Raw genomic sequence first — 144179 nt, forward strand, 5'->3', positions numbered from 1 at the left:
TTCCTCTCATATCCAACTACGAGAGCAACTAAAATTATTTCATAGTTTATATTAGGATATGTCGACACATGCTTAGTTATGCGCGCGTGGCGAATTTCTCTGTGTATTCTGTAGAAAACTCGTATATATGTACAATAATTACGTCCGCGCGTAATCTAAAATAAATTACATGTCTCTCGTGTGGGATTAAAAATGATTAGAGGGAAGAAGCAATTAATGCAAAGAATATCGCTAAATTTAAAGCGGATGCTTTTTACGTCGCGAAAACCTAAATTGACTCGATACAATAAATACGTTCGCGTGTAATCTAAAATAAATTAGATATCTCTCGTGTGCGATTAGAAATGATTAGAGGGAAGAAGCAATTAATGCAAAGAATATCGCTAAATTCAATATGAAAAATATCCGAGTTGACTCGACGCAACGGTTGCCGTTGTAAATATTTCATTGCTATTAAATATTTACCAACCAGACACGTTTATACAGCAGAAGAAGCTTGAATATTGAGTACGATTTTATATCAATAACAGATACGAGACGATAAATCCAAGCGGTTCCTGACAGGGGAGAAAATTCTTTAGAATATTTTTTCAGTCCGGAGATATCATAACCATTCGAATAGAAGGAATTTTCTGCTAAAAGCAAACACACAGTGGTAGATTCGTCACGTTCCCGCGCGGAGATTTATACCGTTCACGTGTATACATATCGAAAATGTGCACACGTTCCGCATCGAAAATATCGCTCCTACACACGCGACCAATAAACCCATCTGTGTGTCATCCTCCGTTATACGCTTTCCGTTATATTAATTCTCATTTCAATCGCACGCTACGAGAGAGATATCGCAGAAAAAGACAATACCGTGGCATAAAATTTTCATGCTCTAATTATTTATTTCGCGAAGATAAAAAAAGATTATTAAAACAGAAAGGTTTTATAAATCCGCGGTTCAATATCCCTCGCATTTTTCATAATTTGTATTCATTATATTAATTATAACAATCATATTAATTGTGCAAGTTTGTGCAAATGTATTTAAATCAATTAAAGATCCGTGTGTTTAATATATATTATTTACTTTTCTAAATCATCCGCAATTTTAGCGAGAATTTATATATTTATTTCTGATTCGAACCAATCATTATACATTTTTACCCGTGAATCACGAAGAATTTCAACGACGAGATAATCTTAATTCGATTTAGGTATCACGAAAAAAACATAATTTTAAGGCGAAGCAATTGTTTCTATTTTTATCTATCGTGGGCAAGTGTTCGACAGTATCGAATAACGTCAGTTTTTTTTTTTATATTAGTAACCGATTATATAACAAACGGTTCAATTGTTAATTAAAGAAACCAATTGCGATTGAACTCGGTCGCATTTTCGTTGCAACAACATGATTCATTTATCGCCGCGACGGCCTCGTGTCGGCAATTTCTGCCGCGTTGTTGAACACGAAGCCGTCGACTGATCGCGTGACCGCGTGCTTCCGTTCTGACCTCTGGTTTTCCTCGTTTCTCAAGCGTCCAAGTTCGACGTGAATCCAAGGATCTCCAAGAATCAGTCGTCGTTCCGAAGGACCTCGCAATTCCCCCGAGCGAAGTTGCGACTCCAACCCAGGATCTTCAAAGAGAAAAGGAACAAGAGGAATCATCGTCGCGACAAGAGACAAAGGAGGACATAAAGGAGTCTCGCGATTATGGACAGACATCTTCGAGGGAGAAACGATCGCCGTTGTTGGAAGAATTAGTCTGTAAGCACGAGGAGGACAATTTGATCTGCAAGGAGCACTCTTTGGAATATCAGAGCCAGACGCTCGAGAGCCAATCGGATCACCTGTTCCACGAGGTGATCACTTCCTCCTTGGAGGACCTATTAAAAACAGTCCCCGAGAGTTGGACCCGCGAGGTGTACGAGGAGAGCCTCGACGAGGTCGAGCATAACTTCAAGGAAACACAGTATTCGCCTAAGGAGAAACGCGACGTGCAGACTCAGACCGTGCAGGAATCGAAAGGCACGCAGTGCAGTCCCGAGCAAAGTGTGACGACTCCCTGTGACGAGGAACCGCCTAGTATCAGCCCCTTCCACGTCAGTCGCAAATACTTTCAAAGCCCGAGACGAGAAGTGCAGACGCAGACTCAGGGCGATAACAAGAGCGTCCAGTGTTCGTTGGACAATTTGGGTGATCTCGCCAACGTCGCCGCGAGCAGCCCCATTAGATCGGATCAAACGCAAGAGTCGAAAAGCGTCCAGTGCATCCCGGAGGACCTCTCCGTGAAATCGTTCGACAGATCGAGATCCTCCTCTCGGGAGGACGTCCTGCGCAGTCCGCGGCGCGAGGTCGAGGTACAGACTTATCAAGAGTCGAAGGCAATCCAATGCAGCGACGACGAGCTGTTCGAGGCTGATCACAGCACCGATCGTTCGGATCGCCCGCATCATAGCAGACCGGCCAGCTCGACGTCCAGGAAGACCGAGAGCTCGCCCTCGTCGAGTTCGAGTTCGCCGCGCAAGTTCCCGACAGTCGTCTTCGTGGAGGGCAAGGGGGTCATGACCGTCACGCATAGGGAGCGCGATGGCGACGTCACCTGGTCGAAGCACTGGGGTCCCGAAAGACTGGTGGAGATATATAGGGAACCGAAAACCAGCTTAGGACTCAGCATCGTTGGCGGGAAGGTAGGATGTAATCCAGTAATATATTTGACATCGCGCGACACATTTCACTATGTCATTTTTTCACGATAAAACTTGATAAAGGGGGAGAACATAAATTAATTTTCTTACGAGAGATATTTAACCTTATTTAAAATGTAATATATTCATAAAATGAATATATATTACATTTTAAATAAAACATTAAATATAAGATATACCAATTTAAATAAGATATTTTTATTTTATGTATATATTATATTTTAAATAAGACTCTTTATTAATGTTTTTAAGGTAAGTTTTTTTTCCTTATTAATGCTGATTACAATTCATTATTTTCAAACTTTTATCTCCAGCCCGATCTAGCTATATTAATTTATTATTTCGAGTTGCGCTCGCGCTATTATAAGTACAAGATTGATCTCGGATTTATAACACATACACATACATAGTTGCAAGATTAATTTTTACTAATTTCAGTGATTCGATCGATGCTGATAATTCTGAATTATTGCCAGTTTACACACGCGGTCGTGTCGGGCTACAATTTTTCGTATCTCTTTTATTAGCGCGCACGAATATAGCTGAGAATATGGATGAAGGTTGATTCGCCGATATTGCCGCGGTATTTTATAGCTCGCCTTTAAAATTGGGAATGTTACGACGGCTATCGAGACATTTGGACAGAGTTAGCGAAGTAGGTCGAATCTATTCGATGGTTGTTAGGTAAAACAGATGGCTCGATGGATCTCTATTTCGCGCACATCGGATGACTTGTGACCTAATAATTCAATCCAATAATTAATGTAAGATCTTATTAAAACCGATACGTATGCATGTTGAAGATTTTGATTAGATGTTTCACAGATTTTACGCGATTTTGCGATAATAAATTCGCGACGCGAGGTTAAAAGCTTCTATTAATCGAAATATCGAGAATGTGTCGATCGACAAATTTAATCAATGGACTCTTTATCGATATACATCGAGTCGCTAATGTCATCCCGCGATGCATATCGTATGCACGACATCCGCACTAACGCCGGTACACTTTCCTGACATTAAGTCGACAAGATGACGTAATAGGATCATCGGCTTTGGTTTTGGCAATCTCTCTCCTTCCCCTTCCGTTGCCTTGAAAGCTCTTCGGAATTACATCTCAGACAAGCCATCGGAATATCGCGCATTATTTGGATAATGCAACTCTGTATCCAATTAAATCGCATAGTTATTTTCCCCTTCTGGATAATTGATATTATGCGCGCGCGCGATTATAATTCATAGATAACAATGCAACAATCGCAGGCTATAACTCGTTACTAATTAAATACCGATACGTTTGTTTCTTTACACGGGAATGCAATCGATTATCCGACGTATTCACTGAATTGTGGTGTCGAATAATTGCTTTAATTCGATTAATGCTTGTTGACGATGCGGCGATAAAGCGATGAAAATAAATGATCGGGGGAAATTGGAACGGGAAGGATATCGGATCGGAAATCACGGGGGCTTCTGCCTCAAATATCTCGGTGCTCGCCAACGACGCGGTTCCCGGAGTTAACGAAGTCGGAGACCAGCGTGACGCTTGCACAGAGCAGACCCTGATTAAATTCAACTACGCTTAATCTGTGTGAATCGACCAATCACGGTGCTCCGTTGATTACGCTCCGTTTAGCGGGACATTAAGTAAACGACAATCGATTTCTCATTTCAGGTCGATCTACACAACGGCAGCTCCAGTAAGTCCCAGAATATCTCCGGGATATTCATAAAGAACGTGCTGCCAAACAGTCCGGCCGGTAGAACCGGCGGTCTCAAGGTAACGCGGTTTTTCCTCGAACACATTTTGCCGTCAATCGCAAAAATCGTATTTTTCCATCTGGGCGATTATATCGGAAAAATAAAATACAGCGAGAAAAAAGCGTGAATTGCTATTTTTGTGATATTTTAATTGAGATTTTATCATGTCGACAATATATACTTTTCTACGTGAAATTGGTGCGTTTTAATCAATAAAAGTTAAAAAGGATTGTAACTTTGATTTAGAAATTATCACAATATTTTAATTTATTATCTTTGTATAATTATTAGCGCGTATATTTATATCGCGTTCCTTCCTTCGCGATATTAAGCGAAATTAAGCGATATTAAGATTCAACGTTCGTGTGCCATGAGATTGGCCATGCTCGGATTTAATTTGCCCTCTCACACGATGCTTTCAGATCGGAGATAGAATAATTGAGGTGGACGGCGTGGATCTGCGGCACAGTACGCACGAGCGTGCGGTGGAAGTTATACAAGCCGCCGGAAATCCTGTTTGCCTCGTCGTCCAGTCCTTGGTGCATCTGGTGAGATTTTGGTCACGACCAGGAATATCGAATATATTTTCTCTCGCTTCGTCCGAGAATCTATTAACCAAAACTTAACCGGTCGCGAAACGAAAAAAAAAACGCTGCTCTCTACAATCACGCTTTCATTACATATTTACAAATAATTTCCTATTGTGTTGCGTATTCATCTTTTCCGTTGCACTTGACCGTTAAAATGTCGTAACAATGACAAATTTGATATTGAAAGCAGTATAAATCGTTTGTGACGACAACAATTGCGATTTTTACGAGAAAAACGACTAACGGGAATAAATTCTTTTAAAATTCACAGCCCGTCACTAGTACCACAAGTCTTGCGTTATGTACCTATTAAAACTAATCGTGAGCTTTATTCCGGCTCGCGAAAAAGTATATATTGTATATTCCTGAGGGAAATAAATTCACAACGCGCGGCGTAAGTCCTTTACGGCCGTTTTGAAATTTATGACATTGCTTTATTCTAGTAACTATTGTACATTTACACGTCGTTTTACAGTTTGCAACTTTTCATCCAATCTTTTCTTTTTTCTTTTTATGCTCCGTAATCCGCAAGAATAATTTAAGATACGGTCGATATGCATTTTCCATCGATCAAAGAACTTGTTTACATTTAATTTAATTGACAATAATAAGTGATAAAAATTATTACTTGCCGGTTTAAGCTACACTCGACAGTCAAATCTCCCTTGAAAATTCTTGTAACAAGTATTACGCATTGGCGTATCAAAAGAGTTTGAATACGCAAATTTAAACAAACTTCTAATTTAACAATTTACAATTAATACTTTGCACACTTTAATCTACATATTAATTATTATATATAACATTCTGTTCGCGTTTAACGACAGTCTACGCGCGAATGAAAAGCCACATTTGTGCACCTTAACGAGGTCACCATTATAAATCTCTCTCTCTCTCTCTCTGCGCACTGTTGAATTAAGTCGATTCGCAAGATACAAAAGTTTTACCTTGCAATTAACCTTGTATAAACGATCGATTCCGGTACGTTACCGTGGTCTCATAGAGGACGAAATTGAACTACGTAATGTCACCGAATTGCGACGGCCGTTCTGCCTCTAAAGCACCGCCGATAGACGCATTTGGCGAAATTGGATGCAGGCAATAGTTGAGGATGCAAGTGTGCAGTGATACGCGAGGGAAACTTGGCATAGGGAACGCAACGCAAACAATTCTCTCGACCAACGACTTTTATCATCCTTCTACGCGAGTTTTATCCAGTCAATCGCGGATGTTTACAACGTCGAGCTTGTTGAAACGCACTCGTAGTTCGAGAGCTTTCGCCGAGAAGAAAGTTCTCGATATCATTTATATGGAATCCTAAGCTCGGAGAAAGCTCGAGGTAACGTTACGTGACGTCGATATAAATTTAATATCCACACTGTTTTCCGAATGCGTTTATACGTGTATACGTTCTGTCGTCTTACAGCACGGAGACGCGTGAACGCAGATTTTGCTCTTGCGGTGGACGACGATAAACTCGTAGCGTACTTGAAGAGTCTCTTGAGCTCGTAATCTCTCGACGTTAAAATTTATGTACTTTATATCTGTTCTGACTTTAACGATTTTTGTGCATGTAGTATAGACCGTGTTTCCCGGAACTAAAAATTCGCGAGCATTCAATACATATATTCGGCAGTGTATCGATGAGTCTTATAATTCCCTGCTCGTGGATGGTTACGATCAACAGCCGCGTTATTTTCGGCTCTACCGAAGAGCACGACCTATTTTTTTTTTTTTTTTTTTTTTTATGTTTCAAAGTTAGCTTGAAATAAAGCGGCCGAATACATTTCTTCTTGATTCGTATTGTGTTAAATGTCGCTTCGACACAGGTGTCAACCGTGACACTTGTTTGTCATAGCCGCAGCAGTTGGTTTCGCTACAATTGACCGTTCTCTGAAAACGGCATCAACTTCCTCTAATTTCAATCGGGTGCATTCTCTCAAAACCATCGATGCAGGCAGAATGGCGATGTCGAGATATGTACACGCTCGTGAACGACAGAGTTGGAGAACAGAAGAAAGAGAGAAGAAAGGCAAGGTGAAAGCGCAAAAGAATGAGATGGAATGAGAGGACAAAGGAAAGAGCGAGGAAGATAGATAATAGAGGAGAGAGAGAGAGAGAGAGAGAGAGAGAGAGAGAGAGAGAGAGAGAGAGAGAGAGAGAGAGAGAGAGAGAATATGGAAAGAGCCATTATCGGTAACAGCTCTTGTACGTGTACGATGCACCGGCGTCGAACTTTCCAATAAATCTCCATGATAAGGGATGGTGAGGGGCAGTGTGTGTGTGTGTGTGTGTGTGTGTGTGTGTGTGAGAGAGAGACGCGATGATGGAGATATGTAAAGTTAGGAGAGATGAGAAGTGGGAAGATGATAGTGTAAAGACGCGTTCAGACAATGTCGGCGGACCATCGATTACATCACAAGACGAAAAAGTGTTCTGTTCGTAATGTCATCGATTTGAATAACTGACAAGTAAATGTAATGTCATATATATGATCGATGATAATTGTATCATCTTAAAAAACTTTTTATGCTATTTTTTTTTTTTAATTTATAAAACCATCGCTGCGCGCAAAAAAAAAAGAACTATTGTTAAATTAATCGTATATAACATCGAGATGATAATATTAATTGGATGATTAGCGCGAATCTTTCGACACATCATGCTGCTGTGTTCGTCGATGTATTTTGAGAGATTTAATAGCCAAAATGAATAGAAACTGTTTCCAATTTTCACTCTCTCAACTGAACGTACCTTTATGGAGGTAGGGGGAGAGAATAGATACAAGCGGGAAAAAGATGGCGCCCGACAGAGTTAGAGAGTCAGGGGGATGTTGATGCGGTTCGCCGGAAAAGAGTGGTCTCGTTGCGATCGAGCGCGCTCATCGTCGACACCATGGACCATCGACGGGTTCACCCTTGCCTCCTCTCTTCCCTTCCCCCACCCTCCTCTCGGATATACCGATGCATCCCCGTACCGTATGAACAACCATCCCCCGTTCTCCGTTCCCGTCGCTCGCATGCAAAAACTTCAGTTTCGTGCACGAAACCGCCCGGTCGACGGTGGTGTTCATCCGATGTCACTCGGCTCGGATTGTCACGGGACGGCGCGATGCACCGATTCTTTGGACGCAAATGCGTCACCTCCGTCGTACGTTATCACGCGAAAAAGCATAAAAGGGGGGATTCTCATCGTTAAAAAAAATTTTTTTTTTTCTTTCACGATTCGTCGAATACGATCTTTTAACTCTCGTCGGCGCGCACCTTCGCGCGACGCGCAGCTGGTGCATCGCATCGACATTTGTGCGTTTGTTCGAATATAACGTGCGTTCTTCCTCGAACTGTAAATCGTATCGTAAACAGAAGTTATTTTGGTTTATGATATAGAAACACGGGCGTGCACGGGCGTTGGAAGATCTTTGGGATTAAATGTAAAGTAATACCAGGAAGCTGTCACGCGAGTAAATGTATTTTGTGTATGCTATTTTCCGTTGATTAAACTTTGAAGAACAGCAAGAGAATTTCGAAATTAATAATATTTCGCGTTGTGCGCGTCTGACGAGAGTTAAGGCTGCTCGATTTAAATTTTGATCTGATCGTTCACGCATTGCTGTATTTAGCTTCAATTATCGCCACATGATCGTACAGAGTGTTTTTTTAATAGCACATGTTTAATCTCAAACAACACGAGAAGGAAATTAATCAGCAAATAGTCGTGTGACTGAATTACAATATTTACATCGTTATGAAGAAACAGATGGATATCATCGATATCCGTCGGATATTTTTACATACCCGATAAAAATTCATTGTTTAATCTAATTTGCATCGAGAATTAATCGAAAACAGAAGCAGTTTTTCCCGCCTCCTCTATGTCAATCCCGTGGAATGTGCAACAAGAGCCTTGTTTGCATATTTTAATCGATTACTTCGAAAAGTGTATATATATATATATAAAAGACATATAAATAAACTTTTTGGTCGATATCTTACAGAGATGTTTATGATCAATCATCTCGCAACAGCAGTCGTACAGCGTTTTATCAATACAATACTCTATAATTGTTTATATTGTTTTAAATAAAATCGTAACCTTTTCGAAATGATCGATTCTCGACTTCGATCATATACTCCTGTAAAAAGAAACGGGGAGAAGAATATAGAAGAAGAAATCGGGAGAATCTTTGAAATACACATCGCTGGTCCGTTTTACGCGTTACGGAATTAAACTCGTTCAATTGCAGTTACTTTGGCAACAATTCAAGACATTCAGCAAATATTTCCGTTGTACTAATTCATTTTGACCGGTTTATCCGGACGCTCTGCGCAGTTTAGCAATTTACGTCGTTGCTAAAATAAGTATAGATTTTCGAAACAATTCTGTGCATGTGGAACACTATCCGCATATCATATATTCTCCTCTCTATTTCTTCAATTTCCTCTCTCTTTTTTCATCAAAAAAGATTCACCATCGCCGTATGAGTGTCTCTACACTGAACTATCAGGCCTCGAATATAATAGCTCGTAAACTACTTAATGTCGTCTAGCTTTTGCCGTCCTACGAGTATGTCCTATTTTACAATGAAATTTACAATTTGAAATTTTAAACGAAAGCTCCGCATGATATATAAATTTAAATATAAATTTTGTGTATCTGGTCGTCTCATATTTTATTATTATTTTATTTGTTCGATGAGTAAAATTAATTGCATTTAATTCCACGAAAAATATGTTTCAATTTGTATTTTATTGTATTAATATGATTTTATACGTAGTATCAATGTCGGAAATGGAACGTAATAAAGAGAGCGTTACTGAAGGTAACGTTAAACTGGGACGAATTTAAGCTGGTTTACGTGCACACGTCCAAGAATTTCCGTACGGAAGAGAGAATCTTGAAATTGTTGCAGAGCCCGGAGCACGACAGAGCCATCCAAGAGGAAAGAGATACCAAAGCCCGGAGGCAGACTGTCAAGAGTCATACGTCGCCGTCTTCCGGCATCAGCCCTGGAACGCCGACGGCTTCCTTTCGCCGTAAACCACCGCCAGTTTCGCCAGCGAGATCCATCACACCAGAAGTGATACAGGTCGTTTCATATATGATATCTTCTCGAATTGAATTTTTAATCTTCGAATTTATTCGCGTAAATAATAATAATAATATTTATCGTGATTATAATTATATGTAAATAGGTATTATCGTTGCACATTAAATAATAATTGAAATTTCCAAAGATGAAATCTCTTTCTCTCTCTCTCTCTCTCTCTCTCTCTCTCTCTTTATTATTTAATACTAAATAATAATAAATTTTGCATAAATGCTGAACAATCGATTATCACAATTTATAGCAAATATCCGTTCCAATCAATAAAAAAATGCATTTTGCGTCGCACAATTCGTTTCTTCAATCTACTTCCCGCGAATGCGTCAAGCATGAGAGACAAATACAATTGCTGCACTAATTGGTAAATGGAAAAAGAGTGGGATAGAGGGGGAGGAGGGAATTTCACGCGGTGGGAGACTTGCAAAAAGTTCCCCGCTAATTAATTTATTTAATTGAATCAGCGAACCGCAGTTTTTTTCTCCGCACGACGACAAAGTATATTTTTATCATAATTTAATAAATTCAGGTTATACGATTATGACAATAATTGCGTATGTGTGAGCTTTAAAATATTAATTAATCCACGCGGTTTGCTAACGTTTATTTCATATATATAATTTATGCCTTTTGTTATATATTTGCGCGTTTAATTTCTTAAGGAGATTGAATTGTTTATGTTATCTTCGCGATTAGTGTTACAATATTTTACCAATATGAAAATTTCTCCGTTTTTTGCAAAATGTTTATTTGTTGCGTAGCCAGGACTTGAGGACGGTGACACTCAAAGCAGCTCGCGCGGAGATTCCCAAAGACCAAGTTCGAAAAGTTCAGATGGCTCAGCTTCCAGCTCACGAAGGTATGATTGTAAGGAGGTTTTACCTTTTTTCGCTTTTATCTGAGATCTTTAGAAAATTATCATTATAAATAAATGCTCGCAACTGTGGAGTAAGAGAAACTTTTAATGGAAATTTAATAATTATTGAATCCTGATGTTCGTTAAAAGATCGCAGAAATAATATGTCGTCGTCTTTTCCATTTCTCGCATCACTCGGAATGGATTTAAAATTTTTTTTTTACTTTTCCAAATAACAAAAGCATATCTTTTATCGTGTCTCAGATCCTCCATGAAGAAGTCAATTCGAAAGACAGCCCCTTCGCCCCCAGTGAATCCGGGTATCCTTCGCGAAGTCAGCGAGGAACGAGAGGACCACAGCGCTGAACCCGCTACGAAGCCCAAGTATTCCTCGGACGAAAGCTCGGATGATGAGGAGGATACTCGCATGCTGGAGGGCAACGTCTATACGAAGAGCGGCGTCGAGGTAACCGAATGTACCGATAGGCTCACGATAGCCTCTCGATTCGCAAGAACGATGATGTAACGTGCTATAAAAATGGCTTGACTTAGATCTCGAGAAAAAGCGCCGGAAACGTGAAGCGCACGAAGGCGGAAATCGAGGCGGATCCGGAAGAAGAGGACGAGTTCGGTTATACGGCCAGTGAGTGCGATTTGTGCTAAATGTAATATCGAGGAAATCGCGACCGGGGAAACAATTGAGAGAATTGTGGTATTTATATACTATTTGCGTCACCTACGAAATCAATATTCATTCTATACGATCGCACTGGTTGCGTGGAAGTCGCTGATAATGCAAAATTCAATTTCACTGCATCTCCAATTATTCATCTATACATTATGAGAGGGATAATTTTAATCAGGAGCACAAAATCCGACAAGCATGCATCAGATGGATTTATATTGACCGATTAATGTACATTGCATGAAAATGTTTTTTTTTTTTTTTTTTTTTTTTTTTTTAATTTTGCAGACAAGATACAGAAGAAGTATCAGCATCTCGGACATAAAGTGCTGATGGTTATTCTCGAGAAGGACAGACGGGGATTGGGTATCTCCCTGGCAGGACATAAGGATAGAAACCGAATGGCGGTGTTTATTTGCGGCCTCAATCCGAAAGGTGCGGCTCATAAAAACGGCGGGCTACTCATCGGCGACGAGATATTAGAGGTAGGTATCTCTTACTCTTTTCTTCCCGTTTTTATGACTCGCCATTTACGACTGCGGTTCTCGATATGACAGTCCCCGACGCTTACGTCGCAACGTTGTTTAACTTTCGTTTCACGAGTTATTTAATTTGTCTGTGTAAAATCACGATACTAAAGATTCTGCTTGAGACATACATGTATTGAGTTTAAAGCAAGTAATAACTGAGGCTAAAGTATGTTGAAAGTGATATAGAGATTTACTTTAAATAAAATAATTCAGATATAAAAAAAGATTAATGCTACATTTGGCATTTAATTAAAATATTTAGAATTTCTCCAAATATATATATGTATATATATTTGGAGAAAATTCTAAATACTTTAATATCCAGCTAAAAAATTAATTGATGCTTCAACATTAAGCATCTTCGTTAAATAGATTTATCTAAAAAAATCAATAAAATAAAAAAAAGCATGAGAAGTACAAAACATTCCGTAGGCGAAAACGTATAGTCTTATTTTTTATTATGTCTTACTAGATTCATTTTTCATCTCTTTATTGCTCAAATATGTATAATGTTTTTCCCTTTATTGATCAAAAAAAACTTGACATGTTTTTGTCAACTGAAATTCCGCAAGTTGCTATGACATGTTTTGCAACAAGCGTTTTTCATCTCGTCTCGCGTGTCGATAACATGACGATAAATAACGAGAACAAAAAAAAAGAACTTTATTTTCCATTCCATTTAGGTGAACGGTTGCGTGTTGCAAGGACGGTGTCATTTGAATGCGTCCGCTCTCATCAAAGGCATAGCCGGCAATCGCTTCAAGATCATCGTTTATCGGTGAGACATAAGAGTTTTTTCCGTGATGTATAACACGTGACGTAGACGACATGTATAACAAAATTCATTAAAACTATAAATGGATTTCTCCCGCCTGTCCCGATTGCAGAAGATCGAAGGCTGTCGATGACATCGCCGTAAAGCCGATAGTTCAATTTCCACCAACCTTGGATGACGTAAGTTTGTTTACATCGTTTATCTTTTTATCTTGTCGTCTTTCTCGAGATAGTGCAAGACTGATTGCAAAAAATAACGAGTCGTCGAGAAGCGATTAATGTTGCATAATACACAATCTATGTTCATCGAACAATTAAATATCATCTGCATAATAATCCCAATAAATGTCAATGATCGATGTGATTTGATCTTTATTAGTAATATTTTTAAATAACGATGTTGTCGCTATAAAAGCTCAAATCAATTTAACATCGATTCTATTTATATACGTTTATATAATACGAGATATTTGATAAACCACCTTATAATCGATGTAGATTCTTCGCGATCACTCGAGAAACCTTTTAAAAAAATTTCTTGCCTCTTTCGTGACTCTTTACGCGAGAGAAACGATTATCACCTGCAGAAACTTTGATTACGTCCACGTCGAAGAAACTTTGAATCTTTTTAAAAATCTCAAAACTTTCCTATCGAGATATTTGACTTTCGCGTCGAGATATGTTTATATGACACTATGTACTTATTGTGATAGATATTTATATCGTTGTTAGCTTTCACCGATTTCTCGAAATAGTAAGATCGTGAAAATATACCGATACGCCTCGACTACTTCAATCTAACATGATCATAAATTCACCTGCAGTTAATTACCACAAACAACATTGTTCGGCTCGCATAATTTCTATATACAGGACATGTCGCGAGCGATGTAACTACGATAATGCATGCGACGTAAGTGCATATCATATTGCCATGGAGTGATAATGTATTATATTTCAGAACTTTGCTTCAAGCTTCAGTAAGTACAAGGGAGTTCGCGAGATACAAATAAAGAAGGCAAGTATTTATAATTACGCTAAGTTGATTGCATCGATCCGATATCTCGCTCGACGAATCAATAATTGTTTAATACTAACTGTATTAATCGACTGTATCGTTCGTAGAGCCCGTATGGTCTAGGCATAATGATCATCGAAGGGAAACATCTGGCCGTGGGTCAGGGTATCTTCGTGTCCGATATTCAAGACGGCAGTGCCGCAGAACAGGTAATTTCTCGCTTATACGAGTCTCGAGAGCTCCATTTTTTAACGCGAAATTCTTTACAATATTGCAGGCTGGATTGAAAATGGGTGACATGATCCTAGCCGTTAATTTAGATAGTTTAATAGGGCGCACGTACGATGAGGTTCGTATTTTTTTTTTTCACTCCTTTAAGCAAAGAATTATTTAAACTATATGCTCATCCGATCGATTTTCTTTTCGTTTTTTAGGCCACGGAATTATTGAAGAAAGCTCAGGGCGTCGTTGTGCTGACAGTTTGTAATCCTAACGAGAATAAAGTAGAACAGAAAGAGGAACAGAAAGAGAAAGATAAAACGAAACTTGGAGGTGAAGCTGGTGATGTTGCACAGAAGACGCCACAAAAGAATGCATCAGGTGAGTTTGATAAGGTGACATATTAAATTTGTATTTTGTTTTATGGAAACTATCATAATTACGCACGCATTTACATCCTGTTTATAAAATTATGGTCTGTCTTTATATTCCATCTTATTACTTGCTACTGTAATATTAGCAATTGCCAAAGAAGCGGAGAAAGTGGCGGAATCTGAGAAAGTCCGGCTGGATCCGAAGACCTGTCAGATTCCGGTTGGTCAGGAAGTGACGATAGAATTTCAGAAAGAAAAGGACCAGGTCGTAGGTATTGTCATCGCTGGTGGTACCGATACCCTCTGGGTGAGCATATTCGATAATCTTTAAAATATAATATTTTGCTTTTCAACATGATACATTACACTTTGCATTATATTCATTAATTTATTACAAAATTTTTTTAATTATGAAATATTTAAATATTTTCTATTCTTTTTTTCAACATGATATATAACTTCACCTTATATAATTAATTTAATATACAATCCTTTTAATTGTGAAACGTTTAAACATGCATTATAAACACATAATGACTGTATGAGAGAAAAAATCGACGATATACGTATATCTAGATGTGTGTGAAAAATAATATCTTAAGTATTTTGATAGAAATATTTATTAGATATAGTATTGATTTTATACATTAATAAATATTGATACTAATTACTATAGTAATTTGATATCAATGTATACATAATGCTTTTTTTTTTTTTTTTAGAACGGAGTGTTTGTTTTGGATGTATTTCCCGAAGGCGCGGTCGGAAAGGACGGTCGGCTGAAACTCGGCGATCAAATTCTCAGTATAGGCAGCGAAAGTTTCAAGCAGATAGAGTCGCAGAAAGCACGTGAAACGATGTTGAAGCTTACTTCAGGAACTGTACGTGACACTTATACCCCTAAAAATCATTGCTCTCTTCTCTTATTAGGAGAATGTGAAAGAAAAATTTAGCGTCAGTTATTTCGCGCTCTAATTTTCTTAGCGAGTTCTTGTTAGATTAATCAAGCGAACACGTCACGCTCATCGTTTACGCTCGATTCGTTCGTTCGCAGATCACAATGACGGTGTTGCGCCACGAGAAACCAACCGAGGAGTACGAGGTCGAAATACAGAAGAAGAGCGGTAGAGGTGCCGGCATCTGTTTCGCCGCGTTTAGGAGCGGCAAAGGAGCTTACGTGACGGAGCTGGTAAGAGTCGTCACGTTTTCCCGATTCTATCATTGTACAAGCGACATTATCACGGCTGGTTGCGTCCTAACATCAACTTCTATCTCTGACGCCAGATGCCAGGCGGTCAGGCTATCGAAACTGGTAAGATCTGCAAGGGCGATCACCTTATAACAATCAGCGGATTGGACGTGCGCGAAGTTTCCTTCGATGACATCGCCTTTCATCTGAAGATATCCAATCCGTTACAGCTGAAACTAGCTAGGTATAAATCCGCCAAACAATGACAGGTAAGATTAACGCGTTATTTTCTCCGCAATTAAACAGCTATTTCCGAAACTGTTAAATGGTATAATATATTGATTTTTTTTTTTTTTTTTTTTTTGTAAACGTAATCTTTGATTCGAAGAATTGAATCAAGAACGTATGACAATATTTATAATGGCGTTAATAAAGTCGAATGTAATCATCTTTCAGGGTTCTGCGGGCGGAACTCTTAACGCGTGTCCCGACGTACGAAGAAGCATCTACAGACACCGTGGATTCTAGTGTGATATATATGTAAAAAATATATCTTAATAACCGTAAGTACCTTTGTTACGAGAGCCTCGTGTAAAATCGCGCGACTCGCTCTATTAGTTATACGCCAGCGTCGCCAATCGATCTTGCCGTTCGAACTCGCGCGTGCAACACGAGAAGTGAAAAATAGAACGAGAACTCAGATGAAGTATAGTATGATAAAGCGCGACGATTCATAACGCATGTGCATCATTTCGAGCCGACGGAAAACTTTGTGGCCAGCTCAAAGGGAATCAATCGTTGTCGCGCGCGATTGACAGATAGTCGATTTAAAATACCGCGAATTGATCGAATTCGTGTAAACGATTTCGTTTGCCGATGCTCGTGCTCGTGTAAGTAATAGTTCCGATATACAACATCTTATCGTCTTATATACATATACATACACACACACACTATAATTATATGTTATAATTATATAGTGCGAAGTAAACACGTTATCACCGATAATAACGAGGAGAATATGTCATAGGGGTAAATCGATAATAATCTCGGCGAGTCTGTATATCAAGGGAAATATCGTTCAGATCTATTCTCTTCACTTGGGAGAGATACGAAACCGCTCCCCTTGTATCTTCATATAAAACCGAACTCGCTTGTATGTTTCGTACTACAACTTATATACTTAAGGCAAGCAAATAATAGGTGCGATTATAGCGCGCGTTTTTTTTGGATATATCCGTGTTTTTTTTTTTTTTTTTTTTTTTTTTTTTTTTTTTTTTTTTTTTTAAGATAAGGCTCTAGTCTCGTCCGCCAAGATCGGCGTTTCTCGCCTTAATTATCGCTTTCGCTCGCGTCACAGCTGTTCCCATTGTCATAGCTGACGTAACGTTACATATTGTTGCATACCGTATTTTTTTCTTATATATTGATAAGACAAGTGCGAGAGAACACGGTGTACGAGCTACGTCAAAAAATATACGCGCGTGTTGAGGAAACTTCAAATATATATATATCCTTGTTAAAAATATTTCCCCAGTTATCCAAGAAATTCGCGTAGAATAAGGTACACTGGTCGGCCACGTCCGTTTGATAAAATCGGTAGATAGATAACGATTTTGTAACATGTAGCTTAACTTATAGAATAATAGAGACGGAATGAGATACGATACATAGTGACATAAAATATATATTAGGATAACTCTCTATTCGCGCGATTTCTTAAGTCTTAAACGCGATAGGACATTCGCGTGCAACTTCAACGTAACTCGCGCGCAGATATCGTTGACGAATCGTACATCGGTATATTTATCGCCGATAAGATAGAGAATACCGCCTAAAAAATTTATAGAGGTAATAAAAGAAATAATGAGAGGAGCGCATGGCTCTGCCCTTTATAGCCTGACAAGTGCGGCGAACGGTTGCTTCGAACGTTGAGCGAGATCACTTACGATTAGCGATAAGCGCGAGATCATCCCCGCATCGAGATCATCCTGGCTCGATCTCGCCGTAGTGTAATTTAATCGCGAGATGTTTGCCAATATCAACGGATGGCGGATCATTCCGAGTGTTCAATCGTTTTTTCTTTATGCTCTGACATTCGTCAAGTCACGACGAGTGACACGTTGCAAAGTTAGACTGGCTTGTTGAGTACACATAGTTAAATTAAATCTACCGTATATAACTAGTCCTTATAAATATTATATATTAATACGGAGATTTTCAGTGCGTGCAAGAGGATAAAACAAATGCAAAGAGAAAAAAAATATGTATGTATGTATGTATATATATATATATATACACGCGAACATATAGAGATATATATAAATAATATAGAATCTATAATATAAATCGCGAAACATATGTTTATTTATCGAGTCGTTCGTATCTCACATCGTATGAATGATTGCACGTTCTCGTGGAACGTTTTGCATTTGAATTTCGTATAGTTTATCGTAGCCGAGATGTTAATAAAGACATCGATTCTGTCACGAACGACCTGCCGATGTCTCGAAAATAAGTACCATCATCAGTAAAATTGTTAGTCTACGGTTATTATTATTATTATTATTATTAATATTATTATTACATAGTATATAGTATATTGTAACGAGTTATACATATAGAAGAATATTTTAATTATTCTATATTATAAGATGTATTATTGTATACTGAAATTTGAATTTTCAGACAGCGGAGAAAAATAGAGCAAACTCAATATAAGCATGACATTGAAAATCCAAGTGAACGGTATGCGGAGAATGATAATCTTACCGATGGGAAAGATATGATTAGGTAAAGATGCGTGCAGCAGATTTATTTATTTTATCTCTTCAAAATTATTTTACATTAATTTATGCCAATTTTGCAAAACTGCTTCTGTCTTTTTATATTTTTTATATTTATTTTCTTTCCTTTTATAAAAAATTTTAATTCACTCCTCTTAAACTATACTGCTTTTTAATTTACATATATTTCTTATTACAAGCTTATATATACGCTTTTATTTATTATATGATTTATCTTTATTTATTATTTATTATAGTCTCGAGTTCCCTTCTTTCTTTAACATAGAAAAGATTCGTTGGAGCTTCTAATTTATTCGCACAGTTATTTTATTTTAAAATTTTATTAAATTTATTAGAATTCATAAACGATAATAATGTAATTATCGTATTTCTGTTACTAAATTGTCTCGGCACCGGAAAATCGTGTGCGGATTATTGTCGCTTGTGTCTCTATCAACGCATCTTTAGGATTATAAGCGGGCCTTAAGGATAATGCGTCTAGCGTTAAATATGCGAAGGGATGAAGTCCTGAATATCCACCGCGGAGAACCCCTGATCTCGTCGTATATTTCCCGTTGTTGAGTTCAAAATTGTGTTCCTCGATCGTTATTTCGAAAACGTTCAGTATCAGATTGCTGACAACGCTGTAATCCAATATCTATCCTCAGGACGCACAGGGTTACGTTACAAGGGAGACCAACGGGAAATTTTTGCTGTGGGCGGAAATACGAATTGTTGGGAAAAGCGAATCGATTATACGATCGCCGATGTTGCATGCGAGTTTTCGATGGGAAATAATTGAAACAATTCTAGCCGCGATTCTGCTTTAGCTCTTCTTGGCGGGAAAACGTTCAAAGTATTTTTTTCTGCGATATAATTTAATTTGGCTTCGAATTATATTGCGATTAATGTATCCGCGTATCGAGACGCAACTTTCAACTCGAAAACGCGGACTACAGTGTGGGGGTCGGAGGAGGAGGGAGGAGGAGGATCCTTCATAGTTACAATTCTGTTCGCATACACATTATATAATTGTACGATTATTGATAACATTACATATACGAGCGTGCGATTGTAAAATGGCTCGCGAAGAAAATGACTTCGTATGAACTCGAATACATAAAAGATATTCTTATTATTCTCTGTCTTCTCATTATTCTCGTGGATCTTAAACGAAATTAAATTAAGCCTACGCCACTTTACAATCAACGGCTCATGATTATTATCCTCATTATTGTTATTATGATTATTACAGTCGACGTCATGATCATCGTAGCGCGGCACTACTGAGAGTAAGGAAGAAACTGATTATTATAGAACAAGAATAAAGTGTCACCGAGATCTATTAAAAATATTAATTGCAACGTTGTAGTAAATAATGTTTGTTATTATTGCATAAATAATCTCTTGATGTTACTTTTACTTATTGCTTAGCGAGCGATATAAGTGATATTAATCGCAAGAGGTAAGTAATGTTCCTATTACAATTTCTATAAGAAGGATGTTTATCGCAGCGCAAAATCTTTTTTCTTTTTAAAGCATATAATATATATTTATTATCCCAACATATACAATATATATCTCGCGACGTGTAATAAAAAATTACCTTTAAACTATTTAAATATTTTCAGACATCATATAATTAACGATTGAAAACGGTCGAGAATGTTAATTTCTACATTCAATGTAATGTAAAATGAATTTACAATTTGGCGCGATGCGTTTTTATTTTGTTTATCGCCGAAATTTTATTCCGCAACCACCGAGAGAACAGAATTGAGATGAATGCGGAGAGAATTCGCTTGGAATTGTTTTGCAATAAATTATTTCACGATACGCGATATTGCCTCGTTCGACGCTTCGTCGATACGAGATAAAAATATCGAACGATCATTCGTGAACGGCGCGAAATCTCGTGGCGCCATACGCATGTCGCACCTGCCATTACGCGCTTTTTTTCGATTAATTAATCGCGCATCTTGCTAAACCGGCGTGCTCGTAACCCACTTCCATCACCGATAAACGATTTCTTTGGTCCACTTAGAAGACGTTCGCGAAATAAAAAAAAAAAAAGAGCGATGGTGACGTTCAACATGCGTGACGTTCGTCTCGCTTAGACGAGTGCGTAATTAATTAACATCGCCGTTACGCACGCCCCGCGCGTGTAGTAATCGCACGCTCGTTAAATATCTTCGTTGTTTTCGCGTGAGACCAATTTCGCTTATAGATCGCGAAAGTAAGTCAGTGAAACAAGCGACGATTTTATATCTACTCGCGGATACATCGAATAATCCGAAAGTTGTGTATATCGATAGAACGTCTTAAAATTTCTCGATAAAAACTGGGAGATCGAAAGTTTTGTAACTTTGGCTTAAATCACGAGAGAAATTAATCGAGCGACGATAGTAATATCTCCCGCACGGAGGAGGCATGAAGGATGAATGGAAGGAACGAGAAAATCGTGCGGTCGCGCATCTTGCCCGCGAGCGAAATGGAGCGACACGGTCTCGTTCGATTCATTCGCGAAAGAGGAACGCGCGAGCAAGAAGAAGGCGATCGAACTTGACCCTGAGAGTTTCACCGGTTCCTCTGACAATCGGATATCGCGGAAGAGAGAAAGGCGGAAAACCTGTATGAGAATGTTCAATGCGCGAATAAGTGTCGATTTGTCTGTCGTAGTCCATCGACGCCGGACGTCCAGCTTTTACTTCGAAGTGACACGCTTTTCTCGGATATTCGCAACAGTTAACTCGAGACCTGATATATCCTATAACGTGTGCTTTTCTGCTTTTCACTATTTGCAACTGTAATATCTCATTTACAATTTAAATGTGCCTGTTCAAATTGTGATAATTTATACAAATGATACAGTTGGCTACTTCTTTCTCACTTTATGTTTTTCTCTGTTTTCATATAATTAGTGCAATTATTTTATGTGTTACATGTATGTTTCGTTGGTTTTTTTACTATAACATAATTTCAAGTACGTTTCTCTCTTCATTGCATCTAGTTTAGGATAACAGATTTCTTTTTAAGATTTAGTTGCAATGTCTGATAGATACAATTTCCAATTTTTCTTCTCTTCAAATTTCTCTTAACTATGTGAAGAATTTATTATTCTCGACCGACTATTCAATTTACGTCGATGAAATGAGAGACAAGTACTGCAATGAATAATTGAAGCAGTTCCGTTAAATAAGCGACGTAAATTTATTTATTCTAAGTTGCTTCAACGCCGGTTTAAATAGTCGGATTTTATTTTTAAACGCACAAAATATTGCGGTGCGGTTATATTTTTTTCTTTCCAGCTGTGGTCAACAAAACAACTGTGGTAATTTAAAATTGACTCCGCTGCACTTGCCTTATCGAAAAAAGCGATGTGTTCGAACGGAATAATCGACAAATTTATAACGTTTGTAGATTCATAATAGGCGAATTGCGCGAATTCTCGCGAATTTGCGCCGGAACCGGATGACACATCGTACAACTCTGTAAATCGGGAGAGGTTTAATTATTTTGCACTTTTCCGCACGAAACGTCAGGGCCCGTTTACGAGGAGCAACGGTCCGTGGAATATAGTTCGCGGCCGGTTTAATTTTTTTCTTTGTAAACTCTGTTTCACGCGGGCCACGATCGTGTCGACGAACCGGTCGTCCCGAAACCGGAAACGAAAATGAACGCGTTTTATCGGATAATCGTGCGTATTCATTCCGTGTATTGCTCCATAAAACTAGAAGGATATTAGATACCGGATATAACTAAATGAAAGTCGTGAGAAAGGCTGCTACACCATTAATTCTGCTGTCAATTAACGTAAGCCGAAATAAAAATGTTCTCGCATTATGTATCAGTTTGACGCGGATGATTTCTTCGCAAAAAGATAATCCGTACATCTAGCTGTGTAAATCTTAAACGATGCTAATGGTAATGAAGGGGAGAGGAAAAGGAAAGTTATGAAAATTATAAAATATCGAGCAGAGCCTTATTATAACGCGGTCAATGAAAAATTGACGTAAAACCTAATTGCAAATACCAGAAATAAAAATACTTCGAGGAGAGAAAGGCAATTTCTAAATAATATTTCTTCACAAAACGTATAAAAGAGAGAGAAATATTCTCTTTTCATTTTATATGTTTCTGACGTCGTCAGATGATTGTCGTAAACTCATTCTGAAATCATTAAATCGATGTTATATAGCTCTTTTTAAGGAGAGAAAAATATTTTCAATTATATGTTTTTTATTTTTATCACACGTGTCGGATGTTTGATTCACAAATGAAAAGGTCAAGAACCGTTCGAGTGCGCTCGAGAAATAGGGAAAGGTCACTGGCAGCATAAAAATGCAGAGGACGAAATGCCGACGTTCCTGTCCGTGGGGCACGATGCAATTATATCTCCTCCGCGCAAAAGGGAGCAAGAAAAGGCGATTATAGCACGCCATGGACAAGGTTTGCGAAACGTACGTAACGGCATGGACTACTTCCACCTCATGTGTGTGCCATATGCGTGTACATTCGCATACCGAACTTTCTTAAGCAATTATGTCATAACACACAGTCGTGCCCCCCTTTTCGCATCTCGCGCAATGCAATCTGTCTTTCTCACCCTGTCTGTCGCATCCGTCCTCTGGACCGCAAGGTGAGATCGTAGATGCTGCTTAACTATCACGTCATTATTCAAGAATCGAATTTCTCGCTAATGATTATAAAGTAGCCATCATTTGCGGTTGAAGCGCGATTACATTGTTATTATTACTCTCTTTCATAAATGAAACGCATAAATTAGATTTTTCTAATATGAAAGTGCATCTAACAAAAAAAAAAAAAACAAAAAAAAAACGTTACGAATCCTGGATTTAGAAGACTTTCATAAGGTACATACGTGTGTGTTTATATTCTATTAAATTCTTATTTTATATTGTTGACAGCGTGTATATTCCGGTGTCCATTGAATACGCCAATGACACTGGATATATTACGTATTTTTTTAAATTCACAAAGAAAACGCGAATCCCAGACTCGCTCGTGATATTCATCTTATTGCTTCATCGCTTCGCGCACGAGTAACAATGAGCTTACTTATTAGACGAATTTCGCGAGGGCCGCGTTAATTATTCGCTGTTGCTTGAAAATCGTGGCTGACGCCAATAACAGCCGCGCTAACGATACGAAATCTTGGAAGGGAGAAGTATGTTGGTCATATGATCGGTTTCTCGAATATTGGTTTACGCCCCCTCTCGTCTACCGATTATCATTCTTACCATTATCTCGAGAATTCTCGCAGCCTTTGCAATTAAGCGGCTTACGAGCGGCAGAAGAATCTTTCCGACTTTTCGCGGCAATATCTTCATCTACCAGAAGCTCGAAAGGAAATGAAACTTTTACCACCTCCTCTTTCTAAGCTTTTAAAATCGTGCTCACATTATCGCGATCTTTTATTCCGCAGCTAAATCGAGCAAAGAAAATAGTTAAAATTCAGAAGTTTAAATTCAGAGTTCGCCGATATAGACTGAACATGGAAAATCGAGATCGCAACGTTTGACATTTGCAAAGAATGTTACGCTACGGGATTCGTTATCGTTAATTGTCTCAATCTGGCGGACGAAATTTTAGGCGTACGACTCGTTATGGAGAAAATTCGCAGATAACGGCTGACGGGGAACGCAGAGAGGAGATGCGCGTCGCAATCTCCTGCAAGGCGAGAAAATTTAAAATTTAGGTGGTTCCGCGTCCGTGGATCGCGCGAGATCGCGTTTCCCGGCGCTTAGTTGAACATCGCGCATAACTTTCCACGAGGTGGAAAGCACGTCGCTCGCGATCGGTCCGACACTTTTTCGTGTTGCGAGTAATAGCGAAGTCGATTCACGGAATAAGAAGGGTCAGGCGAAGCCTACTTTCTTCCTCTGAATTGTCGCGCATTCGTGGGGGGGAAACGCGAGTTCGGTGGAAATCTCGAGAGAGAGAGAGAGAGAAGGCTTCCTTCGCGGGCAGACCGACGGTCAGCCAGTATGTTGTAGGTCCCCCGCGGTGTAGTAAATGTGAAGCGGTAAAACGTATAGCGAGACTGCGATTCTCTGACGATCGATTCGGATCGCGCGCGATCCGCACTTTGATACACGCGCAGCCAAGCCGCAGGCGGTTTATCGATTGGCCGACGCTCCAATTCATTGATCGTTGGTGATCCCCGTGGATATTCACCGCAGGAGCATAACCGATATACGCCGGAGACACGCGCAAGTGAGTACGCAATGTTCACGGCTGATTAGTATTTCACATGGTGCTTTAGTAGTAAATTATAAATTAACGGACACGGGAAATATAACGTGTGCGAAGATCGAGTGAGGGATGAGAGGGACGAGATAATTTTCTACGAATTACTCGTCGAGACGCGCGGATGGAATAATCGATCTAAATTTTTATCCAACAGTCGATTGATAATTTTAAGATTGATAATTAGCCTCGTTCAACGCGTCCATTGTTGATTAACGATTAGCGTTAACGCATGTGTCGAATAAAGCAAAGTTCATTGAGATTCGAATTGCTTGTGCACTCGTGCATTAACATAATCATAACGCAAATATTGACCCAGACTAATGTGGTTATCAGAATATTCTCGAGCCTCGGAATATATTTATATTAAATCCTGATGAATAATATACGTTTTGGCGTGTATTATCTGTAATTAACGAGCGAGCGTATCTTTACATTTAATTTAATATATCATCTCTCTGTTATGTACGAGACACATTGTACATACATTAAATTACATTAAATTACATTTAATGGAATGACAAAATAATGTCTTCCGCAAGTTTGTGTAATGTTTCCATTTTAAATTGCATTTAATATGAAAATTTAAGAGCCACGGGTAATTTTTCTCTCTCTTTTCCTTTCTTTTACCCATACACGTACACATAAATAAAACAGACGAACAAGAAAAATTTTTTAAAAACTGCGGATAATGTTCTCTCATTAATATATCCCTCTTTGTTTCTGATATTATATATCACAATAAATGTTTAAGACAAGTGATGAATATGTAATACCACTCTCTCTCTCTCTCTCTCTCTCTCTCTCTCTCTCTCGATCTTAGTTATCAGATAAATAAATTATAGAGATTTCGCCAGATTATCCGTTAATGCATTGACTGCTTGATTCGTGAATCGCACGATTTGGAAAATTGTCTCTCAAGCATCGGCATGGAAATTACGTTACGCGATATCCGCAACAAGAGGTGCGTAACCATAACCCAGTTTATTGATTCGTGACGATTCCGCGAGTACATCCGCAAATCGACCATTAAGATCAGAGGTAGGACTCGATTCGATAAATTTTCAATATCAATTATATGTACGCTACGCGAAATGTTTTTTACAAATATTACATATATATATAAAATATACGTAATAAATAATAAATGATAAATAATATAAAATAATATATAAAATATATATTATAATATATTTTATATATTATTTTTATATTATTTATATCGTTTATATATAATTTACGATCCCCCCATATATGTTCGTAGGGGAAATCAAGATACTCGCGTTACATAATTCTCCCATCATTTCGTATGCTTGAAAATTTTTTATATAATTACGCAATCTTTTACGCTAGTTAGCGTTTAATATCTACGCTGGTAACATATATGTCATATATCTATAATATCATTCGTCTAAACGAGCAAATTTCCTTTTCCTTTATGCAAAGTTGTCATTCGTGTTGGATTGCACAGAGCACAGACCCATAGAAAGAGAAGAAGAAAGAAAAAGAGAGAGAGAGAGAGAGAGAGAGAGAGAGAGAGAGAGAGAGAGAGAGAGAGAGCGAATGCGCAGAAGCTCTTATCAAAAATTTATAATTGGAATAAAAGATACTGCCATAAACCTTCAAACTCAAAAAACGAGAACTGTGTTTTGAAAATTTTATCTATCTCAGAATTTGAAATAAAAGAATTTGAAATAACATAACGTTAGATAAAATTTTTCGCTCTAGCCGGAAAAATGTAATTCTAAAATTGCGTCGAAATCTTAGAGACAATAGAGCTATCATATACGAGATGTTTTTATTCCCCCATCATCATTTATAGCTTATACAAACATGTCAATATACGCTTTCTATGCATACCACGATCCTCTTTTTCCTTTTATCTTTTTTTACGATCATGAAACATTTATGGTGAAAAAAATTTATGTATCAAGGATATATCGATCATAATTCTGGATGTATAGGCGCGTCCGCATCGCACGCTATTTACAGAAGCTGGTATATCGCGACCATTTATTCGGGGATTGCGCGGAAAAGGGGACAGGCGGTTCGGCAACGACGGAAGAAAAATACACTGAAATATATGAGGAAAGCTCAGCGAATGAATTCATGGCCGGCAACGGCCGTTCGATAATGTTGCACTTTATATCGCAAATAATGGACGACGTTCGCGTATAGTTCGCCGGAAGATTCCTTCTCCACTTCCTACGTATGATCATCTTGGTTACGCGTCCAAGTATTATACGTCTCGTGGTATAGTATTACTACGTAATATGGATCTATTCATGTAAATATTTAACGATGCCGATGAAATTTAGCTGAACACCTGGACGATAACCCTATCATCGTTATTTAAACTTGCATATCTCTCAGATTGAGGACGTTGTTGCATCATTTATGATTTCTTATTTGAAATTATAGTACAATATTTTGCATTCTCTCTCTCTCTCTCTCTCTCTCTCTCTGTTTCTTGTTCTCTGTGTAACGCGGTGTGTCATGACATATTATATATAAATAATAAGATTCCAATATATTTGATCAGATTTTGCTCCAATTTACATGTAATTCGCGAACCTGCCTGCGAACCATATATTGCAGTGCAGTATATATGGTATATATATATATGTATTTTGTCTTATCCTTATATACAATCCCGTGAAAATCTTTTTCCAATTACGTTCGAAAAATAAAACGCGTGGAAAAGTAAAGCTGATTTCAAGCTGATTAATTACAAATCATCGATTCCTATAGGATTGCAATTCTATAAATTTTTCATTAATGTCATTAGGCGTATTTTGTTAGAATGCGATTAATGCGCATCGATGTCGAGAACACAACACGCAACAGTAGAATCGAATTTCATCGATCGGCTGCGACAAGTGGGTCAAACGCACGTTTGAATTTTTTGTCCACTCGTTCCGTAGACGGGATGTTATAGGGGGCTGGCTAACGAATAATAAATTTTTTTGCGTTCACCCCGGCTGGTAAAAGTTGTGCAAGCTTTTCGCTACGCTATCACATTCGCTCGCCATGCTGTATATAACATATATCCCGGTGACGTCTCGTACAGCCAACGTATGAACTGTCAACCAGCGTAGAGTAAAAAATGCCGAAGGGAAGAGAAGAGAAAGAAAAAGGGAACAGTTTCAACACGAGCGTCAGGAAAAAACGAATCGGCCCGACGCAGCACAATGTTGTTCCTCTCTCGCGTAAAATGAAATTTCTGAATTTCACATAGCAATCATTAAATCTTGGCATTAAATTTAATTAACTTCGTCACTAAAAATGAGTAAGCCTATACTAATTATATACACGTACAGTAAATATTTACAGATAATAATTATTATATACATTAATTTAAACATTATGTAAATATTATACCTTTTAAATGTATCTTTAATTAAAGAAAACGCGTATATTCCAGTAGCTTTGTTTTAAAAGTAATTGATTTTAATTATTTAAAAGAGTTGGCAATATTTTATATAGAAATCATTTTTTATTATCATGCATCTATTTCTCAAAAATTGATGCAGAGAATATAAAGTAATATTTATTTATATGATAGTCTTGTGTAATATATGATAATAAAATAAAACCTTAATTATTTCGATAATAAATTAGACGATGAGATTTTCTCAATTTTAATCCGCTTTCAGCTAATCATACCGGACTATACGCGCGTTTCGGGAGAATTTTTAATTAAAATCTGTTTTCGCCTCAAGGGAAATCGGTCTGTTATATTTCATGGCTCTAATCGTAGCATAATTGGCGGTTTAGCCCGTAGGAATTTCGCGTCAGCGAGCTTTATTCTCCAATTCGTGAATGCGAACGATCCGATTGCGCGTGAATAAATTTGCGAGTGTCGTGAACGGTTATTACAACTTCGATATCGGTAATAATGGGAGTGTATCGGAACTCTCGTGTGAATGGAATTGTGTAATTACAAAAACCGGTATACGATCGCGTCGATTAAATCCTGATAGGTGGAATATGCTTCGTTCACTTGGTTCCCGTCACTTTCTTGCACAATGACGAAAAAAGGGGTCGTTAATCTCTCGTGCTCTAATGTGAACATTTTCATGCAGAGCGTGCCACTTTATACAGTTTATACGTGGATGATGCGGTAAACGGTGTCATTCGAGTGCATTTTAGATTGTTAATAAATCGAACGCGCTTGTCTAAATAATTTGTAGAACATTTTGAGAGTACGTGCGCGTAATCATGATATTATTCGAGATCTTTCAATTTCCAATCTAACGACGATATGTAGTTGAACATAAATTGTATTTGTCCATTTATCACGATGCGTTGCTACTTCCGTCGTTAACGAGCGAAAATCTCGATGACAATTAACTCGGTCATCTTGGAAAGACAGAGGATGAGCAAGCGAAATTCTCTGCATCCTACGACTTTATGATTAAAATATTATTTCACACAGTGTACTCTGTATAGAGAAAAATATATGGATATATACGATTTTTACAAATCCCATTTTTCCATTAAAAAAAAAAAAAAAAAAATCCAATATGTATTTTACAGCGACAAAACAGAGGAAACGAAAGAAATACGTTTGTTGGCCGGTATTATCTTGTTATTGAACGTCGTTCGATAGCGATGCGTCTGCGAGCGCAACATTTAATTTTTGCAATGTAAAATCGTAAACACACGCGTGAATACACGCCAGCGGCTAAACAAACGCGAGAGAACGGTAGAAGAAATGGGACACCGCGGTCGTTTCATCGAACCGGTCGTTCCAAATGAGCTGTCTCCGTTGAAACGCTAATAACGATCGGACAGTTAGCGCATCGGAATCGATATTATTCCATCGAATTCAAAATTCCTACGGCTCGATTTGCCTCGACCAAGTTTAACGATGTATCGGTATCGCCGATTGATTTGACCCCTTTTATCGCCTCTGCGTGCGCGAATCGATTTCCGCGAGAACTACTTTCTATTACGCGGGGTCGCAGAATATTATCCCATCTTGACGAATGAATGACAGAGAGAGAGAGAGAGAGAGAGAGAGAGAGAGAGAGAGAGAGAGAGAGAGAGAGAGAGAGAGAAGAGAAGGAGAGTGAAAAGCAACAATTTCATTTCTTGTATTCAGGTCGCGTGGCAGACGCGCGATCGTCGCTTTCATAAGTCAAATCTGTTGTGTTTGAAATCATTTTACCGCGACTCTCTCTATTTCTCTCTTTCTCTCGGAACAAATAGAAGATATAATATTCTTTCCGAATGCGTCGATCATTCCGATCGCGCGCTGTATATTAATCATACTTATACCGTCGTATGTGCCAAAACAGTCACGTAATAGTGTCAGGCATGGTAGACACTATTACTCGAATTAATGATGCGACACGAATATTTGCATAATCAAACTTTCGAAAGATCGAGCCGTTATCTCGGGGGTTATCAAAATTTCCATTAATTTGTCAAATCTCCGAATATTTCATTCGAATTAGTCCCAAGTTATTACCGATGCACATATTAAGATTCCAAGCAAAGAAATTATCCCTTTTCGCTGACATTTCTTCACGATTAATTTGAACACGTAAGGAAATAATTATTTTGAATGATTTCCCTTAACTCTTAAATATATACATTTTGTGAATTCTTTTTCTCTTTTCTGTTTTTATTTTAGTTCTAAGAGATATGCGGGAAAGGATAACAGCTAAAAATGTTTTCATTTTAAATTTCGTTTTGCGTAATTTCTCCAACATCTTCGCCTAAACGTATAAAGAGCTGCTTCAGCAGCTGTTAAAGCAGCACGATGCTGATTTTGCTGCCCGATCGAACGGTGGTTAGCAATCACACGCGGGTAAAGGGGAAATGTAACTTCCAGAACGGAAGTATTTTCAATGTAACGCTACGTGGTGGGAATAAATTCACTATGTGCTTGTTAACAATCTTACATATACGCAAGCACGTGTGAAAGAAGCTTCGTTCGTGCCCGATGGGTTTTTCTTCGCGTAAATTCGCCTTTGCGTGCTCGATTCATGCAACAGCGAAACTTCAGGTGGGTGTCTGTGTGAGAAACGGGTGCTCTTAGAACGGAGAAAGTTTTCTTTTTTCTTCTTTATCGTTCCGATATAATCGACGGGATGTGAAGACAGGCAAATGTGCCGCGGAAACTTCCGTAAAGTCGAAGGCTTTCCAAACTCTAAATATATATAAACGTCATTTTCCATTAGTGATTAGAAAAAAGTAAGTTTAAGAAGAAGAAAAATCTATTTTAGTTCCCTTTGGTGACAAGATGTCGATTAATAATCAACAAAATGTAAAATTTTAAGATTTTTATCTATATTATTTGAAAGAACTATTAGCTAACGCGTGACTTGAGAAAAGAGAGAGCTATCGCCGTATACTAAACATTATACACGCAATTAATGATCCGTATACAATATACAATATGTATCATATCAAATATATGTATATGTAATATATATAATATATATATATATTAAAAATATTATAAATTTAATATAAAGTTTATAAAAATAAACGAGTCCGACGAGATTAATCAATTACACCGAGCGCATTTGTATTCTTCGAGAAGTTGTAGCAATGTAACAGTATTACGCGAGCTCTCACAAAATTACACAACAAACGCGCCCACGATGAAATGCGTTACATATAATTTGATGAGAAAGAAACGCAATCAATTGTCCCCGAGTTTGGCGACGTGAGAAGACGACAATGATTCCCACTTTTTCTAACGCGTATTATAATATAAGAAAGTACATACACAACTCCGTTTCCTATACTTTTCAAAAGGCCACATATTATTTCGGACCCTTCTAGAGGATATATTGTGTAATAAGATTGTGGCGCGCAAGAAATGAATCCAAGTGATCATTTTTTTTTTTTTTTAATTTTTACAACCGGTTCCTCGTTTACCTTCATCAAATAATCACTTTCGCGCGCGATTATAACGTTTTGTTACAGATATATATATATATATATATATATATATATATATATATATATATATATATTATATCCCCTTTTTTCTCTCCCGATATTTTACGTAATCAATCTCATGGTTTCTTCACGAGAGACCCGCCGTCACGGTTCAATGACGTGCAATTTCGTCGTCGTCAGTGACGGAGAAACCGATCTCGCCGCCGTATTCGCGTGTCGCTTTCGGAATAATCGATTCAATTAACCCCGCGCATCGTGCAATTATCGAGAGTTCTACAAAGTGACGAGCCGTGATCTTACTTAATCCTCTCGTGCATTATTCATGGACTGTGAGCATTGAACCGGTCGTACGTACGATCGTTGTTGTATGCGAGCGCTGCACTTGCTCGTGCATCGAGGTCGCTCGCGATGACGAGAAGGAGGAGGTGGAGGTGGGGGAGAAAGAGGGGGAGGACGCACTTGCCGGCAATCAAGGTGGCTCCCTCGAAATCGTCATAACTTTCCCTTCGCCGGGACAGTTTTCTTCATTCTAGAGACTACGCGACCTACAGGAATCGGCGGCGACTAGGTATGCATATTAAGTCGCACCCGCGTATCTAGGCGCGTCGAGTGTCGCGCCGACCCAGATCCGGCGCCTCCTCGGCAGGAAAGCGCTCATCCGTCCTGTCATCGCGCGATCCAATTCTCTCGGCTTGTAATTTTCAAGTTCCGTCACTCGCCCGGTTATCGAGAAAAAGAGAGACGAAGGCCATGCGAACGCTCTTATTATCCGCGATCATTCCGATGATTTATAACGTATTTGATCAGAGTAATCCGTAAACTGCTGCGGTTGGAGTTTCTGGAACGCGTCGAGCTTCTATCCGCTTTATCCGGCATTCGTTGAAGCGAGACTTTTCTCTCATTGCCAGGTTTCGCAAACCGAGATCACTTTGTAGCGCATTTGTTAACTCCTACCTTGGAATATCTCGGCATTGCAGATTATATGTATCAATCTGCTCTGTAAGATTCTAAAAAATTATATTTACCGCGCTTTATAAGAAACGAAGAATTGAAATTACACAGGGGCAGAGCGCGAAAAATTCTTTATTTACAAGACAATTAATATTGCAAACGTTATATCGTATATATACATATGTGCGTGACAGTTTCGATCTCGTAGAGCGATCAAAAAATATTTTCGAATTTCCCATCGTTTTAATACTTTTTATATTACGTTTCACCTTTTTAATATCAAATAGATTTTCTAAAGCTTGAAATATACGCTTTTCATCGCTAGTCTCATTCTGTAAAGCCGGAATCGTTTGGTACGCCGCTGTCAGCGCTACGTAGACAAACATGTCGAACGGTTTAGTTATCGATTATGGAAACGAGGGATTTGCGATATCTCTCACATTAGTTAAGGAAAGTACAAACACAGGCGAGAGGGAGAAGTTGGTTAATTCGTTCTTTTTCTTTTCCAAGCACGTATCTCGCTTCGTTTCACTTTGTCCCGCGACACGCTATGAGAACCCGATCGATGCAATTAATCGCGTTCGATCATTAAATTTCTACGAAGATAGTTGAACGTCTCTCTCTCTCTCTCTCTCTCTCTCTCTCTCTCTCTCATCCTTCTCTCCAACGAAATTTTTCACTCGGTTTGCAAGAAAGTTAGATCTGGACTCCGTTCCTCCCATTTTATTCGTCGACTCTACTCGCTCTTGAGACGATTTCGTCATTACGCGGTCACTCTCGATCACGTCACGACATCGAAAGTATCCTCAGGTATTTCGCCGGCATATCTCGTCATTACTTTTACTCGCGTCATAGAACACTCGTCGACCTCGTTGTAGCACTTTATATCTTTACTAAGCACGCGTTGCTCTATTAGTTAACATCAGAGAGCCAGCCGAAGGCGACGTCATTAATATCGGAGTCGATTATTCAAATACACTCGACCACGAATGCATTTCGAGAGGAAAGCTAATAATATAAATATCAATTTTTCCGCGAATATTTTTAAACACAAGCGAGAAACCTGCTATACCGGAATGTTGAAACGAAGGAATAGAATATATATATATATATATATATATATATATATATATATTTGTTGCTTTCTCTCTTCTATCTTTCATAACTAATAGGTCGAAATTACACATTGTATATTTATCGCGTTATTTATAAATAACTTGAGATCAAATTATCAATTGTTATAACGACTGATGATTATAATCAAAACTATATTGCGAATATTTATATAACTCGCAGAGCAGTTTACTTCTTCTTCGAATATATCAAACATGTCTGTGCAGTTTTTAAAACATTAGTTTTTCGTAATAATTATTTGGAATAAATATTGAGATGTCATAAATACATCCGTATTATCGTACATTTCCACTTTTGATTACATGTTTGTTAAATAATAAAGCATAGACACATACACGCGACTTTTACTGGGAGTAATTAATTACGCTGTTCCAAATGTAACCGCATCGATTGTTCGATCATTTTCCAGTTAGCGCATTCGTATTATGCGCTTTAAATAATTCGTGCCGATGTCGTATAATATAAAATAAATTTTATCGTACCATTTAATATATTGTCAACGTAATCATGGTGTAATAACTGTACATAATTAATTAATGTAATTGATCATTTAAGATAAAATTTCAATTGGAAATTAAATTAGGATTATATTTCTATTTATCACGGTATATTGATCGGGCATTAATTTTTATTCTCGAATGTATTAGACGCTCGATTTTTCCAGGATTTTTTTGTGTATCTATTTTTCTCGACGCGTGTTATTAAAAACATATTGTTAAAAGTTGAGATATACAGAACACGAACAAAGAATAATAAACAAGAATTTAAACCCAGTTGAATCCCAGGAGTTTGCGATACCACAAATTATAAATTGCATCTGTCGAATGATATTTGATAAGGCAAGACTCAGGAAGTGCGGGAGAGTCTGAAAGTTAATTAACACGATGCGAATAATTGCAGTTTTCCTGTATTCGTTACTCATTATCAGATCGCAAACGTGAAACGTGAGATCTGACTTCGTAAGATCGAGATTTCTCGCGCGACGTCCGCCGCGTATCTTCATCTTTCTCCATCCTGTTGTCGCTATTATAAACAGCAGCGTCGAATTTCATTAATAAACTCAAATTATTCTTAATTAACAGATTAAACATCCTTTCTCGCGTTTAACGCAATAGTTTTAATTTTTCATGGCGCGCTTATTATTTTATAGAAATAAATGCAATTAAATACGAGTTGTTTGTGCAAACTAACAATTTTTCTTCAATGTTTATTGATAAGGCTCTATTATAATTGAATCAGTCGGGGTATTTGCTGATCGAAGTTGTGTAGGAGACGGCGACACATGATATAATAATATCATTTACATAAATTACTCGTGATACTGTTATCGATCTAACACATATTGCATAGAGCCAGTCTAATTTGATCGGGAAGTTCTCCTGAATTGCAACATCAACAGGTTCTCCACTCGCTTTAACTACAAGTTAAACAGCCGTCGAATTCTGTCGATACAAGTATGTGCCGACTTAAACAGCAAATCAAATTAGAAATCTAGCGTTCAGAGAATTAATCAAATTTATCAAATTATCGAAGTTATCTTCTTGAGAGAGAGAGAGAGACGCGTTTACATATATTGTAAGAGATAAAATTAATAGATCTTACGCCGTTAAATCGACAATGTATATAATGCTGTTTCATTTTATTCGATAAAACCGTCAGAGGAAATATGTACAACTCTCCTTGCAATAGAAATATATCTCACGGTTACCTAACAGGAGAACTGTCAATGTGCGCCGTTCGACTCGCGGTTATCGAATTACCTACTCACGCTGTGTTTGACATTTTCGTTACTTATTATATGTACGTACGTACGTGTACACGCATGAGTTCCCCTTTCACTTTTCTGTAACAAGCGAGTTTCCCAGTAACGTTAACATTAAAGCTCGTTTATGTATCATTTCGCCGCAACCGAGACCTGTCGCATTACAGTGAAAGTATCCCATTCGAGAGGGAAATGCGAGCACGTCGTACAAACTGTCTGAGATCCTCCGGTCATTCATGAGGCCTCATCGTAGCCTGTTATTCGCTCGTTAACGCATAATTCGATATTGCGGGCGTGCTCCACGTTCTCGCGAGTCGCATCTCGAATAATCTCCCACGTTGTTCCCATACCTTCCCTCTCGACGATCGTTCTTACGTCATCGTTAATGAATCGCGCTTTACGCAACTCTCAGGATACGCGAAGAATTGGAAGAGGAGTGTTATCGACGTGAGTAAAATTACATTGTGCGATATCGTGAAAGAAAATACGACGATAAAAATATATTATGTTTAATTCCCCGGAAAGGAAAACTTTGCAACTTTTATTTAAAAGGATCCCAATTCTCGGAGATCTCGATGCTTCTTTGAAACTGTCGATTTTAATCGTGAGCTTTCGATCGCGACTTTTAAAAACCGGTCAAGCATCTTCCGCGTTCTACGCGACGTTAAGACGCTTAATTATGCTACGTCTTACAATCGCTAATCTTCTAATTTGCGCCGAGAGTACGCAGGATACATATGTTGGGACGCCGCCATGCGCGACGAGTAGACCGTAATCTTATCTCGAATTAGACATCGAACGCTGCTCGTCATTGTTATAATGGGGATCCCAGTAGCGATTAGGCCATCGAGAAGTCTTGGGAAACGATGTGTTTTTTTTTTTTCAGATGCGTTGCGACACGTCGCTCTTACGCTCATTGCACGCTAGCACACACGTGAGAGGAGGAATCCGCGGATATGCGGGAGTTTCGAGAGAGGAAGGACGGAGAGAGAGAGAGAGAGAGAGAGAGAGAAGACGCTTTAGAAGGATTTCATCGTCTTATAAAAACAACGCGCGTCCAATTTATCTTCTCCCGTGTCATCATACTTAACCACCTAGTGGCTAGTTTATCTTTTTCGACGAGAAGTCCGGAAGCGTGAAGGGATTTTGCAAGAATCTTCATCTCTGACAACGTCACAAACTCTCCCACAGATAAAACAATTCAGTACTCTAGATAAAATCATTTCACCCTACGATAATTAATCGTAATATTATTCTAAAAGACTAGCGTAGAATAGAATTCTTGATGAAAACGATAAAGTATCGATATACTCGTACATAATTTATATTTGCTTCGCATTTGCATAAGTAACTGTAAAAGATTTTTAGAATCTCATATATATCTCTACTATTTATTTCATAAATAACATTATATACGCGCATGAATAAATTATGATGAATAAAAATCATCAGAATTGAAAGGAGATTAGAGTATAACTGGCTTGATCCTTGCGGAATTATTACCGTTACAACATACTCATTTTCTCAATACACGAACACTCCGAAGTCTTTTAAAATTAGAACTCGCGTTGTTTTCTCACTCTCATTACAATCTCACTCATTACAATCGTAATATCTTCATTGCGCCTTTGAATACAATCGAAATTAGAGTACAAAGAGAATCGTCTTTACATCTTTTATTACAGAAACAAAAAAGCGTTTTGTCATCGTAATATTATTCCAAAAGACTAGCGTATAGAATTCTTGATGAAAACGATAAAGTATCGAATGTACTCGTACATAATTTATATTTGCTTCTCATTTGCATAAGTAACTACTCGAAATAAGATAAACCGGGACAACGGCGAGAAACGACCACCACAGTACGATCAGAGAGTGCAGATTATGCAATATACGTAACTCTTATTGTGCGACTAACTGCACGTAACGTCATATTCTTGTGCTCCCAGAGGGTTTTATTCCACGGCCATTCTCGGCGCGAGTTGAACAGTAACGCGCGCCCAATTTTACAGCGAGATAATTGACGATTAATGAATGCATGGGCTTCGCTTCCACACACGAAGTGGAAAGCGAAAGGCCAGGCGAATCAGAGCGTAACCCCTTCGCGAGATCGGGTGCGTTTAAAAACTCGCAAAAAAAAAAAAAAACTATCTTTGAAATGCTACAACCTTTTCCGACCAATCTTATCTGCTTCCTGCTGTTGCAGGAAACTCACAGGATTCCGGCGTTTATCATTATTAAATACTTCTGATAACAAATATTTCTCATAAAGCGCAATAATCATCAAGACAAGATACCGATCAGCAGAGAAGCGCAAACATTTTTTTACACGCGAGAAATATTTTCGTTCCGGAATATTTAGATCAAAAATTTTTAATTTAAATTATACACCCACACATAACTTTTTACGTCACATATTAAAGAGATTTAGCTCTACTTTGTGGAACGACACACTACGATAGCCTATTGACGGATAAATCACGGGCGTCTCTCCCTTTGTTAAAGCGACGCACATAAAGCAAATTTCAATTCATTAATGCTAAAAGGCTGCTCTTGCGCGTCTAGGCTTCTGTCAGTCGGTATAATGCACTTGCACCGTTTAAGCTACACAGCACGGCATTTTCAGTTAGTGGATTCTGAGAGTGTTCATTGACGCATAGAGAGAGTCGAGGCGTTTGTTTGTATTGTAACGTCTATTGTGAATGCGAGATTGTGAATTAAATGGCGAGAAAAAAAAATTGACTGCGATAAATATCGCCGAAGATACGCATTGACATGGAGTTGTAACAGTTCTTTCGGAAACAGTAACTCAAACGCGCTTTGAATTGCGAAAGATCATAGAAAGTGTATTCCTGGTGTTTGGAAATCAATTTTAACGCTACGTCAAGGTCGATGAATCTAGGTAAGAAAAATTACCATATAAATGGGAAACTAACTGTTGTAAGATATAAATATGTATAAATGTAAAAAAGAATATTGTCACTGATTTTTTTTTTTTTTATTTAATTCAGTCTTGTTTAAATGTGCGTCATATGAGCATCCTAAATAAGATAATTAAATTATAATGATCCTTAAAGGCATATCTAATAAAAGAACGTTTTTAAAAAAATATATTATTTAAAAGTACGAAATTAATAACAACTTAAATCGACAACTAAATGGTTTAAATCTTATTCGATTGATTTGAATTTATTAAATTCGCATTACTATATTACACGGTAATCGAGAAAAATATATGCGGTCATAAAGATAAGAAGCAACAGCCGTGAGTTTGCTCGTATTTCAATCGACTCTTAATCGGATTATTCAGAATGGCGGAAAATTCCTTGAGTAATTCTGTCTCGTATAAATCATATTTAATGGAGAATAAACGTGCAACTTCGATGATTGCCTGTTACGTTAATGTACATATTATTTCACACGATTATTGAATTATAACAACAATCGTTATCATACATATTCCATCACATTATTTAAGAGCTGAACGAATAATCTTAGACAGTTTCTTCAAGATCGCAAGATCTTTTCTGAGAATATGATTTTTTGTTTGATAATGCAAAATAATTCAGAATATTTCCCTGCGCTTTTCATATTCAATCATAATGGATTGAATTTAAAAAACGATCGACAAAACGAAAAATGAGAGGCTATTCAAACTCTGGAACGCCAAGTTTATAACATTCGACTCTATTCGTCATGTCGACCATGGAATGTATCGACTCCTTTGGGAACGCTGGACAACGACATTTATAATTAATTCATCCGGAAGCTGGCTTGAAATTTAAATGCAACCGGGCTCCATCGATTTCTCGTACCGCAGCCATTTTTTACCAAAAAGATGGCAGCACCAAACGATATTATTTGTGAGCATGCGCAATCATCCAAGTGTTTTTATTTCATACCTGTGGCACATCCGTCTTCCGGGCCAACGGGAAAGAAAAATAAAAAAAAACCTTGGGTCATTTTTAAATACAGATTGTGAAAAATTTGAAATACTGATATTTGTAAAATGTTATCCCCCCCAGGGATCGAAAGAGGGATTGGAACGGATTATTCATCATAAATGAAAATAAATATTAATTTTAAAATACAATTTTTAGTATAAAGCACGATATATGTAAATCCACGAAATTATTCATCATCGTAAACGATAATTATTGATGTTTGAAACAGATATTACGCGATAATCGAGAAAAACGTTACATTTATAAAAGACGATATTCATTATATATATATATATATACAAATATTTACTAGAAATTTGTAATTACTCGTATATAATTATAGAAGATACGGCTGCACGTAATTAGCCGCGTACGCGCGAAATTGAATATTCGTGCGATGATTATGTGAGATGCAAAAAAAAAAAAAAATATATCATATACGCGCAATATTCATACGGTCCGTATCGCTTAACACGAGTCAATAATTACGTCAAAATCGATGAGTGGCGATCGGATTCGCCAATTGAATTGGCGTGGCGATGCTGCGCGTACCAATTTCTAGAGTCTCGCATTATTAACGCGTGGCTATCGATTAAATGAAATTTCCATCGTACAATTCGGGAGAGTGAGAGCGTTTACGCAAAATGGTTCAATATCGCGGCACTTTTACTTTTTCCCGCCAGAAACTTTCTTCTACGTATGACGGTAAGAAAAAAAAATTACCCATGCAAAGTCGACAATTTGTACACCCCCGATGCTTAACGAATGAGGAGAAAGTGCGTTACTTTTACATTAAAAATTTCCTGCGCGGTCAACTTTACTACTTTACGTAATTCTGTTTTACTATTTTATATAATATACATGCGATATTGTTTCTTCCTTTTAAACATTAATTGCGAGAATAATTGATATCACGCTACCATATTTCATACAATTTTCAGTTCATTCACTTTGTTTATTCGCCTATTAATTATCATTGTTACATATAGATTCCTGCGAAAGGTTTAATGGTATCGTAAGCAGTATCGTAACTGTATCTAAATTTATGTTGCAATTTCATAATCCGAACGAGCTTCGACCGTTACGTCGAACATTTGCGGTAATAATGGGGTTGTTAGCGATTCACTGCATTACCCTCATGAATATTAAGATTTACTAACGACTTTGTAATATCCCCCGATATCTCCGCGGGCGAAATTTTATATCGCACTTTTTCTCTTTTATACCTGCGTGATAAGACGAACTGTCACTACGATAAATAATGTTCTAGAAAAGTTAGAGTGATCAGCCAAGTAACTCGAGATTACAATATTGGGTCTATTAACTCGCATTTCACGTTACTTTGCACAAAAGTGCACATTGTACAAAAGATGTTCGTGTATTATGGCAAATGTCCGTATATAAAAAGAGAAATTCTCTCCCCCTTTTGTGAATTTCGTTATTACCGCGATTTAAAAATGAGAAAATAGCGCGGAAACGATTCAGGAGATTATGATAGATGCATGACGCTTTCTATCCTTCCTTTCTCTACGCGATACGTTACACTTTTCTCGTGCTCATATTTTAACAGTTAATTCACCTGGATGCGGGATGAAGTATGGGGCGCCGGGTGTCCTACTTATATCACGGGGATATTGATAAATATTATTTTCTCGTACGATTTAATCCGTTTTACGCAGAGAAAGTGTAATATTTTATATAAATAAAAATTGCTTTTGTTTTAAATTTAACATCTTTCTTTCGATCATCCGTTTAATTCTGTTCTTACAAATGCGATGCGATAATAATATTTTAAATAAAACATCGGACTCTGTTAATAATAAGCAATTGTCTTCTCTGTTGCAGAATTCACATATAAATGATCTCATAGTCTGCCACGATGTCGTCGACACTGTTACTGAATTGTAAGTATATTTTACGCTAAATTCGCAAAATCTTCTGTCATATTAAAAAGCTTTAATTTATATTACTCGAATAATATAGGTGTTTTGATGACATGGCTGTTTGTCGCCATAGGAGCGATCACCGTATCAATAGATCGCGCTGACATTAAAGCCGTAAGTATAATCGATATAAAAAATTTCACTTAATCTCTATTGTACATTATTATCGTTAATTGTTAATACCATTACTTTTATGCTTTGTATTTTTTTTAATTTAATATTCAAATATCAGTATAGCTAATATTTAATATCAAAAAGTTATGTGACATAAGATGCTATAAGACTTCTCTTGGAAATTTTTTAAAATAAAGAACTATCTTTAAATTTATAAAGCGGATCATATATAAATTATACTTGATTTTTGCGAGACAGTTTCTCTCGCGTATTTGATATTTTATTGACATCTTTTTATTATCGCATAAGTAATGCACGAGTCAATAAAATCTCTGTCTTTTGATTCTAATGGCATTTTACGCGACTCGACAGCCGGAAACGCGCGACAATTCCTTTACTGCCACAAAAGCAAAATAACTGGGAAGGTTAGACGAAAGATAGTTCGCCGTCTAAAAGCTATTGATTTTATTTCGCATGTAACACAATATTCGCGCGCACGTTTATCCACAGTCGCCATCGAGAAATGACATTCCGACATCTTAGATTTTCATTTTATTACATTCTATTAGGATTCTCGACAGGCGCGCGAATAAAGTACCCGGCTTATCACGGAACGTGTGTACTCGAAATGAATGGACTTAGGAAGGTTATTTGGAGATAACATGTTCTCAAGACCACGTACGCTTATTTTCTGATTATATCGACCGTAGCTTACCGCCAATGGCGGGAAATAATGGTCTCACTTACAATTTTCTAAAACGTCCGCGTCGTGGTGAAACTGGAACAGGAACCATTCCATTAACCTCTTCAGGAAGTTCGAGTATCGCATTACTGTAGCTGTCCTCGCTTTAAACGCGAACGAAAGTTGTGTTTGATGCACCGTATAGGGAAGGTACATGAGAGCTTTATGGCAAAGCTAGATATACAAGTTGCTCGACTGCAATGTACCGATCTAATGGATCGTAGTTTAAAACAATTCTTGTTAGTAGATGGAGAAGCGTAAAATAGATAGTTAATTATAAGAAAGAATTTTTTAATAGAATGTTATAAGTATATTATTCTAAAATCAGGCAGACAAGAATGTGCTCGATATGTACAAATTTTATTAATTTTATTATTTTTAATTTTTTTTTTTTTTTAATTTTGTGATCCTAATTTAACGAGACATATAGGTCAGATATATTCAATTTTTGAATTTTCCTGTCAAAATATATAAAGAATTTCTGATTCATAGCCACCAACACGATCGTCGATGATCGCAAACGGATGGCGGCCACTGACTAATTCCTACGAGGAAACGATCGGCACCAACGTGTCGCCATCCAGTCATCTGGAGAAGAACGTCCAGGTGCATCCCGTCCTGAGCAAGTTTCAAGAGCACATGGCGGCTTCAGAGAAATTGAAGCCGCCGCGAAAGGGCAAGCCGCCGGTCCACGAATATAGTCCGCCGAGTATACTCGGTAGTTTCACGATGTTTGGACATGCGGCGACGAAAGCACGGGGCGAAATTAAGACGCCAAGCAAACCCTTGCGTGCTTCGGAGACCCAGGAGTACACGTTCCTGCTACCACCGCCCAAAGACGCGTATCGTTTCGAGATGAGCCAAAACCGCAAGCCAATCCTGCGCGACAACGGCAACTATCTACGACAGCCGCAGTTTATCGCGGCGCAGAATGTTCAGCAACTACCGGATCCCGTGCGCGCCGCGACCTATTTCATCAAGAGTTACGCGTCCACCGATCATCCATCGACGCATGCCGTCAACCATCCGAGCAATCGTCCTTACATACCGCCCTACGCTATGCCGCAGGCGTTACAATCCTCCCGTCATCAGACGAAACCGTTCGAGTCCCTGAAGGTCAACGGCAACGCAAAACCGTACTTCCAGCCGCCCAGCGCAGAGATTCCGGGCGACTTCGGCAAACAAAAGATCGGCAACGAACGTGATGCCTACGACAGATATCAGCCGCAATCGCACAACGCGCAAATTTTGAACGCGGCCAACAGCGGAAACTTCTACAGCCAAGTGAACCACTCTCCGAACGGTCACCTCAAATCTTCCTACGAAAGAGATCCCGCTTTCCTGGTGCACGAAAGCCACGAGGTCAGCTTCGTGACGTCTCCCGGTACGTACAACGCGTACAACTTCCGACCCTCGTTACCGTACGATACTCTCCTGCCACCCGCGCTCTATACGTCCTCGTCGACGCCGTCGCCCACTACTGCCGTTACGCGGAATCCTGGCAAATATAGTCAGACAGTTGATGTCGCTCGCGAAAATGACTACAAACGTCCGGATCAGAGCCCGCGGAAAAAGCAGGAGAAACTCAGTGGGCAGACCGAATCACCTAATTCTCGAACGACGAGCACTTATTATGTATCGGAGCAACAGGATCTAACACCGCCTACGTGGGCGAAAAACAAATATACGTCCGACATAAACGAAGTTCTTCCGAGAGAGAATCCGCCGAACAAGTTCAACCAAGAGATCGTGAATCAAAATCAGATCACGCAAGTATCGAAGCTCTATCATAGACCGCAAAGCTCTTACAATCCTGTCGAGGTTTACCCATCGACGCCGATATCGGATTATGAAACACCCGAGAGTATCTCTCTAAAACACTTTAACGAGCAACAGTTTCTGCTGCAACAACAATTGCTGCAGCGCGATCGGGATAGACTGGCGGAACAAGAGCGCCAGCAGAAATTGGAGATCGAACGACAGCAGCAGGAGGAGTTGAAGAAACAGCAGGAAGAGCTGGATCAGCTTTTACAACGGGAGAAGGAGGAGGAGCAGGCGGCTAGACTGGCTGTGGAGTCCGCGAAAAATCAATCGCAGGATATCGTGAAGATCTCGCCCGATATGCCGTACACGATTCAACTGGCGCAATTCGAACCGCAAGTCACTACGGATGTCAATATCCTTGTATCGCGGCCCGATATTTACAATGTCGAACAATTAAGATTACAGCCTCAGGTAAGATATCATTTTTTCTAATTTAATGCATTGCATCCGATGTTAAATATTAAAGTACTATTAATTGACATCTTTAATAATTATGAACAAATTGAATTATCAATATTAATTGTCAAATATACTCTTTTAATGAAATTTAACAATTTTATTTATTAGGTAAGTAAATAATTTTATTAAAAAATTTGTTCTATATTTTTTGATTATTATAAATTCTCTACAAGATAAAAAAACAATTTAAAAATATATCTGTAAATATTATAGGTATCGCAAATCCCGGAGAATCATGTAAATCAGAATTATCAATATCAGCAGCATAAACAGAACGAGTATCAAGAGCAACAGGTCAATTATCGCGAACCTCAAATCGAGACACGGCCATATCATCCGCAAAAGCCATTCCGTGATCCGCATCGCCGTAAAAAACCATCGCTCGAACCTTCACTGACAGATCCACCGAGCCAATCGCCGGAGACCTCCGTTCCCTTAACCCTTCACGTAGACGAAGTGCCCATTCAGACAACGCTGGCGCCAGAAGCGCAGACTTTGCCGGTAACGACGCAGAAGCCGTCCAGAACTCGTCGTCCCGGTGTCCCGATTCGACGAAGAAAACCTTCGACGACTACAGAGGAACCGGTCGCAACATCTTACACAGAAGAAGAATTTCTCAAGTACAACAGAGAGGAAGCGCGGCACGATCAGTACGATTCCTCGCGAAGAAGACGGATAAAACCCACTCAAGCGACTTACAACGAGGACATAGTCGCGGAGAAAAGAGGCAATGTCAGAAAAAGACCTAGTTACCGAACCAGAGTGAATCACGACGACGCCTTTGACGCGCAGATCGTCACGGAGAGCGCGCGATCATCGCTGAATTCCTACGGACAGACGACGGAGTCTGCGCCAAGTTACAATGAGAATAACCAGTTCGAGACAAATCAGCCGAGCGTCTCATACGTAACAAGTCAGCCGATTAATCAATATTATGATTACTCCTCGCAGCAAAGCGCGGGATCACGCGAGGAGCAGCGTAAAGATCATCGCGAGGATCATCGCGAGAATTATCGCGAGGATCATCGGGAGGATCATCGTGAGGGTCATCGCAAGGATCATCGCGAGGATTATCGCGAGGATTATCGCGACACCACCGTGCCAGTGCAGGAATATTTCACGGAGATTAGCCGCGACAAAGTCGAGGATTACAATGTTGACGTGCATCAGAAAAATGCGAACGTCGTTACTAATATACCGGAAGATTTGTACGTGAAGACCGAGGATAATTACTACGATCGTGCGACTACGATTGCATCGACGACTACAACGACGACCACGACGACCACTACTACTACTCCGGAACCGACGACGCAGGCTCCCCAGATTGTCTCCTCAACTCTGAGATCTCACAAAATGCGCCCCTTGAGATACGGCAATGCTACCAGACCACGCTTCAGTATCAAGGATTACAAGAGCCGCTTGGATTACAAGAGCCGATTGTCTCAAGGTTCCACGACGGAGGCCGTGCCGACGCCCGCCGGCGAAACCTTGACACGGGTTTCCCATATCAAACAGAGAACGTCGAGTGCGAAGAATCAACAGGCTCAACAACCGGGCGATACCGTTAGAGAGACCACTGGTAGATACAAGTACGTCTCTAGGGTGAACTATCGAACCACTACTACGCCGAGCTCGGTGGCCGCGAGAGAGTACGAACGATTTTCGGAGGAGACGTCCTCGACGACTGAAAAGAGCAACAAGTTTGTGCCAAAGAGACGGCCGATTAGCAGCAATGTGTATCGAAGCAGAATCGCATCCACCACGAATAGTCCCACCCGATTGCAAATTAATGGCGAGACGAATGTCAGGCAGAGCTCGACGCGACCCGAAAACGTGTACTCGTCATCGATACGCAAGCGGCCGGTCGTAAAGAGCAGGCTACATCCTCATAAGGAACATGTAGCCACGGCGTATCCAGACAGTAAACGACAGGAAGAACCTACAGAGATGGCCGCTGAGGAAACCAGTTTTTACTCGGTTATAACGACCGCCGCTTCATCATCGTCGACCACCCATCTCGTGGGCAACGAGATTGTCAGCGAGAAGGGGGAGGCCGATAACTATCCGGTGCAACTCGGCGTGCAGGAAGACAAAAATGAGGATCACCAAATTGAGACGGATTCCCAAGACGAGAAGGTAAAAGCAGCATTAATTGACACGACGATTAACGATGACGATCGCGGACAAGTCTCTGGCGACAAACAGTCTAATGAGAGTCGAATCGAAAAGTCGAAAATCTCCCCGTCCATCGAGAGCAAAGTTGAAGAGCCGGAAACCGCGGAGATCACGACCAAGTTCGATGTGCCCTCCGACGAGGAGGAACTATTCGCCAAGGCATCGCAGAGCGTGGCGGATCTGACGAGTTCCGCGTCCGCTCTCTACGACAAGCCGGGCATGTTCAAGGCGGTCTCGCCGGAGAGCAGACTCGTTTCACCCCATTTCAAGATCACCACAGACGCGCCGACGTTACCCATCGAGGCCTTCTTTCAGGAATTCTCGAAGAAAAATTGATGGTTTACGAAAATAATCCACTTTGCCGCGCGGCAACAGACTGTTGCCGAATCGATAATTCCAGTTTCGAAGAATGGGGCGAAGAATCGTAGAAGAATTTCCGAACATTTTTCATAAGCGAAAAGTCAGAGATACAATATTTTTAATATATATATAGACTTTGCAAGAGAATTTATATTTCAAAACAGAATGTAGAACACGTTACGTCAGGGAAGGGGCTACAATTTTTCTTCAAGTATTATGTTACTTGTAAAGTATCCTAGACGCGGAAGAGCGTTTCGAAAGACTCACTCAGCGAGAAGAACTCACATATATTACGTCACATATACCCTTAGGCGTACTTATTTCCGTTTCTGAAGTATTGTCATTTCCGTTGTAGTAAATTAAAATGCTCGTGGCGTATCGAGCGTTTCTACACGCAATCATCACATTTCGAGCACACTTCCCAGTGGATATACGAATCTTTTAACGACTAAACGTTATACCAAAAATGTTAAGTCCGCGAAGAAGCGCCTCTGCAACGATGAAATTTCCGGAAGAGCAGTCGCGCTTTTTCTCGTACTCTCGACAGGACATTGCGTGTGCAATATCTGTCAAAAAGCAAAGGATTCGACTTGCTCATGTCCTGTTGTAATATCCTTCGTATACATCCTTTTTGTACCTTTTTATTCTAGGTTACTCATAAAGGAAGCAATACTAAATTAGAATATACAATATAACAATGTAATAATTATAATGTCTTATATTAACGTAATCGCGAATCATATCTCATTGTATTTATTTGAAGCGTGCGGAATCATTCTCTAAATCATTTCTCGTTGTCACTTTCCGCGACGTCGAGATGAGAAAACTAACGAACACCAAGAGATATTGTAAATATGAATAAATAGCGTAGAAATTTTCAATACTATTTTCTGGGCGGAATATGTTTTAAAATCTTTTAATCTATAAAAAACGAAAAAAAATTATTCAAAGCAAATGCATTCAAAGCAAATTTAAATACAACAACAGATGTATATATATATATATATATTCTGCATTTTAAACTTTTTAGAAGATCTATATTTTTTAAAATAAAAAATAATCCTTTTTCGTTAGAAACTAATTCATTTTGAATTATCATAACTAAAGTGAAAATTTTTTAATAAGACAATACCGCCTAGTATGTTTTATATTTATAAGTATTGTACGCTGGTGTAGATTAATATTTTTATATATTATTAATATTTTATTTAAAATTTAAGAAACCTATAATATATATATTGTATCTATTTGAATGATATAACGTTATCAACCGTTAGTAAAAAAATCGGTTTACAAAAATATAATCCTTATACAAACAAATCTTCTTTTATAAAAATATAACTGGAAGCATATATTTTACATAATAATGCGTATGGAAAAGATACGCATTTTTTTAATGATACAGACAATATATTCGTTGTTCTTGCATTATTTATGTATTCAGCATAATCATTTTATACTGTAAATAAATACGTCGGATTCATATAATAGAATGCAATGGGGATGAAACAATAATGATAAAAAAGCACCCTGAAACACTTACTTCGTGGCTTGCTAATTGGAGAATAGGGAACGCTTTAAATTACGAAGGAGCACATTAACAGAACAGAGAAACGTCACTTGAAGCATCGTAATCACCATTTGATTTAATAATTCGTTTAATAGCGTTCAACCCTATATTTGAGTTATGGCAAATGGTTACATAAACGTATAATTGCAAACGAGTAAAATACTATTTCAGAATATATATATATATTTTTTTTACGCTGCAAAAGTGAAGTCCCGCAAAGTACAGCGATCTCTTTAAGAAAATATTCAAGAAACAAGATGCCGTAATTAGGAATAACGGTAAGTATTTTTGAAATTTCTTGTAGAGAGTATAAACTTTTTTTTTATCCAAATTAAAAATCAAAAATTTTATTCTAAAACAAGCAATTGGATATTAAGATATTTAGGAGAAAATAAATGCGTACAGTATGGTTTTGCACGATCTTTTATGACGTCCAAAATAACGCACAGACTATCATACGACGTACAATCTTGTATAATTTATGATCAATTAACGAGATAGTATTTTACCCGTCCCGATACTCTTAATATTATACGTGTAACTCTCTTGATATTCTAAACTCGAGTTACATCTCTCCCACAATCGATTACATACGTATTATAGGCCTACGGATATTACTTCGAACGTACCTAATTTAGAATTATGCACAGGCCATACATTTCACATTTATATGTACTGACTATACGCGTATTCTTACGTTACACATACATATATGTATGTGTATATCTACTATATATATGTAATTACGTCGCTTGGCTGAAGTTTTGTGTATATCATAAAACTTCATGTATAATTGACAGTTAAAGTGTTTTACAATAACTCCGAGGTACAATTCGCGGTATATACAACAGTATCAAACTATAAGACAAAGTAGGCACACGCACACTAAAATATATATGTATATATACATATGTATATGTACACTATCTGCTGCAGCTGCGCCGAGTGAGCAAAAAACATGGATATTCGCGGCTAATTTTCGCATATCAACAATATCGCATGTGCCAAGCTAAACGTTCGTATTATTCGTAGTTACGAAAGAAAACGGTATCGACCCCAACGGAACGATGAAATTTAATATATTCGAGAGATATGTATCGTTTAAATAATTTATTTACGTTCCAAAAATTCTTACGTAAATATTTGCCTGTCACGATTTATATAAACATGACAATTTCGAATTAAAGTTAGTATACCAAATAAAAGAAAGGAAATGTTATTCTGATTTTAAACGCAATAATGGCACGAAAATAATAATTAGTATAATATTAATGTTCTTTGAAAGGATATTTTATCTGGCTTCGAATAATGCTATGAAAAATTATTTGTTATATTACATATTTCATGTAGTTTGCACGCAATAACTACACAGTTTTCGGAGATGCACTGGGCGAATCGCTACGTCATATATTCTTAATCTAATGCTCAGTGACAATTTTAACAGAAATATATAATCGCCATTAAAAATGTAGACGTAAAAGCACATTACTTATTTGAAGATATAGAATATTAATCGCTATAAAAGTTCGTCGTATCGTTTCCTTAGCGGCGTCCTATCGTGGGTCACTGGGAAGAACCATTAATATTCTAAGCTAAGAGGTGGAGACAAAAGTGAACCAAGCCAACGTGCGAAACTTAAAGGCACCTTTATATGCGCTCAACAGATTACAAAAGATTAATTATTACGACCAGAATAAAAGGACTTTTATATGGAGGTGGTTATAAGTTGGTCATTTTGAAAAGATATGAAAATATAGTTCTTATGTTTAATTACTTTTTTTTTTTTCATTGGAAAACTATTTATCATACTAGTCGCTGAGTATTGCTCTAAAAACTTTAATATCTCGCTTTGTTCTCGCGACATACAGAAAAATGAAATGAAATAAATTTTGTTCATTGGAGAATGTAAATTTTATTTTATTTTTTTTTTTTTTTTTAATATTTCGTTTCAATAGATCGTTGCGAGTACAAAATTGTTTACGGAATATCGTTATTCGAATTGCCTCGTATACATAATTTTCGATGTAATTATTACATATTCCCGCGGAGGAAATATTAAACATAATTTCGTTTTCAAACTAAACTGCTTAGTTTATATACATATCGATATAAATCGACAATAATATGTATCTTGTTTTACACAGTTTCGTAAAACAAAATTTTTAAAGAAGAATAACTGTGGCTTAATCAGCTAATTATCATTTATGTAAAAAGCACCACCAAATATATTATAAACGGACCGCACGATGCACATTTTCTATCTCGGCATTAGAGGAAAAATTTGAGAACAAAATTCGATGCCCGAATATATAACTAATTACTTTCTAATAGCGCATTCAATCTATCTAATATCCTGGATTTAATTGTAAGTCGAAATGTGTCTACGCGATGCGGTTGTGCCACTGTGTACACACACGCATCATTCGTATTTTAGTAAAAATATAAAAAAGGTAACATCTTATTTGTGTGTGTGTATGTGTGTGTTTGTGATGTGTGTGTATGTGTGTAAGAAGAAAATTATTAGTTTAAAACATACTAGAAAAGGAAGTTGCAGTGCCTCGTATATATATAAATACGCATATATATATATATATATATATATATATGTATATATATATATGTATGTATGTATGTATACATATGTATATGATTTATGGAAATATTTCGCACGCATATTTCGTATTATTTTTTTAGACAGTGGTACGTGTGTTATATATAGATCAAGCTGATATCAATATTTTCCTATCTATTTGCCTATTAGCGATTAACCGATCGGCCTGTCCGGCGTAATAAATTTCATTCTATTTCCATTTAAATCAATGCATTAATCTTTGTTATCGCAAGAAGAGACCTGCAGGTCATGACACTTATAACCTGTATACAGTGACAGTGATACATTTCTCCGATTGAAGCGAAAGATGACAATGTCGTACAAACTTTTGACGAGTATAATCATACGCAAATAATGTATATTGTATATTATATTATATATATAGATATATATAGTATTTTATATATATACAATAATGTACTGTAATATAAGAGAATATATATTCAAATTTAATAGATTAAATTTCAAATGATATAGAGCTGAGTTACACTCCTATATCTCAGTAATGAAATGAAATAAGAGGATATATACAACGTCTCACATAAAAGAAAAGCGTCGAAATATTCAAATTGATAAAATTTTTATCTTTAACGATTATTTATAATAGTTCTTATATATTTTACAGATTTAGAATATACGATTCATATCTAATTTCTACAAATTATATTTGAAATTTTGAATTCTTAAAGGTATAACCTTTTTTTAAATTAACATAAAAATTTTTTTTGATTAATAATTCTTAATTTTTTTCTTATATATATATATATATATATACCTACTTTACTAATATCCAATAAATTCTAATAACATTTGTTAGATGTTTAGAACATTGTATTCTTGACACATTTATATGTATGTACATTTCGATTTTACTTCTCGAGTATGTCATCAATTTTTGCAAATGTATTAAATAAAATAAAATACGTAGGTGAGCACGCTATGCACACGTCGAAACGAATTTTTCGCTTCGATAACCATCATTTTTCCGTGGCCGCTTCAATCGTGGAAATGATTTTGCGCGAAAAGGAATAACGTGGAACGATCGGTCGGCCGATTGGTCAACGCGATGTACTTATAACACTTTCAAGCGGGTCTCTCCTATGCTACGACCCCTTTTTAGAATTTCCATATGTGGCTTTGAGACGTTGGTCCACTTAGTTTAGTACGTTATTATCACTTTTTATTAATGTACGCGCGACGCGGACGCACACGAGCAGACTGAAGTCTAGAGTAACATGGATCTCTCGCCGCGATCGCAAATGGAATGATAGCTGGAAATCGGAAATCGATATTAATTCTGAAAGGTGGTGTATAATCCTTTCGTAATTGTATCGAAAAACTTTTAATCAGTACAAAATACGCATAAAACACACGATATCATAATCCGATACATTAATCGTATTCAGCGCAGACATTTTTCGATTCGAGCGAGAGCATTGTTTAATAACGGGTATACCCTCGTTGTTTAATAAATCACAAACACACATGCATGCAAGAATATTTGGAGTTATTTGATTTTTATCTATATATATTTAATTATTTGAGAAATTGCACAAAATTCTTCATTAACGGAAAGTAATATAATTCATGTTACGCTGACATTTCCGTTATTCTGATTTGTTTGAATCACTTTTGTTAATTATTGATTAATTCAAATAAGATGAATAAAATTAAATCTCTAATCAATCACAGACCGAGAGACATCAATTTTCCGATTCCCGTTAATGGATGATACCGTAACGCGGAGTCGTATTTCTCAGCGAGTATCGCCGTCAATAGCGTTCATTGTTCCCGCTTGAAATGAATTCGTCGCTCCTTAACTCCATGCCAGAAATGTCGCAAGTTCGTTAATTACGCCGATCTTGAGGAGAACGACCGACGGTATATAATCGGTCGACATCATCCTTCTTAGGTCGCCGGATCTCAGTCGTCCGAGCGACGCCTTTGTACCGGAACATTGCACAAGACGTCATTAACGAACAGCAATTACTTTCCGAGAAATAATGACGTGACGTCGAGCAAAAATGTGACGCGCGCCAAGCAAATGCGATTCTCGGTGTTGAAACGAATGCCGAAGTGCAAATATGGTATGTCGCAAATATTTAATTCATTATTTACGTTTTGCGCGCATTGCATCGATCTGTCGCTTATATGGATATAAGGAATCGTGATTAGTAAATGCAAAATGAAGACACAATTTTTATGCAGTAATTCCCACGTAAATTCAAAAATATCCGATAAAACTTTTGTCAAACTAAAAGATAAATAAATTATGTAAAAAGTAACATTACGCACTTTAATTTAATTTTGATAAAGGCAAACTACGTATGTATTTTATCCATGAAACTTTTTGTAAAGATTGTAAAAGATGGCTCATTTTGCATTAACCAATGTTGTATTAATATTATTTTACAAAAATTTAATTGCCTTGTCAGATTCTAAATTTCAATAAGAAATCTTGAACAGAACCATAAGAATGATGAGAAATCGCATATTAAATCTAAAGATTATTCTGTCCAAATTGGAAATACTACAAGTTAAAGTCACAGACATATATATACGTGTTGTTAAAAACCATGCTAGAGAGATTGATTAGTACCATATCAATTGTGGAAATTAAAATTATAATATTAATGCATTTATGCATTAAAAAGATGAGATAATAAATAGCCTAAACCATTGTGCAGAAATAATTAAAATGGCAATAAAATACATCAAAATACACAATGGCATTTGATTATCAATCTCCTATGACAAAATTAAATATAATGTACGTATATAAAAAATTGAACGTATGGAAAGAAAGAAAGGAGAGAAAAGAAAGAAAGAAATACGATAATTATTTATATTTATATAAATAAATCTACAACACATTATATCGCCTTAACGTTGTATGAAACGTGCAAGGCAGGATGTTATTCGATTCCATTTTCTTCGGGGACGCGCAACCTTCTTAAATCTAACTTTGTTTAGGGATCAAGGGAGAGAGAGAAAGAGAGAGAACGTGGCTTATCGCGCGGTATTATAAGATGCGATCGAGATACGCAGCTTTTAGAACTCCCAAAGGAGCGGGAAGTTTACCACTATCCCTCACTGTCTGACGTGCTCGGTATTCCAGAGCCTCTCACCTGGATTTACCTTCCCACGCGAGAGTCTGACGTTTCTAAATGTGGTCCAGTATTTACTGAACTTACTACGAGTGGGCTTGTACGGCGAAAGCATAGGCTGACTCGTCGTCCAAAGCACGAAAGATACCTCTCAACATGTACGTATGAATGGTGTGTACGCGTGTCTCGATTGTACTCTGTAATGGCATTTAACCCTTTACTGCGTACCTCTTTCATTTCGATGCAAAAAGCCTGCCCCGTGTATTTATTTATTATTAACTGGAGCAATCACAAATATATCTTTTTGACAAATTAAAGAGAATTATAGTTATATATTATTTGAGAGATTTTTTTTTTTTTTTTTTTAAGCAAAATAATAAATTGACAAAATGATTTTAATATATATTTCGTATATTTCGAAAATTATATTAATTAAATTAATAATTAGGGGGAGAATTGTAAAAATGTCCTTTAAAGAGAAACGATAAATACAAAATTTATTGTATCAATCTGTTGTATCTCGTATTCAACATGAGTCGTAAACTATCTATGGAACATATTTGAGCTAGCTATTCATGGAATATTGCGTTCTAATCTTATCTGTTTCTATTACACATCGTAAACGTTACGAAGTTTATTACGATACTGTATACCACAAAAGCTATATCCGTATAAGATAGGATGTAAAAATCTCATACAATATACAATAGTAGCAGTAAAGGGTTCGTCTAGTAATTGCGGACATTTGATCGTAAAATTGATAAATATGCCTGTTATTGATAATAACAATGATGTTTGCTTCAAAAAGCGTTATTTTTTATATGTGGAAAATTCTAGCCTGTGCCGCTCTATAAAAATCGCGAAATATTAATTATTATTATTATTTTTTTTTTTTTTAGCTCTCTGCCCTCTCAGATAAACCTACGCAAAGCAGTTAAGGAACACGCAGACAAATCTCAATTTGCACGGCTATACGCCTCGCGCGAGAACAGTTATGTAAATTCCAACAGGTATAAATCAAATCTGCGAACATGAACTGCTCCGTTCTACATAAAACACTATATATAAATGTTCATTATATAAGTATTTAGTTTATACTAAATGTGGACTCTGTACCATTTGCATTTTTTATACTTCATTTCCAATTTGTTACGCATACTTTATAATATTTCAGCATTTTTTTCTTTGTATCTTTTGTTCAATTAGAAGCAATTTAATTTGCGAAAGTGCAGTTATGTCCGGAGATGCAATTTATGAGCCCAATTTTTTTAAATCTTACAAAAGATTGAGATATCTCTTCACTAGATATTCGCGTCCAACGGAAATGTTTGAAAAGTGGACCGTTTTTTCCGGATAAAGCGGCTTATATGTAAGCTCATATTAGTATTTTACCAAGAGAGAACCTGTAACCGTGCAAACACAGAGTTTTTTACCTGCGGTGCGCGAATACGCGCGTATTTTGCACATGGCAAAGCCGACAGCGAGCGAATGTATTCCGATCTCCGGGTCGGATACAAGATTCAGCTTGTAGTGCATGTTGATTTCGCGAGCACACTTCGCGGATCTCACAAAGTCTCACCGCGATTTAACCGCCGGCGGTGATTTATAATATTTGTCAACGAGAACTCGTCGGTTTTCGTCTCGACGATCGCAAAGTCAGGCGCGAGATTTGCGAAGAAGATTCGTTCATTGAGAACGTGAGAAAAACTTCCGGACCAGGTAGCTAACAACGACAAGCCCTCTCCGGACGAGGAATTTTCTTTCGACCCCTCTTAAGGACTCCGCCGCCAAGCATGGCAATTTCTCTCGAGACTACGTTTTTTTTTTTTTGTCGCAATTATTAACGTAATGATAGCTCGTCGCTCGTTCATTCGCCGTTGCTCGACTTAATCGGGAGTTTCGCGACCGACATCTCGAATTTTCTTTCGCCTTTATTATTCTAGTCCGTCTCATATTTATTTCCATGAAAGAGAGCGTTTCCGTTTGTCATTGCCGTGATAATTTAAAAATGCATGATTCTCTCTGTGTTCGTAATGCTTATTTTGCGAAAACTCGATCGTCACAATTTAACTACTGTCAATTGAATTTGCCTTCTGTAAGAAGGGTAACTTTACACCAAGTTCCTTTGAAACTCCTATGGTTTAAAGAAATGATCAATAAGCAATAAGTTTCCGATGTGTGGACGTTAAGATGAAAAAGTTTATTTGTATTTCTTTTATTTGCAAGATATTGCAAAGCTTTTTTACACATTCGCGAAAGAACGTGTCAAAAAATGCGCGTGTAGTCATATCGCAAAAAATTTGATCTCGCGTCTTACTATAATTGATAATATTACAAAGTATTCTGTGTGTCGACATTGCTCATTTTATCGAATCGCAGCACTTCTGCGGTTGTCAGTCTTCAAATAGCTTTTGTTTCCTTTTGTGCGCTGAATTTTTGAAGGCATCGCAACTGTACGAGCGTGCGTCGCAGACAGTCGTTCGCCATCATTGCTCGACAAATCGAAAGATCTCAATCGCGAGCCGAGAGAAGCGACCTGTATCTTCAGCAATCTCATTTTACTTATTAAATTTTGTTTCCCTCGCTTCTCCTCCCGCGTTAAATTTGTGAGAAATAAAATTAAAAAAATAAAAAAAAAACTAAATTCAATATAAATACATAAATCGATTATGTGAAATAATTTTTCTTGCAAAATAAAATTAGCGTGAACATTTCTCCCTTGTCGATAAATCAACCGAGATATGTACACCATAATCGAGCCAAGCAATTTGTATCTCCAATTCATCATATCTCCTTTTACGCTCCATCGCATCAATCTCGCAAGCTTTTGAAGCTTGAAATTCAACATGAGCCACGAGATAATGCAACAAAGATATATCTATATGCTTATATGATATGAAACGACATATACCATATATGTATATATTTGATACATTTATATTATATATACACCCTGTTATTATATATTTCAAGATCGTTCGATCGTTCGATTGTTCGATTCAAATGGAAAATTTTTTTGTATCAAGATTTTATTTTATTAATTTATAATTATTTTTTCAGATTGCATCTTGAATATCTTAATTTCTATAATACAAAGTGCCAATCCTAGCAATTTTTGATTAACTTTGGAAATGTATTTATAGAAATCTTTTCTATCTTGCAAGCAGATAGCACGTTCTATTTCATGATCATCTTTTTAATATATAACTGAAATAGCGCAAGCCAAAATTCGCAAGTGTATGTGGGATTTAAAACCGTTTTTAATTTAACAACAAACAATATGTATAAACAAACACTGTCAATGAATTAAGCTTTAAAAGTGCAAATAGACAACGAGAACACTTTTATTGAAATAAATCTTGTTTCAATACTCGAGTTTGAAAAAATTACCCTTCTCTATATTCAATATACTAAACATCTCTCTTTCTCTTTTATAAAATATAAATTTAATAAACTAAATTTACGTTAAATATTTTTGATTAGTAAATTACGTCTGCGATTGCAGCGCACTAATTCAGTTATATACATAAATATATCGCATTTACGAGAAGCTGCTTCATCTTCATGTATCAAGAAATGCTCAGCAAGTCGCTATTCAGAATCTGCGCTTTCCAAAAAATACGAAAACGTATTTATTCCTTAATGGGAACTAATGGGTTGCTTTTCAAACGGCCGGTTACGGATGTCAGATAGAATGAGGGATCGCGCATCACGTAAACGCGGCCTGATTTTAGGGAAAGATTCTCGGTCGAGGAGACATCGGAAACTAGGAGGTCGATACGGAACGTGCGAATTGTCCAAGCGTATTCGGCAAGCGTACACGCGAGTACACTGGGGACGCCGACGCTACTGTCAGGCGTGATTTACGAATCTCGCGAACTTGTACACAACCCCAACCCCATGTTATGTTCTCGCCCTTGGCGCGGATACGATGATCGCGCACTCGAGGATGTCCGGTTCGTATCGTCCGTTATAATTCACAACGCCTGGTAGAGGCGCCGTTGGAATTTTCATCAGCGAAATATGTAGTCGCGATGACGATTAACTCTTTTCGATACTACAGCGATATTTCACGTTACATGCTCGACAATTTACCGAAAGCGAGTAGAGAATATTACTTGAGTAAAAATATATATTAGGCATATGTGTATGATGTAATGAAAGATCATAATATATAGCTATGTACCATATTATGTGTGTACAGAGATTTAAAAAAAAAAAAACAGAGATTTCTTGGATGGAAATAATGGTTTTTTAATAAAAGGATCAATATCAATTGTAACTCGAAGAATATAAAATTATTAATTCGCGATTGCAAATTCGTTGCAAGAAAGTTGATAATTAATATAAATGATATTTTTCCCCAAAAACATCAGATCTAAAAGTTATTGCTCTACATTTTCACGATATATCTGCTTATAATATCTTAATTGCATTTCAAAAATTTAATATTTCGAAAAGACTGTCGCCATAAATTATAATAAAATATCTACTAGGAACGTAATTCATTGTTCTTTGTAATCATCAAGCGCTTGTCGAAATCCATCAAAATTCAATTAATCGATCAGCTGGGCATGCGTACGCGCCCGCAGAATCTCGCGCGATAGATAAGATAAACGCGGTGCACAGAACTGTGGAGAGCTTCCGGGTTAATTAGTCTCTTAATGCGTCTCGCTCGTCCATACGCTGGTGCAAAATACGAGAAATAGAAAAAAAAGAGAGAGGGAAAGTGAGGAAAAAAAAGCAAGACTGTTGATTTGACAGAAATCGCGCTTATTTTGGACGACGATATATCGTGATTGTCTACTACCATCGTGTAGAAATCTGCGTCTCAAGGGCATCAAATCTACCTAAAATACCATCTCAACACAATGGAATTTTTCAATTTCTCAACTAGAACCGAAAGTGCCATATTAGCATATTGCAATCTGTCTCCGTTCTTTTCCCTAGAATTCGCGTAATATTTAATCGCTTACTGGTGCCAGGCGTATAAAATTTTCGTATTAATCCAGCGTTATTTTCGACTCAATGATTCAATAGATTTGTATGCAAATTTTTATTTATATTTGGAATATTATTTTTCCTTAAAAAAAATCTGCATGTTTTAATGTCAAATATACATTTGCAATGTCTACTAATAGATTTGTAAAAGATTTTAATAATTACTTTTTAATAGCTTAATATTCATGAAAAAGGAGCTGGATAAAAAATGTTACATATAATTAATTTAAAAGATAGTTATTTTGTATTGCAGAAATATTACAGTGATTAGAAATAACTTTTGAAACTTTATGAAGCTCAAATAAATAAAACAGCGTTTTTTTTTTGGATATATTCGTTCATTCGTTACCGCAATCGTTGCAGTGATTTCACATAATAAAGCTAATCAAGTATTATATAGATAATCTATATTCATAATCTATGTTATTAAATTGTTTTCCTGAAATTATTAATGAATCTCTTCAACAGTATAACGGTAAAATTTCAGAAAATTATTCATAAAATTAAAATCTTATTGAAAGCTAAAATGTATATGCACAGAAGAAATTATCAATTTGCGCGACGGAATATTTTACGGCGAAATCGGAATAAAAGTTAAATTAGAAAGCTGAGTAACATAAAGAGATAATGGAACTTATTATTAAAAATATATTGAATTTCAGAGCACAAAGCACGCGCGAAACGCGAAAGACGACGTCGTGCTAGTATTAAACAGAGACATGCGCGAGCAGTATGTCAATTACATCCCGTCTATTGAATTTCATTAATCCGGCATAGATCGTGCAAACAATTCTACTGTGTGTTTGCCACACTGCGAGACGTTCTATGAAGTAAAACTAATATACAGCCCCGACATTCTCAGTTAATCGTATTAAGCCATTCCCGACGTCGTTAAGTCAATATTCGATTCTACGTGATTCTAGTGCAGTAATTAACTGATCTATAGTTTGATCCCCGATACACATAATATATGTTAGTCGTCTCCTTAACGTAATAACATAAATAAATTCTATGGCAAAATATACAATATATGATCAATTACATAAGAGGATTAATTAGACCAATTCTTGATATTGTACAAGGCTGAATAATTCAATTAAAAAACAATTCGTTTATCTGGAATAGTCACATTTCTAATAATTAATATCGAAACATTCTTATTCAAGATACATCGGATTTGCGTTAAAAAATGTGTCAATGACTTTTGCGATTGATTATATCAGCCGCCTATCCAATTAGGAGCAATAAAATTCGAAAAAAAAAACTTTATATATATTGCATAAGATCTTATCGAATTTTACTAATAACAATACGAGAGAGGAAAATCAATTTTATAATGATATGTCAAGTGACAAATTCCAATGGAACCAATGGAAATTAACGAGAAATCGATAGCGAGATAACGCAGAGTGGCGAAATTCGAGAGGATACTACGAGAGTACATCGAGAATTAACTCGAATTAGAGTCATTCCCGATGGGTTTCATAGCCAACACAGTTGTTCATGATCGAGATCATATATGCGGAATGTGATGATTAAGACATATGGGAGAAACCATTGGCGCGCAAATCTGCGCCGCGGGCTGTGGAGAATCGACGGGCGCGAATGGTGTGCCTCTCCGCTCGTCTCTCGATGCGATACACTTTAATGACATTACGAGTCATCGGTGAGCGAGGAAGAGAGCCGCCACGACTATTGACCCATTTCGGACCTTGCCGAGCGGCTGCAAGTTCGTCGCGGTCGTCGGCGGATCTGATGCAGTAACTTCGCGGTATTATCGCAATATAAGAACTTCCCTGCACTCGCAATCCGTCCGTTCGCGTATACAAAAATCGTTAAATCCGATCGGATTTCACGTCTGGACGGACGTACGTCCAAGTGTCGACGCAAACTCCTTTTACGGATGAGAATCCCTCGAACTCACTTTAAAATTGGAAAGCGCGATTCTCTGCCGGTCGTAAAAAAAAAAGTCGATTCTACTTTGCCGAGGACGATGGAAGTCACGAGCATTTGGATAAGCTGAAGACGAATCTTCAAGAGTCATTTGGAAACTGACCTGAGAGATCTTTTTATCGTAAAAAAGTACATAGATTGACTGACTGACTGACTGACTGACTGGCTGAGAACGCGCGTTGGTTTCAATCTATGATTGTGTTGTTATCAAATGGCGTTTGTGTAGTGATATATAACGCAGATGCATTCAAGATACTTTATTTCAAAGATCTCTTCTTCGATATTTATCATAATCAAATCTGAATATAAATCTGTCTTAATTTTGTAAATGGTAACTTGCGCTTTGCGGAAGATCAATTATCCCGGAAGTCGTGGATTCTGACATTTAATTGCGTAATAAGATAATAATATTGATATTCATCACAAGTACTTCGCACTCCGTAACAATGCGCTGGACGTTCTATCAATGCCTGCTTATATAATTAGGCATTAATTAAATTAACAGTTAAATGGATGACATGGAACATTCAATATCCTTAATGGAACCGTCCGCATTCGAATCTAGACACGCTCCAGAGCACATATCTAATTATGTTAATCGCGTTTAAGAAAATCTCTTCCCATGGCTATAACGAAAGGAGAACTGACTTACAACTGCGAAGAGTCAGTCTTCTACAGATCATATTACTTTCATATAACAAGCCGTATTCGCTATGTATAAAATACTGCAGCATAACTTTTCGTGTTGATTTAATATGCCAATTTTTGATTATCACTTGGAAAAGTGATCGAATTTTCCATGAATTTTGTGTGAATTTTAAAAACTGATTACAGTGTGAAGCAAAAATTTTCAGAATCTCTTTCTTCTTATCTCATTTTTTCTTTAATTTTTTTTTGCATTCAAGAACCGACTCTGCTCGAAAGCCCGCCGCCCTTCGCGAGCAGGAATTTGCGAGGAAGCATTGGAAGCATCGATCGATGCCTCCTCCACAAGGAAGATAGGTCTCCTTGATACGTGACTCTCATACGCGCAACAGCGTGTCATTGTCATTGATGTCGAGCAACGGCCGATGATTGCCAGGTGCGTTACCGCGTCGATGATCCGGATAGCGGCCGAGGTCCTGAAGAATCCTGTAGGAGGGGCGTCGTGGTAGTTGTTATCGCCTGGAGGAACGGAAGTCGGCACTAGGCTATGCGAGGGTTACCACCCCCTCCGGTTCCGGTGACCAGCAATTGTCGGACAACCAGCATCCGATTACCACGGTGATAAAGCCGATCAGAAGAGCCACGACGATGTAGATCTCCGCTTGGCCTAGCGAATCTGTTCACACACAGGACACACGACGTGCTCGTGTAACGCGCTTGTCACGTGAAACACGTGGTCAAGAAGCTAATTAATCGCACGGCTGCACAGGATAAGTAGGTAAACAGTTAGATAGCATGCATCGTGGGAAGATTGCCGACATGCGCAAGGTGCTCAAGCATGCTTGTTGCTTCAATCCCTTCAGGTATAATTTGTTATCTCTATTGTATGTACTCGTATACATAATTGAATTAATTGCTTTGGATATTGCACGTTGCTCGGAGAAATACAAGACAAATCAAAGCGAAAATACAAACCAAAAACAACGTACAATAATCTAGAATGTATGATTTTGAAAAACAAATTAAGGCTTTTGAAAATAGAGATAGGCGGCTCAAATCGATTTAGATTTGAAATGTAAATGCATTTTTTGCTCGTTTTGTATTAACGGATTCAAAGGCAACAAACAGAGCAAGTTAATTGGTTTATAGCTAATAATTGCAGCAAACTGTGCTAACAGTAAATCGATCAGCAATATCTCGAAGTTTCAGTTTCGGTTAACTGAGAATTTGATTAATCAATATTTGATCCAGCAATCTAATATTAAAAAGAAAATGTTTTAATATAAAATATAATAGCTTTTTAAGAGTATTGATCATTTTATAATATACAATATATTACACGATCTTTTTGACGAACATTTTATAACATTTTATAACAGTAAATTATAACTTGAAAAACTTCTCTATTATTTATATTAATCGTATAATAACTCCTATTAATTATTTTAATGAAAAATTAATATCATATTGTGTGGTTATCATATGTTGCTTTTTTCGACAGTCAGGTGACTTTAAATCTTTATGACTAAGTACAACCCTAATCTACGATGAAAATTCGAAATTTCCAAAACGAAAGAGATTTTCCACGGCCAGAGCCGTATTTGAAAGTTAAAAGAGATTCAAACTGACGGAGAACGCGAACAAACAAACGCCATTTCGTTTGTTCGTTTCATGAATTTTTTACAGCCATCGGTATTATATCTCTACTCTACTTTAACATCAATACCAGTGAATGATTGTTACTGGATGCAGGAAAAACAAAATGCACAACTATCGTGAGTTCTGTCCGCAAAACGATACAAAACGCTCCTCGATAAAATTCAAATATCGTCGGAAATTAACTAGATTCTAATCCGATTATTTCCTCTGAGATAATTTAATTGAAATCGTGGCGATTACGCGAATGATTAAACTTCGATCGGATAATATGCAGAACGAAATTCTCTGGAGAAGTTTATCGATATTTTTTTATCGATTTTTTTGCTATTCAGGCGAGCACATGATCGCGGACAGGCAAACTAACTTTTGTGAAAATGCAAAACGTGCTTTATGATTTGACTACCGTGATATGAGATTTTGTGGCGGGTGTTGTTACACCAAAGTAAAACTAAAAAAGTTTTACAGATTATTATTCCGCTACGAACATCGAATCAATGGAGCTTGAAGTAAACGAGTATATAATATAAATTGCATCCGTATTATGTCATCATCATTTGTGTGTACGAATGCAATTTTTGATGACTTAGATTTTCATGAGAGTTATATCTACAAAAAAGTATGAATTAATCAAAAAATCAATCTTTCTTTACAAATATTCCTATAAATATATTCATTCTAGACATAATATATAGTTTTGAATTAACGATAAACATAATATTAAAAAAGCATAAAATTGCCTAAACTATCAGATTTAAGATACATTCATGCAAAATATTAAATTACAGCAAGCAAAAATAGCACAATCTTAAAAAGCGAATGCTTTTACATAACAATAAAACTATCATACAAGATGTGCATGACAGATATATCGGAGGAATCATTAACAACTTTCTGTAGAATTGCTAAAGCGTGAAATCTATATTTTATGCCGAGAAATCCCCATAAACAAGAAACAATATAAAACAAAAAAAGAGTATCCTACTCGTCACATTTATCATATATAATTAATATTATTATTAAAAGTAGAATATCTAAAGTCAAAGTTATCTAAAAAAAATTAAAGGATGTAACAGACGTGAAAATCCTCCGTGAAGAGCCTAAATGTTGGTTACGCACGTAACTTTTCCTTTCTCGAACAAGCATTTAACAAAAGAAATATCGCCGAGAAGTGTCCATTAAGATTCTATTATACAACAGCCATTCCCAAACATTTATAACAACACAAATTACAAGCAACCTCATCGAATGAGATTAGCGTAAGTCCATTTACCTAGAGGACCTTTTGACTCTTTCCACAGGCCCTTGATGAGGGTAGGATCGCCGCGGCGCCAATCTCGCCACCCACGACCCCGACGAGCGGGCCCCTTGGACCATCCGGTTCCGGACGCGGCGGCACCACCGCCGGCTCCACCACCGGTTGATCCAACGATGGACCCACCGGTAACACCGAGACCGAAGGAGGCAGCCCCGGCAGCCCCGGTGGCGAAGCCGGTAGCGCCGCCGCCGCCGCCGCCGCCTCCGATAGCACCACCGAAAGAACCACCGGCGCCGGGGCCCGGGGTGCTCGGCGACGAACCGACCTGCGCCTGACCGTAGGTCCCTGTACCTCCAGCACCGCCCTGTGGCATCGGTGCTCCAGCCGCTTTTCCGTGCCAGGGCGATTCCCAGGAAGCAGCATGAAATATACAGGTAGGACGTGCGCCGTTAAACTATAGATTCGCATTCGATCGAAGAGTTAAAGGGAGTCAAGAGAGAAAGGGAAATCACGTTTATGGATTATACACATTCTTCTCCTTCGAATCGCTTTTACCTTTGCTTATCTAACATTTTCGAAAAGCTCATGAAACTATTAGTTATCTTCTAAGAGAACGGTTGGGTAAACAACATTATTCTTATGCTTGGCTTTTACTGGCTTCTCAGTTATTTGGAACATTCGAAAATAGAAAGGGTGAAATGCGAATAAAAAGCACAATTTAAGTGTTTTTATAATAAATTATTAATTTGATTTTTTAGTTTACTCAATTTAAATATTTATATTGTAAGTTTTTTTTTTGTAAAATCAATCTTCAGCCTTTTTATGAAACATTAAATTTTTGTAAAAAGCTTTTTTGAATTTGTAAAAAGCTTACAATTTATATATAAAGCTGGTCTATAAAAATTTGAAAAGGTTAAACTTTTTTGTGAAATGATTAATTTTACAAAAAGCCTACAAACTTGAAAATCAAAAATCAATTATTTATTATAAAACTATTTAAATTGTGCATTTTGCTCGCATTCTAGGTTTCTACTTATTGATGTCCTTAAAAATCTTGATATAATATTATATACAAATTTTATTTCGAATCTCACATAAAAGACAAAATGTTTTGTTTATAAGAAATACGTGTATCTAAGAATTTTTAAAGTAGAAGAATACATAGGGCCAGCAGAATCCGTTTTATAAATTTGCAAGAGAAGTAAATTTTTTCATTAATATATTATAGATTAATCCCCATTTAATTTTGGCAATCACGGATAATCACAATCAACAAAGAACAAGAGATAGCAAATTAAGAAGATAAAAATATTAAAATATGATGTTTTCTATTTTCTACCAATATATATATATATTTCTCAAAACTAATGTATATGCTTAGAGATCGATAGGATTTCAATCTGCTATTGGGTCAAGAGGTGACATTGATGTAAATGCATTGATGGGCAATTTACAGAGATGAGTGATGAATCGCATTTAAGGATCCACTCATTGTCAGGATGGACGAATAATGACAATTATAACAGCGAAGAATTATAATATATAAATGAAAATTCTATGATTGTAAAACCATAATTTAGTTATACATGTCATAATTATCATAATTAATTATGCAGCTAATAGCGTAGCTAGCGTAATATCTATTTATCGAATAATAATTATATTTATCATTATCTCAGAATAATATTACAATTATACATTGTAATTGTAAATGTGTTAAATGTAAATTTAAAATTACCTAAAAGTGAATAAGTTTATTAAGAGTTAGTATAATATGATTTATCTGTTTGTTCTGATCTATCAGTTTTATTTTCCTATTTCTTAATTAGCTTTTACACATTTTATTTCTGAAATACTCCTATTACAATGTTTGTAATGGAAGAAAAAAAAACAGAATTATATTTATAATACTCAATTTTAATTCAATGTAAATCTTTCTTTGCTCTTAAATTTTCATGATCGCGTACGTTATTTGATTTATCAAAAAAAAAAAAAAAAACTTAGAAATAAATATTAAGATTGTAAAATATATCATATCTTTTTTTATGTTAATATAAATTTTTGAAAATAGTAGAATGTGATAAAGTCGGAAAATTTTGTTAGAATAAAAAAAAAATTCCTGGTGAGACCAATTTTGCCAATAATCCTTTTTGTTCAATAATCCTTTTTTTTTTTTTTTAATATAAGAATTCAAGGTTTGTAGGTTTCAATTACTTGTTGCAAAGCTAATTTAATAGACCGCATCGTTTGGAGAATTCGTCAAATAATGTGCAAATATAGTGAACACATAAGTATTGTGTATGTGTATAATCGCACAAAACTCGCTTGATCCACTTTTCAGAAAATTTCAATGCGAACAATAAATGCACATTATTAAATTTTTTTCATAATCGTATTTCACGCTTCATTCACTATGAATTGATATCAGGCGATCATCAATCATAAAGTAATAAAGGGAAGAAAAAAAAATTTCCAATTTGCGTTCTCTCTAACAGTTGCTAAATCGAACTTGGTTGAATGGGTGACAATTATAACTTTTAGTATTATCATTTCCCAATTACTAAGATACGCTCATCATTATTCGGAACTGGCTTGATGTATTTCTTCAAGAGATTTAAGCGCATATTTATAAATTCAATAATTTAACCGCTTTCCTCTTTAAATTGAATTTAATATTTGTTGCAATATAAATTTACTGAAACGTGAATCAAAACGAATGTCAAGTGCTATTTTGATCGCATGCATTGTTCGTGCCAAGAGTGCCCAACGGATCCTTTACAATACATATACGTATATATTTATATGTATATGAGGGTGAGAAGTTAATTTTTACCATCAGGCTTGCGAAATATGTGATTGACGGGTTCGCAGCATCCTTGATGCAAAAGTATGAAGAATGTAAATATTTTTTATGAAGAATTTTTTTTTTATTATCCTTTATCCAATAATGTTGAATAATCTGCATATGCGGATTAAAATCTGAATTTCGCGGCACGATGAATACAATTTTAGCCAGAAATAAAAAATCGAACCTTTTAAACAAAGCATAATTTAGAATCAAACGCTTGTAGTCTGTATCGAAGTTGGAATTATTGAAGCCACGCATTTTGTTTTAACCAATCATGACAGTAATTACTATTTTTATAGAAGCACTTCTTTTTTATCTCTGATGCCGCTTGAATTTTCGATTGCATAATTTCGCAAAACGACAACAAATAAATTGAGACTTCAATATTTCATGATTTCAGAAATTAGTACGCGTTATAAATTGCGTCACAGTTCATTGCACTGTTTATTAAGCGCGAATTTTCACATTAATCGCGCGAAGATCTACGTTATTATATATATCTAATAATTTGTAATTCATAGATAATATTCTATATATTTTTGCACGAATAATATTCTCTGGTATTCAACAATTCAGACTTTTGTTGTAGACTTTTAAAATTGATATAATAGTTTACTTGATTCTTGTATATTTCTAAAAATAATCAATAACAGAATAATATAAATTGATTCTAAATAAAAGTGGAAATCAATGTCGGAATTTAAAAATATTAAGAAAAAATATTAAATATACATATATATAGAGTTTTTCATACAATGTATATATATTTCGATTTTCTAATAAAGTTTTTATAATTTAATTAAGATATTTGCAGATTTGTTTGTATAAAAAAAATCGCAGCGCAAAGTAATACTCTAATATTACATGTTTCTATGTATGAGTCTAAATTATGTTTTTAATACTTACCGCATAAGGAGAGCAGCAAAATACTGGCAAGAAAGAACCACCCCATATTTCATCAACAGGTCGTTCCGCGAAGAATCATGCTACATGAGGACGTTGTTCATAACTTTATTCACATGTAGAAATCAATGGCTAGTACTGCGCATCGGAACTGAAAAAAACAAATTACAATTCCAATTAAAATTTTATAGTGGAAAAAATATGTTTGCCAACCAGATTAAAAATAGAAATTGAATCTATCATCAGGCGGCAACCGTTTAATATTGATGTATATATTTATATCAATGAAAAAATAAAATATAAATTTTCAATTTCGAAATTATGTATATGTTTATCACTCTGCCCCCGATACAACTGTGATTTATTCAGAACATAGCTAATTTGTTTTACAATAAATGTTTATCTCAATACATTAAGACAATTATTTAAAGTCGTGTTTACCGTACATCAACATGTAAAAGCTTTTCCGCGAGAAGATTGCAAACGCCTACACGGTTAACCGCGGAAGGTCGAAAATTTCCTGTATCGGGGAATTACATCATAGAGGGATACGAATAATTGAAATCCCCTACGCCGGGAGCGGCTTCCGCGAGATCCGCCATCCTATATAATCGCCGGAGAATAATGTATAAATTTGCTTTCGAGCGACTCGCGCGTTGCTCTTCCGATGTTTCCGTAAACCAGTAAATATGGCTTATGCATGAGCGCGTCAGTATGAATCCTGGTTGGCTGGCAGATAAGGATTATATTCATATTCGCAAAATGATCAAAAGATCGTGACGTCGCGTTTGTGTTCCGTTTCCTAAGATTTTTATATAATGGCGAAATTTTATATATATACATCTCGAATTCCTCCGATTCATTATATATAACCTATTGTTTCCCCATTTTTTATTAATCCAGCAAAGTGTCTACTAACTACGATCATTCTTCTATTTGCATCTAGACACAATAATTTACCGTTCTGTAATATTTAAATAAAATATTTTCAACGTCGTTGAAAATGACACACATGTCCGTGTCATCTGCGAATATTTTAGAAAATATATTAATTTCGAAAATTTTATGCCTAGCAGGCGAAACGATACAGTTTCACTAATAAAATTCAATGAATTTAATTAATTTGTCGATGAGAATAAATATAAAAATCTGAAACCTGAACATATACGTGTATGTATAAAATTCATTGTTCATCAGTACATTATAAAGCACAATGTTATAATGAAGCTTTTCAGCCATCATTTCGTGTTAATTTCGTGAATGCAATTTTAGCAAACTATTACCATTAGAAATTAATGAGACAATGTATGAGAATTAATTGAATAATACAATGAATTATATTATAAGCTCAACATATATAATCAATAAACGTCGTTTAATCACATGTGTTCTTTGATCTCATAATATATGAATATATTGTATTTCACGTTATAAAGTATATATAAAAAAAATTATTTAAATATTCTATATAAAAACAGAGAGAAAGAGTTTAAGTAATTAAAAATGTCAAATGTACCACATACACAGATAAATCTTTTACAACTTATATGTAGAAATTAAAATAAAAATAGCAAGGAATTAACAATAATATCAAATTTTTATAAATTCAAAAATAAAAAGAAACATGTTTTCGTACAAAATTAATTATAGCAATTACAATAATATTAAAATTATTTTAAACGTTAAAGAGACACCAATTTATAATAACGTGGCCTTGTTCTATATATATGTATATTTATAAATATAAAACACATTTTCTATGTACACATTTCTGCGTATGTGTCTCTTAAAATGTTTTTCCATATCCAAAAAACACCCCAGTTTTCGCTGTCGATCGCTGTCGATTCGAGATGGTTGCTAGCACAAAATTAAAGAGATTTTAACTAAAAATCGGGTTTAAAAAAATTACCTGGTGGATTTCATCGGCATGTAATTGAGACACCATGACTATCGATATTTTATGAAATATTAGCATAAATCCGTATATCGGAACAAACTACATCGATACAATATAAACTAAACTTTTATTTATTTATTTAAAGAAAAAAGTATATTTTATATATAGCGTTTACGTATATGTGTCAAGATGTTTTAATATCAAAAGACTCTATTTCAATCTCTTTCAAGAAATCGATGTCGGTTCAAAAGAAAGTCGTCCATCCTTGTCGCGAAGCTAAAAAGATTTTAACCAAAAAAAGGCGGACCAATAATATTACCTGGAGGACGTTTCATCGGCTTGCAGTTGAGGCATCGTTATTGCCGATATTCTACACCGATAGTCTACGAAATAAAGCTCGCAAATGCGAAAATCTCGCGGTCGAAATGAATCATACCAACACGACACATCGCACTCGAGATCCGCAATAATCCTCCATGGCAGATTTCGCGCCAACTACTTATTTCAAACATGAACGAGCGCAATTTAAGATCGGTGCACTCACTTTAAAAATAAGACTTTGCGATCGGGGAGACGCTAGAGATGTATTGGCAACATTGCGTTAACCAATCGAAATAAAGAAATTTTTCTTCTTTTTATCCGGATTGGCCAATCAGACACCTCGAAGTATCTCTAGCGTCTCCTCAATCGCAATCTACGATTGCGCTTGAAAATTGAATAAAGTAACCAAACTTCGGTTGATTCAATTCAACATGACCAAAAGCAGAATTTTATATCATATCGTTAGAAATTGTTGTATTGGTCACCTTGTAAGTTAATTAATCGAAGTTTGGTCGAAGTGGCCGTTACAAGAAGAGATATGCAAGGTAAGACGAACTTCTTTATTTATTTAAAGAAATTGTTGTAATTTGCTGAAATCGTTTTGGTTTAACAGCTAAATAAATTGTTTCAGTTAACATTAATACAAAATTAAAATTTAGTAAAAATGTAAGTTTTATTCATAGATATATAATAAGTTACTCTTCAAATATCAATTCAGTCTTCGTAATTCTTTTTTAATCCTTTATTTATTATTTAATTTATAATAACATTATTAATTTACGTATAATATCTAAGATTTAAATCTGATATTTTCATAATAATATGATATTAAATAATAATGCTTAATTTTGTTTCTTGTATTATACATCTGGGTATGTGTGTGTGTGTACGCCCACATATATTACTTATAATTAATAAATATTATACATTCGTATTATTAACCTATTCAAATATAAACCATATTTAAAAAAAAGTAGATCATATATAATTGACTACAAGAACTTTGTATATAGATTTCTATCTTTATATATATATATATATATATATATATATATCTCGATTCGAAACGGGCGTGGATAATAATCGATGCAATGATCCGTAGCCGCGCTGCAGTCGCTAAATTCCCGCGCATTGTCAACTTGGTTTTTATTTATTCGAAATACGAAGTGATGTGAAGATGGTCCGGGCGTAATACTGAATGGTACCGAACAACTTTTCTAATTCATCCGAGGACCGATTTTTCCGAGGAAAAAATCATTCATTTTGTCAATAACAAGTTTGTGCGCGTTAACCGTGAAAGAAATAATGGCAGAACAAATTCAAAATACTGACATCGATCAACTTTCCGAAACTGTGAAAAGTTTGCAGAAGTCTTTGGAATGTACAATTTGGTAAGTTTACGCTGCGAATACATACGTGTTGAATTAAAACACTATTAAAATGCATTCGAATCTGTTCGCATAGCGATATATAGCCACGATTAATCAATTATTTTCGCGCGCGATTATCGATACCGATATAGGTTAGGATTCCAATAATATTCAGTAGATGTCCAATATTTGTAGTATTCTCATATGAATCAAAATAATTGTATTTTATCATCGATCATATGTGTATGAGCAATTTCATATTAAATTTATGTTAAATTTCAATTAAATATATACTTAAAGCTCATTTTCCATTGCATAAATATAATAGAAAATATAATAAAGAAATATATATATATTCTCTTTATATAATTTTATAATATATAATACACACAATATATATTTTTATATAGTTTAAATATCTATTTAATAATATATTCCATATATACATATGTATGCATGCATATATGTACATACACCTATATATGGTACATATAACATACATACGTATATATAATCAAAGTAATAATTCTTTACATGAACGAAACTTAGATTAATTTCAGAATTTATAAATAATATTACAATTTTATATTATTTTAGTTTACAGTTTATGACAGAACCTACAAAGACACGATGCGGCCATTCATTTTGTAAGTTGTGCATAGGGAAAGTGTTGCGGAAGAAAACTGCATCTTGTCCACTGTGCAAAAAGAATCTTAACAAACGTAATGTTTCAAAAGATGATCACTTAGAAGCCTGTATTACAAAGTTTACAAATCTTCTCACTGCCATCCAACTTGATAGCAATATAGACAGTGAGTATATTGCAGAAATTTTAATATTTTTAATCAATTTTCAATTCATGTCCAAATCAATGTGATGTAAATAAATATTTTTATCTAGATTACTGTTAATTAATCTTACTCGGATTATAATCTAAAGGAACATAAAGATAAATACAGCTAGGAAATGGCTTTTGCGTTTCGCTAGAATGTTATTGAGATTCATTGCTGCATGCTTTTGTTAATGGTCACAATTTTTGCACTAGCTATTGATGCATAAAAAATTTGCAATTGTTTTATTTAGTTATGAACGAAAGTTAAAAACACAGAAAACACAATAAATGTACTGCCATAAAAATAAATTAAACAAGGTCAGCACAATGTTCTTTACGGTGCGCAGAGGAGGCTTGAAAAATTTAATTTTTGATACTCTAAAGTGCCTCGATCCACGCACACACATTTAGAGAAAACTCAATGTTTTATAATGCCTTAGAGTTTGAGTATTATGTATCTTTCCGACATCATTCAACTCCTCGCACCTAATATTTCTACGATGTTTTTACTAAAAAAGGATAAAAAATGTAAAGATCACCGCGGAATATCGATTGTAATACAATACAGCTATAATTGTTTATGAATAATAAAAATGATTGGGCGCTAAAATTGATCCATTTTTTTATAATTTTAAATATAAGATTATATTTATTTAGCAAGATCAGCAAACAAAATGGGACGCTTTTCTGATCGGCGCTTCGATAATATCTATGTTTCAGTATTGTCGCACTCGAAACCGCGCGATACAAAAGAAAGTAATGTATCAAAGTCTGATCATTCCTTTCCCGCCAATGAGAATGACAACGCGATTTTCAGCAAGCCTGATGTAAAAGTTCGTACGTGGTTGTACCATCTCCCCGATGAGGAGAGCTCTATAGAAAACGCCAATTTAATATCCGATAATAACGATAATAAATTAAACGTAACAGACGAAATACATGACGATAAGTACAACAAAAGCAACAGAACAAGTCGCCGTAGAAAACAGATTAATCATAGAGATTATATCGATGAGGATACAAATACATCCCGGATAAGCAAGGACACGGAAGCGAAGCAATTCGACAAAGTAATAAAGACCGATTCCGCTGCAACGAAAGAATTGAAATATAAAGCTATTCACGCTAGAATACGCACAAAAAATTCTAAGGAAGATGCGTCAAAACCGAGTGTCGAGAAGACAAATAATCGGAACAATTCATTATCGACAACAGCGAACGATCAAACGCATCAGAACGTGGCGATCAATGACTCGAATTCGAGCGCATCTGCGCAATTTTCTTCCACGGACTGGACTCGCATAATCGAATTCGGGAAAGAGACGAAACGCGGTAAAAAAAGAAAAATGAAGAAACTGAATGTAAGTACTGAGAAAAATAAAGACTCACTTCGAATAATTGAAAATATTGCGTTATCGCCGAATGAAAAATACGATCTGGCTAGAATTGCGACGGATCATAATATGTTCAGAAAAGAAGAGAACAGCCAGAAACAAGACGCGATCGATAAGAATCTGGATTCATCGAATGCAGAAGTGACGCCGTTAGAAGTATCGAGTGAAGCGCATATTCATAATTGGAAGGAATCTACAAAGGACACAGCCAATAGCTCGACATTATCACCAATTAATCATCCTTCGATAAAAACGTTGCATGTAACGCTGGAGGCAGAAAATAAACAAATACCTATCATAAATCTGACCAACAGTCAAGTGAACGAAATTATCGGCTCCGAAAACATCAGTAAGAATTCTCGAGTTTCTCAAAATCGATGTCGTGAAGAAAATGTAGAGATTGCCACAGAACATTGTAATTCGTTATTGTCGTCACCGAAAAGATTAACTATATTAACGCCCGAGAAGTTCAATGAATCTTTACTCGAACATGAAATAATGCGCGACATCGCACGAACTCCTGCCAGAAACTTTGGAAATTCGTCGCCAGCCGAAAACCGAACTCCCAAACCTGAAAGGAATAACAGTACTCAAAGGACATTGGGAGAAGTTGCTTCTTCTCAATCCCCGCAAACTCCAATATCAAAGGCTAGATTATCCTTGAAAAGAAAACCAGAGATTGGCGATAACAAGAAAACTAATTCGCCACTATTAAATCAAATTCCATTGATTGACAAATTGTCGAGTATCGAAAAAGACATATATAATCGTAAAAACATTGATTCGCCGATATCGAAAGATGGAAAATTATTTGATCGACTAACAGCTGTAAGACGCGACTTGAATTTGGAGATAATTGGTGAAGATCAACTACAGATTAATCGGGATACGATACTTGGTGATGCGCTTCTAAAAAGAATAACGAATGAAAATGTTTCTAGAATTATTTGTCACGATGAAAAATTCGTCAGTCATCCTACAACATCAAAAAAATCGGAAAATATTAAGAATCAAAAATGTCTCGTAAAATTTCTTCAAATAGGCACAATGATTAAGCGACGTAACGTGAAATACTTTTATTCAAGCACGATTAAACGTGAACAATCGATACCAGCACAAGTGCAAATCACACCAGTGTATAATATGCAGCAATCGCTCAGCAAATTTGGGATGGAGCAATATATTACGAATATGTCATACAACTTAGCGAGATCCCCTGATCGATCAAACGAGCTGCAAGATATGATGGACATCACTGCGATAGAGAATATTCGTTCCGCAACTCGAACTGTTTCGAAAGATATCGAACTTTCCACGGCATCCCCTAAAGTTTCAGCGACTTCGATGCCAAAGAAAGATATCGATCATCATTTAAATCGAAAGAAGACTACGACGATCGAGGAAAATACGCAATCTCTTCATAAGACGTCTCGTGCAAACAGCTCCGCGATTCAGAAAAGCTCGCGTGTTCATTCAGGAACGTTGGATTCCATTAAGCTGCTGTCACCGGACAAAGATTCGCAATTGAAGTTTCTGACGATAGACTCTCCAATGAGCGATCACGGAAAATCTAAATGCGCGAATTCATCATGGCAGCAATCCGAGCTCGAGAAGTTCGTTCATACCAAAGAAAATAACCTTTCTAAGGTGAAAAATTCGCACTTCGCAGCGTCTACGAGTAAAGCGCAAGAGCCTTCTATCGAAAACACCAATAAGAAGAGGAAAAGAATGAGAGATACTAGTGACAAAGAGCTGTTCGACGACGATAGAAACGACAATTCTAGCGACTCTGCAAGTGACAGTAGTCGACGCAGGATAAAATTTGGCAGATATAACAGATCATCCAAAAACGTAGGATCGAGTTTAGATACGAGTAAAAAATACCATTCGAGTTCCCCGGACGATCAAAACGTAATCGAAATACTCTTTTCGGATTCTAAGGAACAGGATATATGTACGAAAAAATTCAGGAGGATACTATCAATATCTAGCTCAGACACGGAATCGGAATCAACGGAGCGTATTACGAAAAATTGCAAAAGGTACTAGAAATGAAATTGTATGATAATTTTATATGAACCAATATATATCATCGAACATTTATGTTCTGTTCTAATCTTTCATGCCATTAATAATTTTATTTTTTAATTTGTATTTTTGTCTTAAGCATGTCTTAAGCATGTTTTCATCTATATAATCATAAATGTTATATTATAATTCTTATATGTTATAACTTTCATCTGTATCTCTATCTGTATGCATATAGTTAACGAATATTATTTTTTCCAAATTAAATGTTTTTTTAAATATTTTTTTCTATTGCGAACTTCGAATGATTACTACTACGTGCTATCATCACTGCAAAATAATGTAATGCGACAAAGCAAGAAATAATACTGCATATTTAATCTCGGAAAAATATTCTTGTCATTGAGACAAGATATATTTTTCTTATTTACATCGTAGTTTTTCTCTTTTAAGACCCAGAGCCGATGATCAATCTGACCAATGGAACGCATCGATTACGGACGCACCTAAGCAAAAATGTTTGTCAATAAGATTTCCGTCTGAAAAAAAATTAATGAGTCATCGACAGGCGAACCGAAAAAGCTTGACAATGCGAGAATCGGATATGTTTGAAAGCAGTAGTATATTCAATTCGGAAAATGTAGATTATATACTACAACAATCAACGGGGTATAACGAAAGCAAAATATCGGAAGAAATCGCAGAAGCCTCTAATGATGATATCATAAATAGAGTATTGCAGATCGATCGATTACAGAGCAATGCCGATGTGTGTCGACCGTTGGATTCTACCCTGCGGAACAATGGGATGAGTCAAAGAGAAAAGAATAGCAAAGAGTATTTGCTGCAGGATAATTTTGACGAGATTATCGCTAACGTTGAGCTGCCACAAAGCAGCGAGAATACGATACCTTGTACTAATCAAGCGATCAGCCGCAATCTCAAATTTTGCCCGTTGACGAAACAGAGGATATCGAATTGTCTCGCGATGACAGATGAACCATATGGCGCTGCGCAGGAAATGTTAAGTGCGTCGTCTACTCACGATATTTTCGAACACTGCCCTTCCAAAAACATTAGAAGATCCGCGATTCCTGTTACTTTAGAAAATTTTGGCAAAGAAAATATTGTATCTCACGGCCAGAAGAAACATGACTGTGCAGTTGATCGAAGAGAAAAGAGAAATGTAACGGCAAATATCGATACAATTGAAGAAAATCCTTGTAGAAGGATTACGTCAAAGCATAATGTGTCGCAGGAGAGAGAAAAGTTCTTCGAAGAATCTTCCTCTTTCGCGCAACATATTAATGTTTCGATACAATCGACGAATCGATCTCACGTCGATGATGGCACAATGCAAAGACCAATAGTCGCTGGCGACGAGTTAAATTTGACAACAGACAATTTGTTCGATTCGCTCATGAACGTTACACAGCATCAAGATCAAATGCAAAAATTTGAAGAAGAGCTACTTGGTATCCCGGCTAATCAGAATCAAAGGAAAACGACGAAGATTACTTTGCAAAAGGATTCGACTCAGGAGGAGCAGCACACTCCCGAAAAGAGGAAAAAAAATACTCAAGATAAGAAGGCTATGATAGAGGTCAGTGTATACATATTTATGCAATCTTGTTCATGCATTTTTTAATTAAATAGCATATTAATACAAGTTTCTTTTTATGCTCTTTCGTTATTCCAAGAAATATATAATAGATATCGAAATTTTTTATAAAGAAAAATAACTATAAAATGTATAGTTATAACGAATTGAATTCATATTTGCAAGTATATAATTCGTCTAATATTTTTCTTCATATTACAAAATCATAATCACAAATAATTACTGCAGATTTGATAAGACACGCCGCGAATAAATTTCTCTATATTTTCAGGAAACTTTATCTTGTCGAAATAATTATAATTCGTGTAAGATTGATCATTATCCATAATATGTACATGTTTTATATCTCAGTTATGCATATAGTACATTACATCGAAATAGTAGAAAAAACTTGAGTATTATGAAATATTAATTGTTTTACACATATATTATCTCCCCTTTTACGAGCTTGTATTACAAAGCACACTATTTTTTATCTGTTTCAATATTTAGTATTTAGTTTGTTTTCGTTGTTTATTTATAATAGAATTACGAATACATATTTGTAATTGTGGTATCAAAGTTATTCGGTTAATATAACAAGAGCATTTTTAAACGAAGGTACTATCTGCTGACGAAGACGATGTTGTGGAGAAAACTCCCGAGAGAAAGATGAAGAAGTAAGTATTTTAAATTCTTCTCATATCGTACGCTCTTTGTGCTCTTGTCTACGCTTTTTGCTAATTGCAATATGTTTGTATATAAATATATATTATTGCACGATTCATACTGATATGGTCAGAACTGCTCTTCTTTTATTTTGTAGCTTCGAATATAATATTGCAAAATATCAATGAAAATGTGATACATACTCAATTAAAAATAGAAGATAGAAATAAAAAAAGATATAAAATATGTAATAATATACGAAGATTGATGAACTATTCATTATATGTAAAAAATGTGATTTAAACAATAATCAATCAATATTCAATATAAAAGGGAGACTTTTGCAGATAACATACTAAAATATATATAATTAAAGAAAATACATATATCTAACGATATATATTCTCTTTAGAAAATCGGAAAGGGCAGTTCTGAATGATTGATTTTTAATTTGTTAATTTAGCAAAGTACATTGTTATAATGTTACAGCAGTGGAAATAATTTGAAACAAGTTGAGTTGAGAAAAAATATATCACATTTGTCGCCGATTTCGAAACCACACCTATCACCCGCCGAACAGATACCGAGCATATCGAAGAAAAAAACTGTTTCGAAGAGTGGGGCGAGTACGCCTATGAAACTGTTGGAAAAATATCCGCTTTATCAAAGTACACCGCAAAGTTCTACGACGAATAAACTGAAGAACATCTGCCAGCAATCTGATAAGCCACAACTGTGTTTCATATGTAGCGGCTTGACGGCGACTCAATTAACAACTGTGAAAAAGTTCGCGACAAAACATAATCTAGATTATGTGAATCAGTTCGAGTCCAACGTAACGCACGTTATCGTGAACACCATAGGCGAGAAGAATGCGGCCAAAAGCACCTTGAAATTTCTTCAGGGTATAGCTCATCGAAAATGGATAGTCAGCTACAGATGGATTGAGGATTGTATCGAACAAGAAAAACTTCTGAACGAAACCTCTTACGAAGCCACGACATTCACCGACGGTATTATTGATGACGGTCCTCATAGATCGAGACTACGCAAGAAGGATCTCTTCGAAGATTTTACATTTTGGTGCGTCGGACCGTACTTGAATGTTTCTCTGAATCAATATCAGGTCAGTCTTTGGCTTTATCTAATTTGCGCAATGAAAAACGTAAGAGATGTCGCGAATCTTTCATCTCTTGTTAAACTTTTCTTGGAAAGTTATTTTTCTTGTTATGAATCTTATTAATCTCTGTCAAAAACGTGATAAGACTTCTTCGGTAATTAAAACTAATTCGTTGTACGTGTCGCTGGACCGGAAAGATTTTTATTTGCGACTTCTGCGCGTTCAGTCGCCACCGTATCATTTAAAGTTGGACTCCGGCCAAACCCATGATTTAAAAATACCTTTGGTTTTCAGAATTTGTTACTCGCCACTGGGGCCACAGTAGTAGATTCTCTCGAAACTCTGGCTAAAAAGGAAGGCATGAAAGGGATTGTGATCCAAGACGGTGTTCATGAAGATAAGGAAATCGGTAAGTAATTGTAGATAAATACGACGTGTGTATATATGGTAATAAATTCTTGAAGATAATTTAGAAAGTTCAAAATGTATATATATATATATATATATATATATATATATATATATATATATATATATACATGCCTTTCATGCCTATTTCGAAAATAATACAAAAATAATAAATAAATGAAGTATATTCGCGTTTTAATTTTTGTGATAGAACATTGGTATCAGATTGCTAAAGCAGCACCGATTTCTGACGGTTGGGTAGTGGATTGCATCGGCAATTATAAATTGTTTAACCTGGCGCCTTATGTCCATCATCTATCACTGCAAAACTTGTGTGCTATTGGTTTCCCACAAGAACTCATAGGAGATGAGGAGTACAGTGACGATGAGGAATAACACGAAGTAGATAATCACACAGATTGACAATTAATAAATAATTAATCGTTCATTCGATTTATTATTATTTGTATCAATCTTTCCTACCATTTATTATGTTAACAAATACAACAGTATTTGTATCTTTAAGAAATATGTACATATATATAAATTTAATTTTCTTCGATATCTATCAATATAGTATTAGATTATATGTTATATGCAGATTATATATTTTCATTTTTCTATACAATTGGCACAGATATTACTAAAAAATTTTTGTAATTTAATTATTTTTCTAATGAAGAGAGATTTTTCGTTCTTTTTTGCCGTTTCCTTTTTCTAAAGCTCGTTCTTCTCCTTATTTCAGTTCAATTTCCACACATCGTTTGAAATCACACCTTTATCTTATTTGCTGTCCCGTCCCGAGTTTCCTGTGCGGGTGAGTACTCTCTTCCATCTAAAAATCCATCTTACATAGTTCCCCAATTTATTCTCGAGAGTTTCCCAAAACTGCTATAAATGCTATCGCAAAAGGCGTTTCGAAACATATCTATATTTCGCGCGCATCACAATAAAAAAACATGAAATTTATTCCTACAAACGATGACGCGAAGCGCAAGTATTTTCGCCATATCGCGCTATTGTCGCCTGTCATCGCCGAGATCGTAAGCTCGTGCGTCTCGGGAACGAACTTAGAGAGTATATTCACGTATATTCACCCAATACATGTACACATATTGATTTACCCAGGACCACCTGTAGCCAATTCTCATTCGTTCGCGCACCATACGGTAGTTATGAATCCTAATTGCGTAAGGTAAGAACACTATACATTCTATATATTCCCGGCATTGATTATTAATGTCGCGGATACTTGAAGCGCAAGTCGAAATTGATCCGCGATTTTAAAAACGCGTTACGAAATATTATATATTACATAAATACAATTATATCTTTTCTCACACATACCATACCTTGTAATTTTTGATCGAAGATAATATTTTTCATTCAATGTGTTATATCGCGTCAATAATAGACAGCTTATGTCGAAATAAATGAAATTCATATTAACAATGACACTCGCATTGCAAGGAAATGCTTTGTACGAACCGCGATGAATTTTGATTGAAGCAAGTTACTCGGGATTTACCCGTCTCCTTTTGCAATATAGAGAGATTCGATTATACCTTCTCCCTTTCCTCTACCATGACCACGTAACTCAGCGAGACTGTTGAAGTCTACCATTGTACACAGTCTACTATACCCGTGTTTACGAATCACTCTCAATAGCACGGAGCATTGGAGGACTCCTCCATTGTGTTTTCACGCAACGGTACACGCTTGTGTGCGCGTGTATTACGTCCATTCGTGTCATCTGCAGGATAGATAAAAGGACAGTACCTACCATTGTCATCCTTGAATGATTCTTTCGTTAAATTAAAATCATGACACACATACGTATTAATAAAAAAAATATAATATTAATCGCATCTGCATCTTGCTTAGACTTTTCAGCAAAATATAAAAAACATTCAATTCTACTACATCAAAGTTTTATATCGTTTAATTATACGATATACATATATAACACATTTCTCTACTACCTATAATAGAAACCAAATTTCGGTTATTATGGGCATCGATAAACAACGAATAATTCAGTCCGTTCACCTATACTTATACTAGGTAAACCTGATGCCGTAATCAGACACGCGTGTTACGGTGTGATTACACTAGAGCCATCAATAATTACGGCCGGCTTCGTAGATCGTAATAACACTCATCGGACGTGCTCATTCCATCTCACGCATTACTAGGTTTTCGTTATAACATATCTCATATAATAGTAATGTTTGTGCGTGCATAGTATTTCATTGCGTCGCATGTTATGTCAAATGTCAATGAATCCCGTTTGATCATTTGGAAACGTAACAAGATTATCTCTGCAATTTATTGAAGTTATATCTGCAATTCATTTGATGGACGTGTCATGTTAATTGTGTCTGTGTTCATCTAGGTGCATTTAATAAAAATTGTATGCCCGTTCATTTATAATATTCATTCCCGAACGGCACTCAAATACAGCAGGAAGCTCTCTCGTTCAAAAACTTGATATTACAGAAAGATTTATATAATTTTTTAATTTAATTTTTATTTTATGTTGTATATACATATAAAGATTTTAATAGTAGATATATAAAAATCATCTTTTTGTTTTATTATAATATTAAAAAAAAGAACAGAGAGAGAGAGAGAGAGAGAGATGACGGTCGTGAAAACACACGATTAAACGCAATATAATTATTAAAACAGATTCAATGCACATCCATATCGGTGAATAATAGTGGGCCATCAACCTTCTATTGACCTATGTTCTATGTCGGATGCGCTTCAAAGCAACACCTCATTTGCGCTCTTTAATCGCCAAATTGTCCGTAAAAATTACAATTTAAGAAAAGTACGGCAATAACTTCCCATTTCTTCAATGAATTACGGCGTGCAGATCACCGTTTCTCAAAGAGCAGTTTCTCTTTTCTAGTCAAGAGATTACAATCGTAAAATGAAAGTCCTTTTTTATTCTTGTCCGATGCTCTCCATTTCTTTTATTTCGCAATAAGAAATACATAAAAGAAGAACGAAATGTACGGAATATTCAGCAATCGTATTTCACGAAGCAATGTGTCATAGAATCGTAAAAATGAAAATAGAAACGAGATTGTTCTTATTTAGAGTCTCCCCTTCTATTTTTTCCCAATTACGAACTGACCGTATCGATATTTTGAGCTTTTATCTATGATTCACTCATAGTATATATAAAAGATATGTTATTGAATCGAGTCTCGATTGAATTTAATTAGCGTTTGTAAATTTTTTTGTAATTTTATAAACCGGTGTTGATTATATTCGTGATATTGGAATATTGGATTTTTTTTTTTTTTTTTTTTTTTTTTTGTATATCGTGCTACGATTTTAATTATACAATTTTCGAAATATATTGCATACAGTTACGAAAACAAAAACAAAAACGTATTGTATTGTATGTATATCTAACTAATAATTAAGTTATAAAGAATTTTTTCTAAAAAAATAAAATTTATTTTATAGATTTTTTTTTACAAAATTTCCCGTTTCTCATAAAAGAAGTTATGCCCGTTCCGGAAAATAATTTTTATAATATTAATTAAATTTGGCACAAAAGAGTTAAGTTTCGACTTAATTCTGCGAGTATACACACACATTAGATACATTAGTTCTTTTTATAAAATATTATTTTTTTATAATATATTATTATAACTGAAACTGCTTATCAGTGATAATATACTCCGTTTCATCGGATTTTAGATTTAAGAGAGTATTGGATAAGAGTATGTGGATAAATTTTCCCTAATAACAGATAATTAAGAGATCGATATCTCTGCATCGGAAAATATCCAATAAATGGCATGATAAATAATTTAACGAGATCGGAACGCAGATGGCTGTCCGTACCGTGCGATCGATAATATTGTAACTATGTCACGAGTTATATTAACATCGGCTAATGAACTTTCTACTTACTTTGATTTCTAGAAGCACATCGTGTGTTCGACAATAACGGTTAACGAAACAATTTATTCAACTGCAATATCTCTCTTATAATTCTCAGAATACATAAGAAATTACTTTATAATTTTAATGCGTTCTATTACCTCATATTATTTTTCACTTCGCTAAAGATGACGCGATAAACTATTAAAAAAGAAGACCGCTCGCACGATAAATAACGAATAGCCACTATCTCGGCTATCATATCGCGCGAGCAATTTCACGGAACATTGTGCATGTCCTGTGGACAACAACGGATCTCTACGAGAATAGGATGCGGCGCAAACTGATGCTCTTTATGAGCAATTTTGAAGAAAACTGCCGCTTTTTATTTCTGGCCAGGCATCCAACAGTGTGCAGTTGACAGGATTAAAAGAATGCGTTCGGTAATCCCACGTGCTCTTCCTTCGTCACGTTGTTTTCTTCAATTGATAATAACGGAAATAAAAAAAGTCAAACACCAGTGTCACAATAGACGACAAAAACATAAATTCAAAAATATCGAAGGAGATTGCGAAAATTTTTAAAGGCAGATTCATATATATTTGTTCGTTTTAGTCTCCTTGTCACGTGTCCAACGTCTATCCTAGCAAGAAATTGCGCGTCGTGAGCGCTTACCATCTCGCGAAAAGAAGAGCGGTGGTAAGTAATAATATCTTAACGTAGATCAGAAGAGAGTCACAGTTTCATTTGGGAAAAAGCAATTCACTTAAATCGCCGCGAGGTTAAGACCAAGCAAGATAAAAAGACTCTTTTTTAAAATTCATGTAAATTTTTACATCCATATCTCTTTCAAATTAATTAAATGTGTTTTGAGGATAAAGATTAAAAAAGTATTCTTATTACGCATGAAGAATGATAAGACAATTCACACGAAAATCATTAAATAATATATATGTATATCAGTATCTTTTTTTTATATTGATTAAAATGATAAAGTAATTTTTTATCTATTCTGAAGATTGTAAAAGATATCGCAGTTGAATAAATTGTTTCTTTAACTATTATTAATGAATATACAATAATGTCATTTGGAATGGACGGATAAATTTAAAAAGAGAAAGGAATAATTTCCACATAAAACAAGGAACACTTGAATATTTTTTCAAGTAATATGATTTCTGAGATCATTATTGTCTCTAAAACCAGAAAAATTCACGAAGATGCGAGATAATCAAATCTAAAATTACTCATTGATTCTCAAGAAATCTGTAATTACGTGAATGTCCGAATTAAATTTAAAATAAGAGATCGCTTCAACGAGAATAGCGGGTTTTATTTCCAACGAGGCCGCACATTTCGACGGATACAAAAGGCAGGAGAGGCTGCAAACAACAAGAACAGGATCTACGTGCATGCGCTTCGGATCTGGATGCATCCAGACGGGGAAAGATTGGAGCGCCATCCCCTGTCCCCTCGCTGCCAATTAACAATGGCAAGTGCCGAGAGACGACCTTTCCACTCTACTAAAATTTGCTCTAAATTTAACTGCAGTACGCTTTAGTCGTACAAAGGCATTCCGACCTGCTCGACGCCCGCGAAAACGGCTCTCGGTATATCTACGTATTCGCAAATTGGTTCACCTAACTGAACGAGACTATTTTGCCGGATCGCGACTAATTCGACACGCGTGATAAATGGAGGAACGTAAAAAGGAAAAATTTCCAGGAAAAACTCAGGACGATTGATTCGACACGTTTATATTCGGTGCGTTTCTTTAAAATATCCAATTTTAAAGAAAATTTAAAATAACTTTTATTTCAGTATTACTTGTAATATTCGTCATTATAAATAAAATAAGAGGAAAAAGCGTTAAATCTTATAATTTAGATTGAAAGATGCTTATTTATAAATTCTGTATCGAATAATAATCATTATTTGATGATTATTTTATTACGGTTTGAAGATGGTGTCACATCAACTCGCAATTCTCTCTCTCTCTCTCTCTCTCTTAGATTATTAGTATTCATTTAATATCATAATCTTTTAATTTAATGAAGTACATAATGAACAGATGATAAGAAAATTATCATAGTGACGTAAACCATCACATTTGGATATCGATCTTGGTTAAGCCGTCATGGTATTCTCTTGCGGTCAGTTGTCCAGCATCCTGTCAACATACGTAATAGCGTAGCTAAAGCTCGGTGACGAAATTCGACGCTCGTCGCTTAAAGCGTTCAGTTACAACGTGACTGGTGAAATTCCGAGAGACAGAGCTTAGAATTTACGTGAGCAAAATTCGAAAATGATACAATGTCTCTGATGTCCGATTTAAATTGAATGAATTCGGGAAGATTTAGGCTACGAAATGCTGCGCCAAAATTCAAATATTTATATTCTAGAAGCAAAATTTCAAGATTTCATACTTGAAAAAATTCACATTGTAACAAACAGATCTCCATACTTTCATGGTTCTGCGAAACTTATGTTTATACGACAAAGAGCTTCGATGAGTAATGACATTTCTCTCTTTTATAATTTCGCTAAATCTGAATAGCGCATTTATTAAAGTGTATTGTCAAAGTCTTTTTTCTATATATATATATATATAAAAAAAAAAGAAATAATACAGATCTGACCAGCAGTAAAAATGTTCGAAAATTCTATTTTTTTCTTCGTATTTTTCAGTACAATTTCGGATCGATGGCGCGCGCTTGTCACAAACGAAACTCTCGACATCAGACTGCGAGGAAAAAGATCACAAGCCGATCCGATCTCACAACTTTCATGATTTGTAAACGAGCGCGCGAATTGTTAGCTGTCACGAAATACGCAGAATTAATCGCGCGGTCAACCAGTCTACGAAACAAAGTCGAGAGATGTTAAAATCCATTCAAATATTTCGCATGTACGCCCGCCGTTATTATATCGTATTAATGAATCGGTACACGACGACGGATGATGATGCGAATGATGACCGGTATATACGGGTATGATTCGCAAATTATTATGCGGATCACATACGAATTGTGCGCGATATCCCTAACTTGTGCTATTCCCGTTGGGAATCACGTCGACGCGATGCTTCGAGCGTATAATTTCACCTCCATCTTTGGTTGACATTTGTCATCCAACGTCTAGAATTATTGAATCAGTGATCGTATGATTGCATCCACGTATTTTTTGTTGCGCGTCAAATTGCGCCGACAATAAAACTTACAAATAACAAACAATGCTCGGTAAAATCGCTTTTCAACGGCACATCAGCGCATTTCAAAGGTTTAAACTTCTATACAAATATTTGTGCGAAAGCCAAGTTATGAAAAATTAGAGCTTTTTTTTCGAAAACAATGTTGCTTTTTCATTTCTATTTTATATTCGGAGCTTTTGTTTGCATGTTGAAGCCCTAGCAATTTTATTCACGCTTTCCTCTTTCTTTCAACTTGCGACAGAAATTTATTAACGTATTTTTCAATGATAAAAGTATAAATGGTACGATGTATGCTTTAAGAAATGTCACGTTAAAGTTCCAATAGCGTATAAAAGAACATTTGTAAAAATATTGCAAAAATAATAATTTTATATACGTAAACTTTTGTAACATTTGATCTTTGTAGTTATAAAATATAGTCACACACAAAAAGAAAAACTAGACGATGGAATAATGTTTCGATGAACTTGATCTATAGAAAATAAACTCGAGTTTGCATTTTTATACACATGCGTAACTTTATCTGAAAGTTTCTTATAAAATAATTTTAATTATCTAACTTTTTTATACAGTTTTGAAATTTATACGTTAGTCTTTATCCCGAGTGATTCAGTATAGTGCTCTTGTAATTCACAACTGTTGCAAAGTGATTCTCCAGAGAATTAAATGACTTATTGCGAAGTTGTAGCGCTTTGTGCACTCCGCAATATTTCCCATTTGACAAACTTCGCTTGTGCGTCAAGTTTATACGTTACATATAGACAGGTCCCTCGATTTCCGAGCAACTCAAAATATGCATCGAAAGCTTGTTTATTTGCTTCTTCATAACACCATTCTGAATTTGCATTAAAGCGCAAAAGCAGTACCATTGACGGTAGTATACGTGTACGTGTATTCGTCGCATTTTTATTCAACTACTTTTCACATTGTATTTTTCTCGCTTTTCTTTCACACAAAAGCTCTCTTTGATCTACTTTAGTCGATGTTGCATTTTTATCTCTGCGCAAAGTTGCGAAGAAAATAATCAATGATTTTTTTTTTAACGTATAAGCACTGCGCATATTTAAGTATTTATATGATACAGCAATGCAAATTAAATATGTGAGAATTAAAACAAAAATATCATTTATAATTGAGAGATTGAGATGGGAATAGCTGTATAAAAATTGATTAAAAATTTTTTTTTTTTTTTTTTTTATGTAACTTTGAAATCATAGATTAACAATACTGCTTCGAAATGCAGTTTTTTTATTTCATTTTAAATGTGTGTTTAAAGAAAAATTGCGCAAGGGAAAAAGTTTCTGAAATGAACTAATAAAAATCGAAACTATAACAATAATTATTATATAACACGCATTATAAAATATATATGTGTTTTCAAAATTATTCTGTCCAAGTTCCACATATCTGATTAATATTGAAAGTGAGATACATATATGTATGTGTGTCAAAAATATTCTAAAAATACAACGAATAAAGTATCAACATTATTATCGTATTGTATATAAATCGTCTTCCAAGATATCTCTGTATCTCATTTTTCGCCTTCTACTATAAATCTGCGCCAAGTTTGATTAAAACTGGCGCGCACGCTAAGGTAATCCCGCAATTTCCGCGATTTATCCAAGTAGCCGGAATTGGTTTTACGTAATGCCACTCGTCAAAACTTTGTAAGCGCGGGCGAAGCATGAAGGAAAAATCATGCAATGGGGTGTATTTACAAGGGAAAATATGCGGCGAGAGCGAGTAAAAACGACGCGACTGGTAAAGTCGCGGCGTTGGGGACAATCGCTGACAAATTCAGCCATTTCAATGGCAGAGGTGAAAGTTGACGCCTGTAGATCAAACTAATGGACATCCATATCGCTTTGGATAAATCTCTCATTTTCGCGTTAAAATTACGCAGCGAGACGCGCGTAAAACTGTCATTTGGATTGTCACCGACAATCCCTCTCTTCTCTCTCGTATGACCTAAATAACAGCAGTTTTTATTTCTCTTTCCTTCTTTCTTCTTTGCGAGCTTTGAACTTCGACACAAGCTTGTTGTCTTCAGTTTATATATCGTTTACTTGAATCTCAAGATGATATATTAACGTACCTTGATTATATAATCAAGGTACGTTAATTAAAGTTCGTTGAAAGCTGTAAAGTTTCCGACAATTGAATTTTCTGCGAACATAATTAACTCATTACCGAATTAGAGATGTGAATTATTTTGTGAGACGCGTACATAAAGTACGCGAATAATTCAATTCAGGATGATTCAAAGTGCTCGTTATGGGAAAATAACGAAATATACCGCTTCATTACACTGATGAAATGCAGACACAAAGTTGATTATTTCATTATTGATTATACATATTGAAATATGTATTTTACACGCTCCCTTTCTCTCCATTAACCTGACATTCTCATCACATCCAAATTAAATTTGGATGTATGACATAATTAAGTACTAATTTATTATTTGAATTTATTACTCTTAATTAGCAGAAAATTAATATTTAAAAAGAAATAAGAATGCTTATTTGACTAGTTAACATTACGCATTAGCACTCTTATTTCGAGGAATTTTTTTAGCAAATAAAAAGATATACTAGAAATAATTGCTATTTTATTTAATTGTGCTCTTATTTAATATGAAATTATATATAGACATGACGTTGCAGCATTTTGATATTTAAATACTTTGCAAATCCATATGCATGTAATAACGCATTCTGATGTCGCGAAAGCGTTATTAAAATGCGTTACGCATTTTGCGTAAATGCGATAGACAGGTATAGATGATTTTTCGTGCAGCGCGCATTTTCCGCTGTGAAGCCTGTAAAATCGCTTTATCGAATAAGATTATGGCGCCGTGATTTTCACGGGTCTAATTCCCCTGTCGATTACAATCGAATCGTTCCGAGAGTAAAAACCGTAAGAGGATTAACATTGTATCTCAGCTGTTATTTAGATGGAACTGCGTGGCGAATAAATCGCATTGCGGGCGAAATCCGCGCAGCTAATCGCCGAAAGGCTCTGCGGAAGCTTCGATTGCTGTCATCGTTTTTGTCCTTTCTCAGACGACGTGAAAACTTGATTGATTGATTGACTAGGAAAAGGCGCCGTGTTTCTTTTTCGATTCCAGAGCGAAATGCAAAGAAATGAAATATCAGGACCCCCGTGTGCTTGGTCGTTTTTTTTTTCTTTTTTTTTTTTAACCAGAATTACGGAAATCCTATAGGGAGACGAGTAAAATAACCAACCAGTTACTTGCTTATGTAACATATATATTTAACATAGAAAGCAATAAGAAGCGTAAAAGCAATAACTTGCTACTGAATCTGCGCTTTCGCGATTTGATGTCGCGACACTATCGATATTCTCACAAGCCGAAATATAGAGTTCGTAGCTACGCAAAATATGTATTTTCCGAGATATACATATCTACTATCGTACATATATATACTTTCTTGGAGCCAATTTTTCACGTTGTATGTCTTCGTGTTAGTGCGACATCGCGTGCATTGCTAACTAACTTTCTTTTAAATCAACTTTATGAGAAAAAAAACAGAGAGAGAGACACATATCACACGCGATGAGCGAAATCTTGGGATATCGAAAAGTTGGTGGACCGCAAATACTTGCAACAAATCCTAACAGCATGGTTTGAAGAAAGTAATTGGCGTTCTTCGACACGTTGTTGCAATATTCGCGCACAACGCGGTGGCGAGAACTTCATAAAAATGTATGACGCGTCACACGTATCGCTCAAAAACCAACGTGTCGCGTTATTGGTGTTTCGGGACATAGCAGAAGTTTTAAATTGAGACATTGACAATTGAGATTGCAATACTAGTTTGTTAAAAAAAGCCGCCATTCGTTCAAATATTAATATTGGTATTGACTTTGTACTTTTATGAAGAGAAATGAATTTATAAATAATAAAATTTATATAATTTTTAAATTTTTAAATCTGTTTGTTTATTCCATAACGATTTTTTTTTTAAACACTCTAAAAACTGACATTTAAAAAGAATATGGGAAACAATAAAGTAGTTAGATTAATAAGTGAATACGGTAGAAGAAAATGAATTAGTGCAATTTAAAATTAATTAAATTGTGCGAAATAAATTATGTATTTATGTTGAAAAATTTAGAAACAACAATGCGCGAGTCATTTTGCATCCTAATTAAGTTGATATCAATTGTACCGATGCAAGTATAGTAATAATCTGCGAGTCAACACATGCTCGGATATGAAATTCAAAGTTTAGGCGGAGATCCCTTATCATGGACTGAAATTTAATCGATTCATTAATGTGTGACTCGCGTTTAACACTTAATTCGGTCCCTTGTTCCCGAAACTGTCTTATACTACGGTACACACGCGCGTACATTCTCATGCATATGTGCTAATAGTCGCGACAAGAGTGAAATTCTATTTCAGATTCTCCATTTCCGATATCACTGTTAGAGATTTATCAAGAAAGTTTCTGATACACCTGCATCCCTGGCGTGGCAAATCTTCACGCTATTCGCTTCTATGCACAACTTATACTTCCCTGAATAAATACGGAGATAACGTTCTGTACGGTGTACAGTTTTGTCTTCGCGTGCGTTTTTCCGCTATGAACAAACATTTGCGATACGTTGAATATTCATAGAATTGTAGGGAGAAGCGAGCTCTCAAAAAAAGATCTGATAGAACCGAAAAACGTTTTTTTTTTTTTTTTTTTTTTTTTAATATGTAAACAAAAATTCTGTTTTCTGATATTTCTTTGGTAAAGCAATCTATTTTAATATGACGCATTTGAGCTTCGAGTAAATTTACTTTCTTTGTTTCAACAATAGAATTTTATTTTGCCCTCTTTTTACCGAATAACGGCCGTCATTTCGGCATTTTATAAAGAGAACATATATCGTCAGAGATATATTATATTATTATATAATATATTATTACATATTTACATTAATGAGTTGAAGTTATTTTAGAAGCTTTGAAAGCCGAGTGCTACTGACAATGAAAAACTTCCATACAGTTCGTAATAATAACGAATATTGTACTAATTCATCCATTATAATGCAATGTCTGGTAACATTATTCAATACGAACATAGGATAAATCTTATGGAAGCTTCTGCGATATAATTTCCGGTTTGAAATTTCCTTAATTCAGTTTTGCTGATGCAATTTTCTGGCGGTTCTTTCATTCGCTTTTGCGTGTATCGAATTCGCGAATATCTAGCTACGTGCCTCGTTTTCAAGACAGAATTCTTTACTTTAGTATTTTTCCCGTAATCTAGAAAAATATTTGCGTCAACTCGAATGAGACGAATGTCAAAGCATCGGAAAGTGTATCGATAGATCTTTATGCAACTAGAAATCGAGAATAGAAACCGGAATAAAATTTTCACTTTTGTGTACTATCGTCGTGATTTTATGCAAAAGTGATACGATATATACTACTGATATGTAAACTTGTTAGAGATTTATCTCGCAAATAAAGCGTTAAATATAAGTAGCAGCAAAAATATTAGCAAATGAAGTTTTCCTCTTTCACGGGATAATCCCGTTTAATTTTATAATTGGTTAAAGCAAGCTCCCGAGGATTTCTCATCGCGCTGAGATCAAGGAATGTTTGTTAGAGAAAATTAAAAGCCGGCAATTATAAATACAATCAATATTCACCTAAGAAATATACGTTTGTTCGTAACAGATTTAACACAAAATAATAAACGCATTTCACACTGCGTTTGAATATTTAGCGATTAGATTAGATATGGAAAGAAAATGAGTTTTATGAAAGCTAGAGAAAAAGTGAAAAGAAAAAAGAGAGAGACTTTATAAATATTCTTAGAAAAGTTAGAAATCGTTAGAAAAAAATACTTATCGTACTCTCTTATCGCTATGTATTTTAATAGCTTTCATTTGTTGTTGCGGTTCTTGCGAAAATGGCTTGTGAAAATAGTTCTTTGACGGAAACCAAAATTATGCAAGCATATCACGTCAAAGTCCATTTTGGACAAGAGTGAGTTATGCGACTATGAATAAATTGTGCGAGAATGACAAGCGGTTAATCGCCAGTCGTACGTTTCTGTTATCGGCCTATCCCTTCTCGCGCGATCATATGCTCAACGAACTTGAAATTCTATCTCCTGCTTGAATCACGAGAGAGATTTGTCGGGGAAGTTTGCGATATCTTTACTCACTGATCATGAGTCGAACTTTGTCGCAATATTGCGCAGCCGGGAGCATCAAAATTCGATCTTTAGTCTAGACCGGATCCCCGCAGGGCGTTATCCGATAATACAAAAAGATAATGAATCTCGAACTCTCCCCAGTCTCCCTTAATAAACTTTCCACTTTTCGCACGCGCTGCCATGATATTTAATTTGACGATGTTTCGTCCGCTTTAATATCTGCCATGTAAATATTTCATACGAATGAAATTGCAATATTTGAAACGCGAGTCTTTTTTTCCACCTGAATAATAATGACAAAAATAAACAATAATGCTTTGCGTATTCCGGATATCGGAACGTTAATCTTCTGTTAAAACGAATCGAATGTATTTTACTGCACTTTGATGAAAAAAAAATATACAGGATAGCCAGCGTATCATGCAACAGAAATTATTTTTATGTGAGGATATTCAAAGCAGAGTATAAATTTGAAAAGATATTATTTTTCTGTATTCATTATTTTTGGTGGGCAGAAAAAAAGGAGAATTTGACCTAGCTTTTTAATTAAGCATACTCTTGTTTTCCGTCAAGATTTTTATTATTACGCAATTCTTTTTTTATGTAATAATAAATATTTTTTTTAATTAATTATAAAAAAAGAGAGGAATATATTTTTTCAGAATTTTTACCTAAATAAATCTAAACTTATAAAACAAAATAATTTTAATTAATAGATGGCATAAATTATCAGAACTAATATCGATTGATATATTAAGATTTATTTTAATTTAATAATTATCATAGAGTCATTGTAAATTATTATAAAAATTGCAATATTTTTTAACTATGTACATAACAAATTATTCACATTTAATTGTAGTTTTTCCAACAATTGTTCACGGCGTTAAATCACAATATGCTTTATTCGATTGATCTGACTTCCGCGAATTCGGGATCTAAGAACCTCTGTCTCAGGTGTGGCAGGACAGGTAAGCGAGGAAGTCTTTTTTCTTTTCTCTCAAGAAGTTTCAATTCCGATGATTAAACGCGAGCGTCGTTTGAACGGTGCTTGGTCTCGAGCGCCTCGTTCCCATTTTACGGATTTCTGTTTTTATTTCTTAGACAAAAACGCAATAAATCACACGGCGCACGAGGTGTTCTTGTTCTTGTTAGAAAATAAATAAACAACATACTGACGACTAAAGGGACAAGAAAGAAAACCTGAATGAAAAATGCAATCGATGTATGTACATATTATGGGGTCGAGATATGCTTGTTATATTTTTTATACAAAATAAATGCTCATTTTTATTTCATTTTACATCTCGTCACAAGCAAAAAATAATAAATTTCTTTCAAGTTGAAAGAAACTAGAGAAAACGGCCTTTCGAACGAATTACTAGAAATGGATTTATTAGTGAAAAAGTAAAAGGAATTATCTTATAAAAACTAAGGTTGTGTTTTGCAAGCTATATAATAAACAAACCATTTATATATGTCGTTCAAACTCATTACTTTATTAAATACCGCGATAGTATCAAAGGTTTGGTAAATAACTTTAATTAAAATATCGATTATCTTATTTTGCAAACCCGTGCTTTTGCGAAGCTATGTTGTATTTGCTTGATAATCAAGCTTTTCCCTCATGAGCGTCAGGGGAGAATTATGGTTCCGTACCGGTAGCTGCTAAATAATTATAGCAAGAAGCGCTCAATCTTTCAACATTGTCAGTGGAGTATATCAAGCGTCCGTGGAATATGTATACAGAAAAAACTATTACGGAGAAGAAAAATTGTTATAGCATACATACAAGGAATAAACTTGCATCGAGAGAATTAAGATATTATTTACTAACAATAGCAATATTTATTCTCCTTAGTAATATTTCTTGATATTTTCAAATGTTTTAAATTTAAAGATATGTATATATATATATATTGCACATTTTATTTATCTTTTTTTTTTCTTAAAAAGAAACTTTTTGCAAAACTTTTTGATTGAAAGATCTTTATTTAAAAGAAACACTGTTGCTATCATATAATTCTCGACATAAAACTATATTTTCTCACTTGTAATTATATTCCTCCGTCTATGTTTCAAGATTAATATTGTAAAATGATATAAAATAGTGCATAAAATATATTTCATCGGAATATCAAACGAAACTATAAATAAACTTGAGAAAAGTGTAAGAGACTTGATGCATATAGTGTCTCACTTTCTCTCTCTAATCGTATATAGCAGGTAGACGGACCAAAAATATTGAAGAAATAGTGAATTAATCATGAAAATGATTAGTTCTGATATTCTCTTTGTGATGCTTTTCTTCGAGGAGAAAAATGAGTCACTCGTTCGATCAAACGTGAAAAACTTGCGGGCGTTTTTGGCGGGTTTCCCATTCTCCGTTCTTTGCCGTAGGAAAATTTACCGTCGATTTCTCAAAGATGACGTAGCGCGGAGTAACGCTTCCGCAAGGTGCACGGAAAATTATTGTCTTTGCTCACGTATTGAGAATCTCTTTTTGTTCGTGAAAAGTCTTTTTCCACTGAAGATTTTGTTTCAAATCGCAGACGAGCCGACAGATTCACTCTCGGTAATTCGCGACGGGGAAGCTATACGCTTGTCGATGTTCACATGGCAAGCAGAAAAATTTTAGTATTGTTTTGCAGTTACTTTATTTCTGTAAAGAAGGATAAACGGATTCTTTTTTCAGAACGCTATCTCGCAGGAAATTATGCTTCTTCACCCAACACCCTTCAAAATATAACGATAGTCTGCAAAATGTGAAGCACAATCTCATGCAAGATTTGTTGAAAAAATTCATTGTGGAATACAATGCCATATTTCACGGTTAATTTATTTAGCTTTCAGCAAAATGACGTATATATTCGCGAAGGAATTTAGTTTTTGTGTTATTTTTATTAAATTTTCGAATGTTTTCTGTAGCAGTTTTTCATACATACTATATTAAATCTTTCTTTTTTTTAAGTTTTTAAAACAACAAATTTTTATATTTCGTGTGTTTAAAGTTTATAAGAGAGAGAAAAAAATATTATAGTATAGAGTAAAAAAATATTCTTAAAAATATATAATATATTCTAAAAGATATTATAACTCGACGTGAGATTTTTCGCATGTAATATCATAAATGTAAACAACTTAACAAGGTGACGAGGCCGCCCCTAAATGGTGCGCGCGCTACAATTAGGGACCGTAAAACCCGCGACGGGTTAAAGAAAGCGTAGAATTCATCTCTACGAACGAGGGCACGTCGTCTACCGTCTTGATTTTTTACGATCATTAATCCATCCTTGTATTTGCATTACAACATGTTGCCCGGGCATTCTCATTATTAGCAATAGATTGTGATGGAGACTTTCTTTTTTGCTCGAGAGGATATCGGGAAAAGCAAATGATACATATAATGTAATAATCGATGTTAGAAAATCTACGTTTTAACATAAAAGGAGTTAACCAGGAGTTTGAATGCTTTTATCTCAAAAATAAGTTCTCGAATAAAAATTATAAAACTAAATATTTTGCATGTAGTAAATTACTTCGCTTTTTCGTGAAGTAAATTTGGTGCTTATTAACTGGCTGCGGAATATTGTCTTGAAAGCACACAAGCTCGTTATAAGCATTAAGGTATATAGAGTGGGATTACATCCCCGGAACGAGAGAACAAATTTTTTAGACTTAAAAATCTTAAAAGTACGAACGTAATTTCGCATTTCACACATTGTTTCTTAAGCTGATATAAAAGGTTTAATTTAATAAGCAAAAAATTTACTTAATAACAAAAAGATTAATCTGTTATCTGTGTGTTATTTTATTATTATTATGTTATTTTGCTAGTATTGCACTAATTCCTACAATTTTTTTTATTGGTGTAAGTAACAGACACAGAAACAGATTAAAGAATTTAATGTTTTTATAGATCTCAGAGGTATGACCGTTAATCGATAAAACTACAAAGGAATGTGGCAGCAAAGAGCGAACGAATATAAGTGGAAAACAATTAATGCAATTGATCTTCTCCTCGCCATAAATAGTCTTTGACTTAAAATAAAAATAGATGATCAACAAAGAACGTACATCGCCTGTATGTACGAGATATATGAAATTTATATAGATACCATTTTTTTTTTTTTTTTTTTTACATCGCGTATGTATTCCGTATGTAATCGAACACGATACGATGTAACGGAACCGAACCTATTCAGTCCAATCATTCGGGTGTATAACCGTTAATTGAACATTGTTACGAATTGTGATATTTCGGGGATTTTTGTAAAAAGAAATGTGTGGAATCATATCGACTACATTGAATAGTGAGAAATTTCCTCTCGGGAAATCAACGATAATTGGAAGTAATTGAATCGAGTGTGCCTCGAGAAGAAAAAGATTTCTCGCCCCCGCGGTCTGTTTTTGAAGATTTAATTCGTCGTCGGTCATTAATTACAACACGTCGACTCGATCCGCCGCGTTATTTATAAAATTTTCACCGTGGTACGCGGAGCGTTAATTATCATATACAATATATATCTAGATAGCGAGAATAAATTTTTATTTCGTATATTTGATCATCCAAATTATTGCAAACGCGCACGATAACGCGTAAAAAGAGTCGACTAGTGTAAAATTTATGAATATTACTGATCAATGTAATTTTTTTTTCACTAGAACGCGCAGCTTTAATGACATCCGAGTACCAGAACGATCGATGGCGAACAGCGTCGATTTATATGCGTCACATCTCGAGAGAAAGAAAGAGAGACTTCGCGATTCCTCATGCAATTTATTTACGCTGAAAGTGGATTCAACAATCGCACGTAAATCGGATATTTCTCCGAACATATTATGTAAATCGGGCACGATTGCGATAATCTTACTTTTCTTATTTCTCTCTCGTTCCATGAAATAAGCTAAGCATTACACCGCTATAAAGCAGAGATACATATCGGAAAATAACGAGATAATAAGTCGCTATTCATCGCGCGTGTCTAGAAACATGAACGAAGAAAAATGTAACGTGTTTTTTTTTTTTACGATTTCTTATATATAATACACGTATTATTTTTCTTTGATATTTCGATACTTTACCTGCTCTCTATGAAAATTTATATGTATGCATATTAACGTATCAACGGATATAGTAGCAACGGGAAGGGTTTTGATTAATGATTCATAAAATGACAGATGAATCAAATCCTCACAGAGAGAAACTCATTAAATTTATATATGACATCAATTTAAATATAACCATTGAAAAATAGCAAGTTTAGTTTCAAATCTTTCACACGAAACTGTCATTATTACAATATTCGCATTAATATTCGTATACGACTTCTATTACTTGTAAACTCTTAAATATCTTGTATTAAATCGTATGTAATGAGAAAGAGAGAGATTTACTAGTGTTTAAAAAGAATTTCACTAATATATATGAACCGTACTTTTTATTCACATTTATTGTTAGTCGAGCAGTTTGAATTAATTTAGTTAGAGACATTTAGTTTCGTTGAGAGAGAAAAAAATATATATAAAACATTTAATTTCTTAAATGTAGTAAAATATGTATAAAATAGGAATACAAAATTACTATTCTCGAATAAACTTAATAAAACTTCACATAATAAGATTTTATACGATCTACACACAAAAAATAATTTACTCCAGAACACGCCATATACTAGTCGTAACGTTAAAGTTTTCACCTTCGCTAAAGTTTCGACTCGTGCAATTAAGTGTTTAGGAAATAGAGCAAGCAGGAGAATGTCTCACATCTTGCTCAATATTTCTTGTGGTCGGTCGTTAGGTGTGTGCGAAGTCATTAATTTTTTCATCTTCAATCGTCCGTATAGTATTTAATGAAAAAAAAGCCTAACACGTAAAAGAACTGCGTTGCGCAATTGCATGCTGTCTACGCTGTGATTCAAATTTATTCAAATATATGCTGACAAATGAATCATAAGCATAAACAGATGGAAAGATATAGCGAGAGGGAATGTTCATTCGTCAGAGTGATGGCAACACAGAAGAGCGATCGGTTAGAAAAGCTTGACTGCGTTACAAAGATAGGTAGGAAATGTATAAATCTCTATATAGTTGTGCACATAATAGCGTTTCCGAAGCTCTTCCGAAACGTCATTCCGAAATGTTGAATCCACCATGCCTGAGCGCAAAATGTTTATAAAACGACATGGTAGAGAATGACAGGTTTTAACTCACCAGCAGACATATTTAAATGGGCGGGTACCCGAGGGAAAGTCGATAATACCTTCATCACCGAAATTCTTCAATAGAAATGTATTCAGAAATGTAATAGAAAACTTTATTATGATATATCCCCTCTGACATAGTAATTATATTCTGTAGAATATAATTATTCGAAATACAATAGCTTCTCCGCGCGAAGTCCGAGATGTACAGCATGTTATTATTATAGTTCTCTCAAACATTAAATTAAAAACAAACAAACAATTCAAGCCGGCAGAAATAAATAGATAGAAACATTATGTAAATACATATCATTATATAAATACAAAAAGGATTTGTGTCGAAATACTATCTTTCTTAATTTTTAACTTTTAAATATAATTCTATTAATTTAATATAATAAAAATGTGTGTCATTAAGAGAGCAAGAATTTTCATCTATTCTTATATAAATCTTTTTTTATTAAATTTACATGGAAAAGGCGCGAGGCTTGTACCATTTTCAGAAAAATGAGATAGTTTTTATCGGATGAAGGTACCGACTCGTTAAGCTCCGGAATGACCTAAATTAACACCTCACGGGTGTAATTAAACCTTGAAATAAGAACGATTACTACGGCTGCTATCAATAACTAAGTTTGTCGTAAACATGACTAGTAAGTATTCATCTTACTAAGATCGTAAATGCGTTTAAGAGTACATTCGTACGTATCGCATTCGTTATCGTTATATCACGCATAAAACTGAAAGATGCATATACGACGCAAAGCACGCAACGCAAATCCGAAATGCAGAAAAAGTCTTGACGAAATTATCTCAGAATGAGTTCACCGTGTGCGTCACGCATCGCCTATCAATCAACTTACGATATTCCCTAAAATTTATAACGCGGATTCGTTTCGCCGTCTCATTACTTTCTAAAAGAAACATATATGTGCGAAAAAAAGTATCCTTTTTTTCACCGTAATATTCTTAAAGCACGACATCCTCGTAATATTTCGGTGGCAAAGGCAGTAAAAGGGATAGAAACGGGGTGACGCAATGTGCGAGGTACCGTCGGAAAAGCAAAGGGAAGACCCAGGGTATTCCCCGATCTCTCATTTCTCGCCGGAATCAACCGCGTATCGCGGTCGTTAACGAGAAAGCTACTCGTAAGGAGAAGCGGCTCGACACGGCGCGCCGGCCTATTCATCGAGCTGTTCCACTCACGCCTCGCGCGTTCCGTCGCGTCGTATTAAAGACCAACGCTGCCGTGAGGTCATCCATTATCGAGAGCCAAGAAACTTATTGCGGCCACAGGTTAAATCCCCAAGATTTTAACAGTTTTAGCGAAACTCGCTGACGCGACCGTGAAACGCCGATACGAAAGAAGGTAGTGGAAATAAAAACAGTGGGTCAAAAGATTACGTATATCTCGTTCCTCCTCGCACGACATGAACGCCTTTTCTCTGTTTTTATTTATTTATTTATTTTTTTTTTTTTTCAAGCACATGTAAAACACGTTGAGATGTTTATTATATGTATACATGTACTTATACAATATATATAAACAGGAAAATATATTATATTTGCTTTCTATTATTTTGCGTCTATACAACTTCCATTGTGTTAGAGTTATCATTATATTATTATATGATAGATATAAGGGATCTAGAGATTTAAGCGATAGTATTTTGAATCGCGATACAAGAAGCTAATCTACGAACTACTTAACGGACAAATTTGGAACGCGTATAAATTCATTGAAAAACGTATAAGAAGGTACGGTATAGGTCAGGATCGATTACGGTATTATCCAGTTTGCACTCGAATTCAGCGCATGGGAAACCGAAAGAGGAACGTGACAGCTTTGATCCAAATGGAGAGTTAGATCGGATATCAAGCTGTACCGGCGCATTTGGCATCACTGAATCTTTTATCGATACTCTTTCAAACTCGATTGTTCGCGAGAGTTCAAGAGAGTGTTTCTTTTTTAATACTGTTTCCAGTATTCACCAACGCAATGTCATATATTTGTCTTCTCGATATAACGATGTTTTAAATTGTGCTCTCTTTTATTTAAGATAACGAAACAATGATGTATCACGCATATTTTTCAAAGGAAGATAACAAACGATATTTTTTGTACCTCAATAAATTATATTCATTTTATCTGTGTGCATTCGTATGCTCTCATGCGTCATGATACAAGGCGTTCTCGCAGGGATACGAAATTTCGCACTTGATTCTATTTTCATGGAGGGCAACGGTATACTATCACGAACGGAATCCATCGCGCACTGAAATGCTCGATATAAAGTTTTAGACTCGCTCTTCTAAAATTTATTTTCTCGAAGTAAAAAAAATATATATATATATATATATACGTCGGAAACTTTTCCATACTCGCGCGCACACTCAGTCCTGCGCGTTTAGGACATGTATAGAATATATGTACGTGTGAAGAATGAATAATAACGTAGAATATTTGAAAAAAAATGTTGAATAAATTTAATTTCTTAGAGAGAGAAATTTTTTGATAAGAGATTTATGCTCGATATCTTTTTAGCTTTTAAAATCCTCGCGGGAAAGTCAAAAAATTTTAACATTTTTGCAATTGTAATTACAGGAATAAAAAAAAAAAAAAAAAGAATCTTTTTTTCCTTTTTCTCTAATTACCGATATACTTGTGCACATTTTCTTATTTATTTAATTTTCATGAATAATTCCAGAAGATGGAATTTGTACCCGAATTTGGTAGAAAGGCAAAATCGTAATATGTCCGTAATTTGCCTGCAAATCTCCGTGAGACAATTAATTATCCGACCTTCTTCTAATTCAATGAATTATCTATATGCTACCGATATAGGTGCCGAATTACCGCCCATACATACATTCATCCTTAATCCTCCTTTTGTTAAATGAGACCAGAAATAAATTGATGGTTGCGCATACCAAATTCCTATTCCTATTCCTTTGCGACTTTCTCTCAGAACATTCAGCCAACCAGCACAATAAACTCGCGGTAGGCCATTACGCGAGAGACAATATTCAAGCGTAGACGATGTAAAAGATATTACTGTCATGTCATGCCAAAGTATGGCGATTCTTCGTTTTGATGAAAAGCATAAGACATTCCTGTTTCCGCATTTTTCATCGATTCGTGCGACGCGTTTCACACATATAAGAAAACGTCGAAATTATTTGAAGAAACGAAAAGAAAAATGGCCAACATTTTGTGAAAGTTCAGTTTATTAAACTTTTTAAAAATCTCTATTTTAATTATATATATATAGATATATAAAAGCCTACAATTCTATAAAATTATATTATTTATAATATTATTCTCATATTGTTTGAACACAATATCATTATAATGCAACTGATCTTTCTATTATCGATTATTGCATTGATTGCACGAAATACTCATAAGAACTTTCAATGTATACGTGACTGAATTGAATGAAAAAGATATCTTTCTAGCCTGCACTTTGAAAATGATTTTTCTTTAGTTATCAACTTGACATTAATCTTCCAGCAAATATTTACATTACTATACGATAACAGAGAGCAAACATTTATATACTCTATAATATTGTATCTACGAAAACTATAACACTAATATTACTGCAGATTTTATCGCTATGTATATGTTTCTTTCGGAGGATTTTAGCCATTTCATTTTAGTCGTTTCTTTCTTTTCTCTCGCTTATTTGAATTTTTAATGAAATACTTCATACATTCAGGACGTGTCGCTGTTCACGAAAATATCGCAAACAGGATAGTCGTTGCATACACAGCGACTAATAAATTATTAATATAATGAATTATTTTAGCAGCCTCTACGCTTGCTTTGCAAATTATAGGAAAATAATAATAAACCGAACCTGTCCGGTGCATTCTAATCGACGACGAGCAAGATATCCGCTTATCCTTCGCTTCATGTAAACGACAATGGAGAAAGGAACGATAAAACCGATACTGTGCGGCGACATTTGTAAGGAGGGAAGGGCAATTAGGGGATGCAAATAATCGTCGACCCGAAAAAGAAATAAAGGAACACCTGTCCGATTTCCACGTGGATATTTTTTCTCATTTTATTTTGCGTTATCGCGCTCTTTGCGCTATCGTCTTAACACGTGTACGCAGCACACGAATCCTACTATGTTGCTGTTAATTGGCTTACGATCGATAACCACGCAATTCGAGTACTTAATCCCATTTAATCGCAAAGTACACTCGTGGCGTGACGTAAGGCGTATACGTGGACACGTTTGCACATTCATTAATTCTCCTGTCATCCTAATTCTTTGCATTAAATTTGTGCATCGATTTGGAGATATAAATCGAAAAATAATAAATACTGAAGTTTATCTTATTCTTTATCGCATAAAAACAAAGAAAATCTTTTAAACTTCTTTAAACACTTCCTAAAGAAATTTTAGCGACTGTAACATCCCATCGCAATTTATACAGCATAGAAAGTAGAACGTATCCGCTTTTATAGGATCTTGCGATATCTGCTTACGGTAATAGGTGGCAAGTGCCAATAGAGTGAAGATATCGGACGTATACGAAACGGTGCATGCCTCACCGTATGACCAGAATAAAACGGATTATATATTTATATCGGAAACTGTTAACTTTTGACCGTAAACGACCGTGTAAGAAAAATCCCATATTATCGTATCTCTTACATGTGTATACTCTAAAAATATATATGTATATTGATCATCTGTCACTGTCTGATACATACACGTCTTTTTATCCCTCTTTCATCGAATCAAAAATTGGATTACATCTCAAACACTAATAATAAGCTACGATGATTATAAGCAGCAAGCAATATAATTCCGTGAAACTGAACTACGTTTCGTTAATAAAATTAAAAAGTATTCGTTATTAGAGCGAGAGGTAAATAATTATCGTGGAAGCAATTGTTGTGAGAATAGAATAAAAGCGAGAAAAGATGAACTCACCAGTGTGTATACGTTGCTACAAATTAATTTACGTTGCGGTGGCCAATGTGATGTCCTTATTAACGTAGTTACCGTCCGAGTGGATGTGATGACTAGGACGAATAATGATACGAAACGCTTTCGTTCCAATGTGTTCAAACTGCTTTGAACTGAAATAAATATTACCATTACTAAATTTGAAAATGCAAGAGCTTTTATTAAGACGAATTTATTAAAGAAAGAAATAAGAAATATACACGACTTTTTAAAAAGAAGATTTATGCTTCAATAAAACGCAATTTTAATTTATTTTTTTATAGCTACATATTTTTGTACAATCTATGTGAAAATAAAATAATGTGATAAAAAAAAAAAATATATATATATATATAAACGAAATGAGAGAGAGAAATCGTCTCCTAATAAAATTTTTTCTGTTGACTATATAATATAAAGTTAAGAAAAAAAAAAATAGATTCAAATTACATTTTTTTAATAAATTAAATTAAAATATTTTTTTAATAAATTAAATTACATTTAGTTTTTAAATAGAAACGTCGAGATCTCACCTGTTACTTTGTGTAATCGATTATTGTATGTATAAAGTTTTAAAATCTTCTCCACTTTTTCAATCGCGTAAGTATTATAATTCTCCTTCAGATAACAGAATGATATCGGTCCTTTATGCTTCATTTATCAATATGGCGCAAAATCTCATAATTACTTCTCAGGTAATACATCTTCTCGATCTTACTTTTATCGATCAATACGCCTTACATCGCATAAAGACCTGCTCGTCGATCATATTTTCGCTTTCTTTTATAGCAAACTATTTGCAAACATTAATCATCGGAGCTGGCTATTATTATTGCACAAAAGCCTGTTTGCTATTTCGATCTTGTGAAAAATAGTCTAAGAAATTCCTGATCATTCGTTCCTTCGATCTTTACATTACACTTGATCTTCCCAATGTACCATACTTCCCTCATGAGTACGCGAGTTCATTGACATCCCGGCCACTGCCCGCGATTGTCTTTTCTCTCGACTCTCGTCTCGTCCCACCGATTTGGATCCACTTGCTCTTCGATCTGTCAAACTCTGACTGTTAAATTTTCGATTCTTTTTTCGCAAAATTCGAAATCCGCGGAGGACCCATCACCCATCAACTTCCCTTCCCCTCACTGCGTGATTTTGATCCAAAAATCCTCCACATTCCATCTGCAACGTCTTGATCACGCGAACAGCAAAAGTTAATTAAAATCACTAATTTGATCTCTCCGATAATCACGATATCCCGATATCACAGTCAAAATCTTCTTCTAACGAACTCTCTTGGTCGATCTCTTCGATCTTTCTTATTCAATCATCGAATCCGTCGATCTTATAAAACGGACGAAAACTTCCCGATCGATGTGTGGCGGATCGATTATCGCGGCGGACCTTTACGCAAATCTCACGCACGCAGGATCCAGCGTGATCGAGAGTACGCGACGCGTAACGTACATATGCGCCGAGACGATGATCCAGAAAGGATCTAGCGCGAAACACCGGCCGGTCTCGGAGCACCTCGTGGAGGTGCTGATGACTTGTGGCTCGTGTCGCCCGCGACACACACGGTGTGGGTGGAGTGCGCCCGTCGCCGCCGGCTGGCCAGGTCGGCGACCGTCGTGTTTCACGTCCTGGCGAATGGCTTGTACCGGCGGCGCGCTCGCGACTGGGATCCTGGATTTCGGATGAGAGCTCGCTCTCAAGAATCAAGCACGCAGGCGCCGTGGTCTGGACATCTCTCTTCTTCCTGACGCGCCGGCTCGCCTCGTTTCTCTCTGTCTTCCTTACTCACTGCCTGCCGGTGCTCGCCTGCTCCTGCTTACTTGCCGGGTGGCTGATACCGGAGTAACCTACCCCTGTCTGTACCTACCCCTGCCTGCCTGGTTACCTGCCTACCTTCCCCGTCTTTGACCCTGCCCTCTCTTCCCCGCCTGTCCCGATGTGTCTCAGAAAAGACGCGCGTGCTATAAATAATTACTACGATGACGTGACGTCGACGATACGCCAGCGTAATTGCTCTTGCTTCCTGACGTAGTCTTCTTTTAATGACGTTGAGATGCGTCCACGCGATGCATCCATAATAAATGCATCAAGCTAATCGCGTCAACCTGGTCGATCAGCCCTAAAGCGATTTAAGCGAGAGAGATTACGCGATTCATAGAGAACGATCGCGAAAGTGTATAATAAATCTTTAAATGTTTTACAGTACTCTTATTTAATCTGCTTCTTTCTTGAAAAAAAAAGTCTCGACGATATTAATCTCATTTAGTTGTAGTCAACCTGAAATTGCTGATCAAGCAAATATATTTCGCTGACATTTTACATATTATTATTCTACCTTATAAAAAATATCATTATACGTTAACTGTCATCCGTCAGGATCAACACGCAAACAGTTTCTCTCTATGATTTTTGTTCCTGCTCGCGCGACTATGTAAACCCTGTTAAGGGTGGTCTCGTCATTCTACTTGTCTAGCCTTTTGCTCGTACGTGCCTCATGTATTTTTGCCTCGAGCCTGCGCTATCTACCCACACATTGACATTTATACTCCAGTTCACCTAGGCTGCCTGGCGTAGTTCGAAACTTTTTATTTGCGTACAATGAAAATTTTAATCCGGCTTTAATTTGGAGAAGCTTCACGTGAATAACTTTTATGAAAAAATACCATCTCGCTTTGAGAAATATTATAGTCATACAGTAATGACGCAAATAATTATACTAATAGCATTCTAATAGAGAATTTTCAATACGCGATTACGTATGCATATTATTAGATTTGCAAGAACATTGTACAGGTCGCTCGGGAATCTACGTTAAACTAGCTAAATCCCGAGATCATATGTATATTCAAGGGACAGCTTATAGCGATATACATAATGTTCATACTAAATATAACTTCCGAATTAATTATTACTATTGAAGTTATAAAGAACAATTACATTAACTTAATGGTATGCAGAATTGATATGATTTTTTTCACTTTCTTAATATAAAAATCTACCAGATTAAAAGGCACACTTAATCAAAGCGACATCAATATGAAAACGTATATAACGGAATCGGCTAGTAAATTCTAAAATTTAAACTTCTCTATATCTTGTTACACGTTGACAGCACGCGTATGTTACAAGTCGAGCGATACAATTTACGCGAATGAAAGCGAGACGAAACAAACAATCGACGCATATGAATATATAATACATATTATCATATTCAGCGTATATATGATCTTGTGTACCTGAATGTTTGCGTTCTCTTAACGCATTAACAATGTACAATATGTTAATATATTTTTGTTACACAGCTTCAACGACATGTGCAGCTTGACGTGCACTTATCGGTCGCTTGTATCGGTTCGCCTACGCACTGTATATAGCGACCACTATGGCATATGTATTTTCTATGTGACATTTACGACCTTTGCGTCGTGATACCCCTCACAACATCCGGGCAAACGCATTCATGTTCCTGTTGCTTTCAACTCGATTGCGTACGGAATTATATGTTGCGTTCAATGCGACTAATCTTCCATAAACGAGGCTGAATCCTTTTGATTGTTAACATCAGCCAATTAGCTTATGCCTTAGTTCTTGTCCCTAATGTCGTACGTAATCGAATATGATTTTCCCATTAGAATTAAAAATAGCAATGTATGGTTAACTAATTATGTGTATATATATAAAATTATTATTATTAATTATCACCATTAATATTAAATTAAATTTTTGTTGAATGCCCACTCTCTCTCTCTCTCTCTCTCTCTCTCTCTCTCTCTCTCTCGGATATGTTGTTATCATTTTAATCGAGAAATATTTATTAAATATACTATTTATTTTGTGTATTATATTATTACAACATATTAATGTTATTATATTTCTACTTGTACGAAGTTTGATGTTATATATATATATATATATACTTTTGCTGGATCTTACTTTTTCAAAATTTTATTCTGTCTAGCTTTTTCCAACACTAAACATAATTTTTTTCACTCGATTGATTTTAGCGATCAATGTGTGAGGGATCCTTTTTTAATATTTCTTTTCTCTCGCGTGAAAACGAAATTTTCTAAGCAATTTTATTTCTTGTTTTCTCTTCTTGTATCTTCTAAATCTTGTGCGTTTTAGAAATAATTCAATAGAATATTGATCCGATCGAGGAACATTATCCGCGTGTACAGACGGGGCACAATATGTATGCATAAATCTTCCGCGTATTTACGTTATACAAAATTTTATACATTTTTCAATACGCGCGTATAATGTTTAGTCGCAAACGGGATTTACCTATGGAATGTCACATTTTACGTCAAGATCATAATACTGGCTCATGTCGCGCATAGCTAAGAACATGTTCCTGCGTCTTTTCATATTCCATTCGGAGAAACGTTGCAATAAATGTCAGAAACTGCAAGCGTGCAATACCAAGTTTAGACCGAGCGTAAACAGGTCGTGCAATTAGACAGACGGATTAGCTTGGCGGCTATCCATGTCCATCTCTTTCACGTGAGAGAGAAGTTACATTCCATAACGAATGCACATACCGCATTCGCGCGAGATGACACGTTCGCGAAAATTACCGAAACAGGGGACTGCATTTTCCGTCACATAAACATTGTAATATCGCAAGTGACAGATTCAGTTTGTCAAGTTTTCCGTGCGAAGGTAAAATTTTTATAACCGAGCGATAACAAAAAAAAAAAAAAAAAAAAAAAAAATTTATGTATTGTTATATAATATTTCTTACGTACGCGAGATTATATTTATTACGAATATTTGCGACATTTTTATAATTTTAATTATAAATAAGTTTTTCCAAAGGCACGCATCTATAATAATGAACATTCTCTGTTGATACGAATTTAAAAAAAACCATGCGCGAAGCGGCATTTATTGTATAATCGTACGGAAAAAAAAATTTTCGCTACCACAGTTAATCATGGTTTGTAAAATAAATTTCTAAACTGCAGCAAAACGGTTTGCTGTTAAAATTTTATATCGACCAACACGTTACAAATGCCACGAAAAAAAAAGAGAAAGAGCGTTCAACAGTGAAATATGCGTATATTATTTCACAACAATGTTTCATGGGGCAGATTTACATATCACATATAAACAGATTTTTTTTTTAATGTTACGTTTTGTATAAACGAGAAACTCTTAATCTTTTAACATTATGCGCGGTACGTAATTTGAGAGAATGTGAGATACAAAAAAAGTATTTCTTTCTCTCTCTCTTCCCCTCTCTCTCTCTCTCTCTCTCTCTCTCTCTGTTTTTGTTTTATATTTTTAGTATGATATCCAATTAATTTTATATAATTTTTATAATTATATGTTTGGAAAAAGTACTTCAAAGTACATATATGTTGTATATCGGCGTAAGTTAGAGTATAGTGCATCCTTATTAAACATGTACAAGATTACGTGTGCTCGAACTTCATCAATATAGATCCCAAGCAAGGAAAAATGCTGTTTGTTCTCTTATGGAGAGAGTATCTACGAATAAGAAAAGGAATTACGGTAAAAATTGAATTTGTTCACAAAAAGACTTCTTTTTATAAACACATTCACAATTGTGCACGTTTTTGGTTAATCATTTTAAAAAATTCTGCATTTTCCATTTAGATGCTCCGGATAATAACAGAATTGATTGATCAAAATTATCTAATGCATTTCAGAAACTGGAATTTTTTGAAAGGGATTAGGATGTTTCTATAGATATTCTTCGATACATATCGTTATTATATTTTGAATTGCAAGGATCAAATCGCAAAACACTTTTCACAATCTGATCTTTTTAAGTAAAAATAAAATTATAATGAAATCTACCGCAAAATTTTATAACGTACGCTAGTCACGAATTCACGATAAATTATATTATATCCCTTCAATATGGCCGGTCTCACATTTACTTGAGCGATCGAGCGTATAAAATTCGTTTTGCTTCAAATTTCATGATTGGCATACTGCCATGTTATGTCTCGGAAAACTTTTGTAGAGAATTTCATAATCGAACAAACAAAAATCTTAGACGTAAAAATGTCTCGGTTTCGAGTGAAAAATACGAAAACAATTCGAAAGGATATTCGTCGCGCCGTCGCGTCTGAGTGATCGCGTTTCGCCTCAATTATTCTTTGAATTAATTAGCTGTGTGTAATTACACGCACCCGAAAATTTGCGATACTTGTTCTCATTTTATACAGAGATACCGTTTGCAACGTCTGAGTTGCCGAGATCTCATAATTTTATAATTACGAATAAATTTCATAATTATAAAAAATAATCGTCCGCCAGATTTCACAATTGTACGACATAAAATATATTTTAAATAAGTTTTGTGGGGGAAAAAAAAATATTGCAAACGATAAATATCCAAATTTATATAATTTTTTATTCGGAGATTTTTTTTTTTTTTTTTTTTTTACATTTACATGAAGAGATTGAAATATTGTAAAAGATAAGAAGTAAAAGTATATTGTATATATAAAAGCCGCTTTAACTATATCTCAAGAAGATTATTATTTCTTTTTACTTTAAAGTTATCTCTTCAAACGTAAGGAATACGTTGCGAATTATTAAGAAAACATAGATTTAATTGTTAAATATAACATGTTATGTAGGCACACGTGCGGATAAAGTGGAAACTTGCTTAGTATATCGATAATCAATCGACAACTTGGACGAAGTTACGTGTAGTTCTGCCTACCATCTGCCTTCCTGTTGCACTTCCCGTGGATTTCCTATTATTACACAGCGGGAGCACCTGATACTGCCTCCGATTTGGCTTAGATAGTTCGTCGAGGGAGGTCAATAATAAGACCGAACCTTTCTAGCTCTCTTCTACATACCAGTATGTGTATTATAGTGTTTTAAATAATATACTTTTAAGCTCAACAAATTGATGACTATTAATTGCAAAATTATATTAATATGTAACACTCTCCGTATCTCATGACTTTAGAGTCGGTAATTAAAAATTAAATAATAAAAAAGTTACGCAATGAAATTGAACGTTTTTAAGTAATAAATCATGATAAAATACGCAAAATGATAAGAATAATCTGCATTCATGCAAATTAAACTTTTTATACCTCAAATATCATCCGTCGTATCATTTATCTTATCTAGAAGTGAATTCAAAGAGCAAATGTTAATAAAATTTTCTTCTTAAATTAAAAAGAGAAATCGTGTTTTCCAGTCTTGTAAATACTTCTTTTGATTGCTTCTTTCGCACCTTTCGAGATCTCTCGGAATTTATAGAAATCTCGGATGAATATTTTATAAGACGAGAAGTTTATTAATTTATACGTTGATTATCGAGCTAACGGCGATATCATTTTAGTATCTCTATATTACGCGGTGTGTCTTGCCACCCAAGTATTAACTCGTATAGACCCACTTTAACCAATATCCGAGGTATGCGAGTGTTCTTGATGCGCGTCAGTGGAAAACTGTCGGAGAATATCACTGCCTGCATTTGCAGATGGACACGATGCTCGAAACCTCGTGCAAATAAGGCATATGCATGCAGGTATCTACGCGCGCGCGTGCTTGCTCTACGTATCCCACTTTCGCACATGTGCGCAATCGAATGCGAATTTATAGCATCTCGACAACGGCGTCGATGCAGAAACCGAGTATCATTTCCCAAGTGTGCGTCCGCGGACCGAGAATACCAATATGGCCAGATACAGCCGGCGGCGGCAATAGTGGTTATATCCGGGTCACATATTAGCGAGATCTGTAATTGTCTCGACAGGTGCGTCGAGATATCGAAATAATAGACATATGCAAATGAAAATATTAGATTTACTTTTAATTAGAATATATGATTGATTGGTAAAAAAATATATATGTATCGCGACGAAAAGAAAATGATTTGTAATAAATTGAATAATAAAGCGATTGTGATTAACGAAAGGATTTTGGATATATTCATCACATCTTATACATGCATAAAAGCGATTACCATATCCTCTTAGGCGCCGCATTGAAAATATTGTATTAATTGTTGCGGTCGCGTTGTTTATGGTAGACGCTTTATCGGAAAGCCATTTGTCTGCAAACTATTTGTAAAGATAGAAAAGAAACATTATCACGAACGATATAAAGCACGCATTCGAGGTGAGCTTATATATCACAGGATTACCCCCGATAAATGGCGAAGAAAATTTTTCATGATCGAGAATCCGAGAAATAACTCTTTGTCCGATAATGTCTAAAAAAAATGTACAATATATGAAAATGTGTTTTTGTATGTCCCGCGAGACTGGTTGATTATATTATAAGATAGCTTTTCATTAGATTTTATACACGCACGTGTGCATAGATAAATAATTAAATTATATACGAAAGATTGTAATAATGTCTAGAAAACATTTTTTTCTAGATCATGTATGTGATATATATGATTAATGTCGCAAATAACGTGCGTAATTATTTTTAATTCATAAACGAAAGAGAGCCGTAAGCTGTGAAATGGAATAAACAATAAATATCGATTTTATATCAACGAAGATTGAATAGAGTAGCTTGTAGAACATTTGCTGTTTAACATTTTACCGTAAGCACATGCAAATGTGTCCGATGGGAAGGAGAATGAATATTCATGGGTTTTAATCGGAAAAGAGAGGGAGACATTTTCCTGGCTTCGGTGCAATTAATCTTTAACCGTACGCCACGAGTTTCAATGACGATATACCAAATCGCGTAGTTAAATTCGAAAGTAGATCTCATGTAGACGCCTGTAAAACACGCGTTCGTTTTACGCGATTCTCTTGCCGTCACGTACACGCACCGTATCCGTTCCCTTTTGAAATAAAACGGCGATTTACATCCGGCGTATTGCATCAAATCCAATTTTACAAAATCATAAATCCCGTACCGACGCAAAATGAGAGCCGTATAAAAAAATCTATCCTGTTCGCGGAAACACGAACGAGACCCATCGCGAAACTCGCCGGTCGTTACTTCGTATCACGAGACCGTGGATAAGTCTCGTCAAAGAAATTCTTTTCTCATTTCACTCAACGCGCCGCGTGACTTCAAAGTCGCAAAAAAATCGCCGGCTCAACAATTTTCGAACAGCCGCTTTTGAATCACAAATGTTTAGAGACTTGCAGTGAAATTTAAATCCGTCATTTCTATCATCATCGAAGCATCGTCAACCAACCTTTTCGAATGACCTATTCTCCCTTTCCCTTTGAGACAACTTCTTTTTTTTCTTCCTTTGTAATGTCACCGCATTCATGTGTAATTTCAAAGCTCGTTTGATGTCAGAAATAATAACGTTAAAAAACAGAATAAAATTTTAATATGAAAAAAAATTGATATTATCTGTATATATCTCTTGTGCAAAAAATATATAATATTTTTAATGTTTTTAATAATTTATCAAATTGCGTGTGATGTGGAATATTGCGTATGTTTGAACTATGTTATAATTAACTTCATTCGAGATTGAATTGCGACGGTAACTTTTAACTGAAGAAATTTCATTTAGAAAAAGCACTTTATAAACATGGTACGTAAACGATCCGCACTATAGTCGTAAAAATATTATGCAAAGAGTTCAGGGACCAATAAATATTACCCTACGCGTGCTAAAATATTTTATTTTTGTTTAAATCATTTATTACGCCAGCGCGTATATATCTTTATAATGAATACTGTCAAAAATACAATATCTAGATATATATTGTATTTTACATGGCATTATCAAAACTTTTTAAAATAAGATAATCAAAAATGAACGCATATATAAATGCATATATTTTTTATAATTATTTTACAATTAATTTTTTTCCGAATAATAAAACCGATGTTTTAATTTAATTATTTGATATATTTTAAAATATATGCTCTAATTATAATAAACACACATATACATATACATTTTTAGATTTAAAATTATAAATCTCCTGCCATGAAACAATTAAGTTCAAGACAAAAGTATCATAAACGGCCAATATGATTCTCGTTAGAATTGCAGATGCAGGATGGAGAGACATTCAATTAATATTCATTCGAGCTGCGTTACAATCGGAAAAGCTTCTAAATATCACTTAATCGTTCGATTGTCCAGAAGATAATTAAATTGCGCGGATATAGAGAAAAGAAATTCTTTCTATTCGAGCATTGTTAAACACAAACACAACGAATCCCAACTTCTTAGGAACTAGTTGACTTCAATACCCGATTTGTTGCCTTTATTACGCCTAAGATAAACCTTTTAATTTACTCTTATATTCAACGTGTTTCCCTCGATATCGGCAAATTGAATTGAGAGAGAGAGAGATACAGAATTACAAAAGAATAATTTACTTTATATAGAATAATGATTTTTTTTCCATTAACTAAATTGCAAAGGATTTAATTATAGTTTTACAATAAATTCAACTGGAAAATAAAATTGTAGATAAATTTTACACGCAAAATTAAATATTACAGAATATTTTTCATTAAATTTATGATGCACATAAAAATTGTTTTCGTTGTTTTGTCGCATTGAAATACGCAAAGGCAGATATCGCTTTGTAAATATTTGGGTAGACAATTCAAATATAAAAATAAATTAATTAAATTGATTCTTTTCAACGATATCTTTATGGAGAAAAACTGTACTTTTCAAGATGCCATTATCTTTAAACTAACTGATTTATTTAAAGAAAGCCATATACATACCGTACTTAATTCCAAGTTATTTTTCTTTTACGGACACAAAAGGAGAAGTTATAAGACCAATGAAACTTTTTTCAGAAAGAATCTCTCCCGTAAGTAGGAATCTTTCGTCTCGTGGTAAAGTTCGCCAAGCATAAGAGAATCTCGGTCATACAAAATCAATGCCTGTTCATAGGTACTCCCAAAATAGAAATACCTCCTCCCGAAACTGTGTTTGATCTTCAGCTGTATAGAAAATTGAATTATCAACGAAGAAAATGTCGCGCAAGAATTTCGGAAAACAATTTCAAAAATTGTCCTCTGTATTCCTGCTTTATAATGATCAACAATAATGATAGTATCAAATTTCCGCTACTGTTATTTATCTTCTAGCAATTTCTCCTTTAATTTCCTTCCACTTGTTACTCGAATAGTTTAATAACTTGTGAAGAGATAGTTTACTCATCTTCTGAAATTGCATATCCTATATAAACTGGCATCATCGACACTGACATGTCTTTTACAAAGTTTATTTATTGTGCATTAAAGTACTATTTTGCATTAAGATACTATCTCGCTATGTTTATGAATGCGTTTGCGTATTCTATTAATGTTCTTACTGTTAATACATTATATTTATTATATAAATTTATAAGGATCTTAAAAATATAATTTAAAAAAAATTGCTTTTTTCAAAAAATATTGATACCTTTCGTCAATGTCTATAAAAAGTTGCGTTACGAAATGTATTATCAATGTAAGATGGACTGTGTTAAATCTTATGATAAATTAATCTAATTACTTAATTACTTAATCAAAAACTTATGCAACTTGAAACTTAATTTTGTAAACTATGTTTTCCGCATTCCGAATAATTTGTTCCGACGCGGTTTATTTTTCAGTAATTAATCAATTTCATTCTGACTCAAACTGTTATTATAATTAGTAACAATCGCTCTTAGAAACTCTCTAAATTATGTCTTTCATTCTTCGTACTCTCATAGATTATTCTGTTAATTTTTAATAAATTATCTCATAAAGCGAGCCATTTAAAAACGAAGTATTTAATTTTACGTAATTTTTCGTACAAAAATCAATCTTATATATTTTTTTGTATAAGATAGAATATTTATACTTACATCTATATATCTTGCATAGTACTTACTCCCAGCGGATGGTTTCACTTAATATCTGGTGTAAGCCCCATCTATATTAATCTTTAGGAACTCTGTTGTCGTAGTAGGTAAAGCCATATAACGTTCAACTAACTTGGAAATTACAACGGATACTCCTCTCTCCAATCTTTGAGCGAGTGTTCGCTGGTTATTATTAATAAGGGATGGAGATTATATAAGGGAGAGTAGATGAAAGAGAGATAGGAAGAGAGAGAATTAGCGAGATAATTGTATTATTCAATGCACATACTATGTATCTTGTTGAATCTCACGAATATGAGATAAGTACAATGTTAGGGAACCTGAAGAGGAGGCTGCGGCTTCTTAGGAATATCGGTATATAGTCCTCTTGGTCCTCTATTCTCCAGGGACAGAGGAGCTCTACAAAATAAGTTTATCTTGATGTTCGATAATTTCATTTTGCGCCAGGCAATCTAACGGTTAGAAGTGCCTGGAGATCTTTTATTTGGATCAAAGAAAGTTGCACATCCACGCGGCGCGTGCATAATTATGTTTATAACGTTGAAACATAAATTTCATTCCTCAAACGCGTGACATTCTAATTTCTTTCGACAGGATTAGAATTACAAGATTCTTGAAAAGGACCATGTACACAGAAATTATAAACCGTAGAACTTTATCCGCTAATTGGAAAGTTTCTGCAGAAAATGTAATTATAAATAATATTAAAAAGTATAAAGATGAGAGAGAGAAAAATATTTAATATTTTTACTTCTACAGCAAGAAAAAGATTATTGATCGAATATTATCTTATTACGAATGTCCATGATATTTATAAAATGCTCTCGATACAATAACACATTATTTTAAAAATATTTATGTAATACATTACATATATTATATTTTTATTTTTATATTTTTAATGATTTATATAATAAAATATATATAATATAATATATTTATGAAAAAAAATTATATAAATATAATATATATAGTATTTTATATAAGCGTAACACGAGATATTAACACATCGATGTATCAAAATGGAAATAAATAACTACATGTATTATAATATTACAAATCCCCACATATCCAAGTCTATTTCCAATAAGGTTAATAAAATTTTTCTTGTCTAAGCATTGTCATCATGATCCCAATGTACAGTATATAGCCGTGCCATAAATCTAGGAATCAAATCACGAGTTTTACAGGCTGTTTGTATCCCTCACGCATAATAAAAAGCAACAACAGATGGAACCTTGCTAGGACACGTATATCGTGAAATTGGAATAGAATTTATGTCAGGTGGATCCTGTTTTACAACCGTCGACATGAAATGACAAAATACCATATAACTATCGGGACAAGAACTTGGGCAAAAATATTTTGTTTTGATAAAAATCCATGAAATCCCTATATACCATATAAGAAGGTAAAGATTTATTATGATCAAATATTTGTCTTATATTTGTTTCCATTTATATGTTTTCGTAATTATTATATAATTAGGTTGTTTTAATATTTTACAGTAATAGTAAGAAAATAGTAAAAATATAAGAATTATTATATTATTTGAATTATCATATCATATTATCAAGAAAAATATTAATTTCGCAAAGTAAAATATTTATTCTTGAATCTTCCTAAATCTTTTTAAATATTTCTAAGTAATAAAGCAAAGCTGTGTAATAAATCATTGTTCCTTAAATTCTTTTATTCTATTTGTTCGTGTAATAAACGCGTAACGACATTTTTTGGTAGCAAGAAATAATCTTAGAAAAAACAATGTTTTTTTTGTAAGCTTCATCGATCTCAAAGGGCGGAAGACAGAATAAAAACATTCCCCACACCCTCATTCACGGTGCTCCATCGATTAATCCACGTGCTGCCGATACTTTTCGCTTCGGTCGTACGTACTTATATTCCTCTGTGGATCCGTTCTCCCTTGGGCACTCTTCTCGAATGTCTCCGCGAGGAACAAAACTATCAGCCACCTTTCGCTTCTCCACGTAATGCGTCCGGATCCGCCCATCCCTCGTGGCAAATGCTCGCTCGATAGGACGTTATCTTTTATTCTTTGGTTTTATCTTTAATTCTAATAACTTTATATCTTTGCTTATATCTCTTTCTGTTCATCATCTCTTTCTCCTCTCAATGTTCATTCTCCTTCTTTTCTTCTTTTCCGAATCTTTTCTCTTCCTTACTCTATTTACATGTACATTAGGGGTTATCGCACATATCTTCTTTCTATACCACGTGAAACTCCCGCTCTTGCTTCCACAATGAGCTCTTTCGTTTTCCTTCCCTCCCAATCTGTCTTTCTCTCTCGTGTATTTTCCGTCTCGCTCTCCTCTTTGTCTTCTCTCACTTTAATTCTCTCATCCCTTCTCTTTTCTCCATCCGCCCTTTGATTCCACGAACTCTACTCTCTATGTTGACTATCCTTGCTTTGAATTTCCACCTCCTTGTGGCTTATTGTTAGCTATATTTCTACGTATCTCGCTTGTTTCTTTTCCTTCAACAATTCTTCTATTTCGATTTGTTTTGTTACTTTTGTCTCTCGTCTATTTTCCGCGACGTTCACCCTCGCTCACGCATGTTTCCACTCCCACTCTCACTTCTATCACCCCTTTACGCACATTCCCCACTGTACACCCTTCTCCACATCGTCATCCCTCTCCCTGGACTATTTCTCTCCTTGGGTGCTCCTTTTCCCAGCCAATAATCTTCTCTCTCTCCCCAACCGACCATCCCCTCCAGGGAGGATCCTCGTAGCATCCCTCTCTCGTAGTTTCTCTATCACACCCTCATACTAGTCGCTTGGCAGCCACCCTCTCTGTAGCCCGCATCGTAGGGCGCCGTCGTCGTCGTCATCGTCGGACCAGCGGTTAACGGTCTCGCGCGGCACCGGGTCACTCAGTCGACACCGCGTCCCATTCGCGTTCACCACGTCGCGTTGTGATCCGTGCCGCGCCATTAATACGGTTGAACTACTGTCGCGAGCCAGCACCTCGTGACCATTCGTCAAGATACACCCGGTACTTTTGCTAACCAAGGTGATTACTAACCACTTGGACCGGAAAATCACCCGAGGACACGACATCGCTCATACCCTAATCTCGAAGCTGTCAGTTCGCCGAAGTCGCCAATCCGCGCGTCTCGTCTTCCGCGTTTGGACATCAATTCGAAATGGTTTGTTACTTCTTTCCTTTGATTTGCTCGGTATTACAGCGAACGCGCCACCGCCGGTGAATATTCCGGGCAATCGATTCACCAGGATAACGCCATGATCCTGGATGCCTAGATCTCGAGATCTGTTGACTGTTGGCAACTGGGTCAGGATGTAGCTTCGGTTATTCGCTCGTATTACGCGCATGTATTCCCAGGTATTCCCAGGTCACGTTGGTTAATGCCAGATCATTGAAGCTATCAGTATTATTCTCGGAAAATATCAATTTGATAGATTCTTCTTCTTATCAAAATGCTGAATTTTAGAAACCTTGGATCAATAGCAATGCATCAATAATGCAGATCTAGATAAGATTATAACAGTTGATCTTACGTGCCATATTTATTACGTTAAATATTTATATTTGTGCAAAATTGATGACATTCTCTTATTTCCCTCTTTCTGTCATTGATATTTATTATCTAATATTGCTATTAAAAACGCGATACATATATATTTCAATAGATAATGAAAACTCGGGTTGATAATTTAATGCATCGTGAATACATTGATTACGAAGAAGATTAAATATTTAGCTTTAAATGAAATATTAAACGTCATGCATTTTCTCATCTTTTACATGAAAGAGATTCTAGACATTATTTTACAGTATGATTTATATTAACGACTATGCTGAAATTTTATAATACGAGATATGATTATATGTTTAATAATATCTACATCTAAAATATGAATCAGATTTAACTATGAACAACGTATATTCAGATTCATCAATAACGTGAGCGAAATTTGATTATAATGCATCTTTCGGCGCTTGGTTAAATAAAACTTATCATTCGATTCTTAATCTGTTTATATGTTTCGCATTCACATTTCTTTTTTGCAAACGTATATATCTAGCAACAGAAACAATAAAATATCGCTGTATATTTCTATGACAGTGGTAGATAATAGCAAGATTTTAATCGAACATATATATATATCTTGTTTGCTGTGTTTTAACGCGTTGGCAAACTGGATGATTGCCTTGTGTGATTCGACTTGCCAAGTATCTATTTGATAAGCAGGACTTATATTCGAGAATCTGGTTCAGTGATTTATGCGCGCGTGCGCGCGCGTTGCTCTCGCCGGGAGAGAAGCTACATATATATATTTCTTAATTTATATGCACTAGTTTCTCAGAAATAAAAGTCACAAAACGATGTACAATTAGTTACACATGTTGCACAATTATAAAGACTCATACATGTTGCAAATCTCTTCTCTAAACTTGTCATTAATGTCTTAATTATAACGAATAGTCAAAAATCATATTTGTTATTACAAAGCAAAATTATATTAAAAAATTTTTGCGTTTTTATCTTCAAGTCACAGAACCTGATATCCTACCTGATGCCTACATGACGAAAACCAATACGAGATATACATATGTATTTTACTCGTAAAACACGAATTAAAATTCGCATTAATCTCATATGTCGGCGTAGCAATTTTTATTATATTGTTTTATCTTTATATTGTATTGTTTCAACTTTGATCATGTGGAAAGTAGCGATTAAAATCGCAGATTTTATTTTAGCGAGTATATATATATATATATATTTATATTGATTTTGCTGTTACAACTTTGAATAAATCTCCATTTACAATCGTATGCACACAATTACAAAAACCATTTTAAAACAGTTAGCTTACGAAAATGATAAAAAATGTTAAGCCCTTTTTATATAATTTACAATTTACAAGAAAACTCGGGATAAAATTTTATTTATAATTTTATGTATAGTATACAGAAACATTTAAAGAATAAAATAGTATAGCGTATCATAGTATATCATAGCATATAGTATGTATATAAAATACTCATCAAAATACACATACATATGCTAGAATGTGCGATACATAAAATTATAAGAAAACTTTATAATTTTAATTGAATAAAAATTTTTTTTGGTAGAATTTCGTCTTGATTTTTGTCACAAATTTTGAACTTTCAAATTTCCAATTATTCTAGAATATTTTTCGTTTATATTATTGACCAGTCGTAAAATCTAGCTTCCAGCTCGAAAACACCTGTTCGGATCACGATTGATCAAGATATTCCTTAATAGCTGTAATCTATAGATATGTACTGCATTTCAATCCATTCGAACGTACGTGCTTTGAAGCGCGCGACGAGAGCCGCGTTTTCCGCTTTCCATTGCTAACAATATAAATGTCTGACTGAAGCGCGGATACTTACTACTGCGTAATATACGGCGACGTCTGTTCGCGAGCGGCGCGATCTACTTGGCACACAATCGTCAGCCTCTTGTCCTATCGAGTAGCGAAAAGCATCCATTTAGCGCAAATGTAGTTTCATCTGATCAAGACGGATTGATTTATCTGGCACAATTTTGAGTCTCTCCCCATCTTCGGTCAAGAGAAATACATGTTTAACATGATTTTGATTCTGTTTCCTGTTGCTATGTTTCACGAGTAAGAAATCATGAATGAATTGCCAATTCTTTGTTATTTCGCGATGTTTCACATACGCTTGTTTCATAGTAAAACAATTAATCATCTCTTCCGCTATTGAAATCGTTACGTTGATAGACACAAGACATATCTGACGTGAATTATTAATGATGAATAAAGTCATTCAAATCAAGTCGTTAATCATTAATTCATAATTAACATTATTTATATCGAGAAAAGATTGTTGATAATTGTTCATTAATAATGATAATATATATTTATTTATAATATAAGAATATTGAAATGGAATTTTTTTTTAAATAAAACTTTGCGATTAAATTTTGCGCACATCATTCTCTTGAAATTCCAAAGAATACGGTCTTTCATCCTGTTAAGCTCGTTAAAGTATCTTAGGAAAAGAAACTCGGAGAGGACTGGGTGACGTATGAAGGTTTCAATGCCACTCCAGAGATAATATTTGCGATTATAGTCTACAGTAAACGACGTATATAACAATTTTGCAAAATTGTCACGTTTAGAATTTTAGAATCTGACACGTGTTGAAAAAGCAATTTCGATAGTAATATTTTCCTATATTATATCATGTTGGAGTTTTTCATAAAGATTCCATTTTCCCCATAAAGATTCCTATTTTACAAAAATAATTAAACGTAGAAAATGTACAAATACGATCTAATAAATATTATATGGACAAAATATAATTTTTATATAAACTGATAAATCTTATTTCGTTTTAAGGAAAGATTTGCATGTATAAGAATTCCATTTTATGATCCACTGGACGATCACAAAAATTCAAACATAGTAATCTTCCGACAGTGCGTCGAGCTTTCAAGAAAAAAACTTTTAATCGACGATTAAATCGCATTTTTCACGAAATCAATTTCAAATATATAATATTATCATGAGGGCAAGAAAAATATCGGGTGATGCATTAATAAGTATAAAATCGCAGTGCGATTTAGCCGTAAAGCTGTCAAACAAAAATGAGCAACGGGATGATTCACAGAGGAATAGAAGGATAATCGTATTTCCGACGAATTTCCGGAGACTCAATTGATTGACTCATTGGCACCGGCCAACGATACGGCCTGTAATTTTGAGTCGCGTACCACCATATTTAAGTACATACGTACATATGCGAACAGCAGTAGTCGGTCTGTCTGGAGTCCGAGGGCAACGCCTCGTTTCTGAATTTTCATCGATCTCTCCAAATCCGTGAGCTCGGCCTTAGCCATCGTCAGCGACGTCGCGTTGTATTTTTAGACCGACCGAATAAAGCCTCTCCGAATACGCCGTTAAAAATAAACATTCGGCGGAAAATGAGAATAATAAAGGTCAACGAGGCGTGATCATCGCGCGATAGACGATCATTCAAAATACACGAAATAGTAAGCTAATACATTTTCTATTATCTTGAGTAATTGTTCTAGATTAGTGTTAGAACTTCTGAAATAATAACTTTTAGCTATTGTTTTATTTTAATGCAAGAGAGTATTGGATATTCCAAAGTTCGATAATTAACTTCCGTACGCGCACACGCACAAAAAAAAATGATTAAAGCTGTGTTTTAAATTTATTTAGCAACTCTCGTTGACGTTAGCGGAAAGTTTATCAAGGTATTACTTTGTGACGGCTCGCGCGAATAATTTCGCGGACACATACTTACGTACATATACATACTTTGTTCGATATCGCGTACTATATTCGCATAACAGAGAAATCGCTGGATATTGTTATTCAATTTCACAGATCCGTCTAAAAAAAAAGATGTATTTAAAATAAAAAATTATGCCAGTTAACGACGTTAACGCAAACTGGCTTCATCTTTATCGTACCGTGTAAATTTACAAGAAATTTTTATATGCCCACTTTATTGAATTTTAATAACATTTATCTAGCTGCTCGCGTATATTAAAAAATAATATTAGATATATAATACATATATAATATTTCAATTTCGCTCGTGTATTCGTGATTGAACTCAATCGCATTTTAGTAAAATATTTAATAAATAGATACATTCATTTTCTGCTATTTTAATGAAAAATAAATCAACGTTGACCTACAGAAATTTCAAATTAAAATAAATATTAGCGCCAACGGGAAATGAATTCTGGTCAGAAAAAGTATTCTCCATTCAAACAAAATTACAAAAATTCGTCGAGCTTTTTGCTGCAAATTCCGCGGAAACTTTGGGACCGTATATTCGCGAAACCGAACTGTTAAAGTTCCAGGATAGACCGGTGTAAAAATGAATCGAATTATTAAGGTTTCTCTATATGTGGTATCTATATATAGGACGAACACAGTATTGGAAAAAGTTTTTATCAGTATATGTGGGAGAGGGAGAGAGAGAGAGAGAGAAGAGGGAATGTATATGTTCTTCGTTAACGATTCGACACGGATGATAGTATTGAAAGAATTACTGCTAATTCATTCCAATAGGAATATGAAAATGAATTACATCGTAGAGTGTAAGCGGAAATTTTCCAACTGCTGCAACATTATTCCATTAGGATCTCTCTTGATATCGTTGGTGATTTAATATCTATAACGAGTTCGATTTATTTCTTTTGATTTATTTATTCGCTAAAACAAAATTATCTCCAAATTCATCAACGGATTCGTACAAAAGACATGTATCTCTTTCCTGCTGGATCCGCGTGCGAGACATTGAAGAGTAAAATATCAACAATTGATGATATTTATGATATTATAAATATCGTTAATTGTTGATATTTTATTCTCCCTGTATACGCTTCGAGGAAAAATATCAAGCAAGATATATATCTTTTAATATATATATATCTTGCTTGATATTTTCTCTCGTGGCATTCACATTCCTGCGATGTTATTTCGGCATTTGCTCCTTAACGACTGACTCTTAACTCTAGTGTTCGTATAATATGTGTTTATATCGTGCGTAGTTGCGTGTTGTTGTTTCTCCCTCTCTCGCCAATACCTCGCATTGCGTGAATAACGAGGCACTGCTCTAATTTAATCTTTATTCAAATGTATCGAATAAACTAAGCATTTGGAGGTCTTGTGTATACCAAAATAATAAAAAAATTGATACCCTCGTTTTACACTATACACTATTTTCCTCAAGCTTTTCCACACTCTCGTAAAAAGTTTTCACATCTTCACAATGTATACTCGATATTTTATAATAGCAAAATCTCGTTTTATTCAAATATAAATAAGAATTCCGCGTAAAGTTTGTTTAACAGCGAATGATAATTCTCTGCTCGTGGTGCCGAGATGCGAAGTTATCCGCTTGTAATTAAACAGAAAAGTTTAAGTACGTGCTTTGAGAATATCTGGAGATACGACTTGTTTATGCAAACTGCACCACGTCCGAGAGCACGTTGTATACATCATATACTTGTCGTATCATCTTGTTACCCAGTAAGAATTTAAACGTAACATTATTAAGCAAAATGCATTTAGATGTATATTTCTATGCATATTTATGGCTTATATTATCATAAAGTTATTAAAATATTTGCAGGCGAGATGAATCTAATAAATGTATATTTTTTTACATTTAAATAAAACCTAATTATAAGAGTGAAAAAAATTTTAATAAATAAAAAAGTTAGAATGACAATGGATGCAATTTCATCAGAGTTTTTGAACCAATTCGTTAAAGCCATTCCTTTTTAGCAACAGCGTTCTAGGGATCTATTATTCACCCGAAATAAACGTGGAACGAATGTAAATAGCGTTCGACATACGATTAAGTTTCTAGTACCCATATCCTTCTGCTAATCTTGTGACATAAAGCTCATTGTTGAGTTTAGATACAAGATAAATTGAATATAAACAAGAGTGGAAAAGATTTTAAAGTTCTAATCCATTTCCTTTTTTTTCTTTTTTTTTTTACTTGAAAATAAAATTTTATGTTTCATTCATCATCGTGCTATTATCTGCAAAATAATTTTTGTTGGATCATATTTTTGTACTATGCATTGTACTATGTATATATTACATTTTTTACGATTTGATAAAATGTTTGTCTTTACGATGAAAAATATAAAGTTTTAAATCCTATTATAATATTCTATTATAAATTCTATTATAATACATATATATCTTTTTCTACAATTTAAATATTTGTTATTATTTTTTAAACATTCCTTTTTAAATATTATTTATTCAGACATTCTTCATAAACAGGATGAAATCTTCGAGCGCATATTAAACGGAGAGTCCTTGACAATTCAAGTTTTATTAAAGAATTTTGTGTAAAATTAATGCAGTGTTTGTGCGCCAAGTATCGCGCTCTATCAATCATAGACAGGGGAAACGCAGTAGAAGAGCAGATACGTTGTTAATAGGAATCGTGAATAACCGCGCGCGGTTGACAATGACGTTGATGAGTGGAACAATAACGCCAAGAGCATTGTCAATTGCATTCGCGAGGGCACGCATCGAACGGAGGACAAAAGCTCTCATTCCCTCTGTCGCGCACGGAGACAACCGCCGTACACTCACTCATTAACGACTTGCATCTTTACCTAAACAAAGACCCTTATCGTTTCTTTGTGTCCTTATGTGTAGGTGATAATACGTTAAAACACCCGTCGCACAATTACAAAAAGGACAGCTACTCTTGAAAAATGTAGCCGTCATTATCGTCGTTGCTTTTCGAGATTACGTTGCCCTTCGTAAACACGTATACTTCGTAATTCGAAAGATTCCGAAGAATTTGTGTACCATTGAATTCGCGCAATCGGCACATCTGTGTGTGTATGTCCCCGCTCCTCTTCCATATGTATAGATTTTAATATTATCAAAACAGTGAGGGAATCTCGCGAAATATTCAAATGCACGTTTTAACTGAATAGAACTCTGTATGCAAATTAATTTTGAAACTCTTGTGCAGTTTCTATTAAATCCCTCTTGCGCAAAATGCAGTTCGCACATTGTGTGTGCAAAATAATAGTTGCGACGTATAAACGCGAATATATTTCGTAGCTTTGTCAGTAACAATAATAAGAATCATAATTACCAAATTCTTTGAAAAATATTTAGTAGGCGGAACGCGAAATAATTCAAAAATAAGCGCTTTAATATATAAAGAGAAATGCTGTTCCGGCTAATTAAATCCGTTTGAAGTCGAGAATTATATAAGCTCGCTTTAAGTTCAGTTAATTAGCATGTTTGTTACCGGGACGATATTCAAATTTTGATATTTTGTAATATCTTGATATTTGCGAATGAATAATATTCTTCTTCTTCCAATAAATATGAAATTCATGCAGAGATTTAAATAGAAGACCTTCATCGATACGCAATTATTAGCATATTTTTTGACGTGTATAAATGTTGCGATGCGACACGATAAAAAGATCACTTTTTGATGCTGTTAGCTCATACATATTAATGTAAACTGTATTTTATTTTCATTTTCCGAAATATTTTCCTATCACCTTTTACCGCTGTAACCTAAATATCGACATGCTTGTAGAGACGCGGAACGTTCAGCGTATCTCCGAGCAATAAAGTGTTCACTAATTTTGCTAATTGGGACGGTTATTGTTTCAATAACTAACTTTTTATAAAACATGAAATAACGATGAAATTGCTCCGGGCAAGAGATGCTTCTCTGATAAATGCTAATTGGACTTGTAAAAGCAGGAAACAGAGAATCTAAGAATATTATGCAACATACATATTCTTCTTTAAACCCACTTTAGACGATCTATAATTCGTGACAAAATTCAAGATAGAATTCTATTTATAATTTAAGAAAGAATATGTATATATTGCATAATATTTTTACATTATTCTAAAATATATAACAAATGCGTGTTTTTTTTTTTTATACAACGATATTTCTGTATATAAAGATCATTCTCTGAAAATATAAAAATGATATAGAAATAAATGCGAAATAAATGTGTATATATAAATTTTTTCTTTTCCAAGACTTTGAAATTCTGAAACTTCTTATAATACTACACTTGATCTCCTCTTGAATTTCCTGCATCGTAATTGTGTAAATATTTCAATGATATTCTGTCAGATAATATTCATTGGATAAAGGCGTAAATTCGATGAATCTCATCGATAACGGCATCTACGGTCGATGCAATTTTCCGCGCCGAAGAGACCACGACACTTGCAATTCGGCGACCGCGCCGTTGAATTCGCACACCACGAAGCTTTTCGGAAACAATATCACCGTTGTTAATTAATAAACGGCGAGCAAATTTCATCTCGAACTAATCTGCGGATCCGTTAAAGCGCGACAACGACGGATTCAGCGCCGCTACTGCGTCAACTGCATTTATATGCATTCGTGTGACAATTGGCCGTTGTTGCAAAACGCTCACCGGACACAACGAAAGCATTCATCCCCGACCCATGAATACTCGTCTTTTCTGTTGACGAGAATTCGTTTTAATTGTGGAATACAAAGGACCGTTTGGAGCGCATATACAAAAAGCGTATGTGTGTACGCGATGGGTTTAACGAAGCTAACTTGTTGATCTCACTTAAACGGGGAGCTTGATTAAAAAGACCGTCTAGGGAATAATCGCACCGCGGTGTCTGTTTCAAGAATCGAGCTCGTCATCCGAGGCTCCGCATTGTTAACGCAAAAGGAGTTCGAGTTCAAGTGCATGTTTGCCGAAACTTGAATTTCGAAACAGAGCGCAACCGATCCGTAGCGGATTTCAAATTCTAGAATTTAGAGCCGAGATTCCAAAGACGCCGGCTTGTCGAATCTCGAAGATAGTTTCGAGCGAGGTCGGAATTAATTCACGAGAAACTCGTGATAAAGCTCGTCGCTGTATGTGAGCAGAGAATAAAATTAATTCGGCACAAGTTTTTCGTTTTTTTTTTGTTTTTTTTTTTCGAGATATCTATAGAAGCGTGATATCTTTCGTTAAAATAGAAATTTCGTTAAAATGGCAGTTGCACGCAGTGTGTGCCGGTTTTTTTTTTTTTTTTTTTTTTTTTTTTTTTTTTTTTTTTTTTTCATTGAAATTTTCAGAAACGTTTAAAAGTTTATAACTCGAAAAGGGGAGATCTTTTTAATTACATACAAATTTTCTTCAAAAAAGAAAAAAATTTAGAAGCTATCTTTCAACAATTTGTAAGTTTAAACCCTGTATTTTTAATCATATCAACAATTTTAATTATGATTTGTAACTTCTTTTTTTTTTTATTAAGGCGAGCAAAGAAATCAAAATTTTTTTTCCAAAACCTATCATCTGCTTGCTAGCTTTCTAACTGAAGTCGAAATCTAGTTTCACAAGTATGTATATTATGTATCCGCAAAAGCATCGATCGCGGAGATTACAAATCGAGGAATCATCCACAATAATCTTTCTGTCCCGTAGAAAAGCAGCGCTTTCGGCGCTGTTTAAAGAAGCGTTCGGCTTGAAAGAACACGAGATCGTGTTAGAACGCTTGATTACATCTTCCGCTTTATTCTTTGCTCAGATCAGACTGGTAAATTTCAACGAGAAAAGGTCAGAAAAAAAAATTTGCGGTACGCGATAGCGAATTCTAATTTTATTCAATGGCAAATACCTACGTTTGCATGCAAGTATTAATTTCTTGCTTCCATTATATTTTATAAAGAAAAAAATATAACGAAGTCTCATATTATATTTTATGATAAAAATACAAAAAGATTCATCATTTAGTTCAATAATACATAATAATAATAGTATATGTATATTAAATATTAAATATATTATATATGTATATTTAATATGTATATTAATTATGTGTATATATTAATATTACAATGCAGCAATTTTACACAACAATGCATTATACATATAGTAAACACGCTATAATAACAATTATATTTTTATAGGTATATCGTGAATAACCGTCGTTGTAATTTCTACTTACTGTACTCGCTTAATTCAAAACCGATCTTATCCAGAGCAAACGTTAATTACAATAAAGCGATATTGTAATTAGCTGAAAATTGTTTTCCAGCTTGGCCGAGCTCGAATCGCAAAGGGGAAAATGTTCGGCGATTAGACGGAGTCGAAGAGAGATGCATCTAAAGTACCCTATTTTCGACTCTACGAGGTACACATGACGACGTCTCCTCTCTAGGTCGTATGACAAAATGTGATGATGTGACAGCCCCTTCCTTCCGACCCTTCTTGCACACGGTAGACTCACTTCCATCGGTGTGTTGCTAACAAGCAAATCCTTTGATCGATGCTGACGTTTGCGCAGGGCCGCAAACTTCGTCGTTACTCGAAAGAAATCTTTTCAGTAGTGACTCAAAGAACTCAGAAATTAAAAGTCACGTCTCAGAAATTCGAGGAAATCAGGAAGCTCCTACAGTCCCTGAATTTATCTCCTCGCATATTTATGTGTATAATGGCATCGGTCATTTGAGGATACTGAGGAAACGACGGCAAAAAGTAATCCACGTATATTCTTAGACAGAGATAAATGATAAATATGGTAGTCACGAACAATAAACAAAAGTCAAATTGTAAGAATGATAAATCAGAAATATCATTACAAAAACAAGAATTTATTATTTCTGATTTATCTTCATGTATTTTTACATATACGATAATTAAAAAATGATAGTGCGCAGAGAAATGCGTATATCTTCGCGAAAAAATATTTAAGAGCGATAAAATTTTTGTATGTTTTTTGCATTATATCTTTGCTGTAAAATATAAAATATCTTTTTTCTAAATTATAATAATATATAACTGCGTAATGTAAATGCGCGTAAATGATCATATTTTTATTATATATTTTAATTATTTTTTAAATATATATGTATTTTACATATATTTTTATATTTGCAATCGCGAAATTGGTCACAGATTTGACGAAGCAATAAATAACTTTTCTCTCTGGAATATATGGAATAATGAAATTTTCTTTTCCAAATTTTCAATTTCCTTTCTTTTCCAATTTCTTTTCTTCATGTTCCGATTGAAATAAATTAACAATGAATAGAGTGGAAAAAAGGCGTTTTGTGTATGAAAGACCCTATCGTTTACTCTATTTGTCACTCCGTGACTTCCGCTCGTTTCCTCAAAATAGAACTCAACGTGCGCGCGACGAATATTCGACGAATATCGTTGTCAGTAATATTGAAATTTTTAAAAATTATATGTGAATGCTATTATTGATACTCTCATATTTTCATATATTCCATGCATATGAAAAAAATTTAAATAATTATATAATTTTATATATGTATAACGTATTTTTTTATATAATATCATATATCGAGATATCGGAAATAAAAAACAGATTTATTGGTTGGTATAATTTATAAAAGCCTAAAGAGAACAAGTCCTATTATTTAATTTCTTAAAAGAATTAATTAATTGTTATAAATAATATAAAGAGTTGGTAAAGTATAGAGCATTTTAATAACTGTGATCTAAAGTAAACGAGCTAAAACGCGAAAGAACCGTATATTGTATTTGCGAAATATATACAATATAACAAGACATATAATAACAGAAAAAGGTTCCAAAAAATGCAAAGAGCAAAAGAAAGATAAAATATATAATATTAAAAAGATGGAAGCTGAGGGGTTGGAAGTGAGAAGGAAGGGGAAACGTTGCTATGCATTCTGCTAGTTCATATCTTTTAAACCCTCGCCTGCAATAAAGTGAGAGATTTTCGTTCCAGGTGACAAATCGGGAAGAAAAGATACAAAGATGCCGGTCGGTGGACGAGTCGCTGGTAAAGTCGGGATATACAGCTCCCACTACAATGGTAATGTGGATGTGGATATCGTTCTATTAGGTATATATGATGGCCACGTCGGCGCCAAAGCAATTTTTGATGTTACGGGCATTCTTTGCGCATGTAAATTCGTCATGCGCATACATCAATGTTAATGAAGTACAGAAATTGCTTCGGTATGATTGTGATTCCGAAATAAATTGTTGGCAATCGGTGGCGTAATTCTGTTAGCAAATTGTTGAGAGGACTTTTTTTCCTACGTATACCGTAACATTATTTCTATATATCGCATGTGTGATATATAAAAAAATTTTCCTATTATTTCAGTATAATTTGCTTTGTATTCTCGCGATATATATGCATATATATATATGTGTATCGCGAAAATAAATTTATTTTTGGTATCGAATTTTTTTTTTTCCAAACACGAATTAAAGTCCTTTCGAGAAAAAAAAAAAAGAGATGCGTGTATTAATGTTGTTATTTTTCATGTCTTTTTATAAGATATTAAAACTATTTTATTGTAATCAAATTGCTTGCAAAAATTATTAATTGTTATTTGAAATATTGCCATCTTATTTCTTTCAAAGCTTGGCTGGTAATTCTCAATGTGCTTTGGTTACGCAAAATAGTTTTCTGTAACATATAAAATTACCGAGATGTATCATATATTACATAAAATAAAGTCAATATTTATATATGATAAATTTTATATTTTATATTTATTCTTTTTTCCAAAGATACGCAAGAGATATGAAAGATTCGTATAAACTGAATTGGCATAGAAAATTGAACATATTTCGTATAAGATTGCATACACACAATACTAATATTATTACGCCACTAAAACGTCAGACAACTATACCAGACAACCTCCTACCGTATAATACGAATCCCAACATAGATAGTTAAATACAAAGCTCACTTTTTTGGCAGCGATGTAAAATTGTTAGTGAAATCAATAACGCGTTCAAAATTACGCTAATGTTTACCGGATCTAGTGGAGAATTTACGAATATGTTGACCCTGGGCCAGTTGGCAGCGATATTGCTCTCTTTCTCTCTATCACTAATAATTTAAAAATAAAATTTTCTATTTTATCTTAATCTTCAACATTTATTTAACGATTGAATTTTCTGCAAACATTTGCTTTGAATTTTACCTCGACATGACTCACCAATGTTCGTAGAGATTTAAAATATCAAAGCGCACAAATTGCTCGTTTAATTTGACTCAAAACGCGGCATTATTTATTATTATGAAATCATCGAGAAACGATTCTACGTGGGCAGTAGTATAACTCGAGTTTAAGATGAACTTGTATGTAGAGAGATCTTGAGATCAGATTGAAGAAGCTTACGCTACGCTTCTTAAATCTTCCTAAATTAATCTTTCACAAGCTCATATCTGAATATCTTTCTCAATCAATTTTCTACATTCAAGTTCATTTTAAAATAAGAGAAGCTTACTTGTTATGACAGAGGAAAAATTAGATTTCATAGAGCGACAAATTATGAAAATAGCTTAGGAACATCAGACTCAGGCACAGCACGGCTATGAAAATGGAAACAATATATGGGCTTTAGGAAAAAAGTCTTCGTAAACCATGTTTTTTTGCATGCCAATCAAGCTTTAAAGCTTTTTTTAAGTATACAATTTCGTATTATGGTAAAAAAATATTATTGTAAAATATTATTATAAAAGCATCATTCGCTCTAATTTTATGAATATACCAATATAATGTTTTTCTCATAACAATATTATTCCTAAAATTCATTCTTTTTACGAATGCCACAAAATTTTACGCCGTATAATACGTAAAAAGACTTAGCTAAAAGTTTCCTATTCCGTTAAGAAAGAATATCATTTGAATGACATCAAAATATGTAGTGTAAAAGCATGTGAAAAAAAAAGTATAACACAAATGCAATATAAATGTGTGTCATTCTAGGAAAAGGCTACAGTGGCATAAATGAGGAGATCATCTGGATCAGCATAGGTATGGGGATCACCATAGCGATCCTGATTACCATAGCGTTGTGCTACATCGCCCGTGAAAAGTGTCGCAAGCGGCACGAAGGATACTACACGTCCTGACGTATGTTTCCGCCGCCTTCATGGGCATCCTGGTCTTTTAGCCCGACGACACCAGGAATACTATTCAGTCCAACCTCGTCGAGAGGCAAGCCGCGGGCTTACTACATCACCGTTTGAATTCTTGTATACTCTGTTACAGAGGAAAATCTCTGGATGTCATACGAAAGTCATAGAATATACGAATAGAAAATGAATGCAAAATATAATGCTACATTAACATAAATGCAGTATAAAAATAGATTTATACATGCATCAAGATTGAAAATTTTCGGTCATATCTCTTCTCTAAAAAGAAACCAATTAAAACAAAAGAATAAAAAATTTTAGGTCATAATTAAAGTTTGAAAATATCATATAATCGAGATTAGATGAATCAAAATTACAAAATGGAGAAAGAATTTCGGGGAAAGAATATATCTCGCACGCATTATAGAACTTTAGAGAACGAGATATATACTTATATTTATAAAGGTTCTTCTTTGTGTGAATGTAATGTTTTATCATTTTATTTTTATCCTCTTTGCGGAATATATTCCGTATCTCGTTCGCGCAATGCACACTCAGCTGATATCGCGCGTTATGGAATTGCAGCCTGGTCTTTTCCTGAAAGAGAGGACACATTTCGTACCATTACGTTCACTGGCAAGAAATAAAGATTTTCGAGAAAGGGGAAAATTGTCGTTGTTGAAAGACTTAAAAGTTTAATGAACGCATCTACGTAAACAGAGAACAACATGGATCTGCAACACATAATAGACTATTCAATTATCCTCGACTATTCGAGAAAAACACTGTAAGTAGTAATACTCTGATGTTCAATAAATTGTGATTTCTTCTAAACGTATCCGAGCTTTGTATCTATATAGTAGCGAGGTGTATGTAGACAATGGACTATTATTCTCATTCGTATTTATATCTATATATATTCTAAGAAAGAGTCTCCCAGTATCAAAGTCCCAGTATTTCTATAAGATAACACAACGCATTACTAGCTAATTAAAGCGCACTGTACAGATAGAGTTATGTTCTAGGCAGTTTAACTGCCGAAATAAATGGACACGTCCTAAAATCAATTGATACTTATGCAAACATATACGTATTTTTTGAAATTTAAATGTCGAGCAGAAAAATAAATTGACTTTATAAATATGTATTCTTCATTTTATGAGAAAAGATCTCATTTTTTCACAAATGCCCGCTAGCGAGAATGAAAATAACCAGAACAGAATTAAAATGAGATCGAAAAAAATTCAGTGACTGTAGAATTACACAATTTTAAATTCTTTATTTTAAAAATTATTGTTTCTTTTTTAATCCAAGTATTTTTATCACATGATTAATATTTTTCGGAAAATCTCTAAAAATACATAAGAATTTAAATATCGTATTTTTCACATTGAGCGAATTTAATAATTAATATATAATATATTTTATGCAATATTTGCAGTATATTTAATGCCTTTTAAGCAATTGTATTATGTAGCCGTTCTAATCACTAATACGTATGCTATCGCCCGGAATGTCGGTTTCGTTCAGTACTTCATTTATTCATTCAGTACTTTAGCTCGGGACAAATAAAAGTGTCTCATCAGAGCGTTCCCAAGTAGAAAATTCTTCTTTCGAATAAAACTGCAATGATTTACGACTATTACGTATCACGAGCGTTTACGGATCGCACAATTTGATCCTTTATCATGCCATAAATTACAAGCCAAAGCTTCAAGTCTCATTCGAAAAGATAAAAATTATCAAAAAAATCTTCATTTTTTTCACAAATATAATATTAAATATAAGTTTTATGTTCTTTTTAAAGCGCAAGCGTTTTAAAGTTTATATTAGGCCAAGTAATTCTTTCGTGTTAATCCATTTATCATAATTAACTTTGTTATATGTGCTTTTCGCGTTCCGAAATCCATTTATATAGCAACGTTATTACATTACGATAAAGTTTCAATCTCGCGTTTTTTCGCTTTTTATTCGCGGTCACTTGAGAAAATCGCTTAACCCTTTCAGAAATCGTTGTCATATACGCTTTCCTGCTTCGATCGATACTTAGATAGCACTTCATATTATTGGAACTGTTGTGACGATACTTTCTATAATATTTTCGCGAAACATGTTTTCTATAAAAACGTATATTTACAAATAAGCTCTAAATCAGTTTCAATCGCGCTGTCCTTTCATATAGTTCTTTTTTTTAATCCTTAGTGTTAGAATATATCCAAAAGGAGAGAAAATATGACATATTAAAGTCAGAAACAAATAGTTTTAATTATTTGAAAAAAATGAATGACTTAACACACAAGTCGACTTTGAAATAAAATTGTAATACTTGAGTGCACATAAATAAAGATTCTCGTTTCTTCGACAAAACGCTATAAAATATCTAACGTGATATTAAGGAAGATGTAACAAATTTCCAAAGCGCAAATTGCGTTTATTAACGCGATGAATTCAATGAAAATGTAAAGTTTTACGAAAATTTTTACATCTAATAAGAGGTGTCGAGAGAACAGCTTTAAACATGTAATTTTTACTGTAGACGAGTTTCTTTTTTGCACGAACGCCGGATCCAAACGACTTTTTCTATAGCGTAGATATATACTCTCATTAGATATAACTTAGACTTCATCAGTGCATCTACGTAATTAATGGAGTACTTTAGCTACGTAATCTCGAGGCTACGATTCACTCAGTATAACGTGTAAGAATTGACCAAATTCTAGAATATATTTCTGAACTGAAATTATACTCGAGCTTCGATCTAAATCGATGTCTAGAGAAACTATTATATATATAGAATAATGGGAATATTTGTTATTAAAGCAGAAAGTTTTTCTGAAGCCTTGTTCTTCAAAAATCGAAAAATTTTACGCAATTATATAAAAATATTTGTTGAAAACTAAAAGTTTACGACGAATGATAACTGTCTGGCCCTTCTATAAAAACTAATTTTAAATTTGCCGTATGCCGTTGCGAAAACGTTTCTCATAGAAGAGAAATATATAAACATATATTACGATTCGAAAAAGAGACCATCGTGGTCAATATATGTAGCTTCGAGGAACTTTATGTGTTAGATTGTTAGAAAGTTATATATATTGTTATGACGTGAATAAAAAAGATATTGTGTAGATAACGCGTTAGAGAGATCTGGTATAAATGCGAAATGGTCGATTGTCAATCGACAATGAAATGATAAAAATGGGAATAAACTTCACACACATTCACACACATAACATGTATTATCTCTGTCTTATTTGCAAAAATACACGATGGTCAATGCACGGTTTATTCGCCTTCAGATATCAAAAAAGAGATGTGATTATTGGCACACTCGTTTTCTCGTCCAATATATGTATTTACAGCCGATGTAAATATCATTATAATTTATGAATTTTTATCTAAATGGTAAATTATTCTTGTAGAGTTATATTATAATTATATATTCTAATCCGCGAAATGAACTAGAAGTTAGAATAGTTTATTTAACTCATCAAGAGTTAATTTATTCGGGAGTAAATATTTTAAATCTTCATTATTGCATATCTACTTAAATAATTAAAAATTTGCATTTATATAATCGTTATAATATCCGCGTGTAACTGTGTGAATAACAAATAGTTTCTGTTTCATTCGATTCTGTTCAATTCGATTTGTATCAATCGAGAGAATGAAAAAGACCCGGTCGTTACTGGCGGAATTATTAATTAATTCCAACGGATTGTCCGTGTTGAAGAGGTTTAACACGATCGGTAAATCTTGCACATGAATGTTCCTTGCGCGTAAAATTCATTATCGTGAACTTTAGAAAGAGAAAGAGAGATATGTATTTTATAATCATTGGAGAAACAAAGAGAGCTCCACACACCTGCAAAGCGCACACACACAGCGCTTATTTTACAGATTTTAAATATAGTATTATTGTATTTAACGCGCGCGGCACTTTGTGAGTACATACGATTGTATACACTTGATAGTTTGTATTTCTATCGAAAGTAGAAGAAATGCCGTGCGATATTACATCTGCAAATGACCAACTTGATAGATCGCTATATGTATTAACGACGTACTATTTCTTCATTTGGGCATTTGTAATGAATAAACTACTAGTAATAATTATATCGTATTAAATTTTTCTGCCACGCTTCCTTATCCTTCAATTTATTAAATTGAATGTATATTGGATAGTAAAAGCGCCTTAAAAATCATTAATAAAAAAAAAATCATTATTATCCAGAAACTAAATAACTTTAAATTATCTTGTTACCCCGTGACATTCAGAATACAGAAAACTTTATTCAAAAGTTGGTTAATTTTTAATTATTAGAGGAATTTCCATGGGAGAATTTAACAAATAAATATACCTTACATATGTCTGAAAAATGGAATATGTGATAGTGAAAGAAATATGTAACGAAGACATTTTCAAGTCAGTGTGATATACAGCTTTGTACATTTATTTTGTAAATCATTATTTCCAAATGATAGTAATAATAATGCTACCAATAATATTAATATAATAATTATATATATTTTGGTGATGCCATAACACCTGACAATTGACCATGCCTATCTAAGTAATGTACAACGCTTAATAACGAATAAGAGATTAGTACCAATTCTCGTACACTTAACTATCGCAGGAACTCTCGTGGTGAATGAAACAAAAGAGTATATCGTGTGCGAGCTGCCTTTAATTGGCTCTTCTTATTAACCCCTATCGTTTCGTGCCCTTATTCCATTATACTACTGACTGTAGCTCCCGCCATAAGACGGAATAAAAAAATATACGAAAAACGCATTAAGCTTCTGTCTGTATGTTGAACGCACGTATTAACTTAAATGCTACATGTATTACGCGATCGGACCTTATATATGATAACAATTTTCTTAGACAATGCGCTAATTTCTCTGTCGGTTCGCATTCGTCGAGAGAATATGCGAGAACGTGCAAATAAACTATACTAAACAATTATATTAATTAAATTTAATTGTAATGTCAAGATAATATCTTGTACATATATATATATATATATATATATATGCGTATGTACTATACATACATACATACATACATACATATATATATATTTATATATCACACAAAAAAAAATCAGTTAATAAACCGTAATATATTTTGAATTGATTTCTAGTTGTCGATAGAAAAGTATTTCACATTTTTATAAATTAGATAATAAAATATTTATATAGATATATTTTAAAATATTTGAATATATATAAACAGCATGCGCACACACATATATACACAGCATATATATATATACAATGTACGATTCGAACCGCCAGAGACATGCGCAGATTGGGAAATTAAAAGTAAAAAATTTTAAACATGATTTCTTCATAAGCTCACGTACGTATTTTCTAATCTCTTTCTTATGAACATATATACATACAAGCATATAGTAATGAAAGAATCAAACACACACTTACATACATATATTCGTACATACATACACAAAAATACAATCCTGTTGCTGAAAAAAGTATTGTGATATTTGAATTAATATTTTAAAAAGTAGCCAGAATATGTCGACGTATTATACACAGGCGTGTATAAGACGGAGCATAAGATGTTAAAGTAGTATGAGATAGAGAGAAATTTAATTTACATAATATATTATATTGAAATTACCTCTTGAAGTTTACAACACTTGCCAAACATAAAAACAGCTTCATTTCTTCATTTCTCCTCTATATATACACACGCCATATATACCACTTGCAAAGCAAAGTAGCTCGGAGAAGATCTCTTCCAAAATATACATTTCCAAGATCGAACTCGATGATTTTGAATAATACTTAAAATAAGTACACCGTACGAATTGTGAACTTATGCAAATTAGCTCGCTCGCAAAAATATTATCACTGGCCCATTAACATACTAACAATTAGGTGCACTATTGCGATATAGGCACAACGAATTTGAGATAATTAAAAATAATCAATATCAAGGCAAAAGGAATAGGAGACGACGGTGATTTTCCTAACAAAACAGTCATCTTGCAGCATTTATTTGTTTTTCATCAACATCGCTACAATATGACTTAATAGTATCGATCTGTTTTCGATAAAATGCGCACGTAATTGATACCTGATGGTACAAAATTCTATCACCTTTGGATTGATTTCCGCCACTCTACTTCACAAAGTAGAATATTCAACTTGCATGACAATCGATATCAATGAAAAGTTGCGAAAAATTTGTTACACATTTGTCGGAAGACCCAACGAAGAAATGCGAGAGATGATACTTTCATTTTCGGATCGAAAGATCTCGGCGCATTCCAAACGACTTTCTTGATTCTGTTGACAATAACTGATCTATCAAATGTCGATGGATCGGAATTCTCTACGATTGCACGCACGAATATCATGAGCCTGCCACGTATCGTGTAATCGGCATGTGACATGAGCTTACGACATACCTTTTTATATGTATCTGAGGATTATCGAGGTATCGTCTACTGTGGACAAGGTGATTTTCTTAGGTTTAGATCCCCATTATTACGCGCAGCACTTGGTGCACCCTATGGCGGAACATCACGAGGCATACATTCTGTTAATTTCGTGTTGATAACGGTCTTGAACCGCTTTCCTCTTGAGTTTAAATGCAGCGGTTACCAAACCCATGTCGGGAGACCATTGTTCTGCGCACAGTTTTACTGCGCCGGGTATTTCGAATGTTTGGAGTTTACCTGCAAACAGTAACAACGTTCAGCGATAAGAAACTACTAATAATAGAGAGCACGAGAATAATGATAATAAATAAATAGAAACTTACGTTTCTTCGCTTGCTCAACAAGTTCTTGAAGTACCGCTTTCTCGATTTGTGGATCGTTGCAGAGTTCCTCAAGACTCTTTCCGGTTATACCGTGATTTGTGGCGATTTCCTCCAAATATTGTTGGTTAGGTACGACTAGCGCCACAGTATATGCTTTATTCGCATCTCCGTAGACACAAATGTTTTCCACAACGGGACAAGTCTTCAATTCGGACTCTACTTTACCCAAGGAAACGTATTCGCCGAGTTGTAGTTTAACCAGATCCTTTTTCCGGTCTGTAAGATATCCATTATAAGGAAATATCGAAATAGTAATTAATATATGTAAAAATCGCCTTACAGAAATGAAAAAATTTTATACTGCAACATAGCTTTCGCGACATACCGATAATCTTGATAGAACCATCCGAATAAAACTCGCCGATATCGCCTGTTCGAAACCATTGTTTACCGTCTTCTTGAAAGAAGTCCTGCTTCGTTTTATCCGGCAGTTTATAGTAACCCGCGGAAACAATGTCGCCACCGATCACAATTTCTCCTCTGGGATGCGGATGATCTGTAACTCGATAACCGGCTTCTTCCCAATTCTCCAAACGGATATCGCAAACTGTGGTTGGTGCTCCAACTCTGCCGGTAGTTCTATCATGCACTGAAAGCGAAGGATAAAGAATAAAAATGAAGGATGCACGAATACGTTTTTTGATACTTGAGAGACTGAGAATACGTACTATCCATAACAGTTGCGCAAGAAGTCGTTTCCGTGAGACCATATCCTTGAGTTACGGTAACGCACAGACAAAGTTTTACTTGATTATGAGTGTCTGGACTAAGCGGAGCGCCTCCGCTAAGAACAAGCCTAATGTGACCACCGAGCACTTGCTTCGCAGCTCCAAAAATATACTTGTCGAAGAGAGGTGTTTCATAGCCCCGCTTTGTCCACTTCAGCTTATATTCGTACGCAAAATTGAAGATGGCTTGCCTAAACGGACCAGACTTCTTCACTTTGTCGTTTATTCCTTTGGAGATGCGATCGAGAATAAGCTAAAACAATTTTATATTTATCACAATATATATTATGTTTGTTTGGTTAACATTTTTTTTGTGTACTTATATCAAAATAAGATAAAAAGCTGCAGATAAATGGAAATAATAAAAATGTGCAAACATACTCACCGGTACTGCAGTTAAACAAGTTGGATGTAGGACGGAGGCATCACCCTTTGATCCCCTCTGAATTTTGCTACTCGAGTCAATCAGTGTAAGCGGCGAGCTATAACCAATGGGTACTCCGTTCAGAAGACATACGCTCTCGGCCAAAAGTTCAAAGACGTGAGCCAAAGGCAAGAAACCGAGAAAAACGTCGTCCGATCTGATCTGTACCGCATCGCAGAACGCTTTCAGAGTGCTTATGATATTTTTATGAGAGAGAATCACGCCTTTAGGTACTCCGGTCGAACCCGATGTATACATAATTATGGCCGTGTCATCGCTTTTTGGCGAATTACCGCTCAAGTTCGAAACATTGCCCATTTTGACGACCTCGGAGAAGGGTACCAGCCGCACTCCATCCTAAAATATAAAAACAAACAATGAACAATATTTAAAAAAAAGAGAAAATAGGAAAATAACATCATAAATCGCACTAGTCATAAATTGTAGTATAATATTATCGATGATTACGTGAAACGTAAATGACATAATGATAGTCAATCATAGTCAATGCCATAGCCATTAGGCGAATACAAACTTTCAGAATGAAATATTACCGTCTGATCCGGTATATTTTCGAATGATGCATTTGAATAATTAATTATTTGAATTAATAATATTTTTCGCAAATAATGCTATTCTGGCGTTGACACTATTATGTCACTGTTTAGAAAGAAATTTAAACTTTTTATATTCATAATTTAACGCGTAAATTCATTTAAATGCTAATTTTTATTTAACGTTTTATCAAATCTATCTACCTTGTAGCCTTTGGTTTCAGTTGATTTAAGTTGATCCTCCATGTAAATAATCGTCTTGACCTGCGGCACCATTTCCAGCAGCCGCTTGAATTTTGGCAAAAGATCATGACTAGTAATGACAGTGTCCACCTCGGTTTCGTTAATACCGTGAGCGATGGCTTCATCACCCAAGGTCGCATAAATTGTCACCACCGTGAAATTCTGCTTAAAACATGCGTGTGCAGCAATCATCCATTCCGCTCTTGTCTCAGCGAAGATAACGACGTTCTTGCGTGGCTTTATACCCAGCTCCATCAAACCTCGGCCAAAGGAAACAGCCAACTTGTCGACCTCGTTGAAAGACTTCCATTTGTACTCTCCCATTTTATACTACAAAACAAATGGAATTTCACGATACAGAATTAGTCTCCCTTCAACGCTAATGTTGTTAATCAAGCACCAATAATGACACATATAATTGATTTGTTCTAAGAATTCCTCTTTTATTGAGATTTCTTCAATCTTATATAAAATCTTTAATATCTTATTATGGTCATAGTCGACAAGAAATGAAAAATACTTTCTATAAAAAAAATTATACTTATTCGCTTTTTCATCCGAGTGTCTCACCTTCTTGAAGATTCTACCGTTAGGTTGAGGCTCATCCTCCTCTGCCAAGATTTGCCTAGTGCCAAGACACCTCTTATGACCGTGCATCTTGACAACCCAAAGAAGTACTTTTTCCAAAGTGTCGACCTTTTCACGCTCGAGCACGATGTGCATCGATCCCGGGGAGTCAACGCTTCTGTAAGTGACCTGATAATCATCCTTGGAGATCGGACGAGCCTTGATCCTCCTAGACGCCTTGCGCTTTTCCCAGGGTCGCTGAAGTATGAGATACACGGGGAACGTCAACAAGTCGTACACATACGATAGAGCCTTGATCGCATGGATCGCGCTGCTGATCCAGAAGCTTTCCATTTCCCTGATATATAAAAAGGAACCATTTAAATATTTCTACTTAGATATTTTTATGTTAATGTCTCTCAAACCTTAATATTTAGCGTTTGTGAAAATTGAACGCAAAAAGATGATAACAAGTGCGAAAATCTGCGATTAATAAATAAACTAACAAATAAACTCTTAATTTCGGATCTCTTAAAAAAAGAGGAAGCATGTATAACGTAAATTTTATAATTTATATTCGGTCGCAATACTTTGTAATTTTTGCAGAAAGAGTAAGTTCGAGTATTAATTATCTATATTCTCACGAAATTCTCTTATCAGGTGT

At 35.1% G+C, this 144179-nt stretch overlaps 6 protein-coding genes across 22 annotated transcripts in view; 4 read left to right on the plus strand and 2 right to left on the minus strand.

Annotated features, from left to right (window-relative positions):
* LOC138935388 (multiple PDZ domain protein) overlaps positions 1 to 19962 on the plus strand; it is a 90795-nt gene extending 70833 nt beyond the window's left edge. For 4 of the 8 annotated variants that reach the window (XM_070299896.1, XM_070299897.1, XM_070299900.1 and 1 more), the window contains 19 exons: positions 1530 to 2682; positions 4376 to 4480; positions 4884 to 5009; positions 9961 to 10137; positions 10914 to 11011; positions 11273 to 11474; positions 11561 to 11651; positions 11982 to 12178; positions 12907 to 13001; positions 13111 to 13177; positions 13959 to 14015; positions 14123 to 14224; positions 14293 to 14364; positions 14450 to 14615; positions 14755 to 14915; positions 15331 to 15489; positions 15663 to 15797; positions 15893 to 16066; positions 16254 to 19962. In XM_070299896.1, coding sequence (XP_070155997.1) covers positions 1530 to 2682; positions 4376 to 4480; positions 4884 to 5009; positions 9961 to 10137; positions 10914 to 11011; positions 11273 to 11474; positions 11561 to 11651; positions 11982 to 12178; positions 12907 to 13001; positions 13111 to 13177; positions 13959 to 14015; positions 14123 to 14224; positions 14293 to 14364; positions 14450 to 14615; positions 14755 to 14915; positions 15331 to 15489; positions 15663 to 15797; positions 15893 to 16063 — 3334 coding nt within the window. In that variant the 3' untranslated portion in view covers positions 16064 to 16066; positions 16254 to 19962. The remainder of the gene's footprint in view (positions 1 to 1529; positions 2683 to 4375; positions 4481 to 4883; positions 5010 to 9960; positions 10138 to 10913; positions 11012 to 11272; positions 11475 to 11560; positions 11652 to 11981; positions 12179 to 12906; positions 13002 to 13110; positions 13178 to 13958; positions 14016 to 14122; positions 14225 to 14292; positions 14365 to 14449; positions 14616 to 14754; positions 14916 to 15330; positions 15490 to 15662; positions 15798 to 15892; positions 16067 to 16253) is intronic. The other 4 variants (XR_011447240.1, XR_011447239.1, XR_011447241.1 and 1 more) reach the window with 4 other exon arrangements.
* An 18293-nt stretch (positions 19963 to 38255) lies between these two features.
* LOC138935674 (putative uncharacterized protein DDB_G0290989) lies at positions 38256 to 48212 on the plus strand. Its single transcript, XM_070300432.1, has 5 exons — positions 38256 to 38523; positions 41411 to 41469; positions 41549 to 41622; positions 42857 to 44599; positions 44861 to 48212. Exons 2-5 carry the CDS (start codon positions 41445 to 41447, stop codon positions 47159 to 47161), a joined length of 4143 nt encoding a protein of 1380 aa, XP_070156533.1. The 5' UTR covers positions 38256 to 38523; positions 41411 to 41444; the 3' UTR covers positions 47162 to 48212.
* A 12679-nt stretch (positions 48213 to 60891) lies between these two features.
* On the minus strand, positions 60892 to 106305 carry LOC138935399 (uncharacterized). Of its 2 annotated transcripts, XM_070299939.1 has the most exons (6): positions 105388 to 106305; positions 104840 to 104988; positions 68741 to 68888; positions 67820 to 67861; positions 65002 to 65373; positions 60892 to 62748 (listed from the first exon to the last, which is right to left on the minus strand). In XM_070299939.1, the coding sequence occupies exons 3-6, from the start codon at positions 68784 to 68786 to the stop codon at positions 62618 to 62620; spliced, it is 591 nt and encodes a 196-aa protein (XP_070156040.1). In that variant the 5' UTR covers positions 68787 to 68888; positions 104840 to 104988; positions 105388 to 106305; the 3' UTR covers positions 60892 to 62617. The 2 variants fall into 2 exon arrangements, with proteins under 2 accessions (XP_070156040.1, XP_070156041.1); XM_070299940.1 differs by lacking the exon at positions 67820 to 67861.
* On the plus strand, positions 72077 to 80971 carry LOC138935395 (breast cancer type 1 susceptibility protein homolog). 2 transcript variants are annotated; one of them, XM_070299924.1, is made up of 8 exons: positions 72077 to 72346; positions 72923 to 73137; positions 73878 to 76593; positions 77033 to 78182; positions 78801 to 78859; positions 79338 to 79974; positions 80263 to 80377; positions 80588 to 80971. In XM_070299924.1, the coding sequence occupies exons 1-8, from the start codon at positions 72261 to 72263 to the stop codon at positions 80770 to 80772; spliced, it is 5163 nt and encodes a 1720-aa protein (XP_070156025.1). In that variant the 5' UTR covers positions 72077 to 72260; the 3' UTR covers positions 80773 to 80971. The 2 variants fall into 2 exon arrangements, with proteins under 2 accessions (XP_070156025.1, XP_070156026.1); XM_070299925.1 differs by lacking the exons at positions 78801 to 78859; positions 79338 to 79974; positions 80263 to 80377; positions 80588 to 80971 and adding an exon at positions 78472 to 78551.
* Positions 106306 to 119498: 13193 nt separating the features above from the next.
* On the plus strand, positions 119499 to 138247 carry LOC138935400 (uncharacterized). 3 transcript variants are annotated; one of them, XM_070299941.1, is made up of 4 exons: positions 119499 to 119853; positions 130298 to 130393; positions 131981 to 132097; positions 133989 to 138247. In XM_070299941.1, the coding sequence occupies exons 3-4, from the start codon at positions 132010 to 132012 to the stop codon at positions 134132 to 134134; spliced, it is 234 nt and encodes a 77-aa protein (XP_070156042.1). In that variant the 5' UTR covers positions 119499 to 119853; positions 130298 to 130393; positions 131981 to 132009; the 3' UTR covers positions 134135 to 138247. The 3 variants fall into 3 exon arrangements, with proteins under 3 accessions (XP_070156042.1, XP_070156044.1, XP_070156043.1); XM_070299943.1 differs by having other exon boundaries at positions 131981 to 132067; XM_070299942.1 differs by having other exon boundaries at positions 119499 to 119717.
* Positions 138248 to 138567: 320 nt separating this feature from the next.
* The window catches only part of Acsl (Acyl-CoA synthetase long-chain), a 22441-nt gene continuing 16829 nt past the window's right edge, over positions 138568 to 144179 (minus strand). For all 6 annotated transcript variants that reach the window (XM_070299933.1, XM_070299930.1, XM_070299935.1 and 3 more), the window contains 7 exons: positions 143519 to 143873; positions 142910 to 143278; positions 142113 to 142508; positions 141668 to 141980; positions 141325 to 141588; positions 140940 to 141215; positions 138568 to 140853 (listed from right to left, as the gene is read on the minus strand). In XM_070299933.1, the coding sequence (XP_070156034.1) occupies positions 140699 to 140853; positions 140940 to 141215; positions 141325 to 141588; positions 141668 to 141980; positions 142113 to 142508; positions 142910 to 143278; positions 143519 to 143869 (2124 nt within the window). In that variant the 5' untranslated portion in view covers positions 143870 to 143873 and the 3' untranslated portion in view covers positions 138568 to 140698. The remainder of the gene's footprint in view (positions 140854 to 140939; positions 141216 to 141324; positions 141589 to 141667; positions 141981 to 142112; positions 142509 to 142909; positions 143279 to 143518; positions 143874 to 144179) is intronic.

This window comes from Polyergus mexicanus, unplaced genomic scaffold, assembly GCF_030449975.1.
Source record: "Polyergus mexicanus isolate NDT 795.1 unplaced genomic scaffold, iyPolMexi1.0 SCAF_8, whole genome shotgun sequence".
NCBI lineage: Eukaryota > Metazoa > Arthropoda > Insecta > Hymenoptera > Formicidae > Polyergus > Polyergus mexicanus.

What these genes read in the sequence shown, in the direction of transcription:
- LOC138935674 (XM_070300432.1), top strand. Translation starts at nt 41,445, where the DNA reads ATGTCGTCGACACTGTTACTGAATT. An exon ending in GTCGACACTGTTACTGAATT is followed by an intron (nt 41,470 to 41,548) that starts GTAAGTATATTT and finishes CGAATAATATAG; the next exon opens with GTGTTTTGATGACATGGCTG. An exon ending in AATTAAGATTACAGCCTCAG is followed by an intron (nt 44,600 to 44,860) that starts GTAAGATATCAT and finishes TAAATATTATAG; the next exon opens with GTATCGCAAATCCCGGAGAA.
- LOC138935399 (XM_070299939.1), bottom strand. Translation starts at nt 68,786, where the DNA reads ATGGGGTGGTTCTTTCTTGCCAGTATTTTGCTGCTCTCCTTATGCG. An exon ending in CATATTTCGCAAGCCTGATG is followed by an intron (nt 65,374 to 67,819) that starts GTAAAAATTAAC and finishes GGCACGGAAAAG; the next exon opens with CGGCTGGAGCACCGATGCCA. An exon ending in AGAGTCAAAAGGTCCTCTAG is followed by an intron (nt 62,749 to 65,001) that starts GTAAATGGACTT and finishes GTGTGTGAACAG; the next exon opens with ATTCGCTAGGCCAAGCGGAG.
- LOC138935395 (XM_070299924.1), top strand. Translation starts at nt 72,261, where the DNA reads ATGGCAGAACAAATTCAAAATACTGACATCGATCAACTTTCCGAAACT. An exon ending in ACTTGATAGCAATATAGACA is followed by an intron (nt 73,138 to 73,877) that starts GTGAGTATATTG and finishes TCTATGTTTCAG; the next exon opens with TATTGTCGCACTCGAAACCG. An exon ending in TTTCTCTGAATCAATATCAG is followed by an intron (nt 79,975 to 80,262) that starts GTCAGTCTTTGG and finishes TTTGGTTTTCAG; the next exon opens with AATTTGTTACTCGCCACTGG.
- LOC138935400 (XM_070299941.1), top strand. Translation starts at nt 132,010, where the DNA reads ATGCCGGTCGGTGGACGAGTCGCTGGTAAAGTCGGGATATACAGCTCC. An exon ending in TGTGGATATCGTTCTATTAG is followed by an intron (nt 132,098 to 133,988) that starts GTATATATGATG and finishes GTGTCATTCTAG; the next exon opens with GAAAAGGCTACAGTGGCATA.